Raw genomic sequence first — 121,896 nt, forward strand, 5'->3', positions numbered from 1 at the left:
TCTATGGCATGCATCCCAAAGAAACATTTAATTTTCCAATTCATATAGCACAGGGCAGGAGGCCAGTGAGAGAAGGGCATGGGTTGTGGCTACAGTGCAACTGAAATACTAACAGAAATATTACTAGAATTAAAATGTGATAGTGATGCATTACTGCAGCTGTTGTGCCAGACATTGACAAAAATGCAGTTGCCAGGTATAGCTGTTGAATATGGCTTTATCATTCTGAATGGTTTATATACTGTAAATATATTAGACAATGATGATCAGTAATTATTAAAAGGCCAAGTCTAACAAGATGAGGTGGAACATTTACAGTCAAAGTATATAATGTTGTATATATATAATGTATATAAATGTTAATATTGTACTTTATGTACTGCAACGACATACTCGTGTGTTATAGAATTTTATTGATTTCTTGATGCTTTTATTGGGAACTCATGTTAATACCAATATGAATGATATCAAACATTTGTTTTATTTTTTAAACACTTTTGTGCAACCACTGCATTGATTTTGAGGAGCTTTGACAGTGTTATGGTTGTTATAATAAGATTATTATTTGATTTACAAATACTACACTCAGCTTTTGTGCAACACATACAGTAACTAGAACTCAGAATATGTGGTATTCTACATTGCCATCAAGGATGGGAAATTACTGTATGCTTCATTAAATCATATCTTCAAACAACATTCTTCATTCAATTATTAAAAAATAGTTTTTGGTTTCTCTGGGGAGGGCACCTGATTACCTGATAGTGCCTCATAACTATTAGGATAATAAACCATAGTATAACCTTCTCTTTTTATTACTCTAATGCCAACACATTTTCTACCAATTGACCTTCATTATTATACCTGTTAGTATCTGTAACTATATTTGGCAGTATTTAAAGATTAAAATAAATCCTTTGGAAACGTTTAATAAGCCAAAAGGCCAAAGCTGCAGCACTGACATTTCAGTACCACGGACAGAACCATTCACTAATGTTTGTCCTAGAATTACATGAGTATAATGAAGTTGTGTGCAGAGCCATGAATTCATAAATCTGTGCAAAAATGTCACAGTGATTTATTTTTGTTCACGTTTACTTAGACTCACATAAGACAAGGTTTCACAGCTAGACTTCAATAGCTTTTCCTGTTTTATTATGCAGTGTGCATTGTAAGTGCAGGCCAGCCAATTACCAACAGATGAAAAGCAAAAGTATGAATCTGATTCCTGGTGATATTAAAATAAGCATATAAAATGCTCAGATCTTTAAATTCTTACATGTATCCTTGCTTTCGGCTGTGATGATCTGCAGTGCCTGGGCTCAGCAGTTTCTTTGTGTGAAGTGCTGTTAGTTTTACAGAGTAATCCATTACATAATACTTTGCTTTTTTAATTAATAAAAAGTCGGAGAAAAATGCTTCTAAGAAGGACTGTATCACTTTACATGGTAACTATACAATACATCACTGTAACTGATTACTTTGTCAAAGGTCTTTGCCACCCCCAACATCTTGTTAGTTCTACAAAGTTATCCCTTGTACATCTTAAATATAATTATAATTTTATTTTGGGGTGCAATCTGAGTGGAGTTTGTAGTCTTGTGGGTTTCCTGTGGTTGCTCCTATTTCGTCCCACAGTCCAAAGAAGAGGAGTTAGTGGGGTCTGCAGGGGGTGCACACCCTGCTGTCTATGTGGGTCCTAATGCCCCAGTATAGTGGCGGGGGCACTACACTGTAAAAAGGCGACATCCTCCGGATGAGACGTAAAACCGAGGTCCTGACTCTCTGTGGTCATTAAAAATCCCAGGGTGTTTCTTGAAAAGAGTAGGGGTGTAACCCCGGCGTCCTAGCCCATTTCCCATTGGCCCTTACCAATCATGGCCTCCTTAATAATCCCCATTTATGAATTGGCTTCATTACTCTGTTCTCCTCCTCACTAATAGCTGATGTGTGGTGAGCATTCTGGTGCACTATGGTTGCCATCGCATCATCCAGGTGGGGCTGCACACTGGTGATGTTGGAGGGGAGTCCCCATTACCTGAAAAGCGCTTTGAGTGGAGTGTCCAGAAAAGTGCTACTGTATATACCGTAAGTGGAAGCAGTTATTATTATTATTATTGATAATTATAATGGATAATTGTGGTAGAACTCAGTCATTAGGTCTCCTGACAAACATGAACTTAATGTAAATCTCCTCTGTTATGAAACCTCAGTAGGGACAGATAGAAATGGACTTATCTTCCTAATATTTCAGGACACAAATGTAAACAGTCCATAGATTGTTACATGGCTAAATAAAAACAAAACTAATAAATTCATTTTATTTTGGGGTGCAATCTTAGTGGAGTTTGTAGTCTTTTGGGCTTACCTGTGGTTGCTCCTATTTCGTCCCACAGTCCAAAGACCTGGTACTGTAGGTTAAGTGGTTTCTAGGAAAATGTGCCCTAAGTGTGAGTGTGTGTGTTCCCTGCAATGGACTCCTATCCCATCCAGGGTGCACCCTGCCCTGCACCTGTTGCCTCCAGCCTCCGGCTCCCCCACAACCCTAAATTGGAAGAAGTGGTTAAAAAACTGATGAATCTTTCCAAAATGTTTAATTCCCCTTAAGAGTATTACTTAAAATATAGCAGCAAGCTTTAAAACTTTCTTTATGACATATTATAACTCATTCTATTACTGTCCTAAGTAGAGCAATATCTGTATGCACTGAAATGGAAACAAGGCAGATATGAATCAGAAACACTTTGGGCACATTTTTCCATATGTTTGTACTCTCCAGATTACATCTTTGAAAACTGGTATATAAGAGAGCTTGGCTATAAATCTGTAATGGTGATAAGTATATATATACATATAATCATTTTCTTCCAAAAACATGACAACCTATTTATTCCTAAATAACATGGTTGTTTGAAAGAACTTATCTTTTATTTTACACAAATGTGCAGACTTTTCCATGAAATTGGGAACTTTGCTTGTCCCATTGTTTGGCTCCTGAAAGATTTTCATTACCTTTCTGTTTGAGATTGACATGTATCAGTTAGTCTGTAATATCAGAATATTAGGAAACAAGCCAATAACATGTACACACCATGATAAAATGGATATTGAATTTCAGTGACATATGTACATTTCTTTTTTCTATTGTGTGTTTTATACACTATATGTATGTTCAGGTACTGGGCTGTTTTTCAAAGATTGATCTCTCCTACTTTGGTCATCAAATTTACTGGAAAGAGAGACACAAAATTAATACCACCTGGGGAAAAGAGAGTCCCATAACAATGAAACAACACAAAGAAAAGGCAGTCATTTAAAATTCCACAAAGGATGATCTGAATTTACTTGGAGCTGACAATTCATTAGAACAATTCATGTGTATAAAACAGGCATTAATGATCACTCTAAGAAGTTCATGCTGTGTGCAGAATGGCAACACCCTGGAGTGAGACATGCAAGCTGATTGAAAGTCTCATTTGTTAAACATGTATATTAAGTGTTCCTAATACAGAAACAATTGACACAGGTTCATTATTAGCATTTGAAATTAGGATCTACTCAGCTCACCACTTTTGCAGTAAAATAGACAAGGGTTTCAAATTGTACTTGTAGATAATTACTGTATATCGAAACTGAATATATCACCTGCCTAAACTGATCCTGTTTGTTTATTCATTGAATCTTTAGACTATTAAAGGCAATGTTTTTTTTTTTTGGTAAATGCTGTAATAAATTGCAAACTAGTGCAAAACTGTCTTTCAGGCCAACAGAATTGTCTTCAGATGGTTCTAAGGTTTTATCATTTTGAGATTTTGCTTTATTTTATTCCCTAGGAATAGCAACACCCAAAATTGTGTACGAGTGTTTTAGTCATAATTTGTCTTAACCCACTTAATGAAATCAGGAATGATTGCAAATTATTGACAGCTGATTGAACATGGCTGTTGTCACCCCTCACAAATGTTTGTAATGAACTCCATTAATGTTCTTCAATTAATAATCTTCCATTTAATTATATTGTTGTGTATGTAAGATAAATAAAAGACATTCATTTGCACCAATGAACAGCAAGCGAGAATCTACCAATGTAGCTTGCAGGCTTTCTGTACTCATTTTGAATGTGTATTGCGAAAACTGAGCACAGAATAAACAAGTAGTACAGTACCTGCTGCAGTACCTTACAAAAATTGTACCTTATAAAGTAGCAGAAGGAAACTTGGAAAAACACAAGGTGCCAGTCCAAAGAAAATCAAAGTTGAAAATATTGTAGGTTAAGCAGAAACATGATCTCCAGTTCAACAAGGAAATGCAAACAGGGCAAAGTGAAGTCAATTACATGTTCATATATTAGTCTCAGATGAAGGAAATTATGGCATCATTCACTTTGCTAGTTTTAATTATTTTCATGGGATTTTATATTTGCAGTTTAAATCTTTATATACTTTTTACTCCATTTGATCTTTCCCACTTCACCAAAATAGCTTGTTAGGGAGAACGCACGTTTTCCAACATATTTCTTATTACATTTACAATTAAAGCTGACCTCAGGAATGCTTTGTGTTCTATTTTTTTCTGCTACAAAGCAACTTGCAGTAACTTCCCTTGATCTCGAGAAATAACATCGCTGCAAAAGAAAATGCATTTAGGAGTGTTTTCTGAAAAGTCTGGCATAAAAAAAAAGTTTGGTTTAACTCATTTGGCTGAGGGCCAACTGCCTGGCTACAGGACAAAGAAGTTAGGACCCACATAAAGAGGAAAAACTGAACCAAGGGGGAGCCGCAAAGGTGGAAATGGAAAGGAAGAGGAGGGATGCAGAAAGACAAAGCCAAGCAAGAGAGGCTCAAATATGGCATTTAAGGATGTGATGTCATGGAGAATTCTGAGTAAGAGCAGATGACATCCATCCCAAACTTTCTTTAAAAACACCATGTAAGATGTGTGATGTTTCATTACCCTTAAGAAACAAGAAGGCTGACAGAGATACTGTATGCTTCATGGCATTTCTTACGAGTTTTACATGAGAGGAGTCTACTGTTTGTCCTGGATGTGCCGCCGATGTGTCTGCAGGTTTGTGAACTGCAGCAGCAGATGAAGAGCTGGCAGAAGATGTCAAATTTTTCCAATTAAGTCAGCAAGCAAATAATTTGGCCTGTTAAGAGGTAAGTTGTAATGAAAACCTGCTGACACACCAGCCCTTCAGCAATGCGATTGGACAATTGGACAAGTACCATTTTTTTTTGTAATGAAAAATAAATAGTGAGTTTCTAAACCATGAATCTATGAATAGCATGCATGTGACTTCTTGCAGCTTACAAAAACGTAAATGGTAACATACAAAGTATATTATCCACTGTATTAATTCAAGAGTTCTTGAATTTCCTAGCAGATGTTAGGAAAATGAGCTTCTAGCTTTTGAAGAGCACTGTAGAACTATTACATATTCTGCTTATTCAGGGCAAAAATTAAAGTAGCACGAATGTGGAGACTGCCCATGCAAAGAAAATTGATCCCTGACACATGTAGAACTGAACAAAATATATAAGGTACAGTAATATGCAGCAAGTACCCTGAGAGTTAAATTAAATGTTAAGAAGAAACAGGCAATCACTCTTCCTAAGATGATTTTCCCCTTTAGGATGCATTCATGTGATCCAAGGCCACCCAATTTACAAATGACAACAGCAGGATCATTTTTAGCGGTGTGGAAATCAACATCGGAAACTTTTTGGTTACTGTGACCCGAAGATTTTATGCTCCTGTTACAGGTTAGTACAACAGTTCAAACAAAATGCTACAGCATTATGTGTCTAATGTATTACTATTTCTGAAGGGGCTGACTTAAAGCAAAGATAAAACAAAATCACTAGAATTTACACAAGAAAAACAGGAGGTTGTGCCAGATTTTGGTATGAAATCACTCGATTGGGATCATCCACCTTTGATCAATGATTTGTTGTTAAGAAGCAAAATTGAAGTTTTGAAAGAAGCATGTCTCATTAGTTGACTCCAATGCAGAGTTGAGATTTTACATACAGTACAAAATCTTTCTAAGTGCACAAAAAACACATATAAGACAAAAAATGTTTTTTTTATTTTTCTAGTATGCTTGAGGTTAAATCTCAGCATTTCTGAATCTGTGAACCATATTCTACCAGATTCATACCAAGGAAAAGGTAAGTGAAAGCAAGATTCCATTAGTTATCTGAAAGTTCTTGCTTTGTTTCAAAGCAAATACTTACAGGGTACTGCCGCTACATTGTTTGACTTGTTGGAAATAATATGGAATATTCCAGGTTTATGAAACAGATTATGATCACCTTTGACAGCAATGTATATTGTGTCAGAGTAGAAATACACTCTTTCTTTTAAAGTCTGATCTGATGCAACAGAGGAGTGTTTAGAACCAGACAGATTATTTTGGAAATGTCACCTGGATCAATTGTGATGCTATTTCTTACTTGATGATAGCAAAAAAAGCATTAGTCATTATTTTTTTCCCTAGAGGATTTCTTACTTTTGATTAAGGATTGTTCCCTACAGCTGCAGTACCCAATATGTTTCATTCTAGCTCAGTTTAATTACTTAATTGGGGATTTAATTATACTAACAAGTTGCTTCATTGGAACATTTGAAAATATGTTTTTCTTTTCAAAAGTTTGGAATTTGTGGTTACTTAAAAAATGTAGTAGTTAAAAGCTAAAATATATGCTGTTTGTTAAGATTTATAATTTAACCTAAGAAAGTAAGGCAGCTATTCAAAGTATGTGCTGGCAAGTTTAAGCAAACTATAAACTCTTAAGGTCAGTGGATATACTGTATAAGACATTTTATGCCATGAGGAAAATCAATCTTGTTTTTATTCTGATAACAAATCCACCATTTTCATTACCAATAAAAGAAGATCTTCTTCTTCCTCCCTATTTCAAGCCTCTTTTGCTGTCTAGCCCAGATTTCTGTTACCCTTACTTTAACTCTGGCGAGGAACACCTTCCTGGCCTTTCCAATACTGCAGCCAATGCTCTTTCCAGTTCGCAGTTACTAAAATTCCGCATCCTGATGCCCATCACACTCTTTTCCTCTCCAAGTTCCGGAGATACACAATCTTCTTTCATCTAGAATCAGATCTCCACCCAGTTTCAATTGCCACATTACTACATGATTTAGCTCTATCTACCCATGTGACCTACTCTTCTGCCTGGACTGCATGCACTACCTTCCGCGCATTCCACCAGCCGCCTTCATCTCCATTTTAACCTTGCTATTCTCTCTCTTTTTTCCAAGGGCTACAAGATCTTACCTCTAGGTTTCGGATTCAGTTCCACCTCAGGCTTCAGTCTCTTCAATGTCCTCACTGCTTTCTATTCCCGCACTCCATCTTGCACTTCGTGGAATCCTGACAGCACTTCCAATAGTTTCTTCCAGGAAGCATGTCTCCTCCAACACCCTCCACATTTTATCTTCCATCCTGAGACAAGGCCATTTTCCCCCTTTGAACATGCACTTATGGATGCAATGTGTCTGAATGTCGTAAATTCACTAGTTTCTCTGTATTCCATTTTCCAGAATCAAGTGTTCGACTCTGTGACCTGTCTCATATCTCAGACTCTCACTTTCTTTTCTAGGCTAATCTAACCCGATCCAAGCAATAATTGCTTGTCTTGATGTTTATTTTGTGCTTGTGTGGCAAACAAGCTTATCTTAATCTAATTAGGTTTCAGTGCTGTAATATTGAAAGTGAGATTTTTTCCTCTTATTTTTCAAAAACGAAGGGAATTTTTGTATCCTGCTATCTTCTTCAAACACTATCAGAATTAGTTTATTCACTGCATTACGAGCAGGAAAATGAAACAATAATGAAAAATAACCTCTCATCTCTCTATTATATCAGAGGCTTCTGACTAGCATTGGCAGAAAAACAGACTTAAACATTAAATCTAGATTTGCTGGAAGGAACTACTATATATTATGCTATTTACATTAGATTGTTTGTTTTGCTGAATTGTACTATTCTTCAGAATTGCAGTGGGGCCACAAATATAACATTTATTTATGGTTTTTTTTTTTTTTTTGTTTTGCTGGTCAGCATTATTCAATAATATAATACATTGTTAGAACATAATGTCCCATGTAGTAAGTCATTTTCAAATTCAAGCTTATTAACCTATACCTTTGCTGTGAACTGATATTTGTTATAGTCACAGATGTCTAATAACGTCATTCTCAAAGCCTAAATACTCTTACTGTACAAATAATTTTCATAGCTGTGCTAATTGTTGCAGCACAGGTACAGTAAATTAGATCTGCTGGGATTCATTTCTTATTCTGGCAGCTAAGAATTGTGGACCTTGTAGATCCAGAATGCTCTAATCTCCATTTTTCTTCTACCAGGAATGGACCTGCGCTTGACAACTTTTCTCTCACTGTGCTATGACATATATTTGCATCTCCATAAGTTGTAAAATATGTAGCAGCAAAGGAGATTTTATAAATGTGTAGTGTGAAATGTGGAATAAGATAGATGTTTAATATATTGTCTGTAAGTGAATGTAAATTATTTAAAAGGTTAGTTCTCACATTAGGTGAGATCTGTTTTAGATCTTATTTAGAGGAGAACATCACAGGAGAAATGTAGTTTTGCTTCAGGTTTCAAAATGATCCTATAGTAAAATTATGCTGGGATATATAGTACCTAAAACAGTAAATTATCAGAAAATTATCTTTTGTGAGACACAATAATAGGGACTGACTGAACTAACCTTAGACCTCTCACTTTTAACTGTCATTAAATCTCAATTTGCTGACTTGTAAAAAGAAAAAGAGCTGGAACTGAGTGAACAGGGGAATAGACAACAGGCATTTTCAGTGAAGTTGATGCTTGTTATTTATCTTTCCCATGGTCAGAATTATAGTTTTACAGCTCTCAAAAGGTTTCAATAGAAACCAGACCTTTGTTATCAAATGTAAATTACATTGCACATTTTCTTCTTAATGAGTTAGTATTTCCCCTTAATGCCATTTTGAGTGAGTTTCATTAGTCAATACTATTATTTTTCTGTTGCTCACTCAATCTATGATTAATGCAGTATAATGCCAATGAAACGATAACCTCCAGTATCACATCATGCATAATCTGTGTGACCTAGGTTTTTCAGTTTTCATAGCTAAGGCTTCACTGTCAGGTCCAGAGAATGGTTAATGTGTTTCAGCAAATGTATTTGAACTGAAAACCTAGGGGAACTTTTAGAGTGGTGAAATGGGTCTTATACAGGCCTATTCTCTGATACATTACAAGTACGTAGGTAGGGGAAAGGGAATAGCAGCAATAATCATAAAAATCAATACAAATCTGAGTAAATTGAAACCAATAATATGGTATGAATTACTATGTGTAACCTTTTAGGTAAAAGACATTAGAGTGGAGCAAGTTGCAAAGGAGCAAGCAGAGGTTAATTCCACACTGAAATGTAATGAGAAAGGAGAGAAAACATATAAATTCGGTTGGACCCTTGGTCTCATTCTTTTTACTTTCCAGAGTGGAATTAACCTCTACGTGTGCCTCATAAGTAAAAGCAGCAGTACATCATTTAAGGACAATCAGGCACATGCTGCTCATCCAGCTGCTGCTGTAGTAAGACCCTGGCAGGGTGGAAATTTAATAGGAATCCAAGTGGTGGGCGTGATTGTCTCACTCATAATAATACCCTGTATTTACAAGAAGCTTTTCATCCAGAATGATCTCGCTGCAGAAGGGACTCATGTCTTCTAAAGAGCAAAGTGAAGCTTCATTATGGGTTGTAAAGTAGTCATTTTCCTGCTGAAGGACTCTAGGCAGCAGATAACAAAAAATGCCTACATTCTTAATTCCCTCAGACATTTTACACTTCTCATCACCTTATCTGTAAAGCAGTTCTCCTGCTTTACAGGGGTAGGGAACATCGGGGCTAGTTATAAGTGGTATAACCCATCAGTTCCAATATAGCACCTGTTATTTACAAAAAATCCAGATGCCAGAACATTAGGATTTATGAAAGGCCAGAGGAACTGTCTGGCTCATTTGGTTGTTAGTCAGAATTAACCAAGAATCTCATCAAACCAGTTCCTAGGCCATCCTAAAGAGGCAACTTCAACCACATGACTAGGGTGTAGGTTCAAGGCTCCTGCAATATTCTATGGAAAGAATGAAATCTACTGCTTTGCTATTTTTGGGGTGCTTTAGGTGTACCCCAGGTTAATTTTTCATTCATAGGCACTAATCTCGAAGAAGTCCATTGAGTTGGCTTGGTCAGTACTGTATCTTTCGGGATCTTGAATGCTTGAATCAAGTGCAAATGAAATATCCTCAGTTCCAGGCTAAGAAGAGGTACCCTTAGTCTGTCCAGGCTCAACCAGGAATGGAATGAGGAAATGACAGAAAAGAACACATGAAGAAAAAATAATTTTAAAAATGTGTATTAACTTTTAACAAAGGTTTAAATACAGCCTGGTGTATAAACACAAAACTCTGACAAATATAAATAAGCTTCCAAGAGTTCATCCAGGAGTCGTGGCAGCCAAGTGCTCTAGTTTCCAAAAATAAACAGGTTAATCAGTGTTTCTAAACAGTCTCTAAATGTTTAAAATAGAATTTTAAAAACTTGTAACATATATCAGAGTAACATACAGTACTGTAACTTAACATTCTAATACCAGAAAAAGATAATGTTATTTTCACGCCCTCTGCAGCCAGAGGGCGCTCCTACTCTGTTCTGTCCCTAGTTTCATGCTTTGCTGTCCTTCCGGTTTCCCTCTTTCCTTGGGCTATATATTTCCGGGTTACTTATTCTGCCTCGCTTGGCATTGACGTTCGGATGTCCTGAGACCCGCCTAGTACCAGGTTGCCGCTCCGTCCGTGGCCCGGGCTAACTCCCCATTCCGCCACCTCGCATAGGGTCTTTTTCGCTCTCCTGCCTCTCCACGGTTTGTCCCTTCCGACATCCGTGACAGTTATAACATAAATCTATGTACAGATAATTAAAAAAATATTTGAGGGAAGGTTATTAAATTAAATATATAGCTTGTGTAGGCACTTATGTACAATGTGGTATACAGTATGTCAGGTCTCAGCTGAGTGAGAACTGCTAAATGGGCTATCAGTACCATGAAAATGTGGACACAATTATGATCTTTGGGTTAGCTCTGTTTTGACAGTCACGGTGAGCACAAATGAGATGTTTTACTGTAGTTTTCAGTTTTTCCTCTGCCTGGATATTGCATCTTTAAAGAATTCAAATCCATCTTAGCCATTTTTTTCTTTAAATAGAAGAAAAAATCACTCTTTGACATCTGTCAACAATCTTTTGTGGGCCTTACTTTTTAAAGATAACAAGAGGATTCTTAGTCTTCTTCAGTGAGCATTTTCTGAAATAGGGTGAATTAAGTCTGTGGTGCTTGTCCTGTGCACTTACAGCACACAACACCAAAACAGTCCTCATTTTTCACCATGGAGTGTTTGCCACAGGTGGTTAGTTATGTATCCAATTGGATAATGATATTCCTTGTATTCAAATACACATGCGTGCATTTTTTTATTACAGTATTACAGTACATAAGGCAATAATGTTGCTGCATGTTGGAGCAGTGATACTGAGACACTGGTGTTCTTACTTCCTCTGCAGGGTGTGATAATGATAAGGGTAGAAACTACAGTAGACCCATGAATTAACCAAGACCTCAAGCTGAGAAAAAACTAGAACAACCTGCAGTTCTGACCTAAAACAATCAATGAGCATGATGTTTTATCCAGCATGCCCCTTATTTCCATACATTGCTGATTGTCTATAATTCTTCCCTCACTACTTTTATAAAATTAACAGTGACATCTTGATCTTCTTCATGGAGAACAAAGGAAATAGAAGTAAAGCCCCAACTGTTTCATTTTGGCTTAGTAGAATACCACATGTTCATTACTATTGGTGTTTTAAAGAATGCCAGAATCTGAAGAATATAAAAAAGTGAAGTAAATTCCTGCCTTAGCTTTATAAGGAAGCAGAAAAGCTCCCAAGCAAAAAGCAATGGAGACTATTACTATGAAACTATTCTTAATTATACAGTAAAGGTGCCATTTACCGTAAAATACACAGTAATGTTTGAAATATCAAATTGTTTTTTTTTATAAATTTAGATTCAGCAGTTCTCCACCCTATCTGGAATTGCTGATTGTGTCAACAATCTCTGTATGAAAAGGGGAAGGTTGCGGAAATGCAGAGAACTTCATCTTACCCATCATCTCATTGGTCTATTCATCTTTTGACAAGCTATGAACTCTGCCGGAACCTACAGGATCCAGCACTGATTGGAGGAGAGGCACATCAATCACTCTGACATCACTGCAAGCCTGCAATATTGGTACTCATGAGGTCTCTCCCAGAACATACTGTCACGACCACCAGCCAGCAGAGATCAACACGTAAGCGAGCTAATCAGTACCAGCAGCGGATTACTATTAACAAGCGCCACCACACGAGTTAACACACCTGCAATTGCTCCACCGTGCGGCACGCCGGTTTATTTATACTATTCTTACCTGATTCCCGTTTCTCGGTATTGAGTTCACTACTTGTTGCTCTGCCTAGCGTTTCTTACCTTCCTGGAATTCTGCCTTCACCTTTTGCCTTCGGACTTCGGATCTCGTCTCGCCCCTTGGATTGTTTGCTATCTTTGCCTGTTTCGGATTTGACTCCTGCATCTGCATCGGATCCTTTTCACCTCTACAGAGCAGCGTTACAGAATACCGAGCCGGATTATGGATCCCGCAGACGCACAGACCCTTCGTTCCCTTCTCCCGCAGCATTCCCAAACCATCGCCCAGCTTCAATCTTCTCTCCAACTGCTCACTAACCAGGTCGCCTGTCTTTTTTCTTCCCCTGTTTCACCGGCTCCTGCACCGATTCCTGTAACGCATTTTTTGCAAACACCTGCTCCAACCCTCGCGGCCCCGCCCACCACTCCCTCACCCTTACCATTTGTCCTCCCGGAGAAGTATGATGGCAATCCTGCAGGCTGCAGGGGCTTTATTGCCCAGTGCTCCCTGGCTTTTCAGCTGCAGCCTGAGCATTTTTCTACTTCTTGGGAGCAGATCGGATTCACACTTTCCTTGCTCACAGGCAAAGCATTGGATTGGGCAGCAGTATTGCTTGCTAGAGGAGATCAGCTGTTCTCTGACTTTCAGCTTTTTACTGACCGTCTCCAGGCGCGTTTTTCTCAAAGCAACCCGGATTTGACTTGCCTTCGGCTTTCCTCTCTTCATCAGGGCGACAGACCACTGCAAGATTATGTGGCTGAATTCCAAGCCCTCGCCACGGAGTCTGCCTGTAACCCTGAAGCTTTGGTTTGCCTCTTCTCTAATGGTCGCTCGGAGGATCTAAAGGACCACCTGGTGCTCATGCCTTTACCCACCTGGTCTCTAGAGGCGGCTATCGCTGCCGTAGTTGAATTGGACACTCGCATTCGGCTTCGGAGAGCGGAGAGACACCCAGGAAGCAGACCTGTGCGCCCCATGGGTCCTCCCCTCTTGGCACCCACCCTGCCACATGCACCCCTGTCCTTGGAGGAAAAGGAAAGGCGCCGTCAGGAGGGGCTGTGTCTGTACTGCTCTGCATCGGGTCACCTGCTCGCTACTTGTCCTTCGAGACCCCCACATCCACCTCGAGCTCCCCCACTGCCTACTGTTAGAGTCAGTAGTGCTGTTTTTTCACAATCCTCTTCAGGGCCTTTATTTCCAGCTGAGATTTCTTGGATGGACACATACCTTCCCCTTTCGGTTTTGGTGGATTCAGGGGCAGCTGGGAATTTTATGGATGCCTCTTTTGCTAAGAAGTGGGATATTCCTCTTGCTACGTTTTCACCCCCTATCTGCATTCAAACGTTGGATGGGTCACCGATCGCTCCTGGACGCATTTCCTGGCCGACCATTCCCCTATCCATTACTGTTGGTGCCACTCACGTGGAGGACATTTCACTCCTTCTCCTGGACTCCCCTGCTTACCCTGTGATCCTGGGCCTTCCCTGGCTCAAGAAGCATGACCCCCACATCTCCTGGGCCAAGAATGAGATCATTGCCTGGAGCCATGCTTGTCGTGACAACTGTTGTCGTCCTCCACTCAAGGTTGCTGCTGCAGTAAACCCCTTGGAAGAGCACTCTATTATCCCCCCCCAATATGCACATCTGAAGCAAGCCTTTGACAAACAGAAAGCTCTATCGCTCCCCCCTCACCGCACCTACGACTGTGCAATAGATTTGCTTAAAGGAACACTCCCACCCAAAGGACGGATCTACCCTCTCACTCAGACAGAGAATGAAGCCCTGCAGGATTATATCAAGGAGGCCCTGAATTCTGGTTTTATTCGTCCCTCCTCGTCCCCAGCCTGTGCTGGGTTTTTCTTCATAGGGAAGAAGGACGGCTCCTTGAGGCCCTGACTACAGAGGCCTGAACTCCATTACAGTCAAACATCCCTACCCCTTGCCTTTAATCCCAGCCGCTCTGGAGTCCCTACGTGGAGCGTCCATCTTCTCAAAACGAGATCTACGGGGGGCTTATAATTTAATCAGGATCCGTGAAGGGGATGAGTGGAAGACGGCCTTTATGACCACGCACGTCCACTATGAATATCAGGTTATGCCTTTTGGACTCGCTAATGCCCCGGCGGTCTTCCAATCCTTCATAAATGACATCTTTAGGGACATTATTGGAAAATTTGTTTTGGTATACTTGGACGACATCCTCATTTTTTCCGCCGACCCTCAGGAACATGTCCATCACGTCCAGGAGGTCTTGTCCAGACTCATTGACAACCAGCTCTACGCCAAGCTCGAGAAATGCATTTTTCATGCTTCTAAGATTCACTTTCTGGGCTACATTATTTCTCCCCTTGGAGTCGAGGTGGACTCAGCTAAGGTCGCGGCTATCAATGATTGGCCTGTGCCTTGCAATTTAAAGCAAATCCAATGCTTTCTAGGTTTTGCCAACTTCTACAGGCGATTCATCCGGAACTTTAGCTCCGTTGTGGCACCCATAACGGTTCTGACCCGCAACTGACCTTTTCTTCTCCCGTTTCAATTTTGTTATCACTTACACTCCTGGCTCCAGGAATGGGAGGGCTGATGCACTCTCTCGGCTCCATGACCCCCCAGACCTGGACTACGCGCCTGAACCAATCATCTCTCCCAACAGAATTGTGGCAGCGATTCATTGCTCCATTGAAGATCAGGTCAGGCGTGCCCTCAACGGAACTACAGTTCCTCTGTGCTGCCCCCCGGATAAGCTTTTCGTCCCGAACAACTTGCGTTCTGCTGTCTTGCAGTGGGGGCATGATTCCTGGTTTGCCAGCCACCCTGGATGCAGACGCACTCTGGCTTGCCCAGTCTGTGCCAGGAGCAAGACTCTGCGCTCTAGGAAGGCTGGCCTCCTTCACCCCCTTCCAATCCCACACCGCCCTTGGTCCCACATAGCTGTTGACTTCATTACGGACCTTCCTAACTGTCAGGGTCATACGGTAATCATGGTGGTCTCCGATTGTTTTTCCAAAGCAGCCCATTTTGTCCCCCTCCCAGCATTGCCCACAGCCCAGGAAATGGCATCTTTGTTTGTACAACAGGTCTTTAGGATGCATGGTTTGCCTGACAATGTTGTCTCGGACAGGGGACCTCAATTTATCTCGGCCTTTTGGAAGGCTTTCTGTCAAGCTCTAGGGACCCATGTATCTTTGACTTCTGGTTATCATCCTGAGGCCAATGGTCAGGTGGAAAGGACCAACCAAAGCCTCCTGACCTTTTTGAGGGCCTTCACCTCCAGCTCACAGGATGATTGGTCATCACTACTTCCCTGGGCAGAATATGCCCACAATTCTCTTACCTCCTCCTTCACAGGTCTCTCTCCCTTCCTTTGTTCATTAGGTTATCAGCCCACTCTCATCCCTGTCACACCTCCAGACACGGCAGTGCCGTCAGTGCAACAATATATTGCCAAACTGCGAAGGACCTGGAGAATGGCGAGGACAGCTCTTATTAAGTCAACCCAGCGCCATGCCAAATTCGCCAACCGACACCGCAGACCAGCCCCTCGTTTTCGGAAAGGACAGTTTGTTTGGTTATCTACACGGAACCTACCTCTACATCAGCCTTCCAAAAAGCTTGGGCCTAGGTATATCGGTCCCTTCCGGATTCTCTCCCGGTTCACCCCGGTTACCTTCCGCCTTGCTCTCCCCCCTACCCTCAGAATCCACCCCTCATTCCATGTCTCCCTCCTGAAACCCTTTTACCGCTCGCCCCTTGCGGCTCCCCAACGTTGCCCGCCACCTCCTCGTCGCATTCAGGGGTGCCCGGCTTATACGGTCCACAAGATCATCGACTCCAGATGGAACCGCGGTACCCTTCAGTATCTAGTCGACTGGGAGGGTTTTGGCGCCGAGGAGAGATCTTGGGTTCCAGAGAAGGATATTTTGGACCCTACACTAATCAGCGACTTTCACAGGGACTATCCTGATCGGCCGTCTCGGGCGTTGGGAGCCCCCCGTGAAGGGGGGGGGGGTACTGTCACGACCACCAGCCAGCAGAGATCAACACATAGGCGAGCTAATCAGTACCAGCAGCGGATTACTATTAACAAGCGCCGCCGCACGAGTTAACACACCTGCAATTGCTCCACCGTGCGGCACGCCGGTTTATTTATACTATTCTTACCTGATTCCCGTTGCTCGGTATTGAGTTCACTACTTGTTGCTCTGCCTAGCGTTTCTTACCCCCTTTTGCCTTCCTCGAATTCTGCCTTCACCTTTTGCCTTCGGACTTCGGATCTCGTCTCGCCCCTTGGATTGTTTGCTATCTTTGCCTGTTTCGGATTTGACCCTGCAGCCCTCTTTTCGACCACGATTCTGTCTCACATTTTGGATTGTTCGCCACCTTCGCCTTCGGACTACGACTCAGCTCCTGGTTTTGCTCAGTACGCTTACTTACCTCCCTACGACTCCTGCATCTGCATCGGATCCTTTTCACCTCTACAGAGCAGCGTTACACATACATCTCCTGGCATACCCAGGACAGAGCTTGTGACCTCCATATACTGTAGCTCAGCTTGAGCTTGGAATGATTGCTATTAGCAGTTGAACAATCTGGACCCCATTGTATTTAGAATACTATATGTTGGCCAGGAATATTACAAAATAACATTCTGCAGCTAATCTAGTGGCAACATAAAATGTGATCCTCATACTTAATTAGAAGCTGAATGACACTGGCTGAACAGTGATTGCTGTGAGCGAGCCAATGTGCTGTTATTGTAACAGTTCTGGGAAAGTGGAGAAGGGCAACAAACAGCTTGAGCTACTGTAGTAATGACCAGCTACAGGCAGGCTTCCACCTGTGTATTGTAAGGGACTAACCTTTAAAGAATAACTAAGTCCCATTTGCACTACTATTAGTTAAACTGTTAATTTCTGCCATTATTTTCCACTCTGCAGAATAAAGAAAATGATAATGCTAATGATATAAAAGCAACCAAAAAGGGCTATATATCACCAAGGCTAAGCTTCAGAGCGTCAAAATCACATTGATTACATCTACCACCTGCAAAACAAATGTTCCCCGAAGTCTTAAGAATAGATCTTGACATTCTATTGCCTTTAAAACTAAAAATGCCCTAAAAATCACAAGAACTGCTTTCCTTCATTGCTTTCACATTCATTAGCAACCAACCAAAGTATTGAAATATATATTGCAAAATTGGATTGTGCTTGTCTGCTTACAGTATGTATCAAAAGTATGGTACTTGGAAAGGATAATTTTATGCTGCCTCATTTTCTGATTACTTTAAATTTACTGTACAGCAAAGGGGAACAAATGACATGAAGAGAGACTGAAGTTGATAAAACCTTGAAAAAGGAAAGGTAGCCAGTGTGCAAGACTTTCTGCGTGGGCAAACTGAGCGGTTTATTTTGTAAGCTGATATTTTTACTTAATTTAAATCTTAAGTATTCTTTAAAAACATTCCAAATACATTTAAAGGCATGGAGCACAACTCTGAGAGTTTTTGACTCTGATGATAAATTCTTAACAGTGTATTATTTTCTTATTCAAACCTAAGATAAGCTTAACAGAGTGAAAAAAGCTAAATGTTAATAATAACGGAAAAATACATGGGTAATGGTCTGTATCCCACAGACAGATGTTTTCACACACATTTATTAAAAGAATAGGTTATGCAAAACAAAATCTTCATTTTATTTACCAATGGAGTTTCTTAATTCTAATTACCTTAATTTTGTCCCCACCTGACTACAACCAAGGTCATGATTAGTTAGGAATTCTTTTCTAGTAACAGCTGACAGTCAAAGGTACAGGCAATGCTCCTGTATGTGGCAGGAGCACTTCTAACAACGATAAAGTGTTCATATTTCTGAGGTATTTAAAAAAATCAGCCCGACATTAGAAAAGAAGCTTCTACGTGTACTGTACCTTGATTTGAATTAAAAAAGATTTTGTCATTACATATTATGAACATAAAACATATTAAAGAACATTCAATAAACATTTGATCTGTTATGACTATAATTATTATGTTACCTTGAATTTATAAACCCACCAGTTACCTATAAATGACTTTTACTGTATCTTAATGTTAATTTGAAAGACCCTAATTAAGACTTAAAAGTAAGCTTTTAAGTTAGAGAGATGGCTGTGGAGCTTTGGAGCTTTGTAAGTACTTTTGTCATTTAGGTATTATCACAGTTGTTATGAAAATGAATGCTTGTTGTTTTCCTTGCAAGAACACAAACACAACACACATAGTGTTCTTACTGGGGCTTTAATGGAGAAGACAAATGACAGTGGGAGCATTCCAAGAAGTAGTCCTGAGGCTAAGGCAAATGGCACAGAAACCGAATAAAAATAATTTCACAGCAGTTTAGGAACACCAGCACTGCTGTCCAAATGTTTCAGGCACATTGTATGAGCTCGTGCAGGTGGAACTTTATGTTTAAGTCCTGGAAAATGAAGGGTGACCCCATGGCTCATTGGTCAGTTATTGCTGCCTTCCAATACTGGGGTCCTGGGTTCAGTTTCCAAGCTGCTATCTGTGTGGTGTTTGTATGTTCTCCCCTTGTTAACTTTGGTTTTCAACCTGGTAATCCGGTTTCCTCCCACTGTCCAAAAACATACTGGTAGGCTAACTGGCCTTTGGTCCTGGTTTGAGTGTGCATGTGTGTGTCTGTGTGTATCCTGAGATAGACTAGCATAGACTGGCATAGACTGGCATCCCCTCCAGGGTGTATCCTGCTGTGCTAAGCTCTGGCTCCCCTGAAGCCCTGTATTGGATAAAGCAGTTAGAAAAAGGATGGATAGATGTAAAATTAATTATATATGGGAGACTGCTGTTTTCTCTCACACTTGTTGGCAGTATTTAATATTTAATTTACTTATACTGGGTTTTCAGAACAACTGGTTCCTGAAGTTTTTTTTTTATTTTTGTTGATTTTTATTGGTAGCAAATACATTGGAAAAACATTGCAAAACTATACACTGCTGTGCAAATGTCTAAGACATTTTTTCAGCTATACTGAGAAACAGTTCAATATTGATCTACTACCTAAATTGTAGTCTGTTTTAAGCAAATTAAACAGTTACTGCTGATAGATCTAATTTATTTAGTACAAACTCCTGCCTTGCTGTGGTCACACAAGTCTGGAAACAGCAGCATGGGTCAAATGGGATCATACTGCTCCATATACTACTCTAGTTTATAATATAAATGACAGCCAAATAAATTGAGAGTAACTCAAATCAAACATTTAAGACATCAGGCACACCACAACACAGCTTTCACACTGAAATGGATTATGTGGCTTTCTCTACAAAAAATTTCTTTACAATCTTTTATCTTTTGATTCATTTCTTTATCTTAAGAATGATGAAACATGTAAAGTTGGAGATTATTTAATGCACAATGGAAATACTGTCATCACCATGTACAGGTAAGACTGCGTGCTAAAGAGAAATTCCTTTAGAGGCCGTCTTCTGCCCTTCTCATAAGCATCAGTCTGATAGTTTGATATTTCATTTTTTGTCTTTGACCTTACAGGTTTTCCCTTTCGGTCCTTCAGGGTGTTGGCAGAAAATTTAACAAGATTTATGTGGCTAATAAACAAGAACAATGGACAGTGAAAACATTATCTTTCGTAGACAATACTGTATGTCTGATTAGGCATAGGCATTATGTCTGATTGAAAAACAACAGTACAAAAAAAGGTAAAATTCAAAGTGAGTAGGGCAGAAGAGGGGTACTGACAAAAAAGACCTCCCAATGCACAACATGCGAGGACTTTGGACTCAATTAGTCAATAAATTAATGGATTGATTAATTTTTTTCCATGCAGTTCTAGGGTAAAAAGGTCAGCACAACACTGCAGGAAACAGCGAGGTCCTGAAACTGGCGAAGAACGACCGAGTCTGGCTGAGGATGGGGAGTAGTCCTCTGCACGGACAAATAAAAAAGAACTCCCAGTGCACAACATGCAAGGAGATCATCATCATCATCCAAGGAGATGATGTCAGGTTAATTGGCTTCTGGGAAAATTGGACCTGGTGTGAATTTGTGAGTATCTGTGTCTGCGTGTCTGCCTCGCAATGGGCTGGTGTCCTGTCCTGCCTTGCACCCATTGTTATACTCCAGCTCCCCTGGATAAAGCAGTTAGAAAATGAACTGATGGATGGTCTTAAAGCATCTGATCTCAAGGTGGCCTTGTGAACATGATATCCTGATTCCAAGGGAATGTGTTGTGCCAGGATATCACTGCTCAAGTCATTTAACACTTTTTTTTTTCATCCTGTTCCTCAAGCTATGATAAACCATATCATTCACATTACAGAAATTGTACAACTCTGTAATGTTCTCATGCAAATCCATACAGTATCAACACAGTAATATTATATTATGTTTCATAAGCTCTGAAGCTCCGTATTATTATTCTTGTCCATTAATTTAGTTATGTTTCTCTATAATATGGTTTTGGCAAGAGCCAGGGAATAATAATAATGAATAATTTTGTGTTCTGGCTGTTCTCTCCTTCTTCTCTGTAGCTGTCTTAAGATTAGCGGTTGAAAATAGGTTAAAAAATCTCATCAGGCTTCATTGCAAAGAAGAATTTACTCTTTGTTAACAGTCTGTTCTTTCAAAACATCTTGCAGATTTTTTTCATTATTGATCCAACATATTACATTTCTATATTTCAATGAGTATTAAGTGTCATATCCAGCAGCCATGTCACCCTGCAACTTACAATTGGCAACCCACTGAAGCTAAGCAGGTGTGAGCCTGGTCAGTACCTGGATGGGAGACCTCCTGGGAAAAACTAAGGTTGCTGCTGTAAGAGGTGTTAGTGAGGCCAGCATGGGGCGCTTACCCTACGGTCCATGAGGGTCCTAATGCCCCAGTATAGTGACGGGGACACTATACTGTAAACAGGTGCTGTCTTTCGGATGAGATGTAAAACCGAGGTCCTGACTCTCTGTGGTCATTAAAATCCCAGGGTGTTACTCGAAAAGAGTAGGGGTGTAACCCCGGCGTCCTGCCCAAATTTCCCCTGCCTCCTAATAATCCCCATTTATGAATTGGCTACATTACTTTGTTCTCCTCCCTCCCCCCCCCCCTCTGACGGCAGAGGGAACGACGCGCCGGATGGAGTATTCTCGGTCGCATTTAATGGCAACTTCAGCTCAAAGATTTGGTTCAAACCACAAAATGGAGACGGGCGTGCCGACAAGCGGAACCTGCTGATGCAGGATTGACGCTAGGATGAGAGAATGAGTATTAAATGTCAGCCTGCACAATTATTGAAATAAAGCAGGTGTTTTTTAATATCACAATACAGTACAGTATATGCAGTTTTACAGGTCTCAGGGGGATAATATACGGAAATTAAAATTACTGTTATTAGCTAAAGATATACAGTATAAAAAGAAATCTGTCTTCAAACCCAGATCTCATGTTGATATTTATACACATTCATAGGTGTAAAGTATTGTTAAAACACAAAGGCTGTGCCTATTTATGTTTTTATGTTTTATTTCATTGGAATGTCTTAAGCTTTATGAACACATACATTTGAAACATTTATGGGGTAATTTTATATGCAGTGCTGGTCTAAAACAGCACTGGACCAAGTTTCTAACAAAAAAAACATACTCATTCACTAATCTTTTTCAGTCTCACTGTTTAAGGCATTGCAGTACATTCCCTAGTTTAGGGGCTGATAGTTTATCAGGATTACATAAAATGTGAGGGATATGAGAGGCATACTTTCGTAACACTGAAAGTTACAAGTCTAATGCAATAAGAAGACTAAATTACCATATCGTAATGCAAGGCCTGCACATATTTAAATGCCCTTGAGATATAAAATATTCAATAAAATAATTCAAGTCAAATATTGTCAAATATGTATACAGTAACTTCAGTACATCCCCGTACATTAAACTACATCTCAAAATGACACAGTTATTTGATTTTGGCATGGTTCCAGAATGTTTATGAATAAGGGTCTTATCTAAGCCGAATACTAACCACTTACGAGGATTGATTAAGACATTTTTTGAAGCAGGTGTTTTTCTATGATAAGCTCATAGGAAATGGGTAGTTTTGGCTTAATTGTCTTACTCATCTGTGTTCAAAAACACTCAAACTTAATTAAGAAAGAGGGGGTGTGACTCTGTTATTTTTCCAAATACAGGAACAGATGCAAGAGACTGGAAAAATGTTCAACTATTCTCAAGACTGAATGTGAAGATCCTCATTTTATTTGTGAATCATGTGGAATTGGGTAGTTGTTCTGGACCACATGCGTCCTCACAATTGACAAGTGAATCAATAGCAGAAATATTATGAAATGTTACAGAACTCAGGAGGCTGGACAGAGGGCATCTCAGTGGAAGCCTGAGATGCCTGGAAGATCCTGGAAGCAAAGAGAAAATTAAAGGAGTGGAATCTGCACAAATTGAAAATGTACACAAGACAGGGCTATAAAGCCAACCAGTAATGATACTCACAAACGACAGGGCTCTTTGAAGACAGTCACATAAGACTTTGCTTTTATGTGGCTCAACCACTAAAGACATTCTCCTGGGTCTGAATCCTGGATTGAACAGGCAAATGCAGTGTTGTACAGTTGACCGAGTGATTTTTATGGTAGGGTAAGAATTAGTCAGACATAAAAGAGCTGTTTTTCTAGGCCAGCATGACAGTGCATGCTAAATTAAGCTTAATGCAATTCTTTAAATTGAAATATGTTTTTGCATCTCTCACATTAGTTTTAATAATTATATTATTCTGTCTGTAGTGTTCTGTTCTATAGTGAAGTCTGCAGTTACTTCAGATCACTTTGCAGTCCAAAACTATATATGACCATAGGCCGGAGTTACTCATATTTTGCAATTTGAAGTCACTAAGAAAAAGTTGAAATTGATGTGAGATTCATAAAGCATCATAGGAATATGTGGGGAAAATTTGTCTTCTGATTAAAAGCTTTAGTAGCCCTGCACTGTGTACAACAGAACAGCTTAGATCCAACCTATATCAAAAATCATCAATATGAGTTTGACTATCAGCTGTTTTTTCATTTTTTCCCAAAGGAAGTGGTTGCATTGTGTCAATATTGTCCCCTGTTGGATTGATTATTTAGGTTGTAACACATTCCAGATCGATTTGGTCCCAGTCACTTTCTGAGCAGTTATACTGCATGACTAACTATGCCTGTTCTCCAGTTTGCCTTTATACCCGAACTCTATCTCTTAGAGCCAAGGTCGAAACCGAAGGGGATGGCCTACAGTTGGTCTTGTGGAATGTGGTACAGTATAGAGCAAAATTCGCTGTGGTTAATATTAGAGTGCTCTAGTATGAGTGAGTCCCTTAATAACCCAGGGTACAATAAGAACAAATAAAAGGCATGTCAGGTTACCTAGATCACTGATGATAGCATTAAGAAATGAGTGGCAGTGATTATGACACAATTATGTGAGAATTAGTTTAGGATTACAATTCAATATAGAATGTGAAGAAAAATATTTATTCCTGACATCTTCCGTGGTTATTATGAGCTAAATACTGTACACCCTAAGCCTCAGTAATTAGGTTTTAAAACCTTGTTTAAAAGGTAGGTTCTTCCAAATCAATGACAGGCAATAACTTTCAGCTTTATGTTATAATTCTTTTCAGTGTCACACTCCTCATTGATGTTTATTTCTGTTAAAGAAATATATCAATTAGAGAAAGTACTTGTTCTTGGTGAATAACTTCATTTAACACATACAGTAGGACACATTTGAATTAAATGTGAAGTGACAGTTTTACGACTTATAAGTTCATCTCTGTTTTTTTTTTTCATTCAAGTTGCTGCTGCTCGCAGTCCTGGATGCTTTAATCCTGACAGTCATATCGTGGGATGAAATGTACTTATCTTTCATTATCTTTCGCAAACAGCCATATAATATATTATTAAACACTGTGGCATAAAAATGGTTCTTTATAACCAACCAGAATGTTGATCAAGTAGATACTAATGGAAAACATCCAGAACTGAAATGAAACAAGATGTGTCATGTCGTAAAATGAAGATGGCGATTTGGTCCCTCAGCTGTGAATGTTGCCCCTCGACAGCTTCTGTCATGTAGAGAGTGGACACAAGTCACTCTGCTGATACTGAGGAATTTCCTCCTAGAATGTCTAGTGCTACTGTCATGAACCGCACCATAGCACTTAAACGTCACTGAATACTCACGAGCACTTCTCACTGTAAATGTCCACGCATTAATTAATTGATTTTCATTCCACACACTCTTCCCTATTTATACCCTCTCCCTCCACTCAGTGTCCGCTCCCTAATGAGGTACCCTCTTCCAAACTCTTTCCTATCTTTTCCCTTTGGATTAATACTCTAAACCTTATGGTTTTTCTTGGCTCTTGTAATCCTAGCTCAATCCGTGGACTACAGCATCACTTTACGTTTTTTGGATTTGGTAACCTATTTGGAACTTTCCGGAACCTTTTCCGGGATTACTCTACTACAGCCTCGCATAGAGTCCAAACCAGCTGCCCTGCGCTAACCCTTGTCAGCTACTGTACTTCCACTGCAGTTGAACATTTTCATTGTTTGTCAGAGAATAGAAATGGTTTCACTGTATGTGAGGTCTGTCAGAAGTCTATCCTTTGATGCACACCTTTTTAAGGACAGACAAATGCACATGCAAATATACAGGTGTGTATGAATATGATGAATTCAGAGTCTGGTGTCTGTTACCATTACATACAGTACAGTAATCAATATTTATAAATGTAATGCAGGCAATCTTTAGCAAAATAATCATCATTTTTCCAGTACAGTGCTCCTAAATGTTTACTATATTCTGTATGGCATTGTTTTATATTAGTCAATATATTGGTTAATTTGTCTTTACAATCAATATAAGAAATTTCCTGTTCTTCCAAGTCTCTGGTGCATTTACAACCTGAGCATATGGTAGAAGACAAACACTTTTTACATGTTTATATTTTGGGTATTTTGGTTCTATCCTTGTTTTTATAATAAGGTGTGAGAGTGAAGGATTACATATGACAGCATTAAGACGTCATTCTTTTTTTCTAAATATTTTGTTGCTGATTATTTCTTCCTTTCTAAAGAAAACAGCACTGACTCTACAAAAAAGGAAATGTTTTGCTGAGAGTTTGTTGGCAGGTTTAATGAACAGAAAAAAGAAAGTGTGGGGTAAGAAGAAAAACAATGCACTGTTTTAATGCTCTGGGCAAAAAAAAATATGTTAAATACATTTAGCAAAATGCTCACTTTAATTTTGCAGTTGACATTCATCATGGATATCTGTGTGTGGGCTGAAGGAGAGAAAATTATTCCACCGTCTTAAAATGCCCCTCAAGTGTTAATACAGGTTGTACTGTAAATGCACCAAAGATTAATTCTGCATTTACATATATCCTCACTTGCAGGCAGACAAGGAGTTGGTTTTTCACATTCTACCAAAAGCATTCCAACTAATTGTCCTGAAACTAATCTCGCCTGGTACCTGTAGCAGAAAGCAATGCTATTTGAAATACAAACTTTTATTTTCCCTCCTGCACCTCAGATATAGCTCCTTCCTAATAATTCAAGGTGTATTTTTAAATTAACAGGTTGATGTTTTTTTTTTAATTTTTACCAGGAAGCAGCTGCGACTGAACAGTGACTCTTATTCCTTCATCTGTAGAAGACAACTACTTAATAATTTAGATTTATACCATATAAAACCAGAAGTATTGTGTCATTTCTATCTCACCATTATATGACAGAAGAAATAATATGTACTCCTATAAACCAAGATTATCTACGATCTGGTCCTAGAGAGTTTAAAACACAAGAAGGTTAGAAATGAAAGGAATCCATTTAGCCCATCTAGCTCATTTGGTACTAACAGACAGTTCAGCTGAGGATTTCTTCCAGCTGTTTCTTGAATCAACTTTGACTACACAACTGGTTTGCTTGTTCCTCACTCCTCCAGCCCCCTTTGTGTTGCATTCTTATGGTCTTTGTTCCACCGTGAGTTTAATCCAACTATGAACTCTGCAACCAGTCCAATGGATCTATTCAATGGTCTATGGATGAAGTATGGGTCTTGTTTTGGTAATAAGAAAAATATTTTACATTAAAACACTCTTCTGCAGAATACTGTATGTGCTTTTTAAAAGTGTAGTCACAATTTATATTACTGTTATTTCCCCTCTATCACCACAAAATGGAAGCCGTGGTTGCTGATTTGCTAAGCTTTACAATTATTTTTTGTTTTTCTTGGAGCAGAAAAAAGATAACATAAGACGAAACATAACAAATAATTCAAAACATTCCAATTCTTAATATTGCATCTGCATGGGGAGACTGAAGGCTGTGCACATAAAGTAATCCCCGAAAACCCACCAATATTTCCTCTATCATTTGCAGCTGCAGGAGCGATGTGGCTCTCAGCGTTATCACCATGAGCTCCACAATCGCATTGGTGCCCGGAGAATTGCACAGCGTTTTAAACGTCAAAGGGATATCTTATCCAACATAAGGTCATTCATACCTGATGGGTGTCAGCCAATCATTCACCAATGCTCAATGAATCTCAGTCACATTCCAGTAATCACATGGCCATGGCCACAAACAGCAATGTCCACACTGGGTTCCAGGCTTTGAAACCTCCTCCTGACTTGCAAGACATCTTAGGATGCTGAATTATAAGAAGGTAACGGATATGTTGAATTCTCATGGAACTACTGTACTTAATATTATCTCAGGTGGACTTGAACAAGGTTTCTGAGTAAAGTATTGAAATGCCTGAACACTACATTGAAATGCCTGAACACTAGCACACAAACACACATTTGCATCTACACTGTATACTGTATGCATGTGTGCACCTTTCCACCCTGTGCTGCAAGGGTATTTGTTCTAAGATATACTGTACACTGTAATGTGGCTAGTGGTCTTTTTGGTTTAATGGAAATTTGAGTATCTGATTTGGGGCTTCTACTGTACATCTCATTTTGATTACAAATTTAAAAAGCTAAGGAACCTGATTCCATCAGTCTCTTACAACAGAAAACCTTTCCATATAATCTTAAATGGCCATAAATATATCCCTTTTTGCTATGCCTCAGAAATCTGAGTTACAAGTCTTGGAAAGTAGGGCAGCTATAATCTTTGCTTTGAGGGCATCTTAACTTCAAATTCAGCATATAGATTACTTCTGAAGAGTGGCTTTTGCAGCATTTAGCAAACAGTTATTAAGAATGCCATTTATGAAAATAACAATAGGGAGATGAGGTGATAAACAGGGGCAATTTCAGGGAAATATAATGATATATAGCTCTCCAGTGTCCTATTCCCGGTATCACTGTAGCTAGCAATTTTCCTAAACTAATATAGTTTAGGAAATTTTTTTGTTAGTCAGCCACTGTCATTTCAAGACATTTTCCCTGGAATTTGTTTTTCCTAGTAATAAAGTACTGCAAGGTTAATGGCAAATATGCAAAGGAGAACTGTGTTAAGGGAAAAAAATGAAATGACCTGTTTACAAGATTGATTAATAGACATTATAAAGAAAGTATTGACCTGGTTTATGCATGAATTAATAATATAGTGCTATGTGAGTGTCTATCCCTAACTCCCAGCCTCCCCAAAGGAACATCACATATTAAAACTTTGAACGTGTTTTCATTGCCTGTGCTACCTAATTAAAAGCTGTCAAATGTGAGCATCTAGCATATCCAATATAATTACAGTTCAGTTAACAAAGTATTATTCCATTTGAGGAGAAATGGGTTCCCAACTGAAAATAAATGCTAAAGCTTCAAGTGAACTGCAGCTGAATTTCATTTTGAATGCAGAAGACGTCAGTTCTAACACAACCAGTTCTACTTTATGTAATGCACTTTATCAAACAATGTGCTTTAATCCTTGATGATAATGCATTACAGATGATTTTATTTGATGTTCTACATTAGGTAGCCTTTGTTAGCAGACTCAAACATTTCTCTCTCCTGAGCAGTTTAAACAGCAATGATATTTGATCTGAGAGCACAATGAATCTTTATTTATTAGATATGGCCAGTAAGCGTCTGGGATGTGCTGTTCGTCACTCAGGACTGGGATGCCCCAAGTGGCAGTGGTAAGAAAGATGGGAAAAAATACATTTACAGTTTTCATTTTGAGGAAAAGTGTTACAAGATTAGCAGATTAGCAGAGAGTAATGTGCTGTCAAATTACTTAGGTTACAAATGGGGATATGCGTTACATAAAGGGAGTAACTGAGATAAGTAACTGTTCAAACAGAAGCAAAGATGACCCTTACAGTGTGTTGGGCTAACATAGTCAACCTATCAAACTAGACTTTGTGCTGTGTACAAGAATATTGTTTTCCAAATAAGGACTGAAGGAGATACAGTAGGAATGTGACACACAGTACTGTACTGTATATCTAACATATCACTGCATAGCTATTGTTTAGCCTTGTTGCAGTATCTTTATCCACTTTTTCCACCACGGAAAGATGAATGATGTCTGACCAGGCTCTTCACAGGCTTATAAGATTTATTCAGTCATTATCCCACAGATGGTAATTTCTCACTGATGGATCCTCAGCCTGAGGCGAAATGCTTAAATCAAGTGTCTGGTATATTTGCCCAGCTACACCAAGGTCATGTGGGTTTAAGGTATTATCTAATGATTACTGCCTATTATTGCAAAATAAAGTGAAAAACCTTCAAGACTAGTGTGTGACCTTACCAAAATGTCCAGACTTTACCCTAAAGGAGTAAATACACTTCTGCTTTTTGGTTCAATGTGTGCACTGTACAATGAGGTAGCAACAATTACTATGGAACAAGTTACAAACTCATTTTGATGAAGCCAATAGCCTGACATCTTTCAAAAAACAGCTACATTAGATCTTTGGATAAATTACCAAATGGAGTAGGTGGGCAGAATGGTTTCCTCTTTGTTAGTAAGTGTTCTTACTGTATATTCTTAATTAGTAGGTATAATGCAATGCTCTTGAACTCCCAGCTTGTAGCAAAATAAACAAATGTCTCAAGGCTAATGAAATTGTTATTTTCTAATTCTGTTGTTATATTTTCTTGTTTAATTTTCTGGGATAGAGCAGCTGACAGAAAAAAAATCTACCACCCACTTATGTTAGAACTTTCTTAGCTTTTCACATAAAAAACGTTTCATTTTTTGTACTGCTTATGAAAGACATCCTGCTGGAAAAAAATCAATTTGCATCTCTGCCATGGAGATGAAGTGTTTGGTAAGAATGTGATGGACTACAAAAGTAAAACAACCACCAAGATGTTTAAATAGCAACTCATGTTGTTCCTGATTTTAAAATAATCCAGTGTGACTGTGGAAGTTTCTGAATGATGGTGAATCAGATGACTAAGAAAGATGCTGAATGAGTTTCGTCTTACTTATTAAAAAAAAGCTTACCAGTATATATAAACACTATCATAAGAGATTAAGCTGTCCAAAATGTAATGAATGAATGAGTGTGTCCAGATGCTTGTGTTGTACTTCAGCCTCTTTGATTTATATAGTAGGTATATCTGCTGACTATGAGATTGAAATATGTCAATGACAGGAAGAATTGCTTGGTATCAAGGGTCAACTGTGCTTACAGAAATGGCAGTTTTCTGTAAGAGGGCTATATTGAGAGCTGGTAATCAAAAATAAGAATTCTTTGAATATACACTCCATTATTTCAGCAGATAGACCAGAGGAAATAACTAACATTCACATTGGACACCAGCTGCTGCAGTAATAAAGCTCCTCTTAAGGTCACAAGCCTCAAAGTGATCTCTTGTAATGTATGATGGTTACAGACTGTATATGACTTGTCCATTTAGTTTTGATTCTTTGATTTAGTTTTCTCCTCTAGAGAGATGTGAGGAAAAAGATTCAAAAGACTAAATACCTGTGTGTCTCTTAAGGACATTGCTTTCACCTTAGAAAAGAGGGTGTTCCTTTTTTTCAGGAAATCTTCAAACATAACACAGAGGCAGAGAAGTAAAAGAAAAGAAGAAAAAATAAAAGATTACAGTAACGGGCACCTGAAAAGGTCATTTTTTGACACCTGTTTTTGAATTCCTTACTCTTACACTGCTGGTCAGTGGTGACTCGCAGCCCATGGTGGACGCAGGATACCTAGAGCATTCCCTCGAGGAATCATGGTTCTCCTGTGGCTGAAGGATGTGGTCAGGTTGTCTCTCTGTCTGTTGTTTTTCCACACTAATCACTCTTTGATCCATAGCACTTGGATTCCGACCTGATCACCACACAAGACATGACTGCGTCTTAACACTTATCTGTTGAATTGGAACTCACATATAATTTAGATACCTTCTGATCTGCCAGGGAAAGTCTTTGTAAGAACAGCACACACAAGCTAAAGCTACATTTAAACTGTGGAATCTTAATTTCCTGCTCCCAGACAGCATGTAGCTTGTAGGTTTCGTTGATAAATTCCAACAAACACCAAGGGACACAGATGCATCAGTGATAACAATAAAAACAAAACTGTTTCATCTCAAGTTTATCAGGATGAAAGTAGCTAGATACCAGTTGTATAAGATAGAGCTTGTAAGTGCATCTCGCGTGAAGGAGAGATATAAAGAAGCAAATCCCAAAAGGACATTTAAGATATAGTGTTTAAAGGAGCATTTATAGCAGCAATAACCAAACATGTTAAAATACAGTATTTTTCCAGTGTACAGCAGTAACTTCTGATATAAAGCTGCATCAAGCTTATTTGTAATTAAAAACATTCTAGTGATAGTGTGCTCTGGTCAGGACCGATCGGCAATTGAGTCTCTAATCTGGGGAAATTCTATAGTTTGTGATCAGTAAAAGATATTGCAAAAGCTGCTTCTTTCAGAAAATAAAGGCATTATCACTGGAGCTGATGACAGGAACATTTTAGAGACAGATTGCAAGACAGATTATGGGAGAGCATGTTTGTATAAATTGTACAATGAAACCAAAACATACAGTAAGCTGATCATGAAATGCTACATTAATCAAGTAATGAAAGTACTGAAACATTCCTTTAAATTCTACAGCATCGCAGCTTATCCCAAGGAGTCTATAATATCGTTTTTGGTCCGTTATTTATTGAATTTGAAATTTAACTTATTTCTTGTGTTTCTCAGTCATCTATCATGCCTGACAGTCACCCTGATTCACACGCAACAGCTAAAGTGTGTATAGACCAAGCTGTGACTCGGTCCTATTGTTATTAATTTCATTCTTTTCTTCTGTGGAGTTCCAAAAACATTTATCTGTATCCATTAGGGAACTGACGGATTTTCTAATTAATGTTCCTACAAAATGTATTTTCTTCCTTTCCATTAATCATTTAAACATTTTTAAATAAATTGAAAAAGTAGATCTAAGACTTCAAAACATCAAGCCTAGAGTTTTAAATAATTCTAAATAAAAGCATTCTAAATGATGCTTTATTTGCTGCACTCTAGCTCTCAGCCCTAAGGTCTCTTTAAGGCTCCTCTCAATAATAAATTACACCATGTCATCCCAACCTTCACATCTATTACTGTTTCATATCTGAACAAAAACGAGCCAATAAAAACTCATGGCTCTGTATTTGCCCAGCACTTTAGCAACATCAAGGGTCTCTACAAGAAATCCACAAAACTACAAATTAAGGGCACAAGAGGGCATTCCTCAAATTCAATGTGTGAAATAACGTTGTATAAACACAAATGAGCCCCTATAAACATCTAACACTTCCAAGACTGACTCTTTGAAAGAAATAAAACATTAAAAAATAATCTGTTATGTTACAATTCTGCTCTGCGATTTGCAGCAAGAAGTCTGTCAGTGTTCATGAGTCTAAACAGAATGTAGCCTTGGTGGTGAAAACACTATACTTTCTGCAGATTAGCAGCCATTTATCCAGATGTTTGTTGGTTGCCCATTTTCTAAACAAATACTGTACCTCCCTCCTCTGCAAGTTCTAAACCTGCAGCATGGTGATTTGTATTAAGAATCTGTTCTGCAATTTGCAGTAAGCAGCCTTTCAGTATTCATTAATTTTAACAGAATGTTATTTTGGCAGTGATTTTTTTCCAGAAGATTAGCATCTATATGCCCAGATGTCCTGGTTGTCCATTTTCAGACAAACACCAGCACCCTATGTAATGCAGGTAAATTATTGATTATATTATCCTTATTCAAGCAGAAAAATAAAGTTATTGATAACAAAAGAGATTTGAATGCCGAGTGGTTAATCCATAATAAGAGAGAATATCATAAAGCATGCCTAATGATCTTTGTTTAGCTTTGGCAGTTTATTTAATAACCACTATAAGATCACAGTTATCATTGCTTTGTGTGTTGCCAAAATATACTTTTTCTGGGGAACATTAAACAGCTGGGTATAGAGCTTGTTGTCATTTATATTCTTCCAAAGTGCTACAGCATCATGCTTCTGTGGCTCAATATATCATTTTCTTGGTTGCTCAACTGCAAAACAAAACCTTGTCATCTGATATAAAATAGACGTCAATAAACTGGTTTTGTCAAAGTTATGGGACAATAATGGATTTTGCGCTCTCTAAAGAAATGTTGCATGCATTGGCATGCTTTCCATTTTGTTAATCACAAAAAAGGGGGAAGACATTAGTCTAAAACAGAGGACACTGCAAAAATAGAGATCTGATATAGAAGTGCAGTATTACCATCAGATAAATAAGATGACTGGCACATCATCAGTGAAGAAAGCACTCAGGAAAAATGAGAGAGTCCCATAATATATATTTTTTTAATTTCCTGTAAAAATGCCCTTTGGATTTTTAACACAATGCACATTATACATTTTTCATTGTACTGACATGTACATGGTGAATGCTTTTGTTTTTTTGTAAAATGTATTATTTTAAGTGTTTTACATTGGTGTTTCCTGTTTCTGTAGACAGAAACAAAAAATGACAGGTGAATAATATGCATTATTTAATCTGGAATGAAGCATAGAAACTAACACAATAAACAACGAGAACAGGGATTTCAGTTATATGACCATACAGAATCATATTTAACTGGAACATTTGGCTTTTACAGATTAAAAATTGTATTCTCATATTTCAAAGACTCAATACAAAAGCAATAATTCTGTTTTTAAAGCTTTAATGTCCATTTTTAATTAAAAAATAATGTTTGAAAGATAACTTTTGTATAATTAATTGTTTTTTAAATAATAAAGAAACTGTCAGTGTTTGACTTCAGCACACAGGCTTAAATTGTGTTTAATTTGTTACTGGCTTCATGCCGTGTGATGCATGTATGTGGTGATCATGTGTTGCTATTTTGCTTTTTACCATGCTAATGAGGCATTGTACAAAAAAATCACAAAAGTACCCCTGGAGGCTGATGCTGAGAAACCACTGCAAAAAAGGACATTAAGACCATGCTCTGTGATGACGCCCATTAATGAGAGATTCTATGTTTTAACATAAAACAGAATTCATTGGGCTATCAAGTGCCAGTAGAGCATACAAAGCAAAATCTACTTTTTAATTTTAGAAAACAAGAAGAAAATAAAGAGGAAACTCCAAGTAGAGTATGAATGTTCTCTTCGTGTTTGCATGGGGCTTCTCAGTTTACTGTATGTACAATATGTGTGTGGCCAGGGTGCGGTCCTGCCTTGTGTCCTGCGGTGGACTGTCATTCTGTCCATGGTGTGGTCCTGCTTTGTGTCTTGAGGTGGTCTGGCATCCTGTCCAGAGTGCAGTCCTGCGTTGTGTCTTGCGGTGGACTGGCGACCTGTTCAGGGTGCGGTCCTGCCTTGCGTCCTGCGGTGGACTGGCGTCATGTCCATGGTCCTGCCTTACTTGCTCCTGTCTTGTTCCAGCAGAGAAGTAAATCATAATTTAAATAATTGCAATTAAGTGGAACAGGACCAACTACAAAATGAATCACATAAAATAAATTAAAAGACAAAACAAACTGCAATTACATTGTAAATGTACAGTATGTACTTATTTTGTAAAATAGACTGGTGTCTTGTCCAGGCTTACAGGATAAGAACCTGTATAAAACAGCTCTAGAGTTCCCTAGAGCCGTTTGGTACAGGACTGTTCCAGCTGGTGTGTGGAGGATAATGAGTTCAGCAATCATTTTACATATCAGGGGTAAAGGCAAAGTAAAGCCTTAATGTCACCGCTTCTGCAATGTGTTTGCTGATATTTTACTTACAGATCAACATTTTTGTTACTCATATGTCACATCAGATAAGCACCGAATGAAAAAAAAAAACGTAAAAAAAAAGCTACTGGGGGGACAATGCAAAAACATTTTGCTCAGAAATAAATGCTTTGATTTTATAGCAGCTGCTGTTGTTGAGGAGTTATTTTTTTGTTTTTCTTTACAGGGCTCAGTTATTGTTTTTTTAAACCTACTGTATGTCAGCTTATTTCTTAGCACTACTAGATTGTAATGACTATAAACAGCACACAAAACTGAAGTGGAAAAATGTTGTCAAATGTCTCCAACCTGATCTATCTATTTATGTGTGTTTTTACATCATATTAGAATTAACTCGGTGTCCTCAGAAGAAAGTACAGAACCTTCCACTGACAAACATGAGACAACTAAGGTGAAAACTATGACTAACATAAGGATGTTTGTGCTACACATCTGCCCTGCTACTGTATGTATTTTAAGCTCATTTCATGGCTTAAAATTAGCCCTTCTTTCCTGTTTTTTTATTATTACTATTACCAGTTGCACCTTCCTTATTGAAACAGCTGAGAACAAGCAACAGAATAAGAGAAAATGTTGCAATTGCTAATTATGATAGTATTAGACTATTGACTAGTGAGATAAAAAAAACATGTTTTTTAAAAACAACCCTGATGTTTTACACAATTAAAAAAATATTTTTCAAATCTCAGATAACTGCAATTGTCAGACATGGCATGAACAGGGACACACATATACAGTACATATCCTGTATTTATGTGTAAGTATAAGCCTTGAGATTTACAGAGGTACTGTATCTGTGACAGAGACATGTTATTCTCAAACCAGTTTAAAGGAACGGGTAAGACTGCAGCTTATTTTTGATCAGAAAGATTACTGTGTTGCTTTAGTTTCATTTCACTTTATGTTACACCATTGGGATTGAAATGGCTTTAGCCATACAGACAGATAGGACCAGTTCTGAGAGCAGGAAATGAATAAAAATGATCTACGAGAACAAAAAATACATTGAACAAAACAGTCTTGAAATGCCTTGCTTACAAATTCTGGGAACTCTGGGAACTTTGCTGCCATTGTAATGTTTAGACTTCCTGGCAATCAGCTGACAGTGGCTCTTTGCAGGCATTATGTGGGCTTTGCCCTCATAATCATATCAGATAAAGGCAAGGAAGAGTTTCCATGGCTGATCACATTGGTACCTTTTGTGTTAAGAAATTATTCTTGTTTTTTATTCCTAAATGTCCCTTAGTGTACACCTGAGTCCTCAGGACAGTGTCTTCAATAATAGTTCTCATGCCATTGTCTGGATTGGCTTTCAAAGACTAGAGAGAAACTTAAGCAATAAGGCATGAGAGACCGTGCTATATCGTCAATATAGTCACAGTTAAAAGGCGTTGTTAGGCCCGACATGAAGTGGAGCACTGGCAACCCTTTTAACTGTAACTATATTCACGATATAGCACAGGCCCCGAGTGCCTTATTGTTTTTATAAAACGGTTGCCAAATATATGATTGCTGTTTAGAATGAATTTTAATTTAAAATTTGATTTAACACGAAAATTAAGCTTATGTTTATGTTCCTCTGCCAGAGAGTATAGTCCCTCACTGCTATGCAACGCAGAAACACAGGCATAAGTAACATTAACTAGCAAAAGCTAGCCAGTATGATAAGGGAATAAAGGACTTGTTTTTTTATTTATTGTGCACTTATTGTGCAAATTGCATTTATTGTGCAAATTTATTTATTTATTTATGTATTTATTTATTAATTGAACATTTCCATTGATTGCACAAGCATTGAAAAACTGTCCAATCCCTAGTTTGTCAGGCATTTTCTTTTTCGCTGGGGGAGCGCTCCCACTGCTGCTGGTCTCAGTCCTGCCAGGATAACACTCCAGCGCTTTCTTTCATTAAAATTGGATTTCCAATAACTCCTTAGTGAACTCTCGTTTTTATATCCACTAACGGACATAATCTCCCTTGCTTCTAACCGAGGGTTTGATCATTTCTTCACCATTGTGCTACAAAGGCAGTGGTTGGTATAAATGTTTGTTCCAGCTGCTCTACTTATTCTTGGCAACATTGTTGCAAGACAATTGATGCTCATTGGTTCCTTCATGTACCTTTGTAGCCTATGTATCTACCCCAAGAAGTCTTTAAAAGCATATGATATTGATTTGATCAACCATTATTAATGGTCTGTGTGTCATTAATGTGCAGCACATTGATATTTATCACACAGTAAAAAGTCAAAATTGCTTCCGGGGTGTGCCTATATCAGAGATTATAGCATGGCTTCATGTTCCAATCAGCTTTCAGGACCAGAACTATCCGTTTTATAATTGTTGTTAAATCTAGAACATTATCTGAAGGCCAGAATTCCAGAATTGTTGTCTTCCTTTGAGTTAATTCCAAAGCAGCAGTGTCCTTTTTGTAATGCAGAAATCAATGTTTCCAGACTGTTATGAGATCTTACAGTCCCTTGAGAAATCTCTATTTGAGATCTTCAAGTAACTTTCCTCATCTTTAATTATCCACTTTTCTCAATGTACTGTACTCTATTATTTTGTAAGCCTTTGTTATTTGTAGTAACAAAATCGTCAGGATAAGTTTACTACATAAAAATAAATATCCTAATTGGCTAATAAAGGTCAGTGCCTTAAATTTTGGCCTATGTAGCGCAGTTTTTAATTTTAACTTGAAAAAGACTTTGAATCTGGGGCTGTGCTAAATTGAAGCTGTAACGCATCCTGTATTGACTACATGTCCCATACAGCACGTCTGCTTTAAAGCAACAACTCATGACGTCATGAGTAAGCGCCACGAAACATGTGTGGCATTTAATTTGCGATAGTTTCAAAATAGGTAAGTCAATAAAGTTAAGTTGTACTTGTTCTTTTTCCAGGAGCGATTGTGGTTATTATTGTACTCTGGAGAGAATTGCTATAATAAGAGGAGTGAGATGATTATGCTAAAAAATAATAATGGGTAGTCTCTTACTAACGCTTTGTACTTTGAACTATTGCTGAACGGCGTTATCTGTGAGTTTACGTTTGGACGTTTTAACCTTCCTTGATACTATATTTGTCAAACATTTCAAATTAAATGACTTCAGGCATTCATGTTAAAAATGACATCTTAACTGAAAAGTTAACTGGAGAAAATACAATAATCGGGTACGACATTTTATTTCCCTGTACCCTTGTATTTTTCTATTTGCTTAGAAGACGCACCGCTTATCTAGCGCGACATACAATTCAGGTATTCACACAGCAATAAACTTAATTGTGGTGTATTCCATGGTCTTGGATACTAATTTTAAAATAAAGACAGCCCTAAACACAACATACTAAATAAGCCCTCAAATAGAGATGCCATGAAGAACATTAATTCTCCGTTGCCATACTTGCAGAGACGAGACTTCACTCCTAGCATTAAAACCACTGTTAACAGTTGTCTCCTCGTACTTAACGCTGGGTAATCTCCTTTATAGAAAATTAATTCAGTGAAACGTTTGGTTATAGCGCTTCTACTAAAAGTTCTAGTTCCAAAATACAACGTGTTTTGAGAAGTACTTTCCAGTGGAAGAGCTCCAAAATCTTATGGTGTAATGACGGGGTTTCAGTTTCAAAATCCCTTCACTTTCCTCTAAATTCCAGGGTCGATTTTGGAACGACAAAATAGGTATTTTTCCTGAAACTAACTGAAAAAGGGAAGGGTAATCCTTTAAGCCATTCTTCACCCGTGAACCCTTAAATCCGGTTAAAAGGGGCTCTAGAAGTATCTATGGTCATATTATTCTAAAATTGTTAACACCTGGAGTTCGATTGTACATTGTGAATCCAACTACTCAGGACAGACACCTTGGTGCCATCTTTTATGTGACCTTTTTCGTTTGAGGCTTATTTTCGACTTTATCTTTTTCTCATTGTTTTTGACATCGCTTGTATATCTTCACATCTGCAGAAACGCTGATGCTTCCTTTTGTCATTTGCAAGCTTGGTTATTTTAAAGCAGTTCTTGCTGGTGTTTCCAAACATTCACAATCCTCAAAGGCATTCAGAAAGTCAAATTTCAAGTCAATATCTTAGCAAATTTAATCTTATTCATGATTCATCTGCTTGGATCTTGGCTAAAACAAAAATGTGTGAGCATACATCACCTATTCTCTACAACAGAGAAAAGCAACAACAACAAATTAACATTTTAGTATTTTAATATTTAATACATTTCATATGTGCAACAGTGACATTTACCTTCATTCAAATTGTTCCACTAAAATGCCCAGCTGAGTAATTGTAAACCACTTTTGATTAAAGAAAAATAAAATATTAATATACTAAACATAACACAGTGCTATTGATTTCATTGCATCCTGCAATAACAATGAATCAAGAACAAAGGGTGGTGCGTTGGCTTTGTGACTAAGGATCTGCGCCTGTGGCTAGAAGGTTGCCAGTTCGTATCCCGCGGTCAGCAGAGAAAACCTACTCCATTGGGCCCCTGAGCAAGGCCCTTAACCCCAACTGCTCCAAGAGTGCCGTATAAATGGCTGAGCTCTGACCCCAAACTTCTCTCCCTGTCTGTGTGTCTTGGAGAGCAAGTTTGGGTATGCGAAAAGACAAATTCCTAATGCTGAAAAATTGTATATGGGAAAATAGTAATCTTAAAAAAATCCCAGAAGTATTGTAAACCCTGTTTTTTCAGCATTATCACACATACTGTCTTTTCTCTGCAAGCAACATCTAATACTAAAGCACAGTGTTCTAGATAGGAATGCTGATTGGCAATCTCATTTGGTACAGTGTCCACTAAACAGAATATATCTTCATGAAATTACAAAAAAGTACAAATACGTTCTGCCAACTGAAGTGAACACACTTTGCAAGGAAAACTGTTTTTGTTCTAATGGCACTGAATGTAAGAATGGCAGAGGTGGTGCAAATAGCATTCAGGTCAGGGTCCAGGTAAATACAGCACACTCTAAAGGGAACTCTTGAGGTATAGTCATCATTCAGGTTATAATATGTTCTTCACTAAATGAGTTGTGGACAAAAAAAGCTTTGAGGTTCAGACTGTAACAAGCATTCAATTTCATGCTTACTAATTCATGCCTTGCCTGGTTAATGCCTAAACGGCTATTTCTCCAAGATTCTGAGTGCATGCAATACAGTGACCTGTGATCCTTGGGTGAGTTTCAGCTGTGCTAATTCTTCATGTCCCTCACCCAACCAGCATGCGAAAGATAGCCACCTGACAAACCCCTCTTCTTCTGCTCCAGAAAAGGTTCACTCTCAAGTGGCTTAATGTATATGTTTTTTGCTGAACCAGTTAACTTCTTGCAAACTTCAATCATTCTCCCTGTGGCATTAATTATCTTAAAGCAAAAGAGAACTGGGTCACTTACCAAATTAATGACCCAGCTGATGTATGATAATTTGAAGCATTTTAGTATGTTGTTTTAATTATGTGATGCTGAGGTTTTGAGGATGTTTGTTTTTGTACTTAGTGAATATTCAAAAGATTTTATCTTGTGTTTTGAAAATTAAAATATTTCAATGTAGTCCAGCCTGTATAATGACTTTTCTGGAGATTGCAATTTGGTATTGTTACGAATGTAGAGATGTGTGTGTGGGGTTAGTCTAATTCAGATGCCAATTGCAATAAATAGTAAGTCCCTTATGATCTCTGTTACTGGGTCAGGTTTATTGTATGTCTTTCATGGAGTAGGTTTGAAGTCATAGAAGTCTGGCCTATAAAAGATAATGCACACTTGCATAGATGATGCTTTTATCCCTGGAGGAAGCAACAGAGTTTAGAGATGGTGGAAAATTAGACGCCAACCACTCACCTCTTCTCTTCAGTACTATATTAAGGCATCTTTTACGCAAGTCTCCACCTATTTGTAATTCCCACTCAAAGAAGCATTTTGGTTCAGTTCAAGTAGTTGACTTCACCGTTTCACAGGACTCCTTTGTCTGTGTTGTACTGAGTGGTGATCAGAATACTCAGACTCTGTGCAATAATCCAGATAGGTACTTTTAATACTGCCGAGGCTTGCAGTAACACTCATGATACTAATGTACTAACAGGTTATTTTGTATATACAGTGGATATCAAACATCTACACACCCTTATTGAAATTTCAGCTTTTGTTGATGTAAAGGCTGAAATCAAGACAAATCATGTCAGGCCTTTTTTCGCCTTTAAGTGAAAAATAAATTGATCAATTTTAAAAATAATTTAAAATAAAAAAAAACATTCAATGTCTTGGTTGCATAAGTGTGACCACCCTTTAATACTTTGTGGAAGAACCTTTTGCTTTGATTACAGCAGTAAGTCTGTTTGGATAGATCTCTATTACTTTAGCACACCTGGGTTTTGCAATAGTATCCCACTCTTCTTTGAGGAAGAATTTGTATTTCCAAAGCATCTGTTTTTTTTAGAGGCATTTTATAGTTTAATTGAATGACTGTAAGTTTATTGATTGCTTTGTGTGTAAAGTACAACAAGCAGTTAACTTTCAACAAGGATGACCTAAACGTCAACTAGGTTAGACCTAGTCGGGCTGAAAAACAATAGAATTTGTGCTATGAAAATTGAAATAGAATGTTTTTTTTTATTATTTATTCATGTTTAAGCATGTGCCCATACACTGTTTACCATTGAGAATTACAGTGTTGATAGAAGAAGTGGTTTTCTTTTGGTAATGCCAATCAGCAAGGATGTTTTTCCTTTGTTTTCAAATCAGGCTAGTGTCTTTTAAAGACAATTTGCTAGAATATGAAATTCAGGATTGGCCTGATTGTTCTTCACTGCATTTTAATCACTTTGTTGTTGTTTGCCCTCCTTGGTTGTGATTGGCTGTGTGAAAGGCCCGCAGATAAAAGTTGTTGCTTTGTCAGTATTGTTGTCTGAAGTGAGACGATTGATTTTGCTCCACTGGAAACAACCTGTTGTACCCACCTTCACTCACTGGGTAAGAGATGTGATGTACTTTCTCCACCTTGAAAAAAATGGGTTTTCCCTTTGCTCTACTGCAAAGATTTATTCTGCCTAGCAGCCCTTTCTAAACTTCTTTAGAAAAGTGCTTACAGATCGACCCAGACATATGAAAGACCTTGAGAATTGTGGATTCCCTCTTATGTCCTTTTGCTATTTTTTTCTTCTCTTTTTCCTTCGGTTATCTCTTTCACATCTCTGGTTGCCTTTTTTTGCCGTTCTTCCTGTTTTTATATTATTGTTGGATTTAAACATTTTGTTTAGTTACTAAGTCTGTCATGCCATGATAATTGAGCACATTTGTTCGTTATTGTATACACGTACAGTGCCATGTAATATTTTTTGTTCTTTCTGAAAAACCAATTGAACATAAACGTTTTGCCCGGCGCACTGAAGGATTTAAAAGCACTTGTTTTCTTCCGCTTGCTAGGCATGGCGTTGGCAGGGGTGCGTGTGATCGAGCTGGCTGGCCTGGCTCCAGCTCCGTTCTGTGGCATGGTGCTGGCTGACTTTGGTGCCAGAGTGATCCGTGTGGACAGGACCCGGACCACCATGGCAATGGACGTCCAGGCCCGTGGCAAACTGTCGGTGGCCTTAAATTTGAAGAAGCCTGAAGGTGCGGCTGTGTTGAGGAAGCTCTGCCTCAAGTCAGATGTCGTTCTTGAGCCTTTCCGCAAAGGTACTACTGTCCTTGTCTGGTTGTCCGGCTTTTTTTTTAATCCAAAGCAAGAGCTACAGTAGGCTGGTAAATCTGCAACATTATCATTCCACCCCAGTACTCCATTATGTTAATTCAACAAGAGTCATAGTCGTTGTTTGATCCAGAGTTGTTTAACTCTGGTTCACTGCACATTCAAACAAACCCAAGTTCAAAGTGCTAAATTGAGATGTTAGAAAGTAGCCAACAAAGTGGATAAGAAGAGCTATATGTTATGTAACTACATTTCGCATTTCAGTTATCATGCCTTTGGTAAATCAGTAGTAAACATTAAATACACAGGAAAGAACTGTATTGAAATCATGTTCATATACTGTAGCAACAGAGATTAGGACATGGTAAGAATATAATGTATTCATTCTGTGATAGATTTTCATTTAAGATTAGATAGGCAATTGAATTTGGTTTGCAAGGATTTACTCATGGGGACAAAGATGAAAGCCCTGTAAATATTTTCAAGAAATGTTCTGTCAGTTTGATGCATTCCAGGCATAAGACAAAATTACCTTCATTTTTATTATTTGTTAATATTACTATATTATTTACTAAGATTACATTATTATTACTGTATTTTGCATTCGAAAAAGATTCATGGTTTATGCTATATATAATTCAGATTTTTATATTTTTTTAACTCTACTTTGAAAGGGGAACAAAACAGGAAATCACTGAAAGAAACATGAACAAAGAGAAAAACAGTAACACAGGAGTCTTGTGATTAATTTCAAACATCAGAAGTGGTGAGGAGTTGCGAATTCTGCCACAGGGCTAGTTACTTTCTCTCACGGTTAAATTCAGCATGTTCTTCAGGTTCAGCATGTTCATGGTCAAGAGTGGTAACCGAAGTACAGTATGTGAATTCTTACACAGTACAGCCACAGAAATCAGCTCCACCTACTTGTTTTATACTTGGAAACAGGGTTCACTGTGAGTACAATTTAAAATAATGATAAAAGCATTACTTTGTAAAATTGCATATTACATTAATTTTATGTGTTGATATGTCATCACTCTTAAATTTGTTTGTTTCCTTGATAAGGTTTCACAGAATTGTGAAATCAGGGAAATATCTAAGGGCAAATTATTTGAAGACCAAAACACCCACAAATTAGTTGGATGAAATATTTGTAGTGCAGTATTTATTTCAATCTAATGGAGACAAGTGCTTTTGTGGAAGGAATGATTGAATGTTCAGACTTGCTCTTCATCATTTATCCAGCCACTTGCAGTTTGTTTTTCCATTTTAAAATCCTGAGCCATGTCCTCTTGTTTAGCTCTGCCACTCTCTCAGTAGCTTTCTCATTTACAGGCACATCTTATTTTTGACATTTTTGCTGTACTGCGTAATATGTAACATAGAGCAAGTTTTTCCTCAAGCTCCTTTCTGCAGATTTGATGGCAGCTAAGTGTATTAGCTTTGTAATGCAGGGACTATTGATCTGAGACATGCAGGCCAAAGCCAGGTTGTGACCCAATATAATGAGGTACAACTTGTGGTTGGGTTGGTTGACTTTGTACTTTGTTGAGTGGTGTAATGATTTAAGTTGCTGCTGGTTGGTGGCGTTAGTTACATCTGCTCATATAATCCTTTTCTCATTCTTTACACAAGATCCTTCTTGGGGAATTTTCACACCATTACAGAAGAGAGCAGTTAAGACATCAGTTCATACCTGCAGTATGGAAATTTATGCAAAATGAGAAATAATCTGGTATAAACGGCTGGATATGACTGATTTTGAGTTAAGCTAATAGGTTTCAGCACCAGATTGTTCAGGAGCACAGTGAGGATATCACTTTATTATGCCAATTAAGTTTTAATATTACTCGAATGAGAATGTCCTTAACAATGAAGAAGATGGCGGGAGGTTTGCCCAGGAGGGATCTAGCTTTGAAGGATGTTTTGAAGGTCTTCCACTTAATTTCCTTGGAGAAAAGGTCACAAGTTCACTTGATCATTGATAATGCCATTGCATGTTTATTGCAGGGTGCTTTTTATAGGTCACATTCAAGATTGACTTCTCATCTGCAACTGTGTAGATGAGAAGGAGTTTAAGAAGTGCATTAATCGTTATTAAACATATACAAATCCTTACTACATATATGTGTAGATTCATTTCAAAAAGGGGCATTCAGGGTTGTGCTGGAATGTAGCATGTGATTGATGACACCTTATTTCATCCTGATGATGAAATCTGCAAATTACAAATTTGCATGTGTCAAAATTGTATAGAAAACATCTTGAGTATTACCTTAAATGATTGCTTAGTGGTTAATAGTTCAAGTGTTGCCCATGTCTCAGAAATAGACATTAAATGGAATTAAATATTAATACTAATTACTATTACTTTTATTAAGTAGTACTAAGAAGAACTTTTATTGTATATAGCACCTTTTATGGTATATCGTAAAGTTTTACATGTTAGAAATATTCATTTTGAAGTGCTGAAGTGAGTCATCTCAATCTGTGGTGTGGTCATGGCCTTTCCTAGCTGATAGCTATTACTGTACCTTACTTTCCGCTGGCTGAGAAAAACCTGTGGAGTGTTTTTGGCCGATCACCAGCAGATGATTGTATTGAAGCTCATCCTTGCAGGGTTTAGTTGGTTAGGATCCAGTTCAGTGCACTGCTCAGAAGACATATATGGGTTAAATTTTCCTCTCTTGCTTGTTTTGAGTTTCAGTAAGTTGAGAGAAACCAATATGAAATAAAAAGCAAATAAAAAAATGTATAGGTTAAAGCAGGTTTTATACATATTTTATACCTTTGAATCCTTGTTATTGCAGAAGGTCATTTCAATTCACACAGCAGAATTGCCATTTTTTTTAATATTAGCCTCTTATTGGGTTCTTATGAGTTGTTCAAAAATACACAATAGATGTATTATGTAAACAATTTCAAATAGTATGTAGAGGCTTTGGTTTCTGGGTATTTAACTTTATACATTTTTCTCCTTTTTATTGTTTGTTTCTTATGTAATATTTTCAAAGCATAGAAGACAGCATACGGTATAAGCAAAAAATGTTTTTCTTGTATTTCTGGAAATTCATAAGCACATTTGTGCACAACAACTTCACAGTGTCTTGGTTATCTCATAATTTCCAGAGCCAGCCTCAGATACTTTCAGTAGGCAGAAAAATGTGTTATGCTATAGTTCCACAGTTTTGAAATGCTATAATTAAAAAAAGAATGATTATTTTGACATGGATAATTCTTTATTACATTGCATTGTCATCAGCAATGGAGGACTGCTGAATTATAATAATGTCTGAGAACTTTATATTTGTGTTTTATTTTGTGTAATCAGTTGTTTTCTTTTGTGAGAGGCTACATGAGAAGCCCTGTAAAAGGGCACATATGAAGTTGATTGCCTGAAAACAGGAGCTTTTCAATCTGTTTTAATTACACTACTTCTTTGCCTGAACTTGATTTGCTTTCAAGACATCATCAGTAATTCTGCTAAATCAAAAACCTATCTCTGGTCTTGCTACTGCTGTTGCAAGTGTACAGATGTATCTGTTGATCAGAAAATGCTTTCCTTGTGATACAGATGTTCTCTGTAATAGCACTCTCTATCCTTTGTTGATTAAAACACCTTAAGATCAAACATGGAATCCACAAAGTCCCTATGGAATGCAAGGAAAGAAGACATCTGGATGTTTCTTAGAGGTTGTTTCCACACACTTGCAGGCACCAAACGCTTGCTCTTTTCCCTCTTTTTTAACATTTATTCAGTCTGAGCCAAAATAGTCACTTTAAATAGCCCTTAAAAAGCATTCAAATAAAAATCTGGATGTTGGCATTTTGTGTCAACTATTTTATTATGCTTTAATTTTGAGAATTGGAGAGACTCTGGTCTATTTTAGCTCTCCTGACCCACCCCCTTCCACACACACACACATCAGCACCTGAGTTCTTTGTGCCCTCTTCTTTTACCGTAAATAAGTCTCCCACAGCAGACCCTGCCACTCCACTTCTTCCTGGTGGATCAAATACAAACCAAAAGCAAAATAGGCAGTTTAATATTCACACAAAAGGAACACCCACTCACAAAGTGTCATACAGAAATGTTATCGCCTAGAACAGAATTTATCACCTCCGTCCCCTTATTTTTTCCCTAACACAAGAAGCGTCTTATACATATGGACATATCATTTTAACCACATATAGTTTTTTTAGATTGAGCACAAGCCTAGTATTTGCGTATCTGTCAGAGATGTCCATATTTTTGCATTCTATTTGGGTTAAGATCCAGAAACTTAATTTGTTATTATGAAAGCTAAAGAAGAATGAGTTCTTCCTGTTGTATGTGGGTCTTCTCAAATGATTCTGAAGGTACGATTGCCTAGTTTTTCAGTTTTTTACAATTAGGGCAGTGTATTTCATAGTACGCTATCCTAATTGTAATTTGGTATAATAAATACAGTTTAAATTTAAATTGATTTCTAAAGTAATGCAAATAAAAAATCCTATAGTTCAACATATAGCCTCTGGTGATCAACTGTAAATCCCAATCCGCCCCTACAGTTTGGTCTAGGATGACACCCATGAAGGGAGTTCCGAGATGAGAGTGGGATAAATTATTATGGAGTGCAGGAAAGGGAAACTCACAGTGTATTTATCTGTGACTTGATCAGACTGCTCTGCATCTGGGTAGATGTAGGGCTTTAAATTGCATTACTCTCTGTTCAGCAGTCTTTGTGCGGAAACTAAAATGCATTAGGCCCTTCTCAGAGGCTGTCAGGGAATTAATCACCTAGGCAGCGATCTAGGATCTCCTGGTTTCCAATCTAACTGTAACATGCATTGCCTGTGAAAATTCCAAGACGGACTTAAAAGCTTACCGAGTGCACTTTTGAAAATGTGCAAGCAAATGTATCGTAGATCTCTGAGAAAGGCGATGGCGGGAATTCTGAACCCAGTAATAAGCAATTAAGAGCATGAAAGGGGGAAGCAGTGCCTTACTTTTAACAAGCCATCCCCAGGGGTGAGTTATTTGTGTACCTTTGCAGAAATGGGACTGGCTGTAAAATTTTGATCATGGCACTAATTTGTTTGTTCTCTTAATTACGTGAGGTAAAATGAAATCAGGCTCCTGCAATCTTCTTTTTATCCTGAGTTCAGAGCAAATTAGTGATGTGTGTAACTTTTGATTGTTCTAATGTGCCCTATTTGTGAATGTTTCTGTGGATGACCGGGAGTAGTAAATAAAACTATGGAACATAATAAGTCTTGATGTTTGAAAGTTTGTTTCCCCCTTTATTTTGATTGAGCTGGTCTAATTAAAATTGCAGTGAGCGGATGTTTATGACCTCAATTAATAAGTTATAGCTCTCGCTGTATTTTGCTTATGTATCCTTTTCTCTCTGCGTTTCTAAATCTGTTTCTTTTCCTTGAGCAAAAGAAGTCTATTTGATGTCAGATTCTTGATGCCCGGTGTCCAACTGTAATATGTTTTCAAATCAAATACATAATTATGTATGAATTTTGAAGAAAATATTTAATTTCTTTTTTGATCTACAGCACTTAAAAATGGCGCCCTTACAAATGCAGTGAAGTTAATACATATCAATAATGTTAAATAGTGCCAGTACCCAAGAAAAATGTAACTGATTTCAGAAAATGCTGAAATCTATGATGAAATGCTGAAATTTATAATGCTAGTTAAGGTCAGAATGAGCAAATATGGAGGTTTTAAGAGTGTTTTTATCTTTATTCATCTGTTGGGAATATTTCAATGAATGAAAAGGATCTTTTTATCTGAGGCAGAGTAACACAGATGTGCAGTTAAAAACCGGGCTGCTCTTTTATTGTCTTTCTTGAAGGAGTTATGGAGAAGCTGGGACTTGGTCCAGAGGAACTGCTTAAAGAAAACCCAAGGCTGATCTATGCCAGACTGACAGGATTTGGACAAAGCGGATCCTTCGCTACAGCAGCTGGTCATGACATCAACTACCTTGCAATGTCAGGTAAAACAGGTTCATCGGCAATAGAGGTAATCTCTCAGACACAGGAAAATGCACAAAAAAGTTATATCCAAGCTATTTGCACCACAGGTACCTAACTGCTTTATTTAATACTAATACTCATGGGGGAGCTTTAACCTATCTAGACAAGCAAGGGGCTCAAGGCAAAATACACCCTGAATGATTTGCTAGTTCATTGCAGGGCACACAGAGGCACAAACACACACACACTGACACCAGGGCCAAGTTTTCCAGAAGCCAGTTAGTGTACCATTATGTCTTTGGACTGTGGGAGAAGAGTGGAGGACCCGGAGGAACCCACATGGGGAGAACATACAAAGTCCACACAGATAGAACCCCAGGAAGTGAACCCTAACCACTGTGCCACCATATCTAGCACCAAAAGAGTTCAGACTAGTTCAGCTTCTGTTGTGCACCACACACATGTTGAAAATACCTTTTTTAGTATTCAGATGGACACTGTCTGCAAGTAATATACAAATACAGAAAGACTGAAAGACGGGACTAATCTTTTTTCACAGAATTTTATACAATACATTAGAAATTGCTTTACATGGACCTGTATATACTGTACAGTATATAAATATATTTATATACTGTAACAACCAAGAAGATAACGTCCTGAAAGACTGTAAGAGCCTATCACTTAAATAAATGAACATCATATGCAAATGCTGCATGTTTTACAGCTATCCAAAACAGCATGTATAGTGAATTATCTGGAAAAAGTTGTTAACAGGGTTGGAGTGATGGCTAATCCTGTCAAAATGGAATGTGCTCAATGAACATGATTATGGTATTAATTATTGAATGAAGAAATTAACAGAATCAATAACAGATAATTAAAAGAATAGTTCATACTAGATATAAGCAGATCCAGCTACTATGGCGATACATAGATGGAGCTTTACTTAATTTATCTTAATCTATTTAAAATTTCCTTTTAAAAATATTATTTTAATGTTATTTGATGTTTAACTAATAACTGATATGGTACTGCACTGGTTAATTAAGAAATTCACAGAAAAGCAAATATTTGCTTTTCTCATGCATTTACAGCTTGAGTTGTTTTTTTTCTGGATAAAAAAACATCTTGACAGATTTGACCCCATTTGCCTTTACCATTTTGAAAAGGTTAATACATTTTCAAATTGTTGTACTATTCCTTTGAGCTTTGTGCTTTCCTTTTGTTTTTGAAGATTATAATTCTGTACTTTTCCGCAGCATAGTATGTAGTGTGTGTAAAATAACACTGGCTGTCATCACAGTCGGAACAGTTTGTGTTACTCAGAATAATGAAAAGGGAGCTGGCTTTTTCTTTTCTTGAGCTCTCAAGTTGACACCAATGTGAGGGTGTCCCTTGAGTTTTGTTTCAATATAAGCCAGAGGGCCTCTCTTTTTCTAACCTCATTCAAAGGTTCTGACATGATTAGAGATGTGTAATCCAAGGAGTAGAGTTATAAAACTAATCGCCATATGAGCAAACAACAAGCAGGAGCATCTCGGTGCCTCACACGTGTATATGTGTATTGATTATTCTTAATGCTAACGTAAATAAGATGGAAATATTGAGGGTAATGATATGCACACTCTTTTCAAACTATAAAGTGCCTGACTTGCTTTCACGAAAGAAAGCAGGTCTCTAGAGAGAGGCACAGAAATGTCTGGAACACATAAAGCAGCTATACCCAAAATATTAAGTGGATTTCAGATAAACGATTTACACCGTTTCATATTCTCTTAGAAACACTTGCTATCTTTCTCATTTTCTGGTCGGTTCTCTAAAATAATCTGTGTTGACTGTGTACGGCACCATTACTCTTAGACACCCATTCAAGACATCTTCACCTTCACACGTAGCTAATGATTTCCATTGCAAGAGTTCACATTATGAGCACTTACCTTTGTGAATATAAACTTAAAGTTATTACAATTTAAATGTCCAGGTGGATTATTAGTTTAGTTAGAGGTTCATTTAAGCAACTGAAAGTCAAGTTAGATTGATAACTTGTAGCCCTGGACCAAATTCAAACAGTCTGTCTGGGAATGTAGACAGAGGTGTCAGTCCATGTTGGCTTAATCATTTGTATAACTGGAAGACATTAACTGTGCATTTCATATCTCTTCTCATTAGCCTTTTGAGGCTGCCTATAAAACCTGCAATACTATGGCTCGTAGGATCTGACTTGGACATTCCTTCTCTGTGCTTTTCAAAACACGGGTAAAACAACACAATTCTCTATTACTTAGTTAATATGATTAGTTAATGGTCGCATCTCTGCAGTTTTTCACTTTATGTCATAAATTACTTATCTTGGGGGAATGATTCAGATCTCCTTTACAAGGTCTTCACTTTTTTGCTATGGAAGAATTTTAAAGACCAAAGCTGACATTTCTGTTTTTATTCATAAAAAAAAACAGAGTTGAATTCTTCAGTTGTATTTCTCTCTGCATCAAGAAAGCAATAAGACTGTGAACTCTAGAAGTAATATGCAGATGCCTCGGGTGAATTGAGGCACAAGAAGTCAAGTGCTTTCAACCATCTGTGAAGGCCAGATATTTCAGCTTAAATGCATGGCCTGGAGCATGTTTTTCTTCACTTTAAAAGAAAAATGCAAAATATACATTTACTTAGAATGAAGGGGAGATTATACAGTTTGTTAAGATGCTTTATTTTTTCAAGGTTTTATTTTTTGGGTTGTTTTCTGTAATATTTTAATGACTAACATTGACCGTTTTCAATTACCCTCACTCATTTTTAATTGGAGACAGTTGTCTTATTGAAAGGAACTTGTTAGTGCTGTGAAATACTTTTTATCTTTAGATTTCAATTCTAGATTTGGATCTTAGATTTTCATTTCATGTGTTGTTATTTGAGACATGCAGCATGCAAGGGTACACACTACCCCTGTATACAGAGAATTCATTTGACCACAATCTACATCTTTCTTTATGAGGTCTCATGACTCCAAGCCTGCAGCACTCAGAAGTCAGCAGACTGCTCTTACTGTTCCTGAGATGCTTCAAAGTAGCATAATGGTGATCTTTGCCATATCCTGCTTTTCAGGATGTTTTCTTGCAACATGTAAAAAAATGTCAATTGATATAAACTTGGGTTAGAGATTTTTTTCTTTCTCCTTTCAGATATCTGTACTACAAAAACAAAACCTTTTGCAGTGATTCTGCTGGGAGCTGAAAACAGCCCATGTCAGTGGGCCTGTCGTTTTTTGAGCATAACAAAAGCATCCGAGGATTGAAGGCAGATCTTTGTTCAGTATCTGGGAATTTTTACTGTAACATGATAGATTTTTTTTTATTTCTGAAATACTTCTTCCTTTGCAATTTACAAAAACTATTTTTGCCAGTCTGTCACAAAGAAACTTTTTCCTGTTTAGTAAGGCATTTGGCGGACTATATGTACTCCTCTTATCTGAATCTTGGATTTTCAAATCTACCAACACTGTTGAAGAAAAAAATGCACTAAAATGTTGTTTGTGTCATTTTATAATTTTCATTATGGTGTTGACATCTGCTTCCAGATAATTTTAAACCTTTTATTGTATTTTAAAGCACCTCAGTTTTGAATCTGCTTTGTTCCCCTGTAGCAGAGGTGTGCTATTTCTAGGTGAAGCTTGTAATACAGGTTTAAAGAAAGCAATGCTGCTAGCTCAGTACTTCTGATCAGTACTTTGCTATGCTTTGCTAAGTATTAAGTTGATTTTTGCTTCTGCTGATACCAACTCTTCTCTGTATTGTTTTCTTAAGAATTTCTGCCTCAAACCCACACAGCCACAATGGGCTTATTTTTTAGTAAGAGGAAATAGTAATGAGTCTGTGGCAATGGCCACTCTTCTACGATCACAGCCTTAAATGATCTGATTGTGATCCAAGTGTAACTGATGGCAAAAGTCACAGCTAGAATGCAGTGACTGAAATCAAATCTAAGCTCCTTTTCGTTTTCAATTTTCTTTAATCTTGGTCCATTTTTGCAAGCTAGTCATGCCAGAACTTCTGTGGGGACTAAAGTCACATTTGTCACAATCCTTAAAAGAAAATGTCAGGAGCATACTTGCTCTCATAATCCCCTCCTGACCAGTAGCATTAGAAAAATTTAACTCTTATACCATAAAGCAATTGTAAGATAGACTCACTCCTACTGTGGTTTTTTTACCTTTAAAAAATGTGATAGTACTATAGGGCAGAGCACCTTTGAAGTTTTTTAGTCCACAATCATTGTAGTATTAGTGATGAGAAGTGTTGTGGGAGTCTGAAACAAACTATCCATCCATGTTGTTGAAACCAGTACCCTGTCTTATTTCAAGAATTGGACAGATGAGATCCTTGGTTCAGTTAACTACTAAGATCCAAACAAACTAGATGGTCCAAATGGCCTCCTCTTGTTTTTAGTCATTCCTAGGATCCTATGTTCTATGTAAATAAAATCCAAAAATGTAATCTAAGCAATCAATGCAGTTCATATCTGTTTGGATGGATTACAGATAATTTGTAGATCCTATTCAAACCATCCTTTGTAACTCTTCTTATATGCTTATAAATGCGTTCAGGTTGTCCTTCCAGCAGCCACTGAAGGTGGGCCTTGCCAGTAGTTCTGTTTTCTCCTTAACTCAGCAGATTCTGCAAACGCAGGAACTGTCACTTTACTCTCCTTACACTTCATCAGATTTAAGTTTTCAAAATGATGATGATGAAATACTCTAAGGCTCCACAGTGAAATAACAAAACACAAAGTTGCATCTGGAAAATAAGAACAGGTATACTAAAATTACGAAGTCCCTTTTTGTACAGCAATGTGGATGCATAGAATAAGCTGCTTCCGACGTTGATTCTCTGAAATCCTTAAATAAATAGATGGATGAAATTCTGGGATTAATTAGATACTGTACAACTGTAGCAGTCAACCCTTCTGCTATATATGGCATCCTTTTGTCATGTTTACTGAGTTACAAATATCAGGGAGCCTTAAAACGATCTTGGCAGGGTTTTCTTTTTCTGATTATTGTCACGCCCTCTGCAGCCAGAGGGCGCGCCTTCTCTGTCCTGTCCCTAGTTTCCGGTCTGCTGTCCTTCCGGTCCCTCTCTTTCCCTTGGGCTATATATTTCCAGGTCTTGCACTCTGTCCTGGCTCAGCATTGACGTTCGGATGTCCTGAGACCCACCTAGCACCAGGGCACCCCACGTCCGCTCCCTGAGGGCATAGGTTTCTATACGACATTCCCGAACTCTTTGCACTATGAGCCCAGGCCTTTTTCCCGTCTCGCCGCTACGCTTATGGGTCTTTTTCCGCTCTCCTGCTCCCCACGGTTAGTCCCTTTGGACGTCCGTGACAATTATCAGGTTTTGATGTTAAATTACAGGTTCTGCTGCATGCTAGAGCCTTGGCTCACTTTGTAAATATGTTGATGTTTAGTCACAGATCAGCAACGGAGCCTTTTTTTATCCTGGTTACATAAAAGATTTGTGTGACTCTTTGATGCGCTTGATGTGCAGGTTTAGTGCTCCTCGTCATTTGCCTTTCTCACTCTGACTCAGGTTTGCTCTCGAAGCTGGGCAGAAGCTCGGAAAATCCCTATGCCCCCCTCAATCTGGTGGCTGACTTTGCAGGAGGAGGGCTGCTGTGCGCAATGGGCATTGTCCTGGCGCTGTACGAGAGGACCCGATCCGGGAGGGGGCAGGTGATTGATGCCAGTATGGTAAGTGACTTCTTGAGATGTCTTCCTCAGAAAACAGAACAAATTGGTGTTTAAAATACTGTGGACACTGGCACCATGTGTATGCCCCATTACAAGAAGCAGCCAGACAATTCACTCACTTCTCAGAAGCTAAGCCAGTCGTTTATGAAGAGCTCTCTAATGCTTTGGTCCATGGTACCAAGGAATGGAAGAAGGAGACTTGGGCTGTGGCAGCTGAAGCACTCAAATTGTTAACACACAGTACTTCTGTCATAGCTGTCTATTACTCATCTAAGCAGACACTTAAAGAGGATACCACTGATTATAGGAGTCTGTGCTCTTTTATTGTGTTGTATTTCTGTTAGGATACAAAAAATAAGCTATGCAAGGTTTGACGTGACACCTACTTGAACAGCACTGGGTTGTAGCATTGACCAAACTGGGTTGAGTGGAGTATCCCCTGGCAGTACAGAGTTTATGTTTTTCCCAAAAATTATGTAAAAAAGATCCCACCATCAGTTTAAATCCCTGAAGTTATTAGAGGTAATATAATGCTGAGATTAAATCAAATTGTCAGTCTTGGTACCAAAAAATCTGTTTGTTGGCACACTACACCTCAATATTCAAATTCAGTGTCTTAGTATGGGAGAAGAAAATTATAGTAGTACATTTTTTATGAGATTTTAACTGGCATTCTGTCTGCCTGCAGTCTCTACATACAGTGGATTTAGTTTTCTGTCTATGTGTAGTCCTGGTTGCTAAAGCTGATGTCTGCTAAAAGTCTATCCACACTGATTGAGCTTGTCTTTCCTGACATTCTCATTCCCTGTTCAGTCTGCATAACGTCAGGCTATGTGATAGTATCATGGCTATCATGCTGCTTTCCAAAGCTGGCCTTAGGCACATATCTGAAGTACATGTTTAGCCTACTTGAGTGATCAGACTATGATACTTGTTGGATAGATTTCAGAGACATTGCTGGTCTGAACTCTGAGAAGTACGTGACTCTGTAACCCACTCACTACCTCAAAGAACCACTGCTCTTTACAAGACTGTAAGTTTGTCAAGCAGCACTCGGTTTATTTCTGTCCGTCAAGTTAAAGACCTATAATGAGCATTGCAACACTTCTATAGTGCTTTTCTGCAGTACAGCATCAGGTTTGTGTCTCAAAGTAAGTGGAAGGAGAGATATTAGATCCATTTCAGGATTTAAATGTTGCAAAGCTGTTTTAATGCTGCAAAGTGGTTCTAAGCCCTATGTGGGACCTCAGCCTGGTTTTCTTAAAGTGTTATACACACATTACTGCCATTGTAAAAATACTTTTCCTTCTTGCAAGGGTGTAAATATTTGTTTTAAGCAGAATTCTTCTCTAACTATTGAAGATCTACAAAAAAAGGCTTTGACAGATTGTTCAGCTTGCCCTAATTTTAAAGATATAGAAACTTTTTTAGATTTACCCACAAAACCACATACTTTCGTAGTACAATTAAGATCCTGTAATTGATTGTAATATTTTTGCCTTAATACAAGGCACTGATTTCCATACTACTTGGTTGAAATAACTACAGTAATTACTTTTGTTTCAAAATAGTATTAACTCATTATGGAAAAGAACATATTTTCTTAAATGTGTTTATTTTACTGACTTTATTCATTTGAAACAAGATCAAATTTTGGCTTTGACTAAAAATACCATTGACCAATTGTGTTACAGGAAGTAAGGGAATTTGCATGATTGTTTTTCACTACATGTTGCTTTGTAATGTTTTATGAATGCCTCTCTGGTATTTGGGAATTTATTTTTGTTCATGCTGAATGCATTATCTCAATTCTCCGGATCATTATGAACATTTTCCTGTCCTTAAAAAAACACATTGTGACTTTGAAAACATTGTAAACATTGTGTCTTAATCATCTCACAGGAGTGTCAGTGCTTTGGTGTATGTGGCTGAAGAGATTGTAATACCTACTCAGAGTGACATGTAGACATTGTTTTGGGATCCCCAAGTTGATCTACTTTTGAAGTTACAGAAATTTGCAGATGACCTCAATATCAAATTATAAATGTATAATATTAATGTTGACATTTTAAAAAATGAGGCTTTTTAAAATGTACAGCTCTTGCTGGAAATATACAGGTTCTTGCCTCAGAGTATGAAATTTGTTGATACATCAGGTGCTGGTGCTTATTATTTTGCCATTGCAATTAAAAATAAACAGTACTGTATTAGTCATTGATAGTTTCTGAAAATCATTAAAACTGCAGTCTAAGCCAGAATTTCCTGGGGAACAAGGAGTACAAAGTGGCTTCAGTGCAGAGCAATAATACATTGAATCAGTTGCAGTAATTAGATTTATTTATTTATATATTATTAAATTATTTATTATTTAATAAGAAGTTATTATTTTTTTAATCTGAAGGCATTAAGACCTACAGTGCCTTGCGAAAGTATTCGGCCCCCTTGAACTTTTCAACCTTTTGCCACATTTCAGGCTTCAAACATAAAGATATAAATTTTTTATTTTATGTGAAGAATCACCAACAAGTGGGACACAATTGTGAAGTGGAACGAAATCTATTGGATTTTTGAAACTTTTTTAACTAATAAAAAAATGAAAAGTGGGGCGTGCAAAATTATTCGGCCCCCTTGCGTTAATACTTTGTAGAGCCACCTTTTGCTGCGATTACAGCTGCAAGTCGCTTGGGGTATGTCTCTATCAGTTTTGCACATCGAGAGACTGAAATTCTTGCCCATTCTTCCTTGCAAAACAGCTCGAGCTCAGTGAGGTTGGATGGAGAGCGTTTGTGAACAGCAGTTTTCAGCTCTTTCCACAGATTCTCGATTGGATTCAGGTCTGGACTTTGACTTGGCCATTCAAACACCTGGATACGTTTATTTGTGAACCATTCCTTTGTAGATTTTGCTGTATGTTTGGGATCATTGTCTTGTTGGAAGATAAATCTCTGTCCCAGTTTCAGGTCTTTTGCAGACTCCAACAGGTTTTCATCCAGAATGGTCCTGTATTTGGCTGCATCCATCTTCCCCTCAATTTTAACCATCTTCCCTGTCCCTGCTGAAGAAAAGCAGGCCCAAACCATGATGCTGCCACCACCATGTTTGACAGTGGGGATGGTGTGTTGAGGGTGATGAGCTGTGTTGCTTTTACGCCAAACATATCGTTTTGCATTGTGGCCAAAAAGTTCGATTTTGGTTTCATCTGACCAGAGCACCTTCTTCCACATGTTTGGGGTGTCTCCCAGGTGGCTTGTGGCAAACTTTAGACGAGACTTTTTATGGATATCTTTGAGAAATGGCTTTCTTCTTGCCACTCTTCCATAAAGGCCAGATTTGTGCAGTGTAAGACTGATTGTTGTCCTATGGACAGACTCTCCCACCTCAGCTGTAGTTCTCTGCAGTTCATCCAGAGTGATCATGGGCCTCTTGGCTGCATCTCTGATCAGTCTTCTCCTTGTCTGAGCTGAAAGTTTAGAGGGACGGCCAGGTCTTGGTAGATTTGCAGTGGTCTGATACTCCTTCCATTTCAAGATGATCGCTTGCACAGTGCTCCTTGGGATGTTTGAAGCTTGGGAAATCTTTTTGTATCCAAATCCGGCTTTAAACTTCTCCACAACAGTATTACGGACCTGCCTGGTGTGTTCCTTGGTCTTCATGATGCTCTCTGCGCTTTCAACAGAACCTTGAGACTATCACAGAGCAGGTGCATTTATACAGAGACTTGATTACACACAGGTGGATTCTATTTATCACCATCAGTCATTTAGGACAACATTGGATCATTCAGAGATCCTCGCTGAACTTCTGGAGTGAGTTTGCTGCACTGAAAGTAAAGGGGCCGAATAATTTTGCACGCCCCACTTTTCATTTTTTTATTAGTTAAAAAAGTTTCAAAAATCCAATAGATTTCGTTCCACTTCACAATTGTGTCCCACTTGTTGGTGATTCTTCACATAAAATAAAAAATTTATATCTTTATGTTTGAAGCCTGAAATGTGGCAAAAGGTTGAAAAGTTCAAGGGGGCCGAATACTTTCGCAAGGCACTGTATGGAAGGTGCTGTGTATGTGACAGATTTATAGTTGTACGTTTTTGCGTCTTTCAAGTCCAGACATCACATGTTGTAACATAGGTACTGTACTTGGAAGCATCGACTGCACTCCTGACATTGTCATAGAGTTTGCTATTGTAGTTTTGATAAAATACATCATTATCTTATTCAAGCAGAAGAAAAGAAAGAATCGCCAGAAGAGACAAAACAGGGATGGCAGTGAATGTGTTTCAACTTTAGACAAAGTTGTGACAGTAAAATGATGATAAAATATTAGCCATGATAGTAAAATGCAGGCCACTACAACAAAGTAGGAAAGTAGGGTTGTGACACGGAAAAAAATACTTTGTATTCATTAGTTCAAACGGGGTATGACACAAGAGAAAACCATCTCCTCAATTAATGTGAGATAAAATTTTAGAACAAGCCGTTTTCGATCTCAAAGAATAGCTAGTGACTTCTTTTTCTCAGTGTTTCACTCAGTGTGCTAAATTTGTTTTCACCTTTGGCCATGCTACAATCACTAAGAGAGGTCCGAGCCATCAGAATGGATTTTACAGGCACTTACAGGATTTATGCTTTCTCTTCTTGACCATCTGCCAGTGGCACAGCATTTTAGAGCATTTCACATGCAATACAATAGGCATGCTAATAATAAAAGCAGTGATAAATTATACTGATATCCATTAAAAGTGTAACAAATACTATTATTTCCAAAACTCAATGGCTATTTTTAATACCTGTAGGTACGTATTATATATAGTGGTTCATGATGTCACATGAAGATAAAATATGTCTACAAATTAATTTCTGTCCTATCACGTCTATTCTGAGGAGGGAGTCCATTTACACTTCGAGACACAGGAGTCTGACCCTGAGTGTGCTATGTCAATGCTTTGAAGAATCATCTCAAAAAATTAAATCTTCTGGGAGTTTAATGATGTGTGCATAGGACTGGTGCATTGGTGTGTGTTTGTATGCAGTTTAGCACTATCATTCCAAAGCCTGTTTGATTTCACAGCCAGGAGCAGAACGACATAAGATAGTTTCTCTCTTGCTCAATTTGGCATTTAGTTAAACCCTTGAGATCTCTTTTCTTGTGTTTATCATTTACACACAATTACATCCATATTGGAGTGTTCTACACTTCTGGCTCTTAAATCTTTTTTTTCTCTCTTCCATTCCACCAGAGCTCTTAATTAGTATAGAATTATTCACATAATTGAAGCAGTTTAACCTTTTCCCAGGTTTCAGTCAGGTACTGATCTAAAGCATGCAGGATTGTGTCCCTCGAGGACAGGATCTAAAAAAGAGCCACCATGTGAGTCTGAAAGCTGTTCTGCAGTATACCATTCTTTGTGGGCTATCAGTGTCTCTGATTGTTTGTTAGACGTCAACAGCCTTCACTGGCACTTCCCTGAAATGTCCTTTAATGTATAGTTTTGAAATTATTAAAATATTTTTGTATTCACTTCTAAGAGTCACTTCCAAGGGTGGCTGCTAGATGGCACTGAAAGCTGTTTTGTGAAGTCCGTCCAAAATTATAAATAAGACGTTTGAGGTAGGAGGTTTGGGATTGTCATACTGGGATGTATGGGCCAGTGTAGTGTTACCATTTAATAGGGAAATGTAAATAATCTTTATTCTATCTGGAATTGACAGGAAAATCAATAGAACAGCAGCCTATGAACAGCTGAATATAAGGGTGTAGTCTATCATCGGTTCTGTAGGTGTTTCAATAAAGAAATCCAAATTAATTGAAAACACACAAGCTGACACAAAAATCTACTGTAAAATACTGTCTTTTCATTCTTGAGCTTTACCACTTGCTTACCTGCAATAAAGCTTCCAACATGTTGAAAACTATGTGTGATTTCTGGATAAGTGCTGTCATTTTTACAGTTTCTACAGATTTACTCCGTGCTGTGAGAATTGGTTTTCAATGAAACACACTACAGTTTGAAACACAATGGAACACAAGACTGAATGTTTCTGGCCACAAACTGAAACCCCATTTTTGTCCTCTGGGCCTCGAGTCAAGATTACCAATTGTGGGTTTTCCCTCTGCAGAGCAATATCAAGTAATGGCTGTAGATGCTTTCTCAGGCAGAAGTCCTACTGTATATCAGTCAGTAGCACCTAAATGGGATCTGTGTAGTTACAGCACCAAAATTCCATTGCATAGTGCAATTATCAGAAGCGGACATATAATACATTAAACTGAAGTTCAAGCACTGATGGTCAGTTCTTTTTTTTTTTTACAAAACATGATTTAAGATTCCTATTTTGTTGAATTATTTGTTGATAATTGTTTTTATTATGAAGCATTTACCTTGCATATTGTTTTGAGTATTTAAACTTATAGTGTTGATAATATTGTTATTGGTAATGATGATAATAATGCTAATTATAATAAAGATGAAGAATTAAAAACACTTTCCAAAACATTTGACTCCCCGGTGAGTTTTTTCCTATGATTTTACGTTTCATGTGTCTGATTCTCTTGTTGCACTGCAGGTGGAAGGAGCTGCCTATGTGGGATCTTTTATCTGGAAATCCCAAAACCTGGGCCTTTGGAACAGACCCCGAGGTCACAACCTGCTGGACAGTGGGGCTCCATTTTATGAGACCTACGAGACAGCAGATGGGAAGCACATGGCTGTGGGGGCTATTGAACCTCAGTTTTATAATGAGCTCATCAAAGGTGCGTTGTTTTCTGTCTCTTCTGCACTTCTTTCCTTTTGGCTGGGTACTGATGAGGTGTGACAATGCTGGTCATGATGAATATTTGATGAACAAACAAAGAACAAGTGAGTGAAATAAAATTTTATACACTATAAAAAGGTACCTGAAGTGTTTTCCTCCCCGTTGTAAATATTACTTTATTCATAATATGAGTAGGTAGTCCTGTAGAATTTGGACTCTGTTGAAAGGATACATGAATGGAAATAAATGAGTAAAAAGCAAAATTGAAGGCAATTATGCACTGCAGCACTCCAGGAAGATTTATGGGTCTCTTTTGTGGGGTTCAGTTTTGACAGCGTCTTTCATGAAATTCCATGCTATTCATGATTCACACCCTGCAGTCTTAAACAGTGTTTATGGCATGGGTAGGAATTCCACGTGCTCTGTTTTTTCTGTCTTTCTTTGTCCATTTACACCCCCTGAGGAAAAAAAGAGTAGCATGTTTGAGGTCATTTGATTTTTTTTAGACAAATTGAATGCTTCTCTCTTGTATTTTAAATAAACGTTTTTAATAATAGGTTGTTTTGAACACTGTCCACTAAATAATTTTAGCTATGTACTTTATGTTTCTATGACAATTATGTACAATGGTTTTGCCTCTCTTTTTGGCTCAGTTTAACTGCATAGCCAGGTATCAACTACACATTTAAAAAAAATATATATATATATTGTGCAACATAACATGGACTGCAGTGTTTTTGTTTAATATAGCAAAGTCCATTTCAAATTCTGATTTTTGGGAAGTAACTTCAGTCAGATTTGCTTCACAGCATGGGACAGAAGTTAAGAAGGTGCCTTTGAAGTTCTGACAGGTATTTTTCACTGAACCAATTACAAGATGCACTGTTATCCTTTGAGACCTGTTCTCTAAAAAAAGGCCCAAAGCTTAGGATGTACTGTATTATTGTAGTTTTTTATTCCTCAAACTGTGAAGTCAACTTGTTCATCTTCCTTTTTCCATTTGTACTTACAGTAATAAAGTGTATAGGCCACTTAAAAAAGAAGACTAATTGTTGCACATATGTCCCACCATCCCACACCTTTATTATTCTCTTCTCACCTGTGCTTCACACACCATTTCCCATTTTTCATAAATTTTACGAGTCCAAATGAAATTGACATTATATTGCAGATATTGAACTACCGAACTGATTTACCCTGATTTGCAAGTCAGAGAAATTCTGCAAAATATGTTGGTGTAAAGCTCTTCACAAAAAAGATCTCCACATCCAGTGATAAGGCTGTCCATTCAAATGAGGCAAAAAATATACACTGCCTGGGTATCATACACACAGAAACTCATTTCTGTCCTGTACAAATGATTCCCATATTACAAAAATAATTAGTATGGGGAGGTCCTTAAAAATCCTCCAAAATGTGCCCTGGCTATAACAAAGAGGTTGCAAGTCTGAATTTTTTAGGGCAGAAGTTTAAAAGGATTTGTTTACTTCTGAATACCTTTCAGCAAATGTCTTCCTCTAATTATTCCTGTTCCTCCTCCAAATGTCTTCCTTCCAGGTCTCGGCTTGGATCCAAGTGAATTACCTCTGCAAATGAGCGTCTCCGACTGGCCAGAGCTGAAGAGGATTTTTACAGAGACCTTTGCCAGCAAGACGCAGGCAGAGTGGTGCAAGATTTTTGATGGCACGGATGCCTGTGTGACACCCGTGCTGTCCCTAGAAGAAGTCAGCTCCCACCCACACAACAGGGAACGGGGCTCTTTCATCAAAGATGCACAGGGAGAGGTCAGCCCCCGGCCAGCCCCCCTCCTCTCTCGCACCCCAGCCTCCCCCAGCTCCAGCAGGGACCCTTTCATAGGCGAACACACGCGGACTGTCCTGGCCGAGTATGGCTACAGCACCGCTCAAATCGACAGCTTGCTGTCTGCTGGAGTGATAGAATGCAAGTCAAAGTCACGCCTGTAGCTCATTCTCACATGGATGGGATACGATGCCCAGCCAACAGTCTGTTGTGATCTAGGCAAAACAAATGGCGCTCATTAAAACGTCCTTACAAACACATCAATGGTGAAATGGATAGTTCTCAATATATGTGCTTCTGAAAACTGTTGCATGCAGAAATGAAAACAAATTTGGAAACAAGAATGGTTTGTGGATGACATGGTCTCTTGATACTGAAGTAAAAATGATGAAGACATTCAGATATAGAAAAAAATATTGTTCAAATGTTGATTAATTGTAACAAACATTACTTTATTCTTAAACTAAAATTTCTCTTAGTACCTTACTCTGTAAAAACCTTTCAGAATTAATTTTGACCATTTCTGTGTAATCCTGTGGTTGTTCTTTCAGTTACATTTTTAACCATTAAACTACAGTGATTCTTTGTAAGATGTAATTTTAGATTGTTTCCTGTAATTTATCAATACAATTATATGAATTTATGTGTTTTTAATACAGTATGTAGCATGAAAGCTGTCTTCAGTAAATGGGAGCATAGCAGGTCCCTTTCCTGGGAATGCCTTTTATGATAAAAATTTGAACACAGTATATAATCTCAAAATAAAAATAGCAACCCAGCAGATGGTAACTACACCTTAGTTTTTTTTATATTTATAAGTGACAAAATCAAAAGAGATGTTTTTGATCACAGGTGTACATTATCACTATATTAATGTTAAGTTACATATAAAATCCTTTGATTTGCACTACTTGATTCAAAAGGTCCCAAATGTTCTGATTGGATTATCTGGCTGTCTTTACGTATTTCCCTGACATTTATGTGTTTGGAAGACATTTGAAAATACTGATCTTTCTTTTAGTTTTTTTCAGAATTGCAATGAGTGTGGTGAGAGTGCCTCGGTAATGTGATTTGCCAACTTCAAGCAGAATTGTGTTTTTCCTTAATCTCTGTAAAGGTTAAGGATTATACAGGACAGTATCTTTAAGCATTGCAGAGGTGAATTATTTATCACCCACAGCAGTAAATTAAGCACCTAAATCACCTTGTAGGGTCATAGATGAAAAGAATTGGAGAGTTGATCACAGAGGAATGTGTACATTTTGCACTGTAAATGCAATTACGTGTTAATTGTTGGGTGGTGTGAGTAAAATGTGAAAATGCGTGGTATATCATTTGTGTCTGTTTGGGAGGCAGGTTGTGTCAGATTTTTATCTTCATCAGTGAGATTTTCTTAGGCCAAAAAATCTTTCATTTCAGACTGTGTAAAGACGCAATGGGGGCAGACCTAATCTAAAAGTGGCAAAAAGTAAGGCTTTTAAGTCTCTTGCTTTTCTCTCTCAAACAAGTGCTATACACAAAGCAATTGTGGAATTAAAAAATCACCCCATTAAACATTTTGTATGTGGCTAAATTCATAACCTGCAAATAGTGTTTTATGGGGAAATACGTTTTCTATGACACAAATGATGAATTTATACATAAAACATAACAGGTGCTAACATGCAGTTTTTAATAACACATATGCACCCTACAAAACCCAGACTGTGAGTTGTAAAAAGGTTTTGAATATCCTTCATATTTGAATATTTTGTACTACCCCGATATGACTATGGTGAGACTCATGATAAAAGCATGACTTCATGCTAATCCACTGTGAATTAATCTCGAATATCAAACCCATTTTACCCCAGTGATAAAGCGGGATTTACTGTACATGATTGCCTCTAGGATTATAACTCTAGGATGACTTGAGCTGCACTGCTTTAAAATGGGTTTTTCAAACCAAAGAAATGCGTTGCTTCTAGGATAGGAGTTTTAGAAAATGATTGGAAATACAGTACATAAATTTAGTTTTGGATCTTTAGTAAGCCGATGGTGCTTTTATATTATTTCGTTAAGCAGACATCCTAAAGTAACACAATATACTGTAGTTGCATATAGTCAATACAATGAATGTATAAGCAACATTCATATTACAATAAAACAAATTGAATACCATTTTTCAGACTAGTAGTCATGTAGTGACGATATTCTCGCAACATATTCTACTTTTAATGGCACTCAACAATTGAAGTTTTTATTCCCTTTACATACGTTTACATTTGTAATTCCTCCCTTTTAATCGCTCTCAACCTGAAATCCTCAATTACCCCAACTGTTTACTTTTTCTGATCGGTAGGAGAATGAGAATTGTCATTTGACTTTAATCTGTTCAAATTAAGTTACCATACTTCTAATTTACAGACGAATGCATCAATTAAAAACACGGGCAGCAGAAATAATCACAAAATGTTTTCAGCGCCAATTATGTTTTGAATCCGACTGTAACGCTTACGGCCGACAGGCACTGTGTAAGAGCCGGCGTACCAGAGCAGGTGACGTCACCGTCCTTCCCTGTGATAGCGGGACTACAGCTACTGGGCTGTAGAGAGATCTCTTTGGCTCACCGGGCTGGGTCGCTGCTGAGAGACGCGCGAGTCCCGGGTTTGAGCCCCCTACGGTGGGGGGCTGACCTAATGCGGCTAGGGCGCCCGCCTGAGCCCCCGTTGCGTTACACGACCAATAAACTGCGAAATCGAATACATACTGTACCCAGCGACAATGTGATTCATGGACACATGAATGTGTTTCAATTTTTTGGGAAAAAAAGCCTGTAGTGTTTCAAATGTGTTCTTGGACTACAGGGCCCGTTGAGAACACTAGTTTTGTGTAAAACCTGTTGCATCGTGCGATTTTCCTGTGACAACTCACTGTTCGTCCTTATAAAGAACCTCAAAACATTGTTTCGAAGGAAAAGTAAGACATCCTAGTTTGAAAAGCCCATTTTGCAAGCAGTACAAATAGATATTTTTATCAATCTATGTGGATTCAAATCCAGATACAGTACGGGGTCAGCTACATTAGTGGCATCAGAGATAACTGTTACAAAAGCAAACAAAGCATATTAAACCACAATCCTTACCATGCATCCTTCCTAACGTGATATCCCTAATCATAAAATGTCCGGGGCCGCATCTGACAACAAAGAGAAATGTGTAAATTCAGCGTTACACGAAACGATAAACAGGTAAAAATAAGTTATATTGGTATGACCAGTTATATAAGACTGGTGATAATATCGGTCAACTCTCTTTAATTGGTGATAGAATAGTGAACAGTTGACCAGTGTTTCACACCTGGTCCGTAGATAAACGAGAATCAATAAATTATTAAATATAAGATAAACAGCGAGGGAATAATATGGATAACTGTAAAAATACCCATAAGACGAAGTCGTAAATTATATATATTAATTTCATGGAAAACTATAGTGGTGGTCCCTTATGATACCAGTATCGTCGGTATATAATTATTACTGAAGAAGAGCCGAGACCCAAACGGAGCTGCTCGTAACTTTACCAAGAAACTGGCCTTACAGGGGTCAATTTCTTGCATTCACAGTGGCGCAGCACCCTGGTGTTAAAAGTGATGCTGGAGGCATCACATGTCACATCACTTGATCTACATAATGAGTATCAGTGAATAAGTTCACAGTAAAGTCTTATGCAACAAGGTCGCTCTTTAATTGTACATTAATCTAAGATATTGATCGGTTATACTGTACGTAACAAATCAATTAATATATGAATTTATTTTATATACATTTGTTGTTATGTTTTATCAATTACTGTATATGCTGGATACGTTCAGCAATGCATTGAGATTTCACTCATCACTTTTGTGATTCACCCAACCAAAACAACAAAAAAGGTAGGAAACAAGATTTATTTTTTAAAAAAGACATCATTACATTATGTCCAGGCATCGTAAAAAAGCTTGATAATCTCTATCACGTGTTTTCAGTCTTCGAATAACTCGTGACATTCCGGTGCTCCAGGAGGGTGTAAGGAGAGAGGGAAAAAAAAGTTTATGCGCTCGGATGGAAGTTAACAACCCCCCTCTCTAACAGAGCACAGTAGTTCCAAGGGTGATGTGGCTGTGACAACATTGGAAACATTGGCTATTAACAACAGGCCTGTCTGCAAACGTAATCCCGTCCATGATGACTCTATTAACAGAAGAACAACTGGCAAAACTACCCCAAACCAGCGTTCCTGTCACGACAATGGAGCACCAAAAGCTGGAGAGCCGAAATAAAGACGACCCGAACTTAATCGAAGCTCCCACGGACGTTTTAGGGGTTTTGCAGCCCCCCAAAAGATCTAAAGGTAGACTGCTGATGCATGGCACGGTAATGTTTGGAAGGGAATTTTCTTATGCGGTGGAAGCTGCGTTCGTGACGCCGGTGTTGCTCAGCGTAGGACTCCCAAGAAGTCTGTACAGTATGGTATGGCTCATCAGCCCAATTTTGGGGTTTATCCTGCAGCCTGTGATCGGATCCGCAAGTGATCACTGCAGGTCGAGATGGGGCAGGAGAAGACCCTATATTCTGATCCTTGGGATCATGATGCTGGTTGGGCTCACAATGTTTCTCAATGGAGACGCGGTGATTTCAGGTGGGTTTCCTTTGCACAGTTCTTGTTTTTTTTTATAACAAAGCTCCGTACTTCACTTATTGTGCGTTGGTTTACTTGGAGAATTACTTAGCTACATGTTCCCCCCTTTTTTCTTCGCCAATTCAGCTTCTTCTCTGTGGAGTTAAGGACTATTTTGCTAATTGGATGTCCTCAATAAGACATCCAGCAAATTTGGTAAAAAAAATAAAAGACCCAATGTTTTTTTTTTAGCAGGCTAACACAACATTGCGGTAACCGTGAATAACGTGAAACAAGTTGGTTCTAGATATATGAATCATAAGAGTGTTGTGCTCACGAAGTGGTTAAGTGTTGTTATATGCAGATTTGGTTAAACGTACATAAAGTTGTGCTTCTTTTTAATAGGTATTTTATATTTTATTTCGTATAAAGTCTATAGGGTGATAAAAAATACATTTTGCTGGGACGTGTGAAACGCAGTGCTGAACTTTGCCGAAAGGAATAAATCCGTCTATGAATTTACAGTACGTCAAATGACAGCTTCTCACTACACGGGTCTACCTCTAACGGAATTCATACAAAAGCGCAATTGTGCACAGATATGGGACAGGGTACTACGTCTGAAACATAGTCTAACAACTGTTATGTCCTAGTTAATAAACTTTGCCCGTGTTGGAGCAGAGTACTGTATTAGTTCGGATTTTGTAATATGCTAGAAAAGGAATAAGGATGGTAACCCAGTCGACTAGATAAATCACAACTCGGGGACTGCTGTATCTGGCCTTTCTAAAATTACCCTGTACAGTAACTAGTGAAGCAGTTCTTCTCCTATCCAATTCATCTGGTTTGGGGGCTGCTGAGGTATAATAGTTGCTGTGTGTCCTCCTTTATAAGTAAAATAGTCTGGATTCCTGATATGCATCATATCAATGCAATGTATTATCATTATTAAACTGGTTATTAAGTAGGACATTAATTTAGAGAAAGAATATTATTCTGGGTCCTCGTTTCGAACTCTTTCCAAGGCAGCAACATGCTTTTTTGTTTTGTGACTGACAAAACTGAGTAGTGTTCTTAACAAGATTTTCCTGTTTCATTATAAAAAGTCTATTTTTTGGTTTCTCACATTGTCTAGATCAGAACAATACCAAAACAAGATAAGCGGCAGGATACCAGTTCATGTTTAGTGTCAGCCACATAGCCTAGTAATATTAATACACTTTTCTTCCTCCCAACACACATCATCCAGTAAGTACAGGTGCCTACACAACTGTCAAGCATGGTGGTAGCAGCATCATGTTACAGGTCTACTTCTCAGACCTGAATGGCAAGCTTAGTCGGGTTTGAGGGAAAAATGGTGCAAACCCTGGGGTAGATTTTAAATCTGAGGGTAAATAAATGATAATAATAACAGCTTAATGTTATCAACATGATTAAATACATGTTCGCTGGCTTCATAAAGTTTGGTCTTTTGATTTGAAAAGTATGAATTTTTCAATGATGACTGGAGATGCTGTTGAGCAGGAATAAATGCCACATATGGTATATAAAGGATTAAAATACTTTCCAGTGAGTCATTGCAATGCCTACTTACAGTGAAAAGGATTTATTAAGTTAAATTGTTCAACTGTGTATCCACAAGCGCTCATGCTGTGGGAATACAACCATATTTAGAAACATTTGAAAGCCTGTGTTTTCTTTAGCTTTATCAGTGCTTGTCCATGAAAGCAACATCTTAGGAATATCAACTGCTCACTTCTATCCTAGATAAATGTCTCACTCTAATATAGAGGGTTGCTTTTAGACAAGCTTTGCGGGTAATACTTGTCTCATTCCCAAAGACATTTTCCGTAGCAGTTTTCTTAGAAAGAAGTCTTTTATATGATTTTACCTGGTTCATTGAACTTTATTATCATTCCTAAATTTGATTACATTATGGGCAGTTAGGCTTATGGATTGTAATATTCAGCAATAATGTATTACAAATGAGCATAAATTACTGCAAAACCTTCAAAAGAAGAGAGAATACTTACATTAAAACTATTTACACAATGTTTCACATGTTCAGTGAATGTATAATGAATATAAGTATAGTACATTTTTCCTGAAACCAGTAAACAATTATAAGGTATTGTAGTGGTGTCTTGATGATAATGCCTGTCCTGACTTATTGTACGGTACAAAATTGCTTTAGAGTACTTGAGAGGTTTCATAAATTTGATCTATATGCATTAGGATTAAGAATCTAGAGCTGATGCAGTATGTTGTGTCTGATTCTGTTAGGCTCAGGTTTGTTTTAGAACTATACCAACTGCCCCAAAGAACTCCCTTATGAGATATTATAATAATTCTGTTTGAAATTTTTTGGGGGGTGGCATAGTGTTGAAGAGGTTAACATTATTGTTACAACACTGGGGCTATGGTGCTCTGGGTTCAATTCCCAGGATGCATTAATGTATGCTTAGAGTTTGTATGTTCTCCCCATGTTTGTGTGAGTTTGCTCAGGGTGTTCCTGTTTCTTCCCACCGTCCGAAGATATACTGGTAGGTTAAGTGGCTTCTGGGAAAATTGGCCCTGCTTTGACTGAGTGCATGTGTTTACTCCGTGGTGGACTGGCATCCCGTCCAGGTCGTATCCTGCCTTGCATCCATTGCTTGTCATCATAGGCTCTGACTCCCCCAATATTTATTTGTCATGGATAAAGCAGTTAGAAGATGCAAGGATTTTTTTTTATTACCATTTCATCATTTTAAACATCCCTCTGGTTATTCGTGAAAGCAAGCCTCTCCACTAAAACAAATTTCTATCAGAAAGGTTGACAAAATTAATAAATAATCCCAGCTGTGTTTATTAGGTTTCATGCAGTTGTTCATAAGCACAATTCTAATTTTCATATATTCAGTTGAAAGTGTCCATTTGTTACCTTAATTATTGTATTTAAAGTGCTGATTATAATTTTCACACATGGTGCTTTTAAAGCCCCTCCAGGGAACATCAACAGTAGTCAAGTTTTAAGAGATGTCACTGCAATTGCGTTGTAAGATTAATCAAAGCTTAATTTACATGCATAGCATTTAAAAGGGGCTGACGCTGATCTATTGAAAATGAATCGATGTGTATTGTCATTGTTCATGGAGAAAGGTTCCACATGGTCTCATTTGTATGTATACCAAGTTTCATTGATCCACAGAGCACATATTACAAAATACAAATAGATAGACTGGCAAGGTGTTTAATCACTTCAAGTATCATCATTTCTAAACTGTTATCAGGGTTCTGTTGAAGGCTCACTGTAATGCACAAACACTGGCATGTGGCCCTTTTTGAATTATGAATTCAGTAATGATCCAGGTATATTTAAGCATACATTACCTTTGCACTGATAGGTTCCAGAGAATCAAAAAGATTTATTGTCTACAAGATCTACATTGATCACAAGGTAGAAAGGTTGTAATTGTTTTCTCTTTTCCATGTAATAAAACCCATGCATTGACGTCCGTTCGCTTAGCATTCCTGTGTGTTTATGAATGCTGTTCAATGGCTGCGTGTTCAGGGTGCTGAGTTTTGCCTGAAGCTGTTGCCATTTCATCTGTTCTGACCATTGTGTTGTATCAGAACGGTCACTTTGATGTGGTGATTACACTTCTTCAAAAGTGAATGACAAACACATGATCACCACTCACTTGATTTTAGGAAATGACTGCTGAGCACTGTGGAGCTCCACTGCTTTTAGCTCTGCTATTGGACTTTGAGGCAGAAAGAAAATCGTTGTTACTGTGACTGCAGAGTGCAACAGTTGTCTCATGTTGGAGTATGGTATAGTTTAATTGATACTGTGATGAATTTTATGATCCCAGTAAGGTATTCGTAGGTGTCTAAGACCGCTTTCTTCTTCATACAGACGAATTGAATCTGAAATTCACAAGTGTTTCTCTATATGAGACAATGGGACAACCTTTTGCACATGCTTTTTAAAATATATCTGTTTTTTTGTATATTTCTAATCATCTTTTGCCTCACTTTAGCTTCACCCTACAGATATACAGTAACATAAATATTGCATAAAAAGGTGGAAAATGGGAATCAAATTATATACATATTCATATCACTGAAAGTTTCATTTAAAAACTTTGTAATAGGTTTATTCCATGCTGAAAAAAAGAAGAAAGAGAACACAATGTTTCGGCCGTGGAGCCTTCTTCAGGTGTGAGGTGCTTCAGGTGCCTTCTTCCCACACCTGAAGAAGGCTCCACGGCCGAAACGTTGTGTTTTCTTTCTTCTTTTTTTCAGCATGGAATAAACTTATTACTTGTTCCTTTGCAGCCTACGCATGCTGACGCAGCTACCCACCTGAACTATTTAAAAACTTTACTGCCTTACATTACACACATTCATCCTTTTCAGATAAAAATTAGATTCTTGGTGTTTTTGGGCTTCGGATGAGCTCTTTTTGTGCTTTCGTGACAGTGAAGCCTATATATACTGTATAGGCACTACACTGTAGTACAAAGGCTACCCACAATGCAGCTCTTCTCCACTCAAGAACATCAAACAAACAATGTTGGATGAGGAACTGGTTGTTTGAGTGATTTCAAGGGCTCTTATAACTGCAACATTGTGCCTGATAAATGAAGAAATCTTTTAAAAGAAATAATTATATTTTTTATTGTGTTTCTAACATGTTAATGTACAAGAGGCTGAACTGACCAATTTGTTGAGGCTCTTCACATTTCTGTTATTATCTGATGTTTTTTAGTTTTGTCCCTTATTGTCTCCTGAGTGCTGCAGCCCTTTTAAGACATATTGTTGAAATAAATCCCTCTTTCGTACTCCTTATAGATGCTAGTAAACTTAATTGGATTGCATTTCATTGGGTTGATTACATCCAAATTTGCATACGATTCCTACAGCTTTCACAACCTTGCCTAGGTTCCAGAATAAAATGTTCCCAATGGATCTGAGACTGGGATTTTAAAGGAGCCAGGACCATATACGGTACAGTACCTATCAGACCACTAAGCAATATAAAGGGATGTTCATTCATCTTTGCTACCTAAAAATTGGCATTTCAAAGGTGTACAACATTTCCACGAAAAACAAAAAATGAGTCACCCATCCACTGTTTTTCCCATTAGTAGGTTTTCTGTGTCCTCTTCTGTGTGCATTGTGCCTATGTTTTAAGATATATTATGGTTAAACAATCTCAAATGCACCCTATTTCCATGTATAGAGAATAATTTTGTGTGAAGGAAACAAACAAAGAAGCAAACAAACAAATTGGTATAAATGAGCCATTTAATTGACATATTTATTAAAGCCTCATTATGCTACATTTGAAAACCCTCCTTAAAACAAGACTTTGCTATTAAGTCTCATCCACATGGTCTCATCCAGGACACAAGGAGGTTAAGCCTAATTTGCTCAAGATGGCATTAAGTGAGTGGCAGAACTAGGGCTTGAATCAAGTACCTCCTAGTAAGAGGCTGTTATCCTTTACACCTGGGTTATCAAGCTTATAATGTTGGTAAGTACTATACCTAAGTCTCTGCGCTACTATCCCCCACTGTTGGTAAATCATTTATTTTGATTTAGCAAAAGATAAATTAATTCAGTTAAGGAAATGATTAGTTTACATGTCTAAAAGCTCAAATTGAATGACATTCAGAAGGCATGAAAGACATAGCTGCAAAGCATGCTATTACAATCAATATTATAACAATAGAATTTCTTTAGAATTGGTTTTGAAAGAACTATCTACAATAGAGAATACATAATGCACATAACAGCAGCAAAAAGAAAAAAGAATACAGTAAATCAATCATACCCAAAACAACAAGGGAAAAATAAATTGTGCATTAAAAGTTGTATTATACAATTATAAAAACTGTATACATTAAATCATACTTCTTTAAACATTCTGCAGCCGTACAGTATCTAATGGATCCCAGCAATGAATAACCACATATGTGGTGCTGTACAAGTGGAGTCGTTGACACCCATTGTGTGGATCCTGGTCTTCAGTTGTGCAAGAAGGCCTGAATCAGGTTAAGAGATGAATTATACTCATGCCATAAAACCTTATGATGACCTTACAGTCCACTCAAAATTTCACAGAGAGCCAGAACATTTTGATTAGGAGAGAATTTACTGTGTATACTGATATGGAATAGTTATATCCAGCACATGGGGTGGCACAGAATCCTTAACATACAGAAGCAGTTCAAGTACAGTAGGTTGCTGTGTCAGCATGCGTAGGCTGCAGAGGAACCAGTGAAGGTTTATTCCATGCTTAAAAGAGAGCAAAAGAAAGACAATGTTTCATCTGTGGAGCCTTCTTCAGCCGAAATGTTGTGTTTCTTTTCTTCTCTTTTCAGCATACAGAAGCATGTTTGGATCCTTAGAAGACACAACAGTAGGTCAGGTATTACAGTGATCCAATTTTGATTATATAAATGGATATGTCAATGTTTCAGCATCAGATAAAGCAAGAGCTTTAACTGCGCATTGCTGTGTAGGAGGCAAAAGAAATTCTTGTGAGATTCCCAACCGTAGCTTCACTGGGTCAAATGGAATGATGATGCCAAGGTTTATAACTGCTGTCAAGGGACTGATCTGAGCACCAGCAGGATCTCTTGCAAAGCAGATATTTGGTGCCAATGAGCAAATTTCTCTTTCAAGAAAATACATTTCTATTCTAAATGTTAGTATCAAGTGGACACATGTAAAGTGCAGAAACCACAGCATGAGGAGAGGTACAGTAGCACTAATACTGCTGTCAGAAGTACTATTATAGTTTTAAGTGCAACTCCTATACAAATAAGAACATATGTGCAGAATTCCCAGACTATCACAGTGATTTTAACTAACACTAAATTTTATGAGTATACACCTGAAGAAGGCTCCACGGCCGAAACGTTGTGTTTTTTCTCTCTTCTTTTTTTCATCATGGAATAAACCTATTACTTGTTCCTTTGCAGTATAAAGAGCCTGTTTTAGCATCTTTGCACTTGGCACCATTCTTCTGTTGCAGTATCTGTCATTCATGCTTTGGTGTTTTGTTCCAGCTATTGTGACAGATCATGGTTTGAAACAGACCTGGGCCATAGTGGTGGTGATGTTTGGAGTGGTTCTGTTCGACTTTGCTGCAGATTTCATTGATGGTCCCATCAAGGCATATCTCTTTGATGTTTGCTCTCATCAGGAAAAAGAGAGAGGGCTCCATTACCACGCCCTTCTGACAGGTAGGTACCAGACTTTGTATCTCTTCATTGTGTATCTGGAAATGAATGCCTGATCCAAACCACACCTTTGATCCCCCTGCTATTAAAAATTGTATATCCAGTTGCTGATTGCAGCTTTTTGTCTGCAAGAGGCATTTTCCCTGTACTCAAAAGAAATTGATGATCAAGCAGTGAGACTGAAATTTGCCTTTGGCAGGGAGATCAATGTTTACATTTGTTCTACACCAGTGTCCTTTCTTAAATGGTACCTGAGAGGTTCAGAAAAGTTGAATAATCGTACTTGCAGGTCCACATTTTGCTTAAAAGAGAGTAGACAAATGCCTATTCTCCTTTTAAATATTATTATGGTGCCAAGATTTGATAAAGCAGCAAGTGAGTTATTAACTTTTTAAGTAGTGTGCTCTTGTTTCCTGGAGTGTCACAAATATTCAATAATGGTGAATGTTATTGTTAACAGAAGGTATTGTAACCTTGGAAATTTTATTACGTAACCACAGTTTAATTCACTCCCCCAAAATACAGAAGCACAATATCAAATAACAGGATCTCTACAATATAATTATAATGTATTTGTTTGGAAAATAATGTTAGGAAGACATAATGCATTTTAATTCTGTGCCTTTCTTAATGCATCTGTGTATAATGTATCAGCAACTGCTATCTTTGGATTTTGCACAGCACTGTAAATAGTTTTGTAACCTCTAATTTCCTGTAATCTCATCTGCATCAGCGATAAAGACAGTAGATAATTTTCTGGATTGTTTCTGAAACATTTTCTTCATACAAAGACTGTAATAGCTCTAATGATGATAAGATTCATGATTTTTTATCCACTTAACATGTTGTTTAAAAATAAACTGCATTACAGCAACACACAGGCCATAAGTATTGCTTAATTTATACAGTATAACTGTACTATAGTTCATGCTTTAAACTTTGTTTATATTGTATCCTTAAAATTTTACATGTATGATCTTGAAATACATTGTGAAGTCTCATATTTTGCCATGAGTTGAAAACATAGTGCTTCTAACCTGAAGGAGTGCTATAATACTGATTTTTGATGAGCAAATAAATGATGTACATTCTTTACATTTTCTAGTAAATCAGGATAGACTATTTTTTATCATGTTAATCATTTATTCAACCAGATATGTTAGATGAGATCAGATTCTCATTTACAATGGCTATCTGGCCAACGGTCTTACATCACTGTTGCTTTGATTAGTGGAAGGCTACACATTTCTAGAGATCATTTTAATAAATCATTAATAAGCAGTATAATAAAGCAGATTAAACCACACTGACATTTTCATAGCTTTACATTTGACTTTAAGTTGTACAGTAGTCTGAATGTTTAATGCACAGCTTCTAATAAGTTTTCATTTAAGGTGCGCTCTTAATTGCTTATTTTGGTCCTTAGTTAAATTAATAGTTTAATTCATAAGAACGGGGATTCCTAGTTTTGCTACTGTACTTGACTGAAGATCCTCCCACATGCTAGTTGTCATTCCAGCTGTGCTCTGTTACTTAACTGAACTCTTACTCTACCCGAGGGCTGGAGATTTCCCATACTCCAGAAAGTTTAAAGTGTGAGGGGAGGCACATACAAAGAGCCTGATAATCCACTTCAGATATTTGGTCATGTGCTGAAGTCAGGAGTTATTTGCTTTGCAAGAGATTTAACTCATGATTAGCTACTTGGTATAGGGCAGGAGACAGTCATGAACAATGGAGCTTTTTTTTCTGTTGATGCCTCAAAATTGAATATTATTTCTCCTTTTCAGTACTTTGCTTTAATACATTTTTGTGAAGGAAACTTCACTGAACATTACTGTAAATGCCAATAACCTTTGGGACTGTTGATTCAAATTCCAAAGTAAACATTAAAAATTAACATTTTCTTTTTTCACATTCATCACATACCTTTTAAATTAAGGCCATCCTGCCATTTAACTTGTTAAAGTATTTTTCTGTATGCTCTTCATAAAACACAATATATAATACATTGTGAGGCATCCTGTCAAAATCATGTTTACTATGTTCTTTTTTAAGCAGTAAAGAAGATTCAGATTTGCTTCTTAGGATAAATGCAGTGAATAGTAGTTTGAGGAGGTGATGTGAACCAGAATGCCAAATACTGTTTTTTCTCAATTCTAACCTTGACCCTCTGGGTATTGTACATACAGTATGTATTCAATCTCTTACAAATACTCTCTTCTCTTTTCCCACTTAATTTGCTTACCACAATATGAAGTGAGTGATGGTTTGCATTGGCTACATCAGAGCTACTGTATATGTCATGGTTTGAAATTACCTTGGCCCCTTGTAACATTCTTTAAACTACCAACAACCACTCTTTCTGCCAACCATAACAGCAGTCATATTATTTTTCTGAAAAGGTTTCACTTGGCAATGACCAGAGATGTCAATTGTGAAACAAAAATTCTCATTATAATTCCATGCATTTATATTAGCACTTTTCATGCCAAAGAACCTCAGAGAGCTTTACATTCATGAGGCTTAATTGAATGAAGGCAGATCTTTGCTGTAGCCAACTTGTGCAAACTCATAGTGGAATGTACCCAGAACACACTGCGGTTACAGGGGTTCAGATAGTGTTTCAGATAGTGTCATATGATCTTTAATGACCATCATTGTAACGTCTCACCCAAAGGACAGCACCTCCTACAATACAATACCATACTTTGGACACGTGGGAGGAAACTGAAGCACCTGGAATAAATCCATGTGAACATGAGGAGAACTTACAAACTCCAAGCAGACGGGATCCCAGGAATTGAACCTAGGTCCCCCGTGCTGTGAGGCAGCAACCACGTTAAGCCATCTATCCATGTTTAGTGTGGATGATTATAACAATATATGTAATAATTATGAAGGTGTTTTTAGTTTGGAAGTGGGCTAGAATAGGTGAAGAGTTAGAGATAGAGATCATCAGAAGTAAGATGCTAAAGATTTAAATATACAGTACATGCCAAACATTTCAATATACATGCTGAAAAGAGAAGAAAGAAACACCTGATAAAAAACAAAAAAACCTTGATCACACCTGAAGAAGGCTCCACGGCCAAAACGCAGCTACCCACCTACTGTAAACTATTTCAATTTACATGCTATGTAAACTATAATTTTTGAAGATGTTGCATACTGTATGGAAGTGCAAGGATGACCTTTTATTAAAGTATACTAATAGCCACGCAAACGTTTCCTATCCAAAGAAAAAAAAAAGAACAAATGTGTCAATCACGTTTAATTATATTATAAATGTAACTTACAAAATTACAGAACTTCCACAGTACCGGTCACCCAGAGCCTAACTCAGCAGATAATGGGCACAAAATATGCATCGTGGATGGAAAGCAAGTCTGTTGCAGAGAACACACATAGGGGACATTTGAGATATAACAGTTACCCACTGTGCTACACTGTCACTATCCCCCCTTGCATTATTGGCAGTTTATACATTTAGTATAGCTGCACTAAACCTTAACAGAATATGAGCAGAAAGGCTTAGTGCCACCATTTCTTCTAGAACTAGAACTGCAACTAGAACTACAGTAAGCAATTGCTGTGCTTGGATTTCACGTGAAATACAAAAAACTGCCGTTGCAACACTGTGAAGAGGGGTCATGCACTCACGTGTTATGTAGAATTGACTTAATAGACTTACTGCTATACTGTATAGAGAAGTATCTGACTTCCAGTTGAGTGGAGTGAGTGCAATTGAAGAATGTAAGATGTAGATCTAAAGAGTTGTTGCATAGTGTTCCCTAACTGACATTGGGACTGTGAAATTTAATTAACCTGCCCATTACATCCGGCAAAACATTTAGAATTTCCAATGCAATGCTTTTCTAATTAACTGATGCTCTGCACTTGTGTTGTTAGAAGGCAGTTATTTACACAACAAGGCCCACAGCCAATTTGATTAGCTAGGAAACTTGTCAAAGAGTAAATAATGGGAAACTATTTTAGACTTGTTCAGTAAAATGAAGCCAGGAAAACGAACATGGAAAAATAAACCTGGGGTGGAATCTAAGGGAAGGTTGCAGTTTTGACTGTGGACATCCTGGCTTACAGCTCAGCTTGTGCATGACCACAAGGAAATTGTCTTTCTTGGTGTGCCAAAGAAAGATTACAGCTAAAAACAGACCAGTAAAGACGCGAAATGAACAAGGATAGAGTGTAGTGTTCTCAGCTGACTATAATTATGCCCTCGCCGCTGCCACATCAGGTCGGCCCCCCACCGTCGGGGACTCAAACCCAGGTCTCCGGCGTCACTCAACAGGGACCCAGCCTCTTGAGCCAAAGGGAAATCTCCCTTCAGCCCGGCGGCTGCGGTCCCTGCTATCCACAGGGAAGGGCGGTGACATTACCGCTCTGGTAAGCCAGCTCTGGCAAGCAATGGAGGCAGTATGCGTTAAAATATTAATTGTTCAAAGCATGTAATATAGAGTGGTATAAGGAAAAGTTATTCAGCTAAGATAGTATGCCATAAGACACTAACCAAAGAAATCCACAATAGTAAAATACCTCTAAATTATAGCCTACATATTTGCTACATTATGGCACCTAAGCAAAAAACAGAACAATGCAAGGTACAATGTTGAAGAAAGAGTTTTTCAACATTGTTACAACTCCAAGTATAGCAGCCAAGTACAATATTACTGTATGTACTCTGGGTGTGACGGTCCATTTTTTTCTTTCTTTTTATTTGAAAATTGACAGTAATGTTTTAATCTGCACAAGTGTCTTTACTGGTCGAGACACACAGGAGGCCTGGGATTCTGTACTCAGTATATAGTCATGTACTGTTTTTGAAACTGTAAGATCTGCTCTTGTTCTGATATCTCTTGCTCCATTGCATTGATGCCAGAATTAACCCTCCTCAGCATATAGTTATACAGGCAGATAAGTTCATGTTCAGTATTAAATTCAGATTTCAAGATCAATGGGAAAAAATAGTAAAAAAACATGTTATGCAACAGGTTATGCAAGCTAATAAGGAATCAAAGTATACATATTGACATTTATAAAACCTTTTTTAAAAAGATTTTATAAATCTTTCTCCTCTCCCTCAAACTGAAGTGTTATTAATGGAGTACCTCAGTGTTCTGTATTCTCCCTAATTAATATCTAAAAGTCAGGAGTAAGATGTGTTGCTGATTCCAATACCCAGGCTTCTTTCTAGCTATCCTATGTCTCGATGAGATCCTCAGATAAAATAGTACTTACAAGTTGCTGGACCGATGGCCGCTTATGTGTAATCTTTCGTATGTTCTCTTTTTGGCTGCATGTTTATGCAGGTTTAGGTGGTGCCTGTGGCTACTTTGTTGGTGCCATAGACTGGAGACACTCTGCTCTTGGAGTCCTCCTGGGATCCGAATACCAGGTCATCTACTTTTTCTCTGCCATCATCCTGTGGGTATTCCTCACCATCCACCTCTTCAGCATCCCTGAAATCCCTCTGGGGAAAGACAGCCCCCTGAACCCAGACTCTGACACCACAGGGCTTCTGAGCAACCACAGCAACGGCTATGGGGCAGTGGTCAGAGAGGCCAACCACGAGCCCGGCCTCCGAGCCCCGTCTTTCGCGGCCCTTGGAGAGGCTAATGCAGTCACACCAAGTGCGAAACAGCCAAACAAAGAGGTAACGTGATGTTGTTTTTTCCCACACTCTCTTACCCATTTCCCAGCTTCAAATTTATGGCTTTGTGGTCAACTACAGTGTACATCCATCCATCCATTTTCGAGCTGCTTCATTCAGTTCAGGGTCGTGGGGAAGTCGGAGCCTATTTCAGCAAGTAACGGGCTGAAAGTGGGATACATCATGGATGTGACACCTGTCCATAGCAAGGCACACAAAGACAGACACACACACACTCGATCCAGGGTGAATTTTCCCAGAAGCCTAATACCTACCAGTATGGTTGTGGACTGAGAGAGGAAACTGGAGCACAGGGAGGGAAGCCACATGAACGTGGTGAGAACGTACAAACTCCATGCAGATAGCACCCTGGGTCCTAAATCAATGCCCAGGGCCCCAGCGCTGAGAGGCAGCAATGCTGATTGATCACTGTGCCACTGTGCCACCCCTTTTTCTGTTTTGAAGTCCCTCACTAGTCCTTCAGTCTCTTTATATTAACTTGCTGATGTCTTGAATTCATTCTCACTAAATTAAGTTGTTAAACAGAAACCTTAGTTGCACCTTTGTGTTTTAATACTGTAGTTATTTTAATAGTGCAAACATGTCAATGATTTGAATCATTGTTACTGCTGATTTTATTGAAACTCATAAATCAAAATGAGCAGTTTGACAATGCTAAATAAAAATGTTCATTATTAGCCTTTTAACCTTTTTTATGCGATTAATTCAACAGTTTCTTATAATCTTATTGTAAGATAAACTTCAATAAACAAGCTCAATTTACTAAATTTCTCTGGTGATATTGCCTCTTGAGGGTGGTGCGAGGGCATGAGGATTTATTTTTAAAAAGTGCTAACATTGTAACCTACTGTATTCAATTCAATTAAACTTTATTGTCATTAAACTTACACAGGTGCATAGTATAATGAAAAGTGTTTCTCATTAGTCACTCAGGTGCAGTATATAAATAGGACAGAAGATAAGACAATAGACAGTAATACAATAGCAATAACAGTAACATGTAATAACATAACATAAATAACATGTTATCAAGTAATCAAAACTGTGCAAAATTCGCAAACAGAGAAAATGTAACAGGACAAAAACAGTGCAAGGTAATTCTTGGAACAGTGCAAAAAAAATAGTATGGTTAAAAGTAGTATGGTTAATTAATGAATATTAAATATTATTATGCCTGTTACAATTTTACTGGGCTATCGAGGGGACAGTACAATTTTGGCTTACATGTGTGTGTGGTGGTGTAGGAGTACAGTGGTTGTGGGTACTTTTAGTTTCTGACAGAATAAAAATCAGAATTTAAAAATGACTAATGTGATTTCAATCGACAGGAACAAGAGCTGTTTATTTTCTGCACAGAATTATATTTTACTCTTTCAAAATGTCAAAAAAACAAAATGTAATATTAATTTTTAGAGAAATCACATGGTCCGTTTTACAGCATGTTAAATACCAATATTGATCATGCTAAAACTCTTAGAAGTCTTGATTTAGGTTTGAATTTTTATATTTTTTAACCCATTGTTTGATGATAATTACACATGGTACGGTACCTCTTAAAATAATGAGAAGGCGGGAGCTTTCAGCATAACAATGTGTTTATTGAACAATGTCCTTTGAGAAAGATTCAGAAAGCCTCATTATTCTATGAGTGATCTCACAGGGATCTCCTGAGCTGTACTCTCCACATAAAAACAAACCTCTAGAAACCTCTTTTGTTTTTGTACAGTATTCCTGTTTGTAGAAGGAATAGAGTGTCTGCTGAGTGTTTGTAGACATTAAACATCACCTACTTTTCATCCCTCCATAGCCTTCACCCCTTTTTTGTTTTTCAGACACATCTTACCTTCCCGTTCACCCAAATTCAAAAGCACATTTTTTAATTTCGTTTTTAAATTGAATTGGTTAACCTATTCATCAAGGCATTTAAATATAGCACATAGAGACAGGAGGCTGCTTGAAATACCTGGATTTGTTCTTGACTGATGAGAATAAAATGTCATATATTGGGGCTTTTGTAAATTATATTAATAGTTTTTTTAATCACAGCAATTATAGTGTTCTACTTTCTGTAAATGTTTTAAAGCCTGTTATCTTACAGTAATCCATTGCCCAGTTCATCTTAATCTGTAGAAGCAGAAATCTTTACAATACTTTGCAAAATGACCAAGGCAGATATTTTCAGGTTTGAGTGATTTATTTTCTCTTGGTACATCTATGGCAGCTGTGAAAACATCACTTATGCTCAAGCTGCTGTGCTCTACTGATATCTTTATTCAACCCAAAGCAATTCCAGAAACTCAGCACAAAAATGTTTTTCCTTGAGCCTAAATTAAACACCTCAGTCCAATATAAAAAGAAGGAATACAGACCTGAAGTGTGTGCCCCTTCCCTGAGCAACATGCAGGAATATTTCGAGTACAGAAGGCAGGCATTTTGTTAGCGAAAAACTGAATCAATAAACCTGTCTGTTCACTATTTGAATAGTCTAAACATTATGTACAGTATGTGCCAAATGAACCATTGATGTAAAACGTATACAGTTGTGTTTTCATTGTCAAACAGTATACTGTACATTATAGATATTATGCTTAATGAGCATTGTTATTATGGGACAGTTCACTACTGGTAAGATGACCTGTAAGAGGTCTTCATTGCATGGATTTGAGCTTCAACATTTTCTGTAGATTGTACTTTCTGATTTTCTGTAGATTGTACATCAGAGTCAATACAACATTCCAAAACTGCAGAGCAAAAGTAATTTCTGAGGACAAGATTGCCAACATTTTCCTCCAGTGTGTTCTGTAAAAATCTGAAATCGTAAAGCTTAATACTTCCATTGTGGTGTAACAGACTGTTGTAACTGTAAATGTAATGGTGTTTTTTTTCCAACCAGAAAACTGCATTTTTTAATGGAAAAAAAAAAACTAAGTGAAAGCTTTGAACAAATGAACAAAAATCAATTCATGAAAAAATTAGAAGCTTAACAAATCGATATATTATTTTTTAGATGTACTGGCATGCAGGGGTTCCAGCATTTTAACAGTCGTTTCTACAAAAGCTACAGTACTTGCTTTTGAAAGCTTCTTGTATTGGCATATTAATCAACAAGAGATACCGACTTCAAATCTGCTTTCTTGTTTATACCTTTTTCTCTCAAATAAATGACACTCTGTCTGACATAGCAGAATCTTCTGTCTTTGTCCCCTGAATGCAATTAAAATAGCACATTTTATTGTTTAAAATCATCTTCACATTTGTTCCTTAGTTATATCTGAATTTGTGTTGTTTGTTACTAATTAATATCTTTATATATATTTATACAAATAAATATCTTTATTTTTTAAATGATAATTGTATGGTTGCGCTATCCTCTTTAAGGTGTGGGTAAAGTAATTAGCCGTCTTTAATTAATATGTAGCTGGAAAAATATTTAAACTTCATTTGTTATCATCCATGGTTTAATTAAAACAATTTTGATAATACTAATTACAGGTTTAAAGGCATTTAGAGAGGATCAGAATAAATGTCTATGCTTGGCAAGTATCCAATATATATTGACTCTTTCTTCTTTTTTTCAGCATGGAATAAACCTATTACTTGTTCCTTTCCTTTGCATCCAATATATAATATGCATTCACAATTTTTTTTTATTTATTTGAAAATTATACCCCAGCAGTATTGACGGGATTTCCACAAACTTAAACAATTTTCCCAAATTCTTTTGCTGTCAGCATTGACAAGTAGGTAGTGTATACAGTACTTCCACTTTTGTGTAAGCAGTTAGTCTTGTGCTTCCTCATTAGTTCAGCTCTGAACTGCAATACAGTACATTGAGGAAATAATCAGTGAAATGACACTTCTTGCTTGGTAATGACTGGAAGGTTGACTTTAAATTACTGATTAAGGAAGGGTTTTCAAAGAGGAAGGAAACTTGTACAAGAGTGAAGTGAGACTTTAAAAAGAGCGCTTAAAGATAACGCTGGATGCACAAGAAATGTGTTGCTCCCCTGTGCAAGGCAGCAGCCTACTGGCACATTTTGTTGTCAAGATCTGCAGTTCAGAAATGCTGCCTGTTCCTAACGAAGACTGTAAGAGGCAGTCATAGGCAGCAGTTTACTAAGGTATTTTATTCATTGGTGGCGATTATTGTTGGAGATGTGTTCCAGTGGGTTCAGCTCTAGAGATAGGCTAGGCTGTTTTAGAATTATTCTGTCCTTAATGCATTTGGCGTGGAATCCATAGGGGCTACTAGACAGTCATAGCTATTAATATGTGAATGAGCAATTACTTCTGCCCAAGGTTCTACTCATAAATGCCAGTTGGCTCCCATGCAGACAGGCTAATAATTTTTGTATAATTGCAGCCAAGATAGTATGTTACTGGGCTACTGAAGGTAGAAAAGACACACAATATAATCATTTTCCAGGACTGCTTTGTACAGGATTTGTTGTTGTAATGAAACCATTCAGGATTACTGATTGCATTCGTGTGTTTCTATGCTGCATGCATGTACACTGTACAGTATCTACGCATATGGTACTGTATAGTACATTAACAGTGTTCATATTTTGCCTGTGTTATATATGGTTCTAGAATAAAGTGATTTTTCAAAACAAGCCCACATTGAAGGAAAAAGTGGGTTTTTTTACCTTCGTGGAGTTACTGTACTTTTCTTTATCTTAAATACAGTACTTTTGTACCTTTTTGTAAATACTTTTTGTAAGTGATTGTAATTAAACTGCACAGGCTACAGACTGCGAACTGTAAACTAAAATGCCTACATTTGTTCATTGCATTATATTTACAAAGATGTTCTCTTATGAGTGTTATGTAATTAAAAAGTTTGAACTTATTTAGTTTTCACCTTCTCAGTGGTAATCAGTGCAAATGTTAAACCACTGTAATTGACTGGTCAGCAGCATGTAATCCTGAGTTAACAGATTGATCACAACTGTGGTCTTTCTGAAGATAACTGAGAGCATCTTGCTGTGTGTTAAAGTAATGAATAATAATGATGCATAATCAACCTCTGAATGTTTCTAAAGGCTTCTTGTTTATTGACATTATGGATATTTGGGGAATACTGTAAGTAATGATAGTCTAAATGCCTGGTTTGCCTCAGTACAGTAAGAATAGGACAGAAATATTGTAAAGGACTGGGTCACCTTCCCCTTGGCTCTTCCCCCACACTAAACAGGATCTCCTCTGCTTTCATCCCAAGGGTTTGTCAACTCTGTATTATAGGCTCTCATGCTGACGCACAGCATACAGGCAGCATACCTCTGAAGTCTAAATCCAAATTATGCAGAGGTTAGTGCTGGGGATAATAGGAGAAAAAAAGGCACTAAGCAGTTTACTTCAAGGCATCATTTTCACTAATTTATCCCTAAAGAAAGAGAGAGAGATGCTCTTTCACACTACAATATACAGACATGTTTAAGGTGATTTTTCTGACTCTTATTTTTAGCCTTATAGGATTAAGGGCCTATGTTTACTTTGCTTTTCCGTAGTGCTCAGTTATAAACAGCATCAAAGTGTTTATGAGTGTTGTTTGAAACACTCAAAGCCTAATATTAAAAAAATCCCCAATAGCTATAACTGTTACATTTACTTCAGTCCATGTTGCTACCGTATATTGAATATATATTCTTAGACATTGCTCAGCTCTTTATTCAGGCTGGCCTTTACATGTTACTTATGTGCATGCTGAAGATTAGGGAAATATGTGTCATATTTCCATGCTGGTGAAAATCTTCTAAGAGAAATGTATAAAAAGCATGTTAAATTAGTTTTCAAATGTATTAATATTTTGGAATTGCAATGTTTATGTATCAGGCTCCCAAGTAGCTGATGCCTCAAGGATTGTAAGGATTTTTATTTCTTCCTGCTTTTGAAACTTCTCATGCTCAAATACCAGGCAGCTGAACAACTTCATACTAGGCAGCTGTAGTGGGAAAGATAAGCCATTGAATATGTCGCAAACATTGGGGTTCTGCATCAGCCAATTTGGGGGTCTGGCCCATGTATGTCAAAATCCTTTCAAAATCCTTTTCTTGTGCATTAATTGAATCGTAACTAGACAGATGTCAACAATCACAACCTTTTCACATTTTCAACTTAAAAGTTGCTGTGATCATTTTCTTATGCCACAAGAGGCCAGAAAATGTCTTGAGAAATATGGCCCAAGTGACAATGCAATTGCAATACAGTAATATACAGTATGACCGCTTTTTTCTCAAACATTGCACTACCACTGTCTTAGGAGCCGCTATACTGATTGATTTTAAACTGGTTTGAAACACATGATGAAATCTGACTGGAGGCCACACCCCGACTCTGCGCTGATAGCCAAGGAGAGAGGATATGCATAGCACCTCTCTGTATTCTCTCAGCTGCAGGTGCTCTGAGGGCATTTAAACCCAACTCAATCCACTCTTGGCGCTCCGGCATTGACTTGTCAACACTGCACTCCTGAGACTTCTTACAGCACAGCCCTTGCTATTCCTGGTATCCAGTTCTTTCAGACTCTGCCTGGGAGCTCTGCCCACAGATATGAGGTCCAGAGGACACCGGTTGCTGAAAGGGGATCGGAGGACGGGTCTCTGCTTTGGACCCAGCCTCCGCAGATGTCTCTGTTGGCCTGGTCCAGATTGTGCCTGGAAATTTGGTTCCATACGCTTCCCTGGAGGACTGCATTCCAAGAGACCACGCTGACAGCACACACCTGGCCTGGGCTATGGAGAAGACCGCCTGTGGGCATGAGTTTTGAATCAACTCTTGGGACCCTCCGTACAAACCGCCCCAATTTGGAGTTTCCTGCCTGGCTTTGGAGGTCAAATCCCTTTGTCCTTGAATGCCTTCTGGACAAAGCACATCTATGGGCTTTGGTGGCTCTTCTCCATCCTGCACTAGCCTTCCCTGCGCTCCCCTTCCTGCATTTCAAACCATCAGCCTTCCTGCCTGTATCCCAGGCAACTTCAGCAGGTTGTCCGCCACCCTGGGCGTCTCTTTCTTCCCCAAGAACCCAGCCACAGAAATCCGGACTGACACCCTTTGCTCCTGATTCCCTGCCACTAAGAATTCAGGCGGTCATGCATCAGCATGGATTTGTCCAGCCAGCCACTCCCCCTTCTCCCAACATCTTCACTTCACTGCACTTAGGTTAGAGTGAAGGCCAGTTAACATTGCTTTGACCTCCATGCTCTCTGAGTTGCCTTTCACAGAAGGTTGATATGATGATCCTCCCATCAGCTCCAGTGGGTTGATCGTGTCATGCGGTGGCTCTGTGGCTAAGGATCTGTGCCTGTGGCTAGAAGATTGCCGGTTCAAATCCCGCAGCTGGCGGAGGAATCCTGCTCCATTGGGTTCCTGAGCAAGGCCCTTAACCCCAACTGCTCCAGGGGTGCCGTACAATGGCAGATCCTGTGCTCTGACCCCAGGCTCTCTCCCTATCTGTGTGTCTCACGGAGAGCATGCTGGGGTATGCAAAAAGATAATTCCAAATGCAAGAAATTGTAAAGGGTTAATAAAGTGATGTTATTATTATTATTATTATTATTATCCTGATGTCAGACACTTGGTGTCTAATGGAGACTCCCTTCTCCCATCTTGGCCAAGGAAATCATAGTAGAGAAGGACTGAAGCATTTCAAAAGTGTATTTCCCAATGTTGTAAAAGCTAGCATTAGGTACAGAAATATCTATATCAACACTAAGGAGACTGTAGTTCTTAACCTAGCCAGATTAAAGAAGAATGTCTGGGAAGGGCACAGCACTCTGAGACTCAAACATTGCCAGAATAATGGGACTGGATACGTGGCCAGAATGTTCAGTACACAAAGAGATATCTTCCTAGACAACACCTAATCAACCTGCCAGAGAGCATGTGGATATTTAATTATTTTTATCAGTCACCTTCGGGTTTGTGGAAGACAGTTATTCTTGATCATGAGAGAAGGCCAATGAAGCATTAGTTAGATCAGCAGGTCTTCAAACTCCTGTTCCTGTATGATGTTGAATGTATATAAAGTAGCTCTACTATTTGCTTAACATCTGTATGATAGTAAAGTCATAAAGTTAATATTTCATATTTAATCCATGTGCACATTACATAACTGTATGAGTTCCGTAATATATGTACTGGGTAATTTTAAGACTGTCAGCAGTACATACTGTAGGTGTAGGGAGCACTTTATTTGCCTATGATGCTAGTGTTCCAGTGTAATGACATTTGTATCTTACTTGTTTTGCCTGTCAGGTTCAGAAGCGGATGACTCTTAAGTCTTTGGTGAGGGCTATGATGAGTATGCCTAGTCACTACCGCTGCCTGTGCATCAGCCATCTCATTGGCTGGACTGCCTTCCTGTGCAACATGCTCTTCTTCACCGACTTCATGGGGCAGGTAAGAGAGGAAGGCATTGTACTGTCCCCTCGATAGCCCAGTAAAACTGTACCGGTCGTAATAATATTTAATATTTATTAATTAACCATACTATTTTTAACCATACTATTTTTGCACTGTTCCAAGAATTACCTTGCACTGTTTTTGTCCTGTTATATTTTCTCTGTTTGCGGAATTTTGCACGGTTTTGATAACTTGATTACATGTTATTTATGTTATGTTATTACATGTTACTGTTATTGCTAATCTGTTACTATCTATTGTCTTATCTTCTGTCCTTTTTATATACTGTACCTGGGTAACTAATGAGAAACACTTTTCATTATACTATGCACCTGTGTAAGTTTAATGACAATAAAGTTGAATTGAATTGATATGACAACCCTTTGATTAACAGGAAGATCATTCAATCCCAGTCTTGCTAGTGAGTTTCTAAAAAATTAAATTATCTAAAGTTTGTCTCATAAAATCTGAAGAGCTTCTGGACACGTGCAGAAAATTAAAAATTCACAGAGAAAGTTTTAATGCTTAGCATTTTAGTAGGAAATGCAGACAGCTTAACAGATGCAGTTTTTACAGATGTAAAGTAGCTGGTCATATGTAAAAAAAGCAACTGGAATAAAAAGTTTATTGGCACATCCTAAGGACAGGACAATCCATGCAAACTAAGTACAGCTTCAGTGTTGCTGGCGAAATTAGAATTTGTCAGATTGTATTATCATCAAAACCCTGGTGGGAAGGTTTTTCAAGGAATGTACAAAACACTGCAGTAAAACGTGCAGGCAGGTGTCCTTTGTATAATTCATGCATTTATACAGACAGTGTGGCATATGACCATGCATGTTAATGCTTTCTCTTATTTCATCCTTCCATTTCTTTCTCAAGATCACAGAGAGAAAGACATTCAGCTGTTCCTCTTCTTTCCACCCACTTTGTAATGCCACCCCCAAGTTTTACATGCCTGTCCAAACCTTGGTTTGATATGGAGGGAAGATGGGTTCTCATAATATACTGTACCTTTTTTATCTTTATGACATACATGTGACAGTGCTCTGAGCGAGTTAAAGAAGTGTCTGAAATCTAGGCAGTGTAAAATTCGGCGGGAGCACGTGACTGAGATCGAATTCCGGCAGGGACAGTGAGACCAGGATTTGTCACACACAGACTGTATTTAAAACTTCACTTATTTTTGACTGATGCAGTTGCCTAAATATAACTCTTCTGTTTGCAAATAGATACTTGTAGCTGTCTGTGGCTGGATATAAAATGTGTCTTTTTCATTTGCCTCCAATGGTAAACATACTGTAGCAGCGTCGTCTGGGATGGATCCATTGAAGAGAGAAACAGCATAGGGACTGGAAAGTTCCAATTTCGTATTAGAAAAACATACAGTAGTGGATGTGATCAGGAGTGAGGAATCAAAGACAAATGGAGGATGAACCTCTAATAAGGTTCTAACTCTATGTGTAAATGCACACAAACAACCAAAACAATTTAACCCAGGGAAATTTAAGGGGGGGGGGGTGCTTGGCCTTGAGAATTGCCGTGATTTTATTTCTGTTGTGTTGGTACTTGGTAAAGTATTTACAGTATTAAATGGTGCAGCAACAATGTGGGATTAAAGGAATGTAATAATGTGACTGAAGGAACCTTTGATGTTAACATACATAGACTCCAGGCACAATGAAAGCTGAGCACTTACTGTACCTGAATTAAACCAACTCTTTGAACATATAGTAATTGCGTAGGATTGCTGTCTTCGCTTACATAAAGCAGGGGAAGGTGTTTGGGCAGTTTTGATTCAGGTATCATTTTCCTTTATGCTTTCTGTTTGTTTGTTATTTATGTGATTACTCATATCTGAAATTGTATATACTGTAGGCAGGTTTAGGGTTATTGTTATAAAGTTATTATTACAGTATTTACTTGCTTATTCGGTTATACTGTATGCTGTGCAACCTCTATACCACAATTCACTGTTACACAAGTAATAGTTGACTGTTATTTAATTGTAACACTGTCATCCCATGTTACAGGTTGGGTGTGGACAGTTTTTTTTATTTATATTTTTCAGTGCTGCAGCTTGTTTCTTCTGCTTTAGTGGTCTGACAAATGTTTGAGCTGTTTCCTGCTGTATGTTGCTGTTCAGGCTTGTAGTTTGCAATTTCATGCTTTGGTGATTGAATGTTGATGTTTTTTCTTAAAGCATTCTCTATAATGTGCATCAATTATTCTAAACTCTACTGTAGTTTGTAATTTATATCTGACTGTGCCCATGTACCTATAAATGATGAATTTATCAATGTCTAACTTGTGTTGTTAAGATTATAATGTTACATCAAAGTAATACAAGGGATCTTCAAAATAATGTAAAGACATACACTCAGATCCAATGATCAAGGTACTTATTTGAACACAAGAGTAGTGTTTAGTTACAATTTAGTTACGTTTTCATCACTTATTGACTAACTAGCTACACTATTGCTGTAAAATACAAAAGGCCAAATTAAAAAACAGAAACCAGTGACATATGACAGTTTTGTATGCCAGTTCTAGGTAAAACCTAATAATTGTACAGTAACTTAATAAATAATAACTTACCATTGGAAGTGTTTCCAAGGTATTTCCTGCACTACATATTGCAAGTCACTCTGTTGTCTGTTCTGTTGCCTTGGCTTGCAAATGTAGATCGTGTACAAGGGGGACCCCTATGCTGAGCACAACTCTACAGCTTATGCCGCCTACGAGAGAGGGGTAGAGATCGGTTGCTGGGGCCTGTGTATTAATGCCGTCTCTTCTGCCTTGTTTTCATGTAAGTGAAAAATGAATTTGAATGCCACTGTATGCTTCTGTCTCCTGCTTAATGTAATCTCTATTATTCTTTTGTCAGTTGTAATTCTTAGCTTGTTTTGCTCGTGAGTATAAATGAAGTGACATGAGTTCATTTTATTTTTCCATGGCTGCCGTACTATCAGTGTTTTGTGAGGTTTTTGTTTTGGTATACGTACAGTACATTCAGTTATGCTCCTGTCAAATAAAAAGACTCTCTTAGGGACAGGAAAACGTGTTTGAGCATGAGTCAAATTCCTGGCCAGGGAATATTGATAGTAAAAACATTTGTGGTATTGACCAGTCTCCCTTTAACAAAGTGAGCTTTAATAGCATAGTGTGTAAACAAAATAAGTACAGTATATATCCACAGTACTGTATGTAGGAAAAATAATTTGAATGTTGCTTCCAGTCAGGGGCTGGATGAGATAGTTGGATGAATTAGGTACTGCCAACCAAGTAGATGGTTTCTCTTGTTGGTAACCTCTCTTAAGTTCTTATGTTCTTGTTACATTATAGGCTGTACAGAGGCCACATCAATGCTCCACTGTTTGTCTAATATAAGAACAATGTTTGAAGTAATACATGCCTACTACCCCTAAAAGCAAATGTTATTGACAAACGATATAATCAGTTCTGGAACTGTGTAAAAACAAGTATTGCTTAATGCAGGATTGGAAATCTAGAGCAACTACAAGCTTTTCTACTTGATTTCAATCAAGAATCCTTCTAGCAGTTGACTTCTTTTAATGGTTAATTAAAAGACTCAGCATAAATGTTTAAATAAATGCAAGATGATCAGACAAGAATAAATATTTTACCATTAGATAACAAGACTTTGTTTTTGTACAAGAAACTTGTATGTAAAGTAATTTTGTATCATTTGGTTGACCAAAATAATATTTAATTTTGTGAATTTTTTTATACTGACAACAAAAATAATTCATTCTAAAAAGTATACAACAGCATTCATTTTCCATATAGCAGCTCTCTTCAGCTCAGTCCCTCTGTACCTGTGAGTGTGATTGAACACTGCTGACCTCATCCTCGTCCTTGCCCAGCGAGATCCAATAGTGTGCACTGCACCAGGGCATGTCTGCTGAACTAATACCCTCACTTTAATGCAGTGATCAGGCCGGTCTCTGGGAGGAAAGATACACAATTGTACGATTGCGCACCTGCATTGATGGTTACTTTTTTATGTGTACATGTGCTTGCATACAGTACAGTAGTTATGTTTTTTCCTATATCTGAGCAAAACTATAACAGAATGTACTTTGAAATACATCTACTCATGTTTTCAGACTCATTTGTTATGTTTCTCACTGCAGGATCTTTTGTAGGTGATATGTGGAAGTGCAGGGTTTTTTTTAATCACTTTTATTATCTTAGCTGTATTAAAATGCTCTTTATTGGGACACCTGTTCAACTAAACTAGTGTTAAATTTGCAATTTAATTAAAATTTGACTTGTTTTTGTGTGCCCTCCAAGGGCTCTAATTAAGCGACAGGTTGCAATAGGTTTTTTCAAATTCATGTTTCACATGCTGTTGCCTCAACCTCCTTACTCCTGTCTGTCTTCAGTGCCTTATGTCTCCCTTATTCCTCTCCTATCCTCTCCCACAAGACTTTCAGTTCCCTTCTGCATTTTCCTACTTCCACTCCTCAGCAATGGAATGACTCACCTATCCCAGACCTTGATCATATTCTGATCCTGCTCAAGACTGAACTGTGAAGACGGCTTGCAGTTCCATTCTTCTCTGTGTCCTTGACTCTCAAGCTGGCTCTGGGATTTACCTATTGCTCCTGTTCACTGTGGACATGGAATCTTTTCCACCAGGTAGCTTGATATCCACATTTCAGTTCTTCAGTTTTGATTTGTTTTGTTTTTTATATTTTCAGATGTTCAGCAGTTCCTCTTGCCCTACATAGGACTGAAAGGACTGTACTTTACTGGATATTTCATCTTTGGGCTTGGTACCAGCTTGATTGGACTGTTCCCTAATGTGCAGTCCACTCTCATCTTGTGCTCAGTCTTTGGGGCGATGTCCAGCACACTCTACACTATACCCTTTAATCTCATTTCAAAGTATCATCGGGAGGAAGAGGTAAATGGAAAAGGTTTATTTGTGAATAACTAAAAAGCAGTCTTTTAGCGATTACATTACAGAGGCTAATGTTCAGTTAGTACCTAAAGAGTTGCATTAACAGCTGTCTTAGACTAGGACTGCAGCCATTTCAATCCAGTCCATTGGTGATTTTATTCAACAACCAGTTCCCTACCTACTTGATGGGTAATTGGCAGGTGTAAGATACCAATTAAAGGTTAAAGGGTCTCCAAGTGAATTGTACCATAATGAATCTTTGTTTAGTCCTGTCCATAATCATTACTTACCATGAACTCCATTTATAACTTTCTGGGCAATTATGAAATTCCATTTCAGAACATTGCTGCTATAAAGAAGGTATTCCACTCTCATACACTTCTCATACACTTAACAAAACATCCTCTCTCCCTAAATCTTTTTGTTTACTGGCTTTGAATGCCTCTCCAGGGAGTTTTAAGAGCTAAAATTGCTGAGCCGAATGTGATAGAATTGTGCAGGGGCTCCTCGGGCACAAATGAGTCCAGCAGCAGGTGTAATGCGCTTATTTTTCTCTGCTGTGTCCTGTTATCCCTCCTCCTACTCTGTCCGCCTTCACTTAGCAGCAGGGGGTAGGTACCCTGAATGAGTGAGCTCACTGCAGGTCTCACGTTTCACCACACGGGGCAGGAAGTTTAAACACGTCAAAAAGCAAAGCACTTTGCCGATGAGCTCTGTGCTCTTTTTTTGGCATCCATAAACAACACTGGGAAAATGAAAGTTTATCTAATCCCATAAGCAAAATATATGGCTCATGCTGTTAATATTTTCTCATTTAGATTAACAGGAGAAATAGCAGGACTCGTGTTATAATGCAGTTAGAATTGGTTTTCATTTTTACAAGTGACAGACCAGCATGTGAATCAAACCCGTGAAATAGTAGTGTAAAATATTAAATGTTTGCCTAACTACACAGATATGCCTTTTTAAAATATGATAAGACAGAAATTCTCAAAGCCTGATGCTGGCTTAATTCTGATAGAATTATTAATGCTTTATAAAGGCCTGTGGTGTGAGCAGCTAGATATGTCTCATTTTACATATAAAAGCTCACTTCTTAAAGATAATATTAATGCTATTACTTGGATTTTACTGGAAATAATCATTTGTAATTTGTATCGGAGTATCAGTGGAGTGGATTGACTACATTGTTTTAAACTAAAAGACTGGCTAGTTCTCATAATAAGTCCAAACTGAATTTAAGAATGCCAAGTTGCTTTGTCTAGAGGTTAATAGTTGTCTTCTAAAATGCTGGAAGCAAATTACAGTCTTCAAGGATCACAGTGTCCCTGTTTTGCCATTTTGTCTAATATCTCAGTGACTTAAATTTAATTATCTAACAAGATAACAAAGCCTAAGACATTGAACATTGCGTGACGTTCTACTCTAGTCTACATGCATCTATAAAACATGAACTGCGCAAGACCTCTAGGGGAAGTGGAGGAGTGCATAAAGTTTTTGGCTCTCTTACTACTGTACTCTGTCAAGATTTCAAACAGCAAGAAAAATTGAAGAAGCAGAAGGAGAAGATCTGGCTGCCATGCAGTGAATCTCCTTTGTTTTTTGTTTCACAAGCTCTTTCCCCTGCTCTGGGTCTCTCGATGTCATGTGGCCATGGGGTTTCTAGATGATCCAAATCTTCATGGTTCTCAGCTGTTGGTTCTTCATCTTTTTTAATCCTTAAATTTAGGGCATCCCACAGGAATATTGTGGAGAACTCTCCATTCTCCCCATTATGTGCTTAAAGCTGAGCCTTGCTTAATTAAACTATACTGGGTTCTATTTTCCATCCAGATACAAAAAGCTTACATGTAATTTTCTGGGTGAGTGAACTACTGTATGATAGTTGTTTCTGAACAATATTTTAGCCTCCATTTGTTTCAAATGTACTTTACAAACATCTGAACTTTTATTAGGGTGATTTTTTAGGCTTTTCAATTTGATTCAGAAAGTGTTGAAAGTCTGAAACTTTTTTCTGGTGTCACGGAAATGGAAGATATATAGCAAGGAAGAAGAGAAATAGCTAAAAGATAGTTGTCTTTGTTGAAGGTGGTGGCATAAAATGAATCTGTTAATCTGAGCTATAGGTTCACTTGGGAATCTGAGGTCTGAATTTTCTGGTGATGTTTCATTAAACATTATATTGACCTAAATGTTATTTTTTGTTTGAGTTTCTTTGAGCCTTCTGTTTTGTTTTCCAGCTAGCTGGGAACAATTGTTTTGTTTTCACTTTGGTGTACAACTTGCTTTCTGTTAGAAGCATCTTTTTCCCATGTGGCACCATTGATTACTAGGCAAATCTGGATACTGTAATGTTACTCCAACACCAATATAACGATCCTTTGAATGAAAAGTCATAGACTAGACTAAAAAGATTTCTTTTTTAAAGGTCCTGAACCCTTGTCTCTTGATTAGGGAAATTCACAGAGATGTTGCCTGTTGGGAAAAGCTAGAAAGCATTGTTGTAATCCTGTTATCCAAATGACTTAATGCCTTAACAGAAGAAAGTACCAATAGAGTTTTTAATGTAACCCCTTGTGTAGCATTAAATTTCCCACATACAGTAACAATGCAACCCCCGCAGTTGACTTAGGCTGGAATATACACTACATTACCAAGGAATTAAGTCATTTGGATTGAGTGTAATGAAGTTTTGTTTTCCCATGGTGTGTCCTTCCTGAAAGCAAGACTCAGTGACCTGATCATGACTATTTGCATGTGTCTCTGCCCTCAGGTCCAGAGGAAAGCGGAAGGAGCTGCGGAGGCAGACTATCGGGGCACAGGAGTGGACTGTGCTGCACTCACTTGCATGGTCCAGCTGGCACAGATCATTGTGGGGGCTGGGCTGGGCGCTCTGGTCTATCTAGCTGGCAGTGTTGTCGTTGTTGTTTTATCGGCCTCCGCTGTTTCCCTAATTGGCTGTTTCTTTGTTGCTATCTTTGTGAGATATGTGGAATAGTGACTAAAATAAATCAATAATAAAAGCTAGTCTTTAGGAATCACCTTCTCAATTGCTTTTGTATTATCATGAGTGCAAAGAACTGTGAGTCTGGTATATTTTTACAGTCATTAGTTTTAAAACAACAAAAATAGATCAAATAGATGATGAATAAAATTGTAATGCAGGCATGTTTTTTTATTATCCACCCACCTGTTGGTAGGCATGTTTCTCTGGGATAGAAAAGTAATAAGGATATCAAAAAGAAAAGACAAGAATCTATTTTCATTGTGTAATCTCACAGCACCAGAGCTCAGGCATTACTGAAAAGGACTATACTTTACTCAAACAGTAGCGCAATCTGGATGTGTATGGTGAGCTAATGAAGGCTTTGTTGTCCTTAAAGTAAAAACAAAAACCTTTGGCCATTTTCAAACAACTTAGGGAAAGCTTTGACACAGTGTTTCAATAGCATAACACACATCTCATCTGAATTTTTGAACTGTGCATTTTCAGGTCAAAATGGATTCCGAGCAGAAGCCTTTAGTGACTGAGACACTTGGGAAACATCCAACCTCTTCACTCAGGCATTTTGACATTTTACATTTTTAAATCAAATTATTTTCTCGCTTCTATACCCCAAATGGGAATATCATTGACTTACCTCACTAAAGGCAGCGTTTCTACAGTACCTAGGAGAAAAGTAAAATGAGCAAGGTGTCTATCGGGCATCGAGTGAGATGATGGTTCCATTCTGCAACAGAAACAGAACCTGATCAAAGAATCGAAGTGTAGAAAGAAAACTGTGGTGAAAATTCCACCTCGAATTGAATGTGGAAGGCCGCTGGCCCCGTGGACGACCATTTACAAGCTGGCTGGGTTGGCTGGAAAAAGTGGAAAAATCGGTGCACACAAGCAAACCCAACATAAGTGGGAAAATGCAAAGAAGAAGAAGAAGATTCTGCACTTCAGAGAGAATATCCACATACTGTAGGAGAAGTCACTAAGAAACCATGCTTTAATCTTTTTAAAATCTCATACATTTTTCCCACAACAATTTAAATAATCCTATTGATTTTTTTCCCCCCAATTTAAGTTTAACAAATTGCAGGTGTCTTCCCCGAACTCCATGTTAGAGAATATCTTTGCTTTACATACCGTAAGGTTTTACTTTTGCTGTTGCTGAACCCTGTGTTATCAGCTCGGGAACTCAGATTCCACTGGTAGTAATAGACAACACACTGCTAAGCTGCAGCTTCCTCTCCTTCTGTTATAGAGATCTCTCGTCTGAAGTGAGAAGGGTCAGAATCTCAGCTTCCCTAGTGTGTCTTCTAGTCCTTTAAGTACAGGGCTGTCCTTATTTTACACTAGAACAGATAACGAACTACAGTATATGAGTTAGATTGATCCCGCTTTGACTCGGATTGTGTGCTTTTTAAATGCAAGCTTCTTCTTCTCTGCAAGACCTTTGGGAAAACAGCTCAGCCCTTAATATCAACGATTTCCATTAAACTACAGCTATAGTGAAAATATCAGTCACACACTTATCACCTTTTATAATAGTGCACAAAAACCAGAGTTAGCAAGTAAAATGATTGACTTGCTATAGTCAGGATGTCGTCTTAGTGTCATTTGTAGAGAGTGACACATCTTGTAATACAGATATTCACCTTCGCATGTTATAATATCATGAAGCAGGTGTTTTTAACTACTGTAAGTGTTTACTTAGTAGCATAATTCTCAGTTTTGTAAACAATAACGTATCATTCATTAAGGTAGTTGTAATAATTTATCAAGCATGATCTAAGTTCCTAAAAAAGGATTGCAGCAGGGAGGTTGTCACATTCTGTAGAGGAGTGAGGAACAATTCATCTTAGAAGGAGTATGGTTTCTTGTTCATATTACGGTTCATCTTTTGGGTCATGCTTTTAACGTAAAGCAACTTATATTTGTACCCATTTATAGAGGTGGGAATTTTAATAGAGCATTCTGAATAGAGTACTTTACTCAAGTGTACAACAGCATTGTCTCACCCAGGATGTGACATCACTCAGCCTCCCCTCACAAAGGTGAAAAGAGTCACGTGACTCCCCAAGAAAAGAATGCAATACCGTATATCCCTGGAACAACAGCACTTCAGATGCTACTTTTAACAGCACAAACCAGCATAATCAGAGCACAAATAAGTGGTTTCGGGTTTCATTGTTTGTGCTGTTTGTACGGCTGCTAACACCATGGAGCCAAAGAATATGTTTTCTCTTTCTGGCACACAACTCCAGATGCTCGATGGCTGTCTTCATCAGTGGTGGCAAATGACAGCTGTTCTCTCTTGACGTTTAAAACACATGGAGACTCCATGAATACTTCTATTATTCTCGAACTCTGAAAAGAGGTTTGCTAAGAAACTAGTAAAATGCCTCCAGTTTATTTTGAAATTAAAGGACCTCTGGTGGCCAAGCAGTATTACACGCGCTGTTAGTCCAAGTGTTTTAATTTCGCTAGCCTCCGTGCTGCGTTTAGTTTCTCTCCTGGCTGTTCTGTAATGAGACGTCGAGAACTGTGGAGATGTGTACATGGTCCTGTGATCACAGAAAAACGTTTTTACTTGAGTTATTTTCCTGGCTCCCAGATCTTGTGCTGAAACACATAGAAAGCTTTAATACCGTATATTGTGAACCTATCACAGTGATCCCCGTGTTCCATCTTCAGATTCTGATCAATTAACGGGCTGGGTAATCCCACAGACTACATTTGCTTTCTAATTAATAAGGTAATTGCCTTTTGTGAAGTTCAAATAATAAGCAGATAATCTTTCTGAACCAGAATACCTGTTAACAGTGTTATAGCTACGGTAGTGGGCAAAACATTTCAATGTACAGTATGTCCAGTTATGTGTTCCAGTTAAGGATAACTGGTTACATTTTAAGAGGATTTCGCTTTGTTACCATTGTGGACATTGTGTCAAAAAGTTTAATGATAATCTGTTTTTGATGTAACTGAACAGCTCTTTACAGGACCGGATTAGCTGTTTAAAATAAACTAATGGCACCTTTATGCGCTTCGTGTAAACGTGAGACTTGACGAAGAAAATAAGACAATACGTAAATTAAAAATAAATGAATTCAAAATTGAAAATTAAAATGCTTAGCATTGCCTCTTAACGTTAACATTGCCTATTGCTCTGTGGCTCGGGGTGTGATTAAAGCAGGTGGATAGTATGAAAAGGAATTGGTAACAAGGTATGAAAAACTCTTTGCTTCTGCCTGCTTCCGTCAGTTTCATTGGTGTTCTAACCAAGGAGAACGAAACGTATGCAAGAGTAATCCAGCTCATTTTGCTGGGGATTCAGGGCCTGTCACCTCCGCCATGTGTATCCCGTTACTATGTGCTTCACAGAGCGCAATGGGGCTACGGTTTGTAAGCATCTCTTTCCTGCAAATTAAGGAATGGGCATCTTTTTATGTCTTTGTCAATACAGCATGTGCGTGTAAAACCAATAGCGGAATTCGACTTCACAGCTGTAGTGCAGTGTATGGCATAATTGTATAAAATGTTTCTCTTAATGGGCACCGATAAGGCCAATTTTTTAGACTTATAAGACAAGAATTAATTTTAGAGTTTTGCAAATTCGTAGTATGCTTAAATAATGCAAAATTTAATTGCTTTGAATATTACCTACAATATAAACAAGTGAAGTTAGATGTATAAATACGAAATGAAACTTTACAACTTTCTGTAACAAAATGTATCAGTCCACTCCAGCCTCGTGTGTAATTCTTGTTTTTTGACACAAAATTGCGTTGCAGTTCATTGACCTTCAGAACATGTAGATTTTGCACACATTTCTAGACTTTGTCTTGTCATTCTACTTGTCTTTTTATATATCGGACGTATACAAACAGTACGCAATATCAAATTTACCCCAATCCTAATACGATTTCATAACACGATTTATTGATTGACGGGCAAAACACAGATACAAAGGAAACTCCTTTACGTATGTCAAATAACGAACAGAACGTTTTTGAATCTAATCAGTTCTACGTTTCCGTGTTGATGGTCTCACTGTTCATAACTGTCCGCAAAACTTTTTTGAACTCAAAAACTGAAATCAAAGATATTGTCTTACTTCTCTTTGTATTTTGATCATTCTGGATAAATGTTTAGTTTTTGCTTTTTGACAACTGTTTTACTCCTTAATTTTGAAAAGGATATACTACAAAAATGTTTTCTTGGCGTAACAGTACAGTAGAGTTCAATGCTTTTTTCCTGTGATACATAATCTTGGCTTGAAAATTGAATCTTACTGTTACGAATCTATAATTAGATATGTATATTTTTTTCTGTTAAATTATCTTTAAAAAGTAATTGCAATGAATGTGAAGAAAAAAGCCATCGGCATCAAAAATAAAACCATACAATAGAACGCTTTATTTCAATAGTTTTAAACAATAATTTCAGTAGCACTGTTTACAACTGGCATTACACAAAATGCTTACAGCACGTTATACTTGAAATACGACTAAATAATAAAAGCACACAATTGTTCCTGTGAGAGTCACAGAAGTGGTACAGAACTTTCTTACATGTACTGTATAAGCAATGCTGTAATCAGAAGTGCACAAATTATTGCTACAATACTACACTTATTAAAGCTTATATATATAATTTGTGGCGAAATTAAGATCAGAATAGAAAATCCGCCAAAGACCATACAAAGTATCCGTTACATGGATATTTCCGTCGTTTCTTTAAGAATATTTGTTTAATCTGCACATGTCTGACTATGTCAAAGAAAGTACAAAAAAATGAACTGGGCAACCAGACCGTTTTTTAAATATGCACGGTATTTAAAATTTCGGAAAGGAAATAGAAAATAACCATTGTAACCAAACAACAAAGTCTGGGATCGAGGGTATGTTGATCTCAGATACAGTACACTGCTCCATGGCGAATCAGATCTAGTACCTCTGCTCCGTGGTGTTATTAGGAAGGAGGTCGTACCTTCCGTTATACATTACAGCTCCGGGAGGATAAAATATCAGTGCGGGTTCCGCAGGGGTTAGGGGAACCAAAGCATTACCCTGCTCGTCCTGCTCGGGTTTGGTGGTGGCCGTGAATGGTCGCATGTTGGTGACTGACGGAGAAGTGATCTTCCAGAACAGGTTTTTTAAAGCTTTTCTAAACTCTCTTCTCATTAAACAGTACAGAATGGGATTCAGACAGCTGTTGGAGTGAGCTAAGCAGACCGAAACCGGGAAGATGTAAGCCTGAGTTGTGTAGTACTCGTAACTGAAATGAACTACGTTGAGTTTTATTAGAATCCCCCAAGCCGTTAATGCCTGGTTTGGCAGCCAGCAAAGAAAAAAAGATAGGACGACGATAGTTACAGACTTTGTTACTTTGGACCGTCTTTTGGTGCTGGATGTGTTGACGTTCTTGTTGGTAATGAAGCGCAACAGGAGCAAATAGCAGACCGTGATGATAGCCAACGGGATCACAAAGCCTAATAGTACTTTCTGTGCGTGATAAAGCCCTAACCAAAACTGAGCATCACCCCTCTTGTCCGGAAACTTCACCAAACACAGCTCTTCATTGGACACAGTGGATGTTGTAGAAAAAACCGCATGGGGCAAACCGGCAAGGATGGCTGCGATCCAGATCAATACACTCATCCACTTAGCGGAGCAGCAGGGCGGGCGTCTTTTGCTTTTCAGAGCAGAGGCGACGGACCAGTACCTGGCTACACTCATAGCAGTCAAAAAGAAAACGCTGGCGTACATGTTCATCGCAGTCACGTAAGATACAATCTTGCACATGGCTTTACCAAACAGCCAGGTGAAATCCAAAGCGTTTTCCACAGCCCAGAACGGTAAAGTCAAAACGAACTGGAAGTCTGTCACCGCCAGGCTGGTCACAAACAGGTTGATGGAGGATTTTTTCCATCCCTGTTTAGATTTCATGAGGTACAAGACCAGAATATTTCCAATGAGTCCAAGGGCGCATACGACAGAGTAAACTATAGAAATAATGATTCTCAGAACAGCGGATCCGTCACCCACAAAGTCAGCCTTATCCAGATCCAAGATATTAAACAGATCCGCCCAAGAACGATTTGTCCTGTTAAACATGAAACTCGTGTTGTACGCAGCAACCGGGAGCATTCCAAATATCTCTCCTTCAAGCGCCGCTTGCATCTCTGATCCTAAAGCCGCATCACTGTCGTTAAAAAGGACATCCATCCCATGTTTCAGTGGAGTCTCCCTGGGGTTCCGTTACGCAGGAATCGTTTTTACTTTCATACGTTTTTGCAAGCCTTCAATAGCCTTGTGATCCTGTTACTGTTATGTCCAATTCTCGCTTCCTGTCCAGTCAGAGATCGTTCCATTGTTAACAAAATTAATTCAAAGTGTTGTGCTATAAAACATGCGAAGCTGTTCTGCACTGGAAAAGTTTAGATGCAATTCTGTAAATTTTACGTTCTATATTGGTGCGCACCTTTTTAAATGAAAAATTCCTCAATTAGAAATCCATCTCGTCAGTATGTCACCTTTGTAACGCAAAAGAGTAAAAAAGCATTCGTTTTGAAGTGCTGTTTTTTTTTTGTTAGCTGATCGACGTCTTCTTTCAAAAGAAACAATTCATTACATCGCACTTAGCAAAGGATGCTGATTGAAATGAGATTCAGTTGTACAGTTTGTTTCTTTATAAGATGTTTAGCGCAGTTCCGCATTCAGCTACACGTCGGCCATAAGGAGTTCATGTGAAATCATCTGTTTGAAAGTGTTGAGCGCTACGCCTTTTATGTCAGTTACTATGCAGGGATTGGGCAAAGCGTGCCATTACGCGTGGGATGCCAGTTTCCATGAGCTCTCCGTGGTGCTGAAGTGCATTAAGTGGGTTTCTAGAGTCTGATTTGTTGACACTTTCCTGTAACACGAACGCACAGGTAAGCGCTCCCGGTGCAGGGTGAGTTGTCTTGAAATTAAACAGTCATATGCATTGTTTAGACAATGTAAATAAAATCACGTTTCTCACCTTTTCATTAATTGCTGGGTGTTGAAACTGGTTAAAAGACGTTAATAGAAGATAATAAGGAAGCTTTACCAAATGTGTGGCTTTATAAAGTATTATAACAGGATTACATTTTGCACATAAATTATTATTGTTATTAATAGTAGCATAGGTGGTGAAAGCCTTGCAATGAGGTGGGCATTTCTGTTAATTATTTTCACCAATGGTTGTCATAGCGTTACATCAAACGTTTTGATGTTTTTTACACATTAATAGTGTTCACAATTTTTGTTTTTCCCAGCACCACCCCATCTTCATAAAGCAAACTTTTTCCTGGGAATTGGTGTGTTCTTTCAATATCTTTATACAAATCGCCCCAAAAACTAACGAAAGGTTGGACATGGGCGGCAAAATAATAAATTAACGTGGTAATAAAGTGGAAATTTTCTTCAGCCGTTCAGATTCAGTTCTTGGTCAAGAGTATTGATTTTGATCAAATCTGACACTATCCTCAGATCGATGCCTTTTCTAACACCCACCGAGTCAGAGTATGATAATTAAAAAATAAAAATGGAGTAGTGGCATTCTTTTAACAGCGCATAAACAGCTGTTGAAAGCGTAGCAGGGTAAACAAAGCAATGGACTAGTTATTATGCAAAGTCCATTGCTGAAGTCACCTGTTCGATTCCCTAATCCTCTTTTTTGAGTTTAATGGAATTTTATATTACTTATTTGCAAGATGAAGTTCAGACTAGGTTATTCGATTGGACAACTATGTCGATATTGTAGGCAATTAACGATACCCACAGGCTAGATTTACGTGAGGGAGACTGGGTCGAAACCGCTTCAGTGTTTCATTCCTCTGAATGAGGTCTTCCTTTGAACAGATGAATACTTACTTAGAATGTTATTTGATAATCGAATTTTTGCCTCGAGTTTAAAGGTACAGTTTTGCTCCAGATGATGTCTTGTATGTCCGAGGTAACGAGAGGGACGGGAGAGATGAGGATCAAGTCAAGCTGCTGTAACGCTGAAAAGAGAAGAAAAGTACTTTTCATAAAGGCTGAGGAGCATAAGCTTTTCCAATGAAGGAAAACGGAGCCCTCTACTTCACGCTCTTGGATGACTGCATCATTTTCACAATCACGTACCGGTGTTATTGTCTGGTATATGAGACATTGTATTATTGAGTTATAAATATGTGTAATGCCTGCAATCGTGTAAAAATGTCTCAGAATGGCACTCGGTGTAGGCAATGCTTGTGAAATGTCATTAACATCAGCCACGTGTTTATAGAAAGGGGTATTTCGTGTTGCAAAGACGTTTGGAAATGATCAGAACTAAAAGCTTAATGGAATAATACTGAATGGAAAATAACTGTTGTGAAACGGTAATAGTAGTATTGTAAAACCGAGACATTTAATACAGCCTTAAATGATTTTTTCAGCTTTAGCAAGTTTTCAGCTAGTGACTGAGCCACTACTGGCACTTACAGTGCACTCAAACATCATGATTCCTCAACCCTCCTTTAGCTTTTTAAGTCTCGGGTTCTTATTTATGGAAGAATACACACAAAATATCTGATTTAGTATAAAGCCAGCAATATAAAGACTGTAAAGGTGATTTGGATAAACCTGAACCCGATTTTCACTACAGGTAATAGAATAAGTTGTTTTTAAAACATTTAACTATGAAGGTTCTTAAATATAATTTCAAAAACCTCAAAGTGGTTGTGCAATGGTATTGAAGCATTGGCACCTTTTTAAAATGTCCTCACATTGCAGACGCAAGCAACTTAAATCCCTAAGTGTGACCTTTCTTATAACAGAAGATATGAGTAAATTGACAACAATTGCCTTTCTCATAAGTAATTTAAACCATCATCACTGAAAGAGCAGCCCAGATCAGTATTATGCAGGGGTCCACATCTCAACAGAAATGATGAGAAGTCACCCACAACGTGCAAATTTGGTCACCCACTGACTATAATTAGTTCCACCCAGGACAGCCTGGTATCTGCAATCCCAGTTGTAGTAGTATAGACATCAAAGATGGATTTTGATCAGTGGCCAAGAGAAATGTTCTCACATGAATCAAGGCTCACAGCAGAAAATGTAGGCAACTGTATTAAGATGTGTTAGGGTGGTTCCATGGCTGTGAATTACCAAGACAACACAGTTGAGCATCACATCATGCTCTTTGCTTGCCATCCCTGACTGTGGGTTAAAGATTTCAAAATGATTCTTGCATCTGGGTTCACTTGTGAGCCCAATATGGTACCAGACTTCTAGAACACCCAAAAACATTTAATTGTCATGTACTGTAGCTGAAAGTTGGACATTTACCACTGTTTGGATGAAGTGCTCTGTAGATCTGAGCTGGGAATATGCCTGAAAGATAGTAATTGGATCCCAGCTCTTGGTTCTTGGGGTTTCAGACCTTGCTGCTCCTGCTCTGCCAGTTCCCTCACTACCTGGGCGCGAACCCAGGTCTTCGGCGTCACGCAACAGGGAACTTGCCAGCTGAGCTAATGGAGAACTCCTGCAGCCTGGGCAGCTGAGATCTTTGTTATACACAGGGGTATATTCGTTACATTCTCCCCCTGCTTAATTTGCCGTCCTCGGCAAAGGGCCATCCCTGTACGGGCCACCATTGTAACGGTTCTTGGCATTTTCCGCCCTTGCCACTCCTGCCCTGCCTGTTCGTCGCTCACTGCCTGGGTGCAAACCTGGGTCTCTGGCATCACACAACAGGAAACTTACCAGCTGAGCTAAAGGAGTACTCCTTTTTTAAACTGTTAATAATTTTCCCCAGAGGGCATTCACTGGATCAATGAGTGTCACTGCAGTGGCATGCCACTTTTCAAAAGTAATTTATTACAGGTACAAGTTACATGTGCAAGAGGTTAGTTTTTAAATTCACATCTAAGGATATTTTCTTAACATCTATGATTCTCCTACTTTTCCTTTCCAGTCTCAAGTGTATTTTGCTTTGTTTTTAGTGTGCCATTTTAGGATTTAGAAGCTTCTGGGTTTTTGTAATCAACCATGTAATAGAAGAACTTCATGCTGTGTATTAAATTTAGAAAAATGCAATGAATCATGAACAAAAATGACAATTTGATGTTATGTTCAGGCTAATGCCCAATCTTTATGGACTTTATTTTTATTTTGTGACTACTTATTCAGATTCATTTGTATAAATAGTAAAAAGGCTGATGTGCTGTTTGCATTATGGGGCAGGGCAGATATGCATACTGGGTGAATTGTGAATTGTCTGCCTAAGGCTCTTGATTAACCGATTTATTCACTAATTTGACTAACATAAGACTCTAGTCAAGGGTACTGTATCATTCTCTTTACACATGAATGAATCAAACAATCATTTAGGTGGAATCTGACAGGTGTAAGGCCAAAGTAGAAAATTTTACTGTAGTTCAGAATAGATGCACTCCAGGTTTTACAGAGAAGTCTATAGAGTAATGTCCACTGACACAGTAACTGTACCAAATGTACATGTACCGAACTATTCTGGTTAACAATTTTTTTACTTTATAAAGTAAAGTGCCTTTTCAGTAGCCCTAATCAGGACCAGTGTTTTTTATACAATTCTTTTAAAACCTTAGTAAATGGCAATATATCCGTTCAAAAGTTTTCATCGTTGGTATCAAGGAACCAAGGATCTGGTATCCTGTCTCCTTAATGAGTGTAGAGCAATGGATTCCAACCCTGGTCCTGGAGGAGTGCTGCATCTGCTGGTTTTTATTGCTCCTGAGATCTAAATCTAGGGTGCTAATTGATGACTTAATCGATCTGCTTGCTTGTTTAGGCATTTATTTAATTTGTTTCTTAAGTCAGTCCTAAGTGTCAAAAATGCCCTTTTCAAGAGAACTATTACCAACAATGTCAGTGCGCAGAAGTTAACACACGATGATACTAATTAAAAAATCCCGTTTGACCATTTAACAGTTGAAAGGAAATTTTTATGTACAGTATATGCCCCAAATTAAAAACAGAAATCAATTTGCCAATGATTAAAGACTCAGACGGAGCAAACATCAGAAGACAAGTTCACCAGGATCAGGGTTAGGAACCACTTCATTAGATAACTACGATCACTATCAATTACACCTGTGATGCAACTCAGGATGGTTTATTTCTGAATGGACCTTATTGAAACTCTGTTAAACAATAACACATACAGTACCAAAAAATCAAATCTCTTAAATTACTAAGGTGGGCAAACTAAATTAATTTTCACAAGACATACTGTACTATGCATGTTTAAAACTGTGCATAGAATATTAACAAAAAATGTGCTGAATACAGTGCCAGAGGTATAGTGTGGTTCAGTGAATCAACAGTTGCAGAGGTGATGTTAATTCTGATTCCAACTCCCTCTCAGTAGTACTTCTTTTCTTTTGACTGTGATTTTAGCACAGTCCAAAACACAAAAAGTAGTCTTTGATATTCAGGCTTCAGTCCAGGGATGGACAGCCCTGGGCCTGCAGAATCCAGTACAGCGTATTTAATTGGTCACCTTTGAATCATCATTTTCTAAGCACTTTAATATTCACCTTTGAAGTAGGTGATTTTTTTTTAGATGACTGGAGGTGAAAATACTCACAAGGACAAGGAGTGAATATCACTGCTGTAGGCTTTCAAACATCACAGGTGGTGATTCCTGATTTGATTTAACTAATTAATTTAATAATTAGCAAAAACTCGCATGCCTTCCAAATCTTTACAAATTGGTGATTTCAGGATGATCTAGAAGACTGACAGTATTGTGACTTTCCAGGACTAGGATTCAGCACTTGTACTTCAATGTGGTTTTCAGTGATTTCCTGCTGTTGTCAAAATGTTTAATGAAAAAGTAAGATTGATTACAAATGGGAGGAGGCATTTTGGCCCTTTGAAAGAAGCCAGGGTATTGGCTTGAGGAACATGAGTGGAACATTCCCAGTGTTAAATATGCTTCCCCATATTTTCCCTCATTGTTTTAATGACAAAAATATGTGCATACAGGAAGGTATTTACTTAAGAAAATTATTTTTCTTTTTTAAGTGTTCACATGCTTTTCACTGAAAGGCTTTCAGTGACCAGACACCTCTCAGAATGTTTGCTTCCTTTGCTCAGTAAAAATTATGGTGCTGTGATTTTTTTCAGATGAGAAAATTTAATTGTTGAACTACTGATCTACCTAGAGGCGTTTGGTGCTTTTCAAAAGGTTTCTTGAGAAGCAATCAGGAAAAAAGCAGCTCTTCTCTAAATGCATTAGTGTAAGGTCAGTGCAAGGACAATATCAGGTCTGTTTAAATTCACTTCAGCCTACAAAGATGTTGCACATCTTAATGTCTTTATGTGTATTTGCGCATTTAAAACCTGTGGAATATTAAAACATAACAATACATGGAAGGTTATCCAGGTTATCTTGTTTATTTGGCTGTTAGTAGCTTAATGATCGTAGACTCCCATCAAACTGTTTTTTAAAGGATCCCACAGTGGAAAATTCCATAACATGGAGAGGGATTTACTCCAGATTCCCACAACTCCCTATGTTAAGAGGTCAAGAGTTTGTTCTTCTTTTCTTTTCAACAGAGGCACAGAGGGACTGAATTGGGCTTTTATTTCCAGTAAACATGTGTTCCAAGACTTAGTGACTGTTAAAAGACATCACTAAAACCTATGCATTTCTAGGACCTGGGGTGTTCCTGGGAATGTATTTACAGTATATATATACACAGTATAGTACATACAGTGTATGTACTTTAAAGGGGGGATCAGCAACTAGGACATGATTTCTCTATTCCTGATCTCTGTCACTTCAGTGTCTGTTAGTTCCTGTTTCATTCTCACCTGTAATTGAGTACTTTCAGTCAATAAATCATGTCTCATGGTTATTTTTTAAATGTTGGAGGTTGCAAGTTACTTATAAAATGTAATAGTAAGACTGTGAGTGTCCTGAGGTGTAACGGTGTCCTATCCAGGGTCTCCCCATAGTCTGCTAGTTGAGTCTCTCATTCACCATAACTATGTATTGGACTTAGTGGATAGTAAAAATGGGTGGATGGAGATCACATACTGTTTGTATCAGAAATATCATTTTTAATTTAAATAAGAGGGCCACACAAAATCAGTGAAAAAATGTTTTATTTAAACGGTAAATATGTTTCTAGTGTGTTACTCAGGCAATGCTTGTATCTGAATGTTGTGACTCATCTGTGCATTCTCAGAACAAAGAGTTTAAGAGTTCCTATAAAGGTCATTTTAATTTAAGGGCATTCTATGGGTGGAACACATAACACCATCAACACTCATCAACACCCTGTTGAGCTCTGTTAGGAAATGAAAAATCTGAAATCTGAAACAAAGTGAGATCTTTCCCATCTTTCATCAGCTTACTCTAATGTGGCAGCAATATTCTAATGAGGCCATAGGACCATTTTAATTTGCACCATTTCGTCACAAATTATTCATGTAACAAGCAATTTATAAAGAAATCTTCTGCACTTTCGGAAACCAAATGCTAACGGTAATACAAGGGACCAGCAGGTGGCAATCGGTACTCCCACGTTGCCAATAGAAGGTTTTCGTTTAGGACAAATTTTATACTGCTGCACTTCAGATAACAAAGTAACTAACAAAGTACTAACAGGGGTGTCAGAGATAATTTCTGTGAAAGGTTATCTCTGAATTGGCCTAAATTCCGTCTTCTTCCCAGATGCAGTGTTTCCCTTTTCCTTTCCCAGGTTGTTTCCTGGGGTGAGCACAAACAGAAATCATTCAGCTACTGCAGTTCAAGGCCCACAGGCGGTCTAGGCTGAGAGCGATGCGATGTGACTCAGAATCTGAGAGAAGATTTTGAATAAAAGACAAAATATTCAACGTCTACACATGTTTTGTTTCCGTGTTATTTTTGGTGCTGAAAGGGAGAGTTATGATGAGTTATCTACTACACATGCAGATGGAGTTTGTGCTGTTAACACACCACAAAAAGTAAAAAGCCAGATATTCACAATAACCTTCTTTTCTCAGCGGTAGAAACATCTACAGTATATGTAATATGGAGATGTGAATACTAACTAGCTCTGGTCATTTTATAACAATATATAGCAGAGTTGTCTACACCAGGGATAGTCAATCTTGGCCCATTTAATTTATTTGCAAGTCTTTGGTCCATAATCTTCAGCACCTAGATTAATTAAATAATTAAGGTACAACCCAGTATTTAATTGGAAGTTTCAAAGTCCTGTAATGACCTTGAATGGATGTGCCAAAATTGACTGCCCCTTGTCTAAATTGATTTCTGATATCTAATTCTAATTAGAATTCAAATCCTTTGCAATATTCACTTTCTTTCATAACTCTTTATTAAAAAAAAATAATACTGTAACCCCTGAATGGTGTTCCTTGAAAGAAACAGCTGTATGTTTCTGTATATAGTGTAGATACTTATTTTCCCTGCAGTCTAATTTCTCATTACAAAACGTTTGGCCACTTTCTGTCATATGTGACAAATCCAAGCCTATTACTAAAGTAAAGGAGCATTTATTTTTTTATTTGCACTATGAACAATGTTTATATTACCTAATAAATAGTTAAAATCGGTCTATTTTCTTTCCGGAATGGAGAGAAAGCAGTTACAGAAAAAATTATCCCCAATTTTCTCCTACTTTGAAATTGCTCATGCCTACAACCCCCACACTAGCCAAGAAAACAAGAAGACAGCTCATACATTCTCTGAAATGTGCTTTGTCAGGCAGCTTGCAGTTTTTTAAAAATGCTGAATACACATCATACAAGACTAAATGGCTTTCACTGATAACACAATGAACTCTGAGGCACCACACCCTCAATTGAAGTCACTGGAGAATAATCACATCTGGATCCTCTTCATCATCAGACATTTTCGGACAAAAATTTAAAACACTGTGAGATCACAAAAAGAGTCAAAACAAAGATCTCTGGGCCTAATAGAAGATGAAGGAAATTTTAATTGGCAATATTTGAAAATAATATTGTACAATTCAGACAATTTATGGCTGTCCAAAGCTCTCTTTATTTCCTGTCTATAACGTTGACCATTTTATTGCAAAGTTTGACATGTTTTATGGTTCAGCACTTCTTAAGACTTTGTGTGCTTTGTTTCATTCATGAACTTGCTGCAGAATTTAGTACATAAGCGAATGAGAAATGCAATGAAAAAACACCTACGCCCCCTTGTGGTTTGTGGTTCCACACTAAACACTGCTAAGTACAGAGGGAGGGGTATTAAAGAACTAAAACAACATATATTTTATGTATCCTAATTTATCTAAATGGATGGATGAATGAATGGATATCTTTGTGTGAATTGATGGCTCAAAAATGACAAAATGACCAAGGAAGAAGTGCAATAGTTATTATGGATGCTGTTCACTTTAAAAATGAGATGTCCCGATAACTTTTTAAATTTGAAGAGGATTTGAGAACAGCTCTTGAAAATAAATGTGTTAATCAAAAGGAATCTGAGAAAGACTTTAATTTATCTTCCCAAAATTTACAGCTCTTTGCTGAATCCACAAGGATTTAACAGATGTTCTGTTTCTGTTTAAAAATGTCAAGCCAGTTGTACATACTACTGATTCTTGTATTGAAGATGAAACTAATGGTATTAATATTTATAATTTATAATACTGACACTTAAGTTACAATGTTTCTTTGTATACCTATACCTAACAGATAATGGGAATTAACCACTCTATAATATTAAGATAGTTCTTCTGATACTTTAAGCAGATCTTTGTAAAATGTAATAATCTCCGTTTTTTATCTCAAATGAGTCTGGTGATTCATAGTAAGATTTTCTTTTAGTTCACTTTTTTGTTATTAATTTTTAAATGCCTTTTTCAAGGTACAGCATTTTTAACATTGTCTTAACATGGTAAAGGCCTCTATACAAAACTACTGTATATACATTTTGTTTTGTAGCATGGGTGTGTTAATAATAAGCTAATGTTTTTCTAATGTTCTACAGTAGGTGTATTTTTTTATTTTAAATGTATTTCTAAATAATTAGACTTGCAAGATTTTCTATTTTGATGTGAATTCCTATTTCCAGTTTTATTAATACAGTATTGGAATGGGTGTTACAGAGGTAATTTTAAATTCAAATTTTTATCTCTATCATTTTGGTTAATGAAGGTCTTCTCTGAACTAACATAAAACTAATCATTTTAATGTTTGGAATATCATAATATATGCTAATTAAGCTATTTAAATTGTGCAGAATTATTAGTTCTATATTATTGTCTTACATTTTTATTTTACTTTGATTTTAATGGTAAAAAACGTTTTAAGTGGTTATCATGTTTCTGTAATGTGTATTTTCTGTTTAATTTGATTTGAGTGGTAAATGTGATGGATTAACTACAGTACAACCACACTTTTTATATAGTTTATCATGTTTTAAAAGACACTGATCAATGACAGTAAAAATAGCTAAATAACATGATTGGTTTCCTTCACCCAAACTAAGCTGTATTAATAACAATCAAAATTGTCATAATATTAAAAGGCACTATTAGGATCTTTGAGTAATTCTGTTTTTGAATTCTGTTTTAACAATAGCAAGGTGAAATTACTGATGAAATCGCTTCACAAGTTAAATTATTTAGAAAGGTCAGATAGTGTGGAAGTTTAACCAGAAGATTACATATCTTTCCCAAGCGGAAGATCTCCTGCCTTCGAAGCATGATTGCTTTGAATGTTTAACCTGGTGGTGTGCTCTGGAAATCATACTAGGACCCTCACATGGCTTAACCAGTTCGGACCTACGGTAATTCATTTTATAAGAACCAGCAGGTGTGGTGCTTATGTCAGTAAGGCTAGCATTTGGTTCTCTAGGAGAAGGATCACCTGTGTTGTGATAGGTGATGTGATCTTGGAATATTATCAGTTAAAGTTGTGTATGTCCTCACTCTGCCAATAATTCAATCAGCCTTGTATCAACCATTTGATATGTGGGTGTGCAGTGTGACAAAGCCTGACAGTACATATTTCAGAAAACAGGTGTACTGTATGTTGCCTTAATCCTTCCTATGCTTAAGGGAGGGATGCAGTGATGAATTGTGTCAATTGAGGATTGGCAGCTCAAGGTTTTTGGAGGGTTTAAAAATAATTGATGATGGTCTCCTTCTGCTAGCAGCTTTTCTTTTGTTTGTATCTAAGTTGCATCAATGATACATTGCAGCCTTTCAGTTTCATTTTTTAAATTCTGATTCTCCTGTGCACATTACATAGTATTGCATCTGAAGAATGATTTACAAGAGAGCCACAGAGCAAATGCCATTACCTGAGTACAGATACTGCTGTATTTCAGAGACTGAACATAAACAGTAAATAAAACAGAACTACAGTATGTTCTGGGGACCTTCTAGGTGGTAATGCATTGCTGACAACGTGTGTCTTGCAGAACAGGTCTTCGGCAAGCCCAGTGCTAATGAGGTACAGGTGTGGGCCTGGTATCACCACATTTTATTTTGGCCTATCCACAATATGTATTTTAAAGTGGTATTGAAAATCAGTTGTTTTGTGAGTAATCTCCCTGTGAAGTGTGGGAAATTTAAATATTTTTTGGTAAATGTGCAACCCTCAATTCAAAATTGGAAATTGTGAGTTTCTATAACAGTCAGTATATTACAGTGATTTTTCCTTTCTTGTTTGGATTTAATCAAGACTACCCACGTGGTGCTATTTATTGTATGTAATCTGGAACCACTTTCTTACACAGTACCTAATACTTTCAGTTGCTTGATCCATTAATATGATCTGTTATTCATCTTATTAGTTATTAGTGGAGAGGTTGGTGAGGAATATGCAGAAAGGACTGAGTCTGGAAGGCATTTCTTTGGTTTCAGACATCTTTCTCTGAGGTTTGCTGGGAAAGCAGTCAGAAAGAACCCCTGGCAGTTAGGCAGTTAGGCTGAAGCTACTCTGCAGTTACTATGCAGTTGCATATACAGAAATAAATAAGTAATCAAAATATACAAACTACTGGATGGCATCACACCAAAAATGCTTCAAGGATGCTTTATTCTTATCTTTTCCTTGACTAAATACTGTGACAAAGACTGCCCTCTACAATAAGAACAGCTTCTATCATAAAGATGAGATATGGACAAAGTAAAAAAAAAACTCCTTCGCTAAGTGACTTTCTGATTTTCTTTTGCTTTTATGATATTATTGTACTCATGTCTTTTAATACTCCAGGATTGGCTAAGATAAATCATACACTTCAGAATGCCCTTGATGTTTGCTTTTTGTCAGTTCTTCTGGATAGCAGGTTTTTTGTATTACTGTATAGTACAGGTACCTGCATTTTCATATAAGCAGATCATGATCCTGAAGCTTTGCATTGATGCAACTTCCCAATTTTATGCTAGCAATATCTTTTTTTTGTTATTCAGGTTGCATGAATTATGAGTCTTTATGTAAAATGCAGAAGCCTGCAAACACTTTAGATATGCCTGCCAGTCTAAGTGCAATTCTGCCATCCTACTGAAAAGCTGACTTGCTGAAGGAAAATAATATGCTGCCAGCCTGTAAGTGTGAAATATTACAGGAACAATCAGTAGCAGAAAAAGAAGTAGAAAAAAGAAGACAGGAAAAAAGGAAAGCATAGAAATGTTTTTTTCATTAATTTTATTATTTTTTATTTTCTTTTTGTACCAGTTTGGAATGGCTGATTCTTAATCAATTTGATTTCTTTCCTAATCTTATACCAGCTCCAGGTGTTTGAGGGTAATCCTCATTCTCCTCCAAAATTTTTGTTTTCAGAGTCATCAGTAATTTTACACACAGCACCTTCAGTGGAGTCCACACTGATGAGGAGAGATGAGGCTTCCACTGTAAGATCACAATAGTTCAGTAATATTGCTCTGCTCTTCTTTCTGTTGGCCTTGCAATTTATACCAACAATAGTGAGTCCTACCCTCACTTATCTTAACAGCGACCATTTCTAGATCCTGACAAGAAAACAGTCTAGGGTATATTATTCTTTCTGCTTTGAGCTCTGATTACTACTGAGATGGCATAAAGGAGCTGACAGAGTCAAGTAAGGACTAGGTTCCACAATTACCCTCACCCACCTGCCAGTACAACAGGGGGCAAAGAATGGTCATATACTGTAAAAGAGGGAGGGTCAAAGGGTTCCAGTGAAGTCAGAACAGCCAGATGGAGAGCTGAAGAATTATCTGAAAGTAAATAAACACTTCCCTTCACAAATGTTCATCATCTCCATTGTGTGAGAGCATTGTTGTACATTAGAGGGCAGTTGTTGTAGCCAGCACCCTGCCAAAAATGTTGTAATTGTGCATCTTAAACACATTTTCCTGACAGAAGGAGTTTGTCTCTTACATATTGTATACAATAAAGATCCCTGGCAGTAATACATTTTAAAGTTAAAGTTTGATTTTTAAAAGTTTTAACATTATTCACTGAAGAACAAATTTAGTAAATTTACATTGATTCAAGCATGGTGTTGTTTTTTTGGTGGCGGTTTGGCCTTTGCGATAATAATTAAATGAATTAAACAGATTCATTGTGTGTTTTTTGTGCATGTGTTTCACTCACACCGCTCCTTATCCAATACAATCTGACAATAATTGTGTCTTACTGTAGGTATATTCCAACAAGGGACATCACATCCTCACATTATGCAGCCTTTGGCATGGCCGTTTCAGGAATGAATTCATCATGGAGAAGCAATATAGATATTATGAGACATAGTAAAGTCATTAATAAAACTGCAGAATTGCTTTATGGTACACTGATGAAGCTGACACAATAAAATGGAAAGGAAACTAAGAAATGCGGTGTGTCAACACATTTGCTGCACTGATGCTGTACAGTATGTGAGAGACTGTTTTCAGAAGGAGCCTAGGATATGCCAGAAAAACAAAATCAGTATTATATATTGTACAAACAAAACAACACTGCCAACATAATATTTGTTCATTAAAGATAAATAATTACTGTGAGTTTTACAAAGACTTCAAAAGAAAGAGTTTCATACTCCTACGCCTTCTAACAAATGGAACGTACTAGACTTTAAAACAAAACTGGCAAATTGTCACATTTCCTCACAAACATGCCTTCAGCCTGAAATGGAAATCTAATAAGTAAATTGATTCTTAAAATGTAGAGAGCTTTGCAAAAAATATATTGGTGCTTTTAGAAAATATATTTCAAGGATGTAATTGCTGTGCTACAGTACGTGCAGAATTTTAGAAAACAGTGCATCAACAAAGTACACTGTTTAGGTTCCTTTAGAAGACAATGTACCAAAACAATATATGCTGTCTGGGTCGTTAGAATTAGCCGAAAGTAACTGAGAATAACAAATCTAGTGGTGCTTCTTCTCTCGCTTTATGATGTAATCTGTTTTGTCTTAGGGAAAGGGGAAGTTTTTGAAGGGACAAAGCACTGAGCTTTTTTACAGCGCAACGTCTTATAAAAACCCTGTACTGCTTGTAACATATTGAGTCTCTGATTGCACTTTGCGAAGTGGCAGCAGGGCTCCCAATATTGCAATATTGAAATAAAGACCTTACTCAGGTGAGAACTCTCTCTTGTGGCCTCCTTGATAGTTATATTTCCATGACAAGCCCTTCAACTGCCACTCACTAGAAATTAAACAGTTGTCCCTTATTTGAGCAAAAGTTGAAAAAACAAAGAATTTGTGTGTTCTCATCCAAGACACTGGCATCCTGTAGTGAACCTTTTGCAATGGGTCTACAGGTCTGATGTACAAAAGGGTTCATCATGCTATGAACTGCTATATGCAAATTACAGCATTTGTGCTTAATATGTAGTATAGTACAGAGCCTTATATTACTGACTATTTCAGGATCTCACCTGGAAATATGTATACCAAAGTCTATTAATCAATTATTGAATGGCAATGATCCATATTTCTGCATCTCCTCTTTCTATGATTATAGCTGCCTCATTCTGTAAACAGCAATGAAACCACACCTCTCTGTAATTAGTATGGTAACTTTGGTTTTTTTCTTTTATGGGTATTATAATCACAATGCTCTGATTTTTCTTGAATCTGATTAATTGTTGTGCTGTACTTTGCATTGGAATTGCAGAAGTGTATCATCAATTTAGAAACCATCTCTGGTACTTTGAAAATGTGCAATGTTCATTTAATCCTTAGATCAATTGAAGAGTAATGCAATTTATCTAAAACTAGTAGAATAAAATGTTTTAATACAATCTTATAATTTATTAAAAGATGACTATCATCATCTGTTCTGTCTGTCCATCCATTTACCCAATTGTTATACAAAAATCATTTCAACTCTTAACACATACCATGAAGTCTATCCAAAAAAGAAAAGTTAAATTTGATCAGCTGATTTAAGTAAGTGAAGACTTGAATAAACAAGAAAATGTGGTTCACAAAGAACAAGTCTGTTCCAGAGGTGCCAAACCGCTTTCTTTAGAGTGTCTTCTGGCTTCTATTTCTGATCATATTTGCCTTTTCATTGGACATTTTCATCCACTTTTTTCCACTGTGTTTTAAGGATGATGATTAAAAATTGCTTTTGATTCAAGCTGAAAAATGTTTTTGGCACCTGGATAGAAGCTCTAAACTGTGTCCTGCTGTTATCCAAATAAATCAGAGCAATTTAATGACAGAGATTGATTGCGAGAAGATACTACTGTCTCTCAGGAATTGAGCATGGACATGGCACTCTTGATAAAAGGTAATAGCTATCTGTGGCAGAACAATGAAGAGCATTCTGAATAATAAGCAACAAAAAAAAGTAAATTAAGTCTAAAATTATTTTTGCCTGGAAGAGCAGATACGTCCACTGGATTATGTCAGTTATGTCAGTAAATGATACAGATTGAAACAGGCTTAAAGGTGAGATGTACCTGTGAGAGGTGATAAAGAAAGTGTACGAAGAAGGCACCACAGTTGAAATGTTGTGTTTATTTTCTTCTCTTTACAGCATGGAATAAACCTATATATATATTTATATATATATGTAAAGAGGTTTGGATGGAAACTGAACATCAATAATACCTCAGTATAAAATGAACAAGTTGAAAAGACTAATTTATGGTTTGAGTTTATTGCTTTCGGGGTCTGCTACTGTATAACTGTAGGTCTTTTTATTTCAGTTGCGTATGACTTTTTAACTATTGTTGCAAATGTCAGTAACTCAGTCTTCAAAACGTTTTCAAAGTTTATCTTGTTTAGTTACTAGGACACTATTTTTGTCTATATGGCAGGAATTAATGCCATCAGCTCATTCAGTTTCAATGTCTTTGAATCTAAAACAATGTAGCTGCCTTTTTCTTTGCGTATTAAAATTGTCTTCTGAAACAAATCTGCACCACATTGAAAATGTTTATCTTATTCTTTTTTCTTAGTCATTTTCATTGCTTTATTTTACAAGGTATGTTATATGAGAATACTCATTTCTAATGACAACAAGTTATACAGCCGGGCATTTACTGCAACATTCTGAGTGAAGTAATATTCTCAAATATACAACATCAGTTTCTTCCCTGGGTGTCGAACCTACAACATTATAGTCTGCAGTCCTATCCATTATTCCCTACATAGAAAATGAGTTCTTCACTCAGCATTTCCTGCAATTCTAACAAGGAGGTTACAAGCTATAAAATGTTTTTGTTATGTTTCAAGGGGGCCACACTTAAATCGTTAAATCGTTACTCCAAGATAATTTAAATGTATCAGATCTGCATAAGCATTTTAAGTAATGTGCATCCATTTTTAATTGCTAAGGTACTCCTGACTCTTCAAGCCTATTTTAATCTGTATCACCACTGCTTTATTCTCCGTATCACAGCATAGTTTTGTGTTTCTTTTCAGTGTTCAACTCAATATTTTATGTATAACAGGTCTAGCAGATATACTGTTAAAAAACACATACAGTACCACTTTCTCTTTGCATTTCACATGCCTTGAATAGTTTGTATTCTGGGCAGAAATTGTGAACGATATATACTCATTCAGATTTTCTGTCTGTAACCATTGTGAACAGTAGTGATGTTGGAGGACATCAGAAGAGTGTTTTTTACTGTTGTGGCCCACACTGTTCAAGCCAGTTTCATTCCAGGAGGTAGTCATCCACTCAGACAATAAATTCAGAGCAACCACCTGGTCCAAACCACTCAGCTGAGTGGCACTGATAATCTGTGCTGGCTAGGGGCATTCACCTATACCTTGCAGACTGCATTTGTTTTCTGTTCCAGTGTTGAAACTTGAAATAATAATAATAATAATAATAATTGCTTACACTTATATAGCGCTTTTCTGGACACTCCACTCAAAGCGCTTTACAGGTAATGGGGACTCCTCTCCACCACCACCAATGTGCAGCATCCACCTGGATGATGCGACGGCAGCCATAGTGCGCCAGAACGCTCACCACACATCAGCTATCAGTGGGGAGGAGAGCAGAGTAATGTAGCCAATTCATAGAAGGGGATTATTAGGAGGCCATGATTGGTAAGGGCCAATTGGAAATTTGGCCAGGACACCGGGGTTACACCCCTACTCTTTTCGAGAAGCGCCCTGGGATTTTTAATGACCACAGAGAGTCAGGACCTCGGTTTTACGTCTCATCCGAAGGACGGCGCCTGTTTACAGTATAGTGTCCCCATCACTATACTGGGGCATTAGGACCCACATGGACCACAGGGTGAGCACCCCCTGCTGGCCCCACTAACACCTCTTCCAGCAGCAAATGTCAAAGGTTTGCAGCTGAATACATTTTTAATGGTTGTGAACTACCATTGTTATTCAGGGTTTAAATAATCTTTACACATTGGAAAAGGTGTACATACTCACTGGTCAATTTGAAAAAAACAATATTTATTGAGCATAAAAAAGAAAAACAGAAGAAAAGAGAAACAAAAAAGTTTGCTGAATCAGTTAAATTCAGCAAACAGCACTTTCTATACAGCACTTAGCTGGATGATTCAGCCCTCAATTAAAGTAATAATTTGCTTAATTATATCTAGTTAATTATTTTCAGCTCCTAAACAGTTGAAGATACCAAGTCATATTTAAACCTTTTTGGCTTATCCCAAGTCTCTGGGATTTTCAGAGCTGAAAACAATTAAAAAGATAAAGTTATCAAATTGGCCATTCCATTAACTGAGAATTTAAGACACTATGCCCAGAAGGAGTAGGACTGGGATGTTGTGATATGAAATACAGTATACTATACAGTAAGGAAAAGCAATCAATGAGATCAGGAGTGTTCACTACTGGTGCTTGAGGGCCAGCATGTCTCCAAGTTTGGAGCAAAGGCACCGGGTTTGATTCTCCACTGTTTCCCAAATCCGGCTGCTGCTACTGTTCAGTGTCCTGTCAGGTGAGCTCTGTGGTCACGTTTAGAGTGGCTTAGAGCATCTTATTCAATATGCACCAATAGGAGGTCTGTCACTACAGCAGACCTAACCTTGCAATGGCCCAATAGACTGCTTGGTCCATGAAGAGCAGCTTGGTGTTACTCCTTGGTGGGTCAGAGCTCCCAATCCTCAGTTTCCACATGGACTGATCTCATTCACACGAGGAGCTCAACTCTGCCCAGTGACACCCAAACCCATTATAGCAGGCTCTCTCGGTCACCTGCCACCAACTGAGGAGCAATCAAACCAGGTATTTAATTCCTGCTCACCACTGCCCTGGTGCTCTGTTATTGAGCTTCTCTGGTCCAAGTAGTGCTCTCTCACCAAGAGTTCAATTTCACCTGTGAAACCATCTTATTCCATTGTCAGCATTACCCAGTTCTGATCCTGCCACCCCTGTTTTCTTAAATCCCCACCAGGACAGGTGGCAGTCCTGTGGTTCCGGTGACTTCTCCAATTTCTCTGTCAGCCTGTTGCTTATCTTCATAGCCAACAACCTTTTCTATCATCTGCACTGTCTCACAGATGGATTCCTTTCCCCTCAGCCGGCCATGAGCTTTTTAACACCAAACCATGGCATTACACTTAGTACTTAAAAAGTAGACACAATTCTTCACTTTGTCAATTCTCTTCCTCCACAACATCTTGGAACCATTTGTATGATGGCCACTTGTGTATGGGTCCAAAGAAAAGGCATTTAGGCCTGTATTGCGGAGACTAGAACTGGTTTAGAGAAACAGTTCTCATAATTGTGCAGTGGTTTTAGAGATCAGA

The 121,896-nt window shown here is 37.8% G+C and overlaps 3 protein-coding genes across 4 annotated transcripts; 2 read left to right on the forward strand and 1 right to left on the reverse strand.

The window, feature by feature from the left end:
• The first annotated feature begins 37,591 nt into the window (after window positions 1-37,591).
• amacr (alpha-methylacyl-CoA racemase) lies at window positions 37,592-64,116 on the forward strand. The gene is made up of 6 exons (XM_088628770.1): window positions 37,592-37,683; window positions 42,251-42,499; window positions 48,362-48,505; window positions 54,074-54,234; window positions 60,799-60,985; window positions 62,545-64,116. Exons 2-6 carry the CDS (start codon window positions 42,253-42,255, stop codon window positions 62,949-62,951), a joined length of 1,146 nt encoding a protein of 381 aa, XP_088484896.1. The 5' UTR covers window positions 37,592-37,683; window positions 42,251-42,252; the 3' UTR covers window positions 62,952-64,116.
• Window positions 64,117-65,528: 1,412 nt separating this feature from the next.
• slc45a2 (solute carrier family 45 member 2) lies at window positions 65,529-96,725 on the forward strand. Of its 2 annotated transcripts, XM_088628771.1 has the most exons (7): window positions 66,776-67,445; window positions 74,489-74,665; window positions 79,993-80,336; window positions 88,611-88,754; window positions 91,443-91,566; window positions 93,485-93,690; window positions 96,461-96,725. In XM_088628771.1, the coding sequence occupies exons 1-7, from the start codon at window positions 66,989-66,991 to the stop codon at window positions 96,683-96,685; spliced, it is 1,677 nt and encodes a 558-aa protein (XP_088484897.1). In that variant the 5' UTR covers window positions 66,776-66,988; the 3' UTR covers window positions 96,686-96,725. The 2 variants fall into 2 exon arrangements, with proteins under 2 accessions (XP_088484898.1, XP_088484897.1); XM_088628772.1 differs by lacking the exon at window positions 93,485-93,690 and having other exon boundaries at window positions 65,529-67,445.
• A 4,347-nt stretch (window positions 96,726-101,072) lies between these two features.
• Window positions 101,073-103,418, reverse strand: rxfp3 (relaxin family peptide receptor 3). The gene has a single exon (XM_088628773.1). It carries the CDS (start codon window positions 102,904-102,906, stop codon window positions 101,626-101,628), a length of 1,281 nt encoding a protein of 426 aa, XP_088484899.1. The 5' UTR covers window positions 102,907-103,418; the 3' UTR covers window positions 101,073-101,625.
• Between the last annotated feature and the right edge of the window lie 18,478 nt (window positions 103,419-121,896).

This window comes from Lepisosteus platostomus, chromosome 4 (genome assembly GCF_059453375.1).
Source record: "Lepisosteus platostomus isolate fLepPlt1 chromosome 4, fLepPlt1.hap1, whole genome shotgun sequence".
NCBI classification, from domain to species: domain Eukaryota; kingdom Metazoa; phylum Chordata; class Actinopteri; order Semionotiformes; family Lepisosteidae; genus Lepisosteus; species Lepisosteus platostomus.

Excerpts from the sequence above, each read along its gene's own strand:
- rxfp3 (XM_088628773.1), bottom strand. The coding sequence starts at position 102,906 with ATGGATGTCCTTTTTAACGACAGTGATGCGGCTTTAGGATCAGAGATG.
- slc45a2 (XM_088628771.1), top strand. The coding sequence starts at position 66,989 with ATGATGACTCTATTAACAGAAGAACAACTGGCAAAACTACCCCAAACC. Across the intron at positions 67,446-74,488 it reads TGGAGACGCGGTGATTTCAG|CTATTGTGACAGATCATGGT; the intron begins GTGGGTTTCCTT and ends GTTTTGTTCCAG. Across the intron at positions 93,691-96,460 it reads AGTATCATCGGGAGGAAGAG|GTCCAGAGGAAAGCGGAAGG; the intron begins GTAAATGGAAAA and ends CTCTGCCCTCAG.
- amacr (XM_088628770.1), top strand. The coding sequence starts at position 42,253 with ATGGCGTTGGCAGGGGTGCGTGTGATCGAGCTGGCTGGCCTGGCTCCA. Across the intron at positions 42,500-48,361 it reads TCTTGAGCCTTTCCGCAAAG|GAGTTATGGAGAAGCTGGGA; the intron begins GTACTACTGTCC and ends TCTTTCTTGAAG. Across the intron at positions 54,235-60,798 it reads AGGTGATTGATGCCAGTATG|GTGGAAGGAGCTGCCTATGT; the intron begins GTAAGTGACTTC and ends GTTGCACTGCAG.